We start from the raw sequence: 144,179 nt of genomic DNA, 5'->3' as shown, positions 1-144,179 counted from the left end.
GAGTGAAGAAATGTATTGAAATAGATTTTCTCCAATTTCTCATGTGTTCAAAGATTTTCAAAGAAAGTCAGGTCGATTATCCTAATTAATCATATTATCTTGATTTTTCTGAAGCAGTCCACGTAATACTATAATTTTAAATATTTAAATATTATTTATTTTTATTCAAGTTTATTTTTAATATTTTTTATAGTTAGATAATTTATATTTTTTTTAAATGAAGTATTTGATTAATAATATTTTAAAATAGATTTTATATGTAAATAATCTTTTTAATTGATTATAATATTATATTTTTATTAATTAAAAAACTAATCAATTATATTTATTATATAAAATTATTTCTTAAACAATTTTTATAATTTTTAATATTATATTTTAATTTATAGTGATTTTTTTTATACTCCAACAATGATAAATAATTTATATTTTTTTTAACAAAATTATTCACCGATATTAAAATATAAACTTTAAAAATATGAATATTTATAATATATGATGTGTTAGTGGATGACAAATAGCTAAATAATTATTACAGCTTATCTTATACTTAACTAATTTAATCACTCATATTATTGATATGGTATCCATAAATATCTTTATTTTTGAAAAACAATCAATTCGAAATTACAGGATAATTCATTTGCCAAAAAACTTGAGACAAAATATATAATAAGAAAAGCAAAAACAACAAGCTGCAATAGTTGGTGCATGCAGCTCTATCATGGCCACTTCCAGAAGGGGTGAAACATTGGCATGACAGCAAAGTTCATGGTGCCGTTTTTGCAATGGAAACCATTTCTCTCACCACAGGCAAAGAAATGTGGCTGCCACCTCTTCAACACAAACTTGAACCCCTCTCCTCCACCTTGCATGGGACTTGCCAACATCTTAGCCTTTTTTATGTCACACTTCAAGAAGCTCCCATAGCTCTTGAACATGTACACACTGTGTGGGAAAGTGGTGGCATTTGGAGCATCATATTTGAAAACTGCATCACAAATCCATTTGTTATACCATACTTCAATGATAGTTTGCATTTTGATATATTAGAAATAGTTTAGTAGGAAACTGACCAAGAGTATCATTGAGGTAAAATGGGGCATTCTTGATGGCCCAGTCAGAGTAGTTGTAGCCAAAGTGCCAATGCTGAGAACCACCCACAAGAATCTCTCTGGGTTGTTGCTGTGTTTTGTTTTGAGGATGATTCCCAAACCTGGACCACCAATCAGTGTAGTTGAAACCAAAGGACCAGTCTTTGTTTGCCATGCTCACTGAAAACATTGAAGCACTCATAATAACTATTATCATCACTCCATGTGCAAACTTCAGATCCATGGTATACTCTCACAAGTGTGGCTAAACAAAACAAAGGAATTAATGTGGTGAATGTGTAAAGTATGATTGTTGGGAGAATGGTTGGAGTTTAGGGTTCTTATATAGGGAGAGAGGAGAAAGAAAAAAAAGAGTAAGTGATGAAATATTATGGATTTGACTCAAATTTCATATGGTGGTGCAAAATGGCCAAATCAACTTTTTAGTTTTTTGTTGGTTGGTAACTTAGTATTCTGCAATTGAAACATGAATAGTTGAAACTGTGTGGTTTTATAAGTTTTCTTCCACACATGACTTTGACTTTGACTATATATATAGGTTTCACATTTATTTTGAGCTATGATCATAAGACATGAACTGAAACCACTTAATTATATATATAAAAAAATAAAAATCTTTTCGTTTCTTTGATATAACAATGGAATCGAATATAGTAATATTTTTTTACCATAGTTAATCATTTTTTTAAAACTTTTTTTGTATTAATTAATATACAATATAATAAATTGCAATTTCATTTTTATTTGTATTTTTCAAATTATAAATAATATCCATGTTCTTTAAAGTTTATAATAATTAAAAAGGATTTAAATGCAATGTACCAGGGTACCAGTTCCATGTTCTTGAAAGAATTAAAGACGAATGTAATTTATTGAATATAATATAACTCATTCATCTCTTAAAGTTTTAATTTAAATAATTTTTCTAAATATAGTTTAACTAATAATTTTGGGACTTAAAATAATATACTTAAATAAGTCTAATTTTATGTTTAATTTTTATGCAAACTTACTAGAATTAATGTCTTTTCCTTTAATAAAATAGAATAATTAATAATTCAATGAAAAATATATAATTGGATTTTTTTGTTGAAAGTATACATCCAAAAAAATTGAATTTTTTAACAAACTTAAAAGAATAAATTTTAATCTTTAGTTAATTTTTCATTCATAAGAATTAAATACAAACATTAGAAAATTATGATAACTCACACTACTGTTCAACTTTGCGATTGCAAAAATTGCAAATGAAGTTTCACTACAAGAAAATCATGAAATAGAAATCAATTTTTAGATACCAACATAATTAGTTGCAATAGTAATTAAAATAGAGACTATTTTAGAAACTAAATAAAAAATTGGTTTCTAAATTAGTTTATATTATTGTTAAATAGTTTCTAAATTTGTATCTAATTAGCAATCAAGGTTTTAGAGACCAAATTTAGAAACTAAATAATTGGTAGTTAAAACCTTGGTGGCTAATTAGATACCAATTAATTAAAAACTATTTAACAATAATGGAAACTAATTTAGAAACCAATTTTGTATTTAGTTTCTAAAATGATTTCTAACACTACAAGAAAATCATGAAATAGAAACTAATTTTAGAAACCAAAATAATTAGTTACAATAGAAACTAAAATAGAGATCATTTTAGAAACTAACAAAAAAATTGGTTTCTAAATTAGTTTCTATTATTTTCTATTATTGTTAAATAGTTTCTAAATTGGTATCTAATTAACAACCAAGGTTTTAGAGACTAAATTTAGAAACTAAATAATTGGTATCTAAAACCTTAGTTGCTAATTAGATACAAATTTAGAAACTATTTAACAATAATAGAAAATAATAGAAACTAATTTAGAAACCAATTTTTTTGTTAGTTTCTAAAATGATCTCTATTTTAGTTTCTATTGTAACTAATTATTTTGGTATCTAAAAATTGGTTTCTATTTCATGATTTTCTTGTAGTGTAATTTAGTTACGATTGCAACTAATTATTTTGGTATCTAAAAATTGATTTTTATTTCATGATTTTCTTGTAGTGTTTATATTGGTTGTAAGTGGGTTATCAAATAACATATACAAGAATTATTAAATAAAAACTAACTTTAAATATTAAAAATAATTAGTTATTATATTAATTAAATTAAATATTATTTTAAAGATTAAAAAAATTAATTTATAAATTATTTTTTATTATTCATAAATAATTTTTATATTGATATTTAATTAACTATTAAGATTTTAACAATTAATTATTTATATTTTAAATTAGATAGTAAATATAAATTATTTATATTTTAAATTAGATAGTAAAAATTAGTAGCTAATTAGATATTAATTTAAAAATTATTTATTAAAAATAAAAACTAAGTTAAATTAGATATTAATTTAAAAATTATTTATCAAAAATAAAAACTAATTTAGAGATCAATAATTTTTTTAATCTTTAAAATAATTTCTAAATTTTTTTATTTAATTATTTTTTATAGTGAAATAATTATAATTTAAGTTCTCATATCTTTCTGTATAATTTTCACCAATTTTGTGTCTCTCATATATATATATATATCTATATTATATTATATTATATTATATTATATTATATTATATTATATTATATTATATTATATTATATTATATTATATTATATTATATTATATTATATTATATTATATTATATTATATTATATTATATTATATTATATTATATTATATTATATTATATTATATTATATTATATTATATTATATTATATTATATTATATTATATTATATTATATTATATTATATTATATTATATTATATTATATTATATTATATTATATTATATTATATTATATTATATTATATTATATTATATTATATTATATTATGTAAGTGGGTTGGTAGCAGTGGAAAGTAAGAGTCATGGGTGAGTGTAGCAATAATATCATGACTGATTTATAATTGCAACATTAACACTGAAAGTATATAGGGTTAAGTCCTCAAATTAAACGTTGATTTTGTCATGCCAATATGAATGATGTAACAATGAAGGCTTGATGACGTATTTTAGGTAATAACCACAAATTAACTTCTTTCTATGGTTTTAAAAAAAATTGAAAGTAATAAAAGAAAATTTGGTTCTTGTATAAAATATGTTGTATTAAATAATTAGAAAATATAGTAATACATATTTTTAAGATAATTATTACATAAATCTATAATCTCACATATTTTTAAATAATAATAAAATGGATCCTATATATAATGAATTATTTTATTTATTATAATTTAAATTATTTGATATGTTAGTGTATATATTCTGTAAATATTTTTTTAGTGTACACATTTAATTTTCAATTTTATCTTATACTCTCACATCTTTTTCTCTTGGAAACACATTTTTCATTTTTATTTTTATTTTGTAAATATGTACTCTTATCCTGAATTTTTTTTTCAGATTTTGATCTAATTGTTCTATCTTCTTTAACCATTCTCCTCTTGTTTTTTATCTTTAAGTTTTGAGATAAATGTTTTATTAACCTTATTTAAATGTTTATGTTCTGTTTTGTTCATATTGGGAAAAGAAGATAAGAGGAGGAAACATAAAAATGAAAATAAAAATAAATGTTTATTTATTTTTTTATTGAGTCTTTAAAAAATAGATGGTTACGGAAAGATGATGATACAATTATATATATAAATAATTTTTTAATCTATAAAATAATATCTAATTTAATCATTATAGTACTTAATTAATTTTAGTTTCTAATTTTGATTGTTATTTAATGATTTTCTTATAAAATAATAAAAAAATCATCACAATTTTTAAGATTAATGTTATGTTACAAAGTGAAAATTGTTTTAGAGAAAAATAATGTATTTCATACAGAACACTTTAGTAAGATTAATGATATGTGTTGAATGTATGTAAGTGTTCCAAACATTTGAAGAGGTTGATAATTTATGTTGATATTATATATAATATTCTTTTGTTCCAATATCTATCTGGAAAGAATGAGAAATGATAGAGAGAATTTGAATTATCATGAAGAAGGCCTTGCTATTCCATTTTCCCAAAAGACTTATATTTGCACTTAGAAACAAAGCTCAATTATTTCACATATTATTTGAAGTTTTACTAATTTAAAATTTTGTTTAAATGTTTTATACTTATATCCATTCAGATTTTATTTTATTTTATGAAAATAATTTTTCTACATTTTTAAATGTACAAGCAACTTCAAATAATTTTATTTTATTTTTCAACTGAAATAATGTCTTAACCAAACATGAGTATGATGTATAAATAACTTATTATCATTCATTTAAAAAAAAAAATCTACAAATCTACAAATCTACAAATTTAAAATTTAAAATATTATGTTTTATCTATTCCATCAATCAAATCACTCCCAAATTTTGTCTTTTTCTTAGTTCAAATAAACTCATTTTCCACTCTCTTTTTTTTCTGTTTTTCTTTTCACTCTCTCCAATGCATTTATAAAACTATGTTTGGATTGAGGAGAGGATTTGTGAGGAGGGGAGGGAGTGGATTTGTGAGGATTAGAGAGGATGTGTGAAGATATGTGAGATTGTTTGGATTGAGGGATAATAGAGTGGATTTGTGAGGATGGTTTATTGTAAGTTTACAAATTTGTCCTTGTTATTAAAAAATATTTGAATAATGAATTATGATTTTTTGTTTGTAGGTTTGAATTAATTAATTTTTTTAATATATAATATTCATAATTACTTATATTTTATAATAAAAAATTAAAAAATATAATATAAAATATTTTTGTGTTAAATTGAAATAAAATTATTAAATATATTAAAATTTATGAAAATAATATTTATTATTATATAACTATATATATTTTGTTAATATTATAATTTTATTTATTTATATTATTTATAATTGTATGTTGCTATTAATAGTATAATTAAATATTTTTAAAATTATAAATAAATTTATGTAATATTTAATTTTGATATTGTAATAAAATGTATGTCCAAGGATATTTTGGTAAAATACAACCATCCTACATAAATCCTCACAAATCTCTTCTGTGAAGAATGAAAAAAATCACCCACCCTCTCCCCCATCCACTCCCCACCTTCAAAACCCTTGAAACAAACACAAAAAAACACCGGCAGTTTCTTCTTGCACCCCCACCAAGTTTCGCAGAGACAAAATTGTCCCTATATAAAATTGTACATTTATTTTTTTGCATTCCAGATTATGAAATCCGGTAAATTTTTCGGATTGGCGCTTTTGGTAAAATTTCAGATTGGCGCATCCAGTAATCTCCCAGATTGGTGCTTCCAGTAGTACATGAATGCCAGTGTTAATCCAAAATTAAAAAATGCATAACATCTATAATTAAAAAAAAATCATTCTGAATTCACCAATCCGTAATTCAAAATATGCATTCCGGATCTAGAAATCCTAATTGAAAAATATCATTCCAGATCTACCAATTCGTAATAGAAATTAGGCTTCCGAATTAAGCAATCCAAAAATCAACAATTTATGCAAACTTTGTTTCCGGAACACCCCTCATCCAAAAGCAACATGATTTACTTTCAGATTGATGAATCCGTAGCACATTACCAAATCCCCAATTCAAACAACAGGTGAAGGTCTGTTTCGGAATTTATAAAATTGTGGGGTGCAGAAAGAAAAATGTAGGGGTGCAGAAGAAACTTCCCTCCTCCTCATTGAAACAAACACACCCAAACCAATTACATAAAAAATAACAATAAAAACAGTAGTTAACTTAATATCATATTTAACTTAAAACCTAAAAAAATAATGTTGTATGATATTTTTACTTATATCTGATTCAACTTGCTAAATTTTGTTTAATTTGGAATTTCATATTCACCCTATTTTTTTTTCCGTTAAGTGGTATGAGTATTTTTCTGTAATATGTTTTTTTTTTTCTTTAAGTGGCATGAGTATCTTCCCTAATATGTTTTTTTTTCTATAAAGTAAAATTTATTGATTTATATGTTTTTATTTAAAATTATAAAGTTATAGTTACTTTTAAGGAGATTAACTTTATTTAAATTTATACTGTAAATTGTTTAAATATTATTTGTATTAATATTTTAAGATGTAAATCATACATTAGGATAATATGTATTTAAATTTACATTTTAAATAATCTTAGGATTAGAAGGAAATGTAAACAAAAATATAGAATTAGTTTTATCTTTTGGAAACAATGAAATGAAGTGAACGTTGTAATAATACGTCATGCACCCGTCATCATGCACCCGTCATCATGCAATCACTGCGGAAACAGTCAACTTATCAAATTTGTCAACAATGAGTCTACATTTCCACACACTACTTTCCATTCCTTGAGTGCTATTATTTGTTGGAAGTGATTTTTCATAAATATAATTGCAAAAAATAATAATTTAATACATAATTTATTTATATATAAAATCAACTAATATTGATTAATGATTTAATAATTATTTCTTTATAATTTTGTTGACTACATTTTTTTTTTATCGGCAGACTACATCTTTTCATTCACAATACATCCCAACAAAATTCATTCTCTTATAACAACAATGTTTATTTTGTTATATCAAAATGAAAAAAAGCCAAGGCTTTTATTTTGTATAATAACTATTTGCATTTTTTATTATAGTTTTTTTTTACAGTACATTTTTTTTTCCTTTTTAAAAATTTGAACTCTATTTAAAAAATAAAATTCGGTTTCATAAGTTTAACATTTATACATAAATATAAAAGTTTGTTTTTTTTTCAGAAAATATAAAAGTTTAACACTTTCAATTAATAAAAAACATTTTATTACTATAATTTAGTATAGATGTAGATGGTTACTGATTTCAATTAATCTCTTATACGATATTCATAATTCAAAATACAAACACATAGTTACATGTCCATTTTCCTGTATAATATGTATAATAGAAAACTATAAATTATTTGTTCCAGGTCAAACACATGTTCCATGAAAGAGTCTAGATGTGGAAAAATGTTGACCACTAGGGTTTGGGAAAAGACAGAACTGTTCAGAGTTCAGCTATTACCAAACAAAAAAAAAAACTAAACTTGATTTGGCCATTTTGCACCAGCACATGAAATTTTATTCGAATCCAAAATATAATTTCAAATTACATTATCTAAAAATATTCATTATTCTCCAATCTAGAATATAATTTTATATTGATTAATTCACTAATATTACCGTGTTTTCTTACCTTAAAATAAACAATTTCATGGAACATGTGTTTTTTTTAATTATAAATTCAAAATCATACCAATCAATAAACAACTTTATTGTTGACTCATTTGACAAAATATTGGAGAAAATTAAGTCTTGTTCATTGAAATTAATGATATGCTAATACCAAGATCATATTTAACTAACTCAGAAACAAAAAGAGGTTCGTGAGTACATCTAAGTATGTATCTACAACATTTATTCTCTACTTTGCCATACATGATTCAATCATATTCTTCTGCAATATAACTTCATGTATACTTTTAAATGAAACTCTATAATCTTTTATTCAAGATTATGTTAAAGGTATAACCAACAACATGAAAACTCTTTTCAAGTTTGGATTACAATTTCTTCAGGTTCCACTGGACAACTTCAACCTTACATATTAAAAGTTTGATGACCAACAATGATTGGTCGATAATAAAAGACATAAATGTTTTTATTATGTTTTCTATATGCATCGCCTTATGAGTTCACATAGAATTACCCAAAACATCCTTAAATATAACAGTTCTCATTTGCACTATCTACTAGATTGTGGAGACTGAAAGTTTATTATACATTTTGGATCAAACTATTATGAATAATAGTAGCCAAAAATACATTTTGAAACACATAATCAATAGCCAAAGTCTAACACATGTTTTGTGAAACATGATGGGTGTGGAAAAAGAAGTTGACAACAGACTTTGGGAAAAGATATACAACTGTTCAGATTTCAGCTATTTATAATGTGCAATATACCAATTAAGTTACTAACCAACTATGAAGTTGATTTGGCCATTTTGCACCACCATATGAAATTTGAGTCAAATCCATAATATTTCATCACTTAGCCAGTGTTTGCTTCTGGGGTACTGTAGTTGACGACGGATGTCCCAGTCCCACCCCCGTTTGGTTCCATGGTTGCATGCGGGTGAAGAAGGAGATGGTGAGAAAGTAGAGGGGGTAGTGGTTCTTGTGAGGAATGAAGAGAAATGAGAGAGGAGGGAAGGGAAAGCCGCGTCACAAATGATATGTTACCAGTCTACCCTTTGTTTTTTTTTTCATTTCTTCTTCACATGAGTGCCTTCATGCAACGAAAAAACTGTCACTACCATGAACCTTTGCACTGTTTACGCATGACATGAGATTCCTAACTTTGGTTCAGGAATCCTTTGACCAAACAGTGCATTTGAATGACATGAATGCAACGGGTGAAGTAGCTGGTTGCCTATTAATTGTTGTTTTAGTTGTATATAAAACCAGTGCTTTGAAACTTCATAATTCAATGAAAGAAACTCAAAGTAAAGTGGGCTTGGAGAGGTTCCTGAGGCATCATAGTAGTAGGGGGTGACTTTTGCAGTGGTTGTTTGATCTGAGGTAAGCATTGACTTGGTTTTTATTTTCATATAACCGATTATGAGTGAAAAAGGAGGGAGTGAATAATCAATTATATGTAAAATATAGTGGATAATTGATTATTTTTGTTGCATAATCGATTATCTGATCTTTGTTTTTGGAGCATAATTGATTATGCCATATGTGTTACAATAGTCAATTATGTTGGGTTTTTAGGTGTACCAGTAATCGATTATGTATCTGAAATGCTTGGATAATCGATTATTCTGTTTTTAAAACGCATTGCTTAATCGGTTATGTTAAAGTATTTTCCAGAATTTTAATTTTTGTGTTGCTTAATTTTTTTTTTCAGGCACAACTTTGTAGTTTGTTCTTGTGTTGGTGTTCTTCATCCTAGTTGAATTGATCTTCCTCTACTAGTGTTTAGGTTTTTTTTATTTGTATTTTTTGTTTGTGGTTTAAATTTGTGGTTCAAATTTATATTATTTTTTGATGATTATGGTTTTGTAATTAAATTTGTTTAGGGTTTATAGTAGTGATTTATGTTAATAAGTTAGTAAATTAATTTTTTCGGTTAAGTTGTTTATGTCATTTATTATTGTATTTTTGAAGATTTTAATTTTATGGAGAATTTTTTAATTTTAAATAATATTTGTAGATAGTAATTATTTTTATAAGATTTAATTGTTTATAAGAAAAATATTTATTTATTTAAAATGAATATTTTTACAAAATGGAAATAGAAATTTGTAATGGGTAGGGTTCTTATATATATATATGAGTTAAACTCTTACCAGCATATTGTTTTAAAAAAAAAATAAAGAAATCTAAAAACCTTTTAACAACATTAAGAAAAAGAACAATCCCAAAGTAGAGCCAAAGTAGAGCTGATTATATGCTACTTTATGAACAAAGCAACCACATTGTTATTATTTTTAATATTAAAATAAAATAAAATAATATAATTACTACTAATAATAAAAATTATAATAATAATAATAATTATTATTTTAATAATAATATTAATAAAAATATTCATAATAATAATATTTTTATTTTTATTTTTGGTATTAATAATATTAATATTAATAATATTTATAATATTAGTTGTGTTAGACCCAGATTGGGCCAAATCCAATTAAGATTAGGTTAGATTAGGTCTAGAGCGAGCTAGCTCTAGATTGAGTCAAACTCAGGTAGGATCAAGACGAATCGGTTTAGGTCGAGTCAAGTTAAGTTGGGCCTATGTTCGATCAATACATCGAGTTTAGATATGGTTAAGACCATGCCAAGCTGAGTTTGGTTGATTCCATTAGGTCAATTAGGTTGATCTCAGGTTGAATTTATTCTAATTGACAAAGTGGATTTAATCTAGATTTTATCCAATTTAAATTGAATTGAAAAAATCCAAATCAATTTGATCCAGTTAAAATTGATTTGGATTTTAGATCCAATTTATTTTATTGAATTTTGATTGGATCTAAATTTGATTTTAAAAAATCCAATCCATGATCACCCTAATATAAATTAAAGTAACTCAAATATATTCCTTAAAAATATTTCTTAATATAGAAAATAAGACAAAATCATGAGTGTGAGCATTTAATATCTTAAGGGAACCAAACTTTGGCTTATGAATTCCTTAACCACCAATTTTGACCCACATTTTATCCATAAAGAGTATCTTTTTTTTTGTTATATTTGTTTGCTCAATTTTACCTTCACAACAATCACCCCATCATGAAAAACTTCAATTATACCATTATAATTCGTACTATTCTTCACTGGATGCTCTAAAAATTTCAGCATTGCACGAATAGCCAAGATGGCATTTAATAGACCCATTAATATTACACTTAATAGTAGCAGATAAAGTCCTTTAGTTTGACATATAATGAATGGGACCTTAAGGAAAATCTTTTTACACATTACAACATGTTTCGTAATTTTTCTCAAAGAAAAATTGTAATTAAGATGATGAGAAAGACATATTCAAAAACTCATTTTATGCTTAGTTCTTCTAACTCATAAAGGTCACATTAGACGCATATTTCACAACTCAACTAAATCATTTGACTAACATATATTCATGTTTATTTTAACAAATGATTAGATCATAGTTTAGCGTATGACCAATCAATGCAATTGTAGATCAAACCGTTAGTAAGAAGGCAATTTCAATAAAAATATTTTAATAGATTCTCACACATTAACTCTTCTTCTTGGGAGAACTTAGAGTATTATAACATGTAATAAATTAGAAAATAAAGGAAGAGAGAAATTATGCACAATAAGGTATACTAGTTCATTTGTTGCAACAAACTAGTTCTTGACTAAAATAGTGAAATTTAACTAAGCATAATAATTTTGAGAAGTACATGTCAAATATTCTTTGGACTCATAATCACTCCTGGATAAATCCTTGATTATTCTTAACATAAGTCATTCCTAGCTTAATTGAGTATTCGTGGCTCAGTCGCTCCTGAATAAACTAAGTATTCTTTGCTCAAGTCACTCTTGGTGAACCCTAAGTATTCTTTACACCTAACCACTTTTGGCTAATCAAGTATTCTTTCAAATCACACCCACTCTTGGTTGACCCTTTCACGGAGAATTATTTACTCAAGTCATTCCTAGCTAAACTGAGTATTCTGTTGAAACCCTAATGTCCTATTGAAACACTGGATGGTCTATACCTCACTAGATAGTTTGATGACCAACAAATCATATATGAAGTTTGAGTTTTAATGATAATAAAAAGAGTCTAAATGTGTTATTTTTTATTTAAATGTTCAAATAGTGTAACTTGAAGTGTAACTTGAAGATCTTTGTTAACTCATGTAACCTAGAGAAATTTGTTAACTCGTTGTAATAAAGTGTTTTATGTAGTGGAACTTATTAAGCAATTCCTTAAGGGAGAATTGGACATAGCCCTAGGTTTAAGGTGAACCAATATAAATTTATTTGTGTATGAGACAATTATGCTTGACGATATATTAGATGAGTTCATTGGATATTAGACAATTTATTTTTATATGTTGCAAAAGGAGTCTAAGGCTCCATTAAATCTCCTTCTAGAGCCAATTGTACCTACATATTTTTTTGTCAAACAACCACTCCTGGTTAAGATATGAAGGTTTATTGTTTAATGATCTACTGATCATTGAGTTTGATAACTAGGGAGGATTACGTCTGACGACAAATACAATACTTAGGCTTTCTCTCCTAGTTCAACTCCTCTTGCTCTAGGAAGGGTAACATCTTTTTTACTTATACAATGATTTGACATTCTATATGTAGTTAGATAAACACTGTAAGTGTTTTTCATTTTATTCCTCATGATCTTAATACTCTTATCTTCTTTCGGCTTGAGGATCCTTCTATTAAGTTATGAGGTGTGCACTATCATCTGGTAAACATATTGATATATAACAACCTCTACTTTATTGTATTATAAGAGTGCTCTTTATTTGATCATCCGTTTTGGCATTTCATATCCTCTCTTCTATGTATTGCTTTGTCTCATCCTTATTCTTCTAAATGAATTACTTTTTATAGACTCTTTTGAAGAAGGCAGTTATTAGTATGATCGTTTATAGTCGTCAAACATCTTTAACTTTTATGCATGTCCATTATGCATCTGATGGTAATCTTTTCTTTTCCTTCTCAATAGTAGTTTGATCAAATTCTTATTTGAAGGATTTGCAACAAACATAGTATGTGAGAAAAGAGGAAACACTTAATTAAGTTAACACCAAAAGATAATGAAAGAAAAAAATACATACCATCCAAATCACACAATGACAACAATATAAATGCTAATAATCTTGTAGGTAGGAAGCTCTTGAGGAAGTTTGTTCAGTATCTCAAGTACTCAGTTGTATCCGAGGTCAGTTTTGATTTCGACTAACAATGGTATCTCATAGGGTTCTTGGTCCAATAAAGGGCAATTTAGGTTTGTTTTCATCATAAATTCGAATTCACCACCACCATTAAACCCGCCTTTCACTACAAGAAAACCAAGAAATAGCTTCCAAAATCTTGCGTGGGCCAGTAGCGGACTCTACTTTCGTCGGCCAAAATGGGTAAAAGCCCACGCAAAAATCACATTGGACGCAAAATGGAAAATTAGCTTCCAAATTTTTGCGTGGGCCACTTGCAGACGCTAGTATCGTCGGCCAAAATGGGTAAAACCCACGCAAAAATCACATTGGACGCAAAATGGAAAATTAGCTTCCAAATTTTTGCGTGGGCCACTTGCAGACGCTAGTATCGTCGGCCAAAATGGCTAAAAGCCGACGCTAGAATGAGCTTGAGGCCCACGCATATGCGTCCGCAATGGCCCACGCATTTTTAGGATTTTAAATTTAAATTTATTTAATTTATAAAAAATATTTTAATATTTAATTCTTTATTATATTTATTTTAAAATTATTTCTTTAATATTATAATAAATTATTTAATTTATCATTTTTTATATAAATTAGTTAAATTAAATTTATTAAATTAATTGAGTAAAAGAAAATATATATTTAAATTATTTAAATGTTATATAAAATATTTTATTATTTCAAAAATTATTTATTTTAAATTTATTTTATTTATATATTGTTATAACTATTTTATTTTTGAAATTATGATATAAATTAGTTAAATTACATTTATTAAATTGATGAAGTGTTTAATTTTAAAATTATTTAAAAGAAGTTATCTTAAAAAGTTTATAAAGATTTGAAAACATATAGAAAAATAATAATTAATTAAAAAATAGTAAAAAAAGTTAAAAATAAAATGCGTATTTAAATTTTGTAAATATTATATAAAATATACATAAATTCAAGATGAAGTAATTAATTAATGCAAATGGTAATGGATGTATTTAAAAATAGAGAATAAATTTGATCTAAAAATGTTTCTCATAAATGAATGATAAGATCATCTTAATGAATTAGCGAAAATGTATAAGATACAAACATATTAAGATTAAGTGCGTGAGTAAGTAACTTATTCTTAATTGTTAGATTAATACAATATTCAAAGTGTTCCAAAGTTGACTACATGCTCTATAAATGTCATTGTTATAGTTACTTAGTATGATTTCGAAAAGAAATTAATGTTTTCCAAATGAAGCACATAATAATGTAGTAAGTAACGAGATGATACATATGCAATATTCCTTATAAGTGTGTTAATATAGTTTCCCAATATACTAAATAATAGGTCTTTGACATAGTAAATTTAGTAGACTTAGTTTTTAATAAACGTAACATAAATAAGTAAGTTTCGACTGGGTGTGATATAGAATGAACTTAAAATCATGCAATAGAGTTCATGATTACATTTTGGATTATAAGTTATGTGCCATGGAAGGTTGGCCGAGACGAGTGGAATCATCACGGTCGGCCGATCCATACTACTGTTAACGCTGAAACTAAGGTCAGTGAAGTTAATCTGTCATTAAGGATAAGGTAATACAACCCTAAGCGAGATCCACTCCACTAATCATACCCAATAAGGTTAGGCCATTAAAATAATATACACAGCACACATTCGAAGAAGAAAGGTACGTCATTTATTACTGTTCACCTACCAGAATAATGATCACCCGCTTCACTGACTTAGCGTTAGAGTGCCTTCGCAGGTATCCCCCATCGGTGTTCGCCATGGACCGAGAGCCGAGGAAAGAAGCACGAAGATGAGAAAGACCCTAGTCAAGCACCCAACAATCTACCCGACCGAGGGAAGAAGACGAAGACTTCAATAGTTGTCTAGGTCTCATCTCCCTAGCAGGAAGAAGTTAATAACTGTAGTCCATTGTCAAGGTAAGAGTTGAACTAAGAAGTGCATTGTAAAGGCTGAAAGAGAGTATCATAAGCAATTTGAGAAATATGAGTCATTTCGTGATAGTTATAGAAGTAACTTAAAATCATGGAATATAGTTGATTATTAGATTTTGGATTATAAGTTAGAAGGGATGATGAGGGTCTCAAGAGCAATTGCAATAATAGGATTCATTGATATTTGTGGTAGTAGATGTTAAAGTCATTTTTTATTGTATAAATTAAATTAAATATTTTTATTGTATAAATTAAATTAAATATTTTTTATAAATTAAATATAAATTAAATAATATTTTTTTACAATTTAAATTAATTTTATGTTGTAGAAATGAAATGAAATTATTTTATATAAATTAAAGTAAATATTTATTGTATAAATTAAAATTAATTAATTTTTGTATTGTATAAATTAAATTAAATTAAATTGTTTTTTATAAATTAATAAAAGTTTTTGTTATATAATGAAATTAATTTTTTTTTATTAAATTTAAAATTTTTTATATAAAAAATGTTTTAATTTATTTGGGGGTATATAGAAATTTTTTGGGGTTCCCGGTTTTTCAAAACCCCCAAATCTCTTTGAAGACCTAATTTCCCATTTCAGCGCGCGAGCTTCCTTCAGGTTCATCTTCCTCTTCAAGCTTCCCCTCCGCGTCCAACTTCCTCCGCACAAGCTTCCACCGTGTCAAGCCTCCTCTGCGTCAAGTTAAGCTTCCTGCCCGTCCAGCTTCCTCCGCATCCAGCTTCCTCCGCGTCGAGCTTCCCCTCCGCGCGAGCTTATCCTCCGCGTCGAGCTTCCTCCGCGCGAGCTTCCCCTCCGCGTCCAGCTTCCTCCGCGCGAGCTTCCCCTCCGCGCGTGCAAGTCTCCTTCCGTTTCCTTCTCTACCACCGGTCAAGCTCTGCCTCCTCCTCAGATTCACATTTTAATAATTTTTTATTTGGATATTGAGTTGTGGTTGCTGGTTTGGATTATTGTTGGTTTCTGGTGTGATTATTGGTGGTTTGGATTATTGGTGGTTTGGATTATTGTGATGTCGCGCGTTTATAAGAGCCTCGTGGGTCACAGATTATTGTGATGTCGTGCGTTTATAAGAGCCTTCGCAGTTTCTTAAAGATGTTAAATTTGGTCTTTCCGATTTTGAATTGATAGTGCAGTGTTTAATGAAATAGACAAATACCATCTCGTTTTTGTCTTCACAAATGGATATTTGTGTACAAATACATCATTGCTTGTTTAGGGTCTTTTATTTTGTGTTTCTTTACAACAAAACTTCATCATTCATACACTTTTGCATACGCCTATTTGAAGTCATTTCTTATCAAAATTAGTGAATGTTTCATCTAAGTTGAGAACTTTATTTATAATTTAAATCAAACTGTTTTGTAAAATTGAGTTTCGAAAACTATTTTTCTTCAATAGTTGTTAACCGAAATCATTTTACTTATACATGAATTATTAGAATAGTAGAAATTTGATTTTCAGCCATGTGATTGGGTCCTTCTCAATATTAAATTGGTCTTCCAGTAGATAAAACTATAGTAAGGCTAAGTTCCAGTAGAATTCTTAATAATTATGAAGTTTTTAATTTTTGTAGTGTTAAAAAAAAATATTGATGATTGAAACAATAAAGTTCATTTAGTGACATGGGTTTAAAATGAAATAGGGCTGCAGAGAGTAAAAAAATTGGGACCAGAAAATTAGAAAGTGATGTAGGGTGTTTAAATTAAATAAGGGCTGCAGAGAGTAAAAACTTTGGGCAGCATATTGGGCCAGAAAATTAGAAAAAAGTGATGTGGGTTGTGTAAATTGAATAAGGGCTGCAGAGAGTAAAAACTTTGGGCAGCTTATTGGGCCATAAAATTAGAAAAAGTGATGTGGGGTGTCTAAATTAAATAAAGGCTGCAGAGAGTAAAAACTTTGGGCAGCTTATTGGGCCATAAAATTAGAAAAAAGTGATGTGGGGTGTGTAAATTAAATAAGCCCACCCCTATATCACCTCGTCCTCTTAGTATTCCAGTACCACCACGACCATCATCCTCTGCTCCGACTTACCATCAGAGTGTCCCTGAACCACTCCACCAGACTCAGAGTTTTCCACTCCACCCTACCTCTAGTACATTTGTGCAGCCCACCCCTGGTACATTTGTGCAGACTACTCCTTATCCCATTGTCCACACCACATCTTCTTCAGCTGTCCCGACTACTACTGGCTCTGCGCAAGGCCTCTCTGACCATGTTGACCATGGTGCCACTGCTGCTTCAGAGCATAACCTCCCCCCTGAGGAGGTCCCACATTGATGCCATTAGGGTCATTGATGACTTTTTACGGCAAGTGCACCGCGTTTGTCAGAAGTAATAATTGTCCCTAAGGACGGATATCGATCCCACAAAGAACAGTGAATTATCGAGTACAATAATCGTTAAATATAAAAATAGAACAATTAAAAGAGTTTTGAATTAATTGTGTTGGCACTGATCAATAAGAAAACAAACAAAGAATTAGTTGTTTCAATTGGAAAAATAAGGATTAAGTTTCATCTCTCTCACTCTCATGTATTTTGATTAGCATGTTAATATTAAGTTCTTTAATTGAAATTGATGCCCGTATAAAAATCATTTATATCGATTCCTCGCATATAAAATCCTTAAGAATGTTCCCTAACTATCGATCCCTCGCATACTTATAAGAACAACTTAGAACGAAGCTCAGACGTTTAATAGCAATTAACATTTCAAGTCTATTCCTAGCACTCAAATATGTTAAGTGTTGTTGTTTAGGTCCGAACCCTAAAAATACCTCCCGGTCAGATTTAAGATTCTCAATTTGTCACGGAAAATTAAAAGTAAAACAACAATACCAATAATCAATCAAGAACTGAATATTAATATATAAAATATCACCTCAATACATAAGAGTTTGAGCAGATTACTTCCAATTCCAAAGGGTAGAATTAGCCACGCATACTTCTATCACCTTCCATTCTCCCAATTGGGTTACAATTCACTCTATGGTGTTTTCCTCTCAATCTGGCACCCTAAGGTTGAGCCTCTAGCCCTCTATTTATCCTAGTTTTCTAGGGTTAGGTTGTTTATTGTGTCGCGCTAATGGGCTAAATGATAAAACATAAAAAAAGCCCAATCTTTCTTTGCATTTTTTTTCCATTCTGGGACCTTCTATCTTTATCTTTTTAGCTCAAATCATTCATCTTTAATCCAAATCTCCAATCTTCCTTAGAAATCTGCAATTAACACCAAATTTGGGAATAAAATACTCTTATTCAAATAAAGATCATAAAAAATGTAAAAAGGTATAAATTCATAAATTAGGGATTATTTTATATGTAAATTAGCAATAAATCCTCATAAGTGCCTATATTTTAATATGAAATATTACTGAAATTAGACACTTATCACTCTCCCCAACTTATAATCTTGCTTGTCCTCAAGCAAAGTAAATGAATATATTTGAATTTAAATATCAAACAACTTAATTCACTAAACAACAGATCAAATTAGAAACTTATGATGCTTCCAAATTCAAATATAGAAAATTATAGACACAATCAATTTCCAGGATCAAATCAAAACAAATAAATGATAATTCATCAAGGAATATCTTCTCATATGCTCACGGGTAAGTGTTTCTCTCTATTTTCACTGAATCATAACAAATCACAGTTGCTTTTCATTTCATCTTCAAATCACAAACGTATTAGAAACATGAATCTTGAGGTCTTTTACAAGGTTGTAATGAGGCTGGGCTTCCAAAAAATATTGGTTTTTCTTAGATAACAAAATGCACATCTTAAAGAAGAAGAACATACCTACAATTCAATTATAGAGAACATATATGTTATCTAATTACCACTTTCTTTCGATGTCACCTTTTTCCCCATTTTCTTTCTTTTCATGATTTTCATGAAATTTTTTTCTATCTTTTTTTTTATTTCTTTTTCTTCTTCTGTTTCTCTTTCTTTTTTGTTTTGTTTTCAATAATAGGAAAAGATTCTTCCTATTTTCAACTTTTTGAACTTTCAAAATTAGAACCAACCATTCCCTTTTCTATATGTATTGCATCTATGTTCTCCTTCCTTAGACATGCTAAAGGGTAGAAAATTATATCAATAAAGGTTAAGGTGCAATATTAACAAAAAATTTCTTGGCCCAAAGGGGATATAAAAAAAATGGAATTTTAATATAAACGTTGGCATTTTGGCCCTGGCTCCTAATTAACACAAACAAATGCCTCAATCATCTTCATGCTCTTTTATGATGTAACAAAAATAAAAATTAAGCAACCACAACTGTCAATTCATCAGTAAAACCTCAAAACTGTTTAAGGTTCACACACTCACTTGGTTTAAATGGTCTCATTCCTTTTTGTCTTGTCATTATCTGTCCTAATCAATCATCCTGTTAAATTTTCATGTATCATAATTTTAACTACATTTGAATAGGGATTCAATCATATTTTCTTTTCTAACCTGTGTCTAATTCATCTCACTATTTAATATTTAAACACAAATTCTTTTTTCCACAATTCAAAATTAATATTCTAGTTCTTTTTTATTTGAAAAAAAATAAACTAGAAAACAAACAAATTAAAACTAAAATTTAGTCAAGAAAGATAATTCAAGACTTGAACTACCAAACTAACAAAACAGGAAATTTATTTAAAATAAGCAATAAAAACAAACTAAACAAATAAGCAAATATACAGAAAACAAAATAACCGAAAAATAAAATAAACAAAATAAGACAAAATTCAAATAATTGAAAAGAAAAGAGAATTAGAAAGATAAAACCATATTTTTGCTCAATCCTCTCTTCTTAAGAAGTCATCCAGCTTTTTGTTAAAATCTTTATCTACAGTTTTGCTTCATTTGCTGGATCTGCCCCCCCTGAATAATAGAACATGTCCCCAGGTCAAAAATACATAACCTGCAAAATGATTAGGAGGCATATAGGATTTTTTTTTTATATTATATACTTTTTATTTTTTATTTTAAATAAAATCAGCAAAGGTAATAAAACAACATAAAACTAAAATGTGGACTGGGTTGCCTCCCAGTAAGCGCTCGTTTAACGTCATCTAGCTTGACGCCTGTTTATTTCAAGATGGACAACTCTCTTTGTTGCATCATGTTGTATGCATTCTTCCTTGTTACAAGAACATCTTCAACCACACCATAAGGATCTTTGATGGATCTGTCTGCCAACTGCATCTTGGTGGATTGAACCTTCAAATCGCCTAAATACATTGCAACCTTGTCCACAGATAAAGCAACTATAGACACGGGAAGATTAAAACCTCCTAAGTTCTTGGAATTTTGAAGCAAGTCCCTTTGAGTCATGACACTGCATCTAGCCTCCATCTCTCTATTTCTCTCTTCAATATAGCTCCTATTCTTCAGAAATCTCTCAAATGTTGAATCTTGCTTCAGATTTCCTGCAAAATAATTCCTAGGGAGCAATTTGTCAAAGAATTTTATGTCCTTCTCTGTTTTTGAAGGAGGATGAGGATATGATAAATATTTTTCAAGAACACTTCTCTCCTTATTTTTATTTTTTTCTTCCTCACTTCTTTTCATTTCTCTCTCTAACTCCTCAGTCTCATCTTCTTTTTCAGCTATTACCTTATTGCAATGCCCTTTTGGGTTGGTTTGGTTGTCAACTGAAAACTGACCACTTTGTATTTCTTCAAATTGTTTGGCCACCTTTCCCATTTGGATCTCTATATTCCTGATTGTTGCCATGCTATTTTCTTCCATTATCACAAGCTTTGTTAGGGCTTCTTCAACTTTACTCATTCTTTCAAGCATGAATGGATCCTCAACTTCAGGTGAATTGTTCAGATAAGAACAGTGACCATTAGGATGATTACCTCCACAAAAATCACACATGATTGAGTGACTCTGGCTTTGAGATGAATGCACAACATATAACTGTTGGGGCAATTTAGCCATTTGTGCGGTTAGTTGCTCAATCTGTTGTGTTAGAATTTTATTTTGAGCCAAGAGTGCATCTTCTAACGACCCTTCCTTCTGAGTATTTTGCCTATCATGTTGGGATTGATAATCAGTTGACGCCAATGCAGCAATAATCCTTGTCGCTTGTTCTACATCAAGAGTCATCATTGTGCCGCCAGCTGCAGCATCTAGGAGCATCTTTGTGTCAGATCTGAGACCATTCAGAAATATGCTCAGTTGAGCAATATCTTCAAATCCATGATTTGGGCATTTTCTAAGCATCATTTTAAATCTTTCCCATGTCTCACAGAATGATTCATCAGCTCCTTGTCTGAACACAGAAATTTCAGACTTTGCTTTGATGTAGCAAGAAATTGGAAAAAATCTTTGTAGAAATTTTTCCTTTACATCCTTCCAACTAGTGAGACTCTGATTTGGAAGTGATCTGAGCCAATCCTTAGCCTTTCCTGCCAATGACAAAGAAAACAAGCGCATATAAACATTTTCAAGATCACCTGATTGAAAGCCCATTGTTCCCACCAATTCATAGAATGTAGACAAATGTGAACATGGATCCTCATGATCCATCGCTTTGAATTGATGGGTAATGATGAGAGTGAGAAAATTGGGATTTATTTTCAAGGTCTTAGCGGTAGCAGGTATTATGATACTAGAATAATGCCTTGGTCTTGGTACATGACATAATCTCCAAGTATCCTCTTAGGAGGTGGTGTTTGTTCTTCTGTCATGTTGCTTTCACCCTAAAACATATTAGTGGAGAAAAAAAATAGAGTATATTTTTTCTTTTTTAAAAAAAAAAATATCAAAATAAAAACCAAAATAAATTTGAAGATAAAAATAAAAAAAAATTAAAATAAATATGCAAAAGAAAATAAAAATAACACAAACAAAATAAAATAAAACACTAAAATAACCCTAAGAGAAAAATAACAAAAATATACAGAAAAAAAAAATAAATAAATAAATAAAAACTTACATAAAATAAAAACTAAAAACAAGAGAAAAGAAAATGAATAAATAAAAAATATAAAACAAAAAAAAATAAAAACTTAAAAATACAATATACTAACGTACTTAAAATAACAAATAAATAATATGAATAAAATAAAATCAAAATAAAATAAAACAAAATAAAACAGAAGATTATAATTGTAAAAAACTAACCAACTTATTTAAAAGATACTACCTAACGTAAAAATAAAAACTAAAACTAGAAATGATAAATAATTAAAACAAATAAATAAAAACTACCTAAACCTAAATAAAACTACGTAACTAAACCTAAAAAAGAACTAAAATAAAATAAAATCAAAAGAAAATCAAAAGAAAAATTAAAATAAATTAAAAAAAATAAAAATAAAAACAAACTAAAACAAATAACGTAAAGAAAATAAACAAATAAAAACAACAACTTTCTTTTTAAAAAAAACAAATCTATTAAAATAAAATAAAATCTAAAATAAACAAAATCAAAACAATTAAAATATTTACAATATTTAGGAAATTATACTCAACAATTCAAACCTGTTCCCCGGCAACGGCGCCAAAAACTTGATGACTTTTTACGGCAAGTGCACCGCGTTTGTCAAAAATAATAATTGTCCCTAAGGACGGATATCGATCCCACAAGGAACAGTGAATTATCGAGTACAATAATCGTTAAATATAAAAACAGAACAATTAAAAGAGTTTTGAATTAATTGTGTTGGCAATAAGAAAACAAACAAAGAATTAGTTGTTTCAATTGGAAAAATAAGGATTAGTTTCATCTCTCTCACTCTCAAGTATTTTGATTAGCATGTCAATATTAAGTTCTTTGATTGAAATTGATGCCCGTATAAAAATCATTTATATCGATTCCTCGCATATAAAATCCTTAAAAATGTCCCCTAACTATCGATCCCTCGCATAATTATAAGAACAACTTAGAACGAAGCTCAGACGTTTAATAGCAATTAACATTTCAAGTCTATTCCTAGCACTCAAATATGTTAAGTATTGTTGTTTAGGTCCGAACCCTAAAAATACCTCCCGGTCAGATTTAAGATTCTCAATTTGTCACGGAAAATTAAAAGTAAAACAACAATACCAATAATCAATCAAGAACTGAATATTAATATATAAAATATCACCTCAATACATAAGAGTTTGAGCAGATTACTCCCAATTCCAAAGGGTAGAATTAGCCACGCATACTTCTATCACCTTCCATTCTCCCAATTGGGTTACAATTCACTCTATGGTGTTTTCCTCTCAATCTGGCACCCTAAGGTTGAGCCTCTAGCCCTCTATTTATCCTAGTTTTCTAGGGTTAGGTTGTTTATTGTGTCGCGCTAATGGGCTAAATGATAAAACATAAAAAAAGCCCAATCTTTCTTTGCATTTTTTTTCCATTCTGGGACCTTCTATCTTTATCTTTTTAGCTCAAATCATTCATCTTTAATCCAAATCTCTAATCTTCCTTAGAAATCTGCAATTAACACCAAATTTGGGAATAAAATACTCTTATTCAAATAAAGATCATAAAAAATGTAAAAAGGTATAAATTCATAAATTAGGGATTATTTTATATGTAAATTAGCAATAAATCCTCATAAGTGCCTATATTTTAATATGAAATATTACTGAAATTAGACACTTATCAGTACGCATGTTCAGATTGTTTCTTTACGCTTGCGAGTCTTGAGTACACTGAGAGAGAACTGGTCACGGTTCCTTAGAGTTCTTGAGTCTTACTCTTGAAGTAATTGGTGGTTCAGTCACTGACTTGGGCGTTGGAGTGCGATCGGCCGCAGCGACGCTGTTTCATCTTTTGCAGGTTCTTGAGGTGGATCGCGGTGAAGGACGGAGGCAAACACGGCGCATACGTCGATCCAAGTTTGACGAGGCAAAGCTCCAGCGTTTTGGTCAACAGGCAGGATCATCAGGCGCCCACCGTGGGGCCGTGTAAAACCTATTCCCATCCACAGTGTGAGTTCGTGGAGGTTTCTGCAGTTTCTGTGTGGTTGTGTGCTGGTGCAACCATTGTCCGCTGTTCATCTAGGTTTTGTTCGGTGATTTCGCGTTTTCCACCGTTCGTTTGGGTTTTTGTTCGGTGAGGTGAAGTTTTTCGCTGATTGCGCGAGTTTCGTTCGGTGAGATCTGAGTTTTTAGGCTCGTTTGGATTTTCGTGGAAGAAGCGTTGGTTTTTGGTGAAGAGCGGGTTTCTGTGGAGGTTTTCTGTATTCTTGAGGTTTCTTTCGAAGTTTTGCAAAGTTCTGACCGATTGATCGCTGAATCGATCGTCACTGAAGAAGGTGTTGTTCATTGCTCCCTGTGATTCGTCAAGTTTTCATGAGAAAAATGAGAAGCAACCGTTCAAGTCCAGTTGCGCCCGTTGCTGCTGAAGGCGCCATGACTATGGCGCAGATGGTGGAAATCATGCGTTCGCTGCAGGCGAATGTGGAAGCCTCGCGCATAGAGCAGGCGAGAATGCACGAGGACCTGGTCGCCTCTCGGGCCAGGAATGATGAGCTTAGCAGAGTGACTGAAGAACTGCGTCAAGCTCTTCAGGAGCAGCGAGGGCGTCCAGTCGCTGAAGAGGTCGCGTCATCGACGCTGCCTCGCGTTTTTCCTATGCCTTTCGCTCAGGCGATTACCGACACGCCTATCCCTGCGAGCGTAGTACCTGTGAAGGCTGTTTTTACCGGCGTGGAGGATCCTGAGGCACATCTCACCACGTTCCATACGCAGATGATGCTGTCAGGAGGATCAGACGTCGTGTACTGCAAGATGTTTGTGAGCACACTCCAGGGAACGGCGCTGGAATGGTTTGTGAGCCTGCCTACGGGCCACATAACCAACTTCCAACAGTTTTCAAAGATCTTCGTCGAGTAGTATATAGTGAACAAGGCACCGCCCAGGGTGTCTTATGATTTGTTCGACATAAGGCAGTATCAGGGAGAGTCCCTCAGGGACTACCTGAATCGTTTTGGGGCGCAGATGGTCCGCTCGCCAGCCAAAGACGAAGAGATGCTGGTCTACGCATTCAAGAAGGGCGTGCTGCCGGGACCATTCTGCGAGGCATTGATCAGGGCTCACCTTGCCACATTTGCTGAGGTCAGGCGACTTGCGGTGGCCCACATCGCCGATGAAAGTGAGGTCGTCGAGAAGAGGGGAAGCGTGGCTCCCGCTAGGCCACGTGCCCAGACCAGGATCCAGCCACAGAGGGTGCTGGAGACAGCAGCGGCCAGGAGGGATCAGAGGACTCGCCATCCTTATGATCCAAGGAAGAACAAGGGCAGGGGCCAAGGGCGCCCTCAACCAGCACGCCGGGAGTATAATCGACCGCCAAAGCACAAATTTGTCATGGGGTTGGCGGACCTGATCGCCATTCCCAATATATCAGCTAGGTTGAAGGCGCCCGAGAAGGTGGGCGACAAGGTGCTGGGACCAAAGCCAAACGCCTGGTGCGAGTTCCACTAGGGCTTTGGCCACACCGTGGACTCATGTTTAGCTTTAGGATACCAGCTCGACGATTTGGTCAAGAGCGGGTTCCTGAATGATTATCTGCTGGATAGAAGGACGGGGGGCGCGTCGAGCTCCCAACCGGAAGGTGGTGAGGCTCAGCAGCACGAGATGCCTACCCACGGGGAAATCCACACCATTGCAGGAGGTTTCTCGGGTGGTGGATGCACCGCATCAAAGAGGAAGAGGTATGCGAGGTCTGTGATTACGGTGAATATGTTTGAGGACCACTCGCCGGATGTGGACATTACGTTCACCAAGCAAGATCTTCGGGACGTTGTGCCTCATGACAACGATCCCATAGTCATCTCGTTGATCACAGCAGGAAGGAAGGTCCACAGGGTTCTGGTGGACCAAGGAAGCTCGGCAGACGTGATGTTCTGGTCGACTTTCACGCAGTTGGAGCTACCCCTTGACCAGCTGAGGCCCTATGGAGGTTGTTTGTATTGTTTCGCTGGTGACCAGGTAGAGGTCAGGGGGTACATAGAGTTGAGGACTACGTTTACAGATGAGGCGGGTTCGAGAACAGAGAAAATCAAGTACCTTGTCGTAAATGCTCCCTCAGCATACAACATTCTGTTGGGAAGACCCACGCTCAACAGAATAGGCGCTATACCGTCGACCCGGCACATGAAGGTGAAGCTGCCGTCTATGAAAGGGGTGGTGATCACCATCAAGTCCGACCAGAAAGAAGCGAAGAAGTGCTATGAGAATAGCCTGAAGAACAAGAGGTCGGTGAGTTACGTGACAACCACCCCGCCTCCTGGTGTGAAGCCCAGGCCAACGGTAATAGAAGAGACCGCCGGAAGTGACGTGGTGATGGTGGATGCTGAGCTAGGGGAGGGGAACGCCGGTCTAGAAGAGGAAGAGGCGCGGAATCGCCCTGAGGAAGCGAGGGAGCTGGGAATCGCCAGGGCGGTGATCGCCAGAGAAACCAGACCAAAACCCGTCGAGCAGTGGCTCGAAAGAGAGATCGGGGGAAAGATCTTCAAGCTGGGTAGATCACTGGAAGTTGAGCTCCAGGACCAGATCGCCAAGGTGATAGAGCGGCATCTGGATGCGTTTGCATGGTCCGCTTCGGACATGCCCGAGATTGATCCCGACTTCTTGTGCCATCATTTGGCGATGGACAACCAGGTGAGACCAGTACGATAGAGGAGAAGGAAGTTCAATGAGGAGAGGAGGCAGGCGATCAGAGACGAAACCCAGAAACTCCTCGCTGCAGGCCATATCAGGGAGGTGCAGTACCCTGATTGGCTAGCTAACGTCGTGCTGGTGAAGAAGAGCAACGGGAAATGGCGCATGTGCGTCGACTTCACCGATTTGAACAAGGCTTGCCCAAAGGATTCGTATCCTTTGCCAAGCATAGACGCCCTGGTGGACAGTGCTGCAGGGTGCAAGTTGCTGAGTTTCCTGGACGCCTTCTCGGGGTACAACCAGATCAAGATGCATCCCATGGATGAAGAGAAGACTGCCTTCATGACCGAGAGATCGTGCTACTGCTACAAGGTGATGCCTTTTGGGCTGAAGAACGCGGGGGCCACGTACCAGAGGTTGATGGATCGAGTACTTGCACCAATGCTGGGAAGAAATGTGCAAGCATACGTGGATGACATGGTCGTGACCTCGCCGGAGAAAAGCAAGCACATTGCGGACTTGGAAGAGTTGTTCACTACGATCGCCAAGTTCAGGTTGAAGCTGAATCCCGAGAAGTGCATCTTTGGCGTGGAGGCTGGGAAGTTCCTGTGATTTCTCTTAACTGAAAGAGGAATAGAAGCCAACCCTGATAAGTGCGCTGCCATTTTGGCAATGAGGAGCCCGGCTACCGTGAAGGAAGTGCAGCAGCTTACAGGTCGGATGGCCGCCCTGTCTCGTTTCGTGTCAGCTAGTGGAGAGAAGGGCCATCCGTATTTTCAGTGCTTAAGACGGAACAACAAGTTCACCTGGACAAAGGAGTGCGAAGAGGCCTTCGTTAAGCTTAAGGAGTACCTGGCGAGCCCACCGGTTCTGTGCAAACCGCTGGTGGGAACCCCTCTCAGGTTGTATTTTGCTATGACTGAGAGGGCGGTGAGTGCGGCGCTCGCCCAGGACCAAGATCAGGCTCAAAAGCCTATTTATTTTGTTAGTAAGGTACTGCAGGGCCCCGAAACGAGGTATCAGGCCCTGGAGAAGGCTGCACTGGCGGTAGTCTTTTCGGCGAGGAGGTTATGCCACTATTTCTATAGCTTCACGATACTGGTAATGACCGACTTGCCCATCCAGAAAGTTTTGAAGAAGCCTGACGTTGCGGGGAGGATGGTGAAGTGGGCAGTGGAGCTGTCGGAGTTTGATGGCGAGGATGGTGAAGTGAGCCCCGAGGTCCGATTAAGGGACAGATCTTCGCATATTTCGTGGTCGAGCTCTCATCTGAGGCGACACGAGTTGAGGGGGATGACTTTCGTTGGGTGCTTTCGGTGGATGGATCGTTGAACCAGCAGGGTAGCGGTGCTGGAGTCATCTTGGAGGGACCCAACGGCGTGCTGATCGAACAATCTTTGAGGTTTGCCTTCAAAGCCAGCAAAATCAAGCAGAATATGAGGCACTGATCGCCGGTATCTTGCTGGCTAAAGAGATGGGGGCTAGGGTGCTGATGGCTAAGAGTGACTCGCTGCTAGTCACGGGACAAGTAACAGGCGAGTTCCAGGCGAAAGATCCACAAATGGCGGCTTACCTGGAGTATGTACAGGAATTGAAAAGTTCCTTTGTCTCCTTCGAAGTGGTGCATGTGCCCAGAGAACAGAATGCCCGAGCTGACTTGCTAGCTAAGCTCGCCAGTTCAGGCAAGGGGGGTAGGCAGAGGACGGTGATTCAAGAAACTCTGAAGACGCCGAGAGCATTTGTGGCAGATCACCTGGTTCTTCAGATAAGCAAGTCGACGGAGAAAGCAGCAAGGAGTCACAGATCCTTGACCCAAGAGACCTTGAGGTCGCCAAGAATAAGGGCATGTCGGGGAGAGAAGGTGAACATGACGCAGGTCTGCACGACCCATGAGCCAGACATCTGGGTAACATAGTACAAGCGGTGCCTGGCGGATGGTCTTCTCCCGCTGGATCCGACGGAGGCTAGGAAGATAAAGAAGAATTCTAGCAAGTTCACAATGATTGACGACGAGTTGTACAGGTTTGGATTCACTCACCCACTCCTGGAATGTGTGCACGGGGAAAAATGTACAAGAATTATGGCAGAGCTCCATGAAGGGATATGCGAAAGCCACGTCGGGGGTCGAGCTCTAGCCGCAAGGACTCTCCGTGCAGGTTACTACTGGCCAACAATGAGAGAAGATTGCAAGAGGTATGCGCAGTTGTGCAAGCAATGCCAGCAGCACGCCGATTGGCACAAGGCGCCTCCCGAGGAGTTGAAGTCGATTTACAGCCTTGGCCGTTTCATACATGGGGAATCGACATCCTGGGACCATTCCCGCTGGCGATCAGGCAGATGAAGTACTTGGTGGTGGCGATTGAATATTTCACCAAGTGGATTGAAGCAGAACCAGTGGCCCAGATTACCGCACACAAGATTGAGGGTTTCGTATGGAAGAACATTGTGTGCCGGTTTGGTGTGCCCAAGCGCCTGGTGTCGGACAATGGGACTCAGTTTGCAAGTCACCTGTTGAAGAAGTTGTGCGAAGGGGTGGGAATTCAACAGGTATTTGCATCCGTCGAGCACCCTCAGACGAATGGCCAAGTAGAGTCAGCCAATCGGGTGTTGCTGAGAGGGTTGAAGAGAAGGCTAGAGAAAGCCAAGGGAAGCTGGGCTGAGGAGGTACCCCGTATAGTCTGGGCGTACCACACCACCGAGCAGTCAGGAACCCATGAGACCCCGTTCAGCCTGGTCTATGGATGCGACGCAATGATTCCAGTGGAAATCCAAGAGAGCTCGCCGAGATTCCAGAACTTTGTAGTGGAAGACTCGAATGAGGAAAGAAGGCTGAATCTGGATTTGCTGGATGAGGTCAGGGAGGAGGCGAGGTTGAAGGCTGAGGCAGTGAAGAGAAGGATTGAACGAAGATATAACTCGAAGGTGATGCCAAGACAGTTCAAAGAGGGCGACCTGGTGATGAGAAAGGCCCACCAGTACGAGATGGAGAATAAGCTGTCGTCTAAGTGGACGGGACCGTTCAGAATAACCGAGGCGCTCGGAAACGGCGCCTACCGCTTAGGGACATTGGAAGGAGGGGCGATTCCTCGCACTTGGAACGCCACGCACCTCAAGTTATATTATAGTTAAGAACTTTGTAAGTAAAGACAAACACGAAGTTATATTACAATGTTTCTGTTAAAATAGTTTGGAGGGGGCACTCTTTTTTCCCTAAGGAGGGTTTTTAATGAGGCCACCCAATAAAAAAGAGTTTTCAAAGTTTAAAGTGTTTTAGATTGCATGCGTGTTGTTTTTCGAAAAGTTTTGAAGAAAGACCTTGTCACTTATATGTGATTCAAGGCAAGTTGAAGTTATGTTGCATGCTTTCTAAAAAGTCTCAAAGTCCTCATCGTCTTTCGGCGATCGGAGGCGCCAGTTAAAGTTAAAGTCATCATCGTCTTTCGACGATCGGAGGTACCAGTTAAAAGACCTCAACGCCCTCACGCGTCCTGAGGCGAGATAAAGACCTCCTCGCCGTCGAGCGAGTGCAGGCGAGGAAGAGTAAAAAGTCCTTAGTGCTTCCAGAGGAGAGAAGATGTAGCCTCTGGGGCAATGTAGAGGCACCAGTGAAAAGTCCTCAGTGTTTCTGGGGGAGAGGAGATGGAACCTCTGGGACAATGTAGAGGCACCAGCAAAAAGTCCTCAGTGCTTCCAGAGGAGAGAAGATGTAGCCTCTGGGGCAATGTAGAGGCACCAGCAAAAAGTCCTCAGTGTTTCTGGGGGAGAGAAGATGTAACCTCTGGGGCAATGTAGAGGCACGAGATAAAGACCTTCTCGCCGATGAGCGAGTTCAGGCAAGATAAAATCCTTTTCGTCTCGAACGAGTTCAGGTATGGTGTAAAGGGTGGAAGAAGTTCGGAGGGTGGCTAAGATAGGTTCGAAGAGAACGCCTAGCCACCCGGTCTTTTGTTCTGAAGCCCAAGGAGGTAGAGAAGGATCCGAAAGGCGCCTCTACCCCCAGATAAGGGAACAATGGCCTAGTTGTGAAGGCAAGGGGAAGCTGGTATCGCCAAGAGTCTTTGGCGACCAGGAGAAATTCAAGCGATGGCGAGAAAGCCAAGGCCCGATTTGATAAGGCAGATCAGATGAGCTGTCTCTTAAGCCATCAGTTGGGTTGAAGTTCGTTATTTGAAGAACGATTTCACGCTAAGGTTCATTACCTTGAGGTTACAAGTTGTTAGAGTGATTATTGTTCGAAAGTCAGTGGTTCGAAGCAGTTAAGTATACAATCGCGATTACAAAGTTACTAAGTTAATTTGTCTAAGAGATTTGCGCAAGGAAGATAAAGTTAACAAGAAGAGAGTATAAAAAGAAGCAGGAAATGTCATAACATAAAGTGGCATTAGTTCAAGATACATGTACAGAAAAAGGGAAAGTTTATTACAAGTGTGTGTAAGGGAGAAAGCAAAGGAATAATGGATGGAGGGAAGCAACTAGTCTTCAGAAGGAACAATCTTCCCGTCCACCACTTCGTTGTTGAGAGACACCATGGAGAGGTCCAGATCGGGGTACAGGCAGGCGAACTGCTCCAAGGCAGCGTCGAATCCAGTAGCGAGAATCTGGGCGGAGCTCAGCTCAAGTTCTTCGATCTGCTTCTTGAGCCCCTCGTTCTGCTGCTTCAGCTCTTCAGCTTGCTTCTTGAGTTCTTCAATGGTTTCCCGAGCTTGAAGAAGGTATTCAGTAACCTTCTTGGATTCCGCTTGCGCCTGGACCAGCTGTGTGGTGATCTTCCCGTTTTCCTCTTTGGCCTCGGCGAGTTTGGCCATGGTTTCGTCTCTCTCCTTTTCGACTTTGCCCAAAAAGACCTCCCGATCGGCTGACCTTTTCTCGAGGTTTTTTACCCTGGCGGCATCTGCTTTGATCAACGCCTCCAGGTCAGCCACTTTGACGCGATAGGGTACCAGCTTGCTCTCCAACTCGATCTTCTCTTGAGCTAAGAGTTGCACCTTATGGCGTAGATCGGTGGCCTCCTTGCGTGCCACCCGGAGTTCAGTGCTCATAGCATCTTCCACTCGAGAGTGATCAATCTCGGCGAGCGTTAGATTGCAGGATAACCTCTCCGCCTCGATCCTGATGGTGCGGTTCTCCTCTCGGAGCGTGAAGATGTCATCTTGGAGCTTCTTGCTGGAACTCTCCACAGCTTTGGATATGATGGAAGGGAAATCCTCCGCCATTATCTTCAGTTTTGCTGAGAAGGGTTCCCACACCCTTTTGACCTCAAGAGAGAGGCTTGCTTGTGGAGGCACCGGGGGAGCTTGCTGTTGGTTCTCGCCACCACCTTCTTGAGTTGGTTGTTGGATAGGTGCTTCTTGGCGTGGTGGCGACGTCGGGGATTCGGTGATAATGATAGGTGAGTTGTGAGCACCTTCATCCCCGACTGGTGCAGCATTTGCGGTTGAGGCGTTTGAAGGAGGACCCCCTCCAGCTGATACATAGGGCGTGGAGGCGCTCGGGGGGTTCTCCATAAAGTTGGGCTCGGCAGCCTCAACCACGGGAAGAGCAGATGCCAGAGGAACTGCTTGGACTGGCGAGGTGGGAGCTGGAGCAGGAAGCAGTGTGGGAGGTGGAGCTGGTGTAGAAGGTGGTGTTGATGTTGGAAGAGGAGGTGGAGCAGATGGTGAAGAAGGTGCCACCCTCTTCCTCTTGGTGATAAGGCCATCTTCAGTCGCCTCATCGTCTTCTTCGTCATCCTCTTGGACAACCTGAGGGGTTTTCCTCTTTGGTTTCCTGAGGACGAGCTTTTTGCGCTGTTGTTGGGCGGGCTGGGCAACCGAAGGAGCTGGGCCTTTAGGGGGCGATCTCCCCTGGGCGGCGGTGATCTCCACCACTGAGTTTGGCACGGTTTGAGAATCCGACGCCAACCCATGGGCTCGGGCGAGGGCCCTCAACTCAGCCAGCTTTCCCTTGCCCAACATGAGGTCTGCATGATGCAAAGGAACATGGGTCAGCTCAGAGAGAAAGATAAACACATAAGTCAGTATGCAACAAAAGCAGATAAGTGGTGCAGAAAATAAAACCAAAGTCTTGTGCACAGCAGACAAGACGCCCAGAAACAGTTAGCAGAAGTAACGTCAAGTATAATGACTTAGACACTAAGGGAAGTGCTAACCTATGCGAGCCTCGAGTTGATCTTCGAAGAACTCGAAGGAGATGAGCGCAGTGGTAAGGAAAGTGATGTTAAGGTCTGCCACGCTCTTCCAAAAGAGGCACAGATCCTTGTCCAAGGCTCCCATATTCTCGGGGCTCCTTGGCCTCCTAAAGCTTCCCTTGGACTCTTTACTCCCCTTGTTTACCCAATACAAGGGGAAGCCGTCGAGCAGCGAGGTGTCCTTGTCGTTTGGGCGCACTTGGACAAACTTGCATTTCCAATCCTTGTAGGATTGTTGGAAGATGGAGAAGATCGACCTCCCAACAATCCTGTTCAGACTCAACCAGAGGCGATCTCCTGGGTGTTTGGCTTCAAACAGGAAAAGAAAAACGTCCACTGACGCTGGTAGCCCCAGATGTGCGCACATGATTTGGAACGCCCGCACGAATGCCCAGCTGTTGGGATGGAGCTGGGCGGCGGCGATGTCAAGCTCGGTAAGTAGCTCTCTTTCAAAACGAGTGAAGGGAAACCTAAGTTTCACCTTCTTGAACAGGGTGGTGTATACGAAGCAGAACAACCCGTCGTTGTTCCCTTTGTCGTCGGCGCACACTGGCACGTCGGGGGGGCAAGGTAGCACCATCATCTTGTCGTCATGCTCCTTGTGGAACGACAGATGGGGGTCCTCCCCTTTCTTCAATCGGAGAACTGTTCCAGCAGAATTTATTGAGGAAGTTTCCTTCAGTAGAGTCGGGGTGGCCCATGGGTATAGCTTTTTGAAGTCGGGGGAAGGAACGGAGGCACCTCCGGCAACCGGTAGCGTAGCCTGAGCCAGGTCAGGACGAGGGGCTACAGGCCTCTCAGCCAGGGAAGAAGAAGCATCAGGTGCTCGTAGGGGGTTGTGAGCTTGAGATGAAGGGTTTCGCGACGAGGGAGGAGGATTTGGGGTGATCTTTGAGCGAGCCATCGCGGAAACTGCAAAGGAAAAAGAAAAGGAAAGGTGAGCAGGGTTCGCAGAGGCTGACTCGATCGTGAAAGAAGGGTGAGAAACGAACGAACGAAGGTTCGTTGTAACGAAGACGAAGCCCTCAGTTACGAGAAAGGAGAAATAGAAGAAACAGCCCACAGCGTATGCACCAGACAGATAATGGATGATGCGAATCGGTTAAAATGCAGGAAAAATCAACAGAAGAAGTAAAGGGAGTACCTTTTTATGATCGGAAGAACGATGAAGGAAGTTGAGGATTTAGGAGGTTGAAGAGCGTCGTGAGTTTTCGCAGAAGAAGCTTGAAGCGTTTGAGAAAGCAAAGAAGTGATGGAACAGTAGAAGTGAAATGGGTTTAAGGGTTTTTCGAAAGGGTTTTGGAAGCGCAAACGACAATTAAAGGTAACCGTTGATGAAGCCACGTGTCGAGCGATTGGAAAAGTGGTTGGTGGAGCGTCAGGAAAGCAGAAAGTACAACCGTTTGGAATTCTGCGCCAGCGCCACGTAGATCGGTATTGACGTGACTCCTTTAGTCTTTTCGCTGGACAAGTCTTCGCTTAAGACTGGGGGGCTTGTGTACCGCCCTGGTAGTCGGGAGTAATGACGTGATAGTAATGACGTGATAGTAATGACGTGGCGTCGAGCTATGATATAGGCGTGTTGGACGGGACACCTGGTTAGCCGAAGGGAAGGAGGTCGGGGGGTTTGCGTAGTCGCCAGTTATTAAGTTGGCGTGCTCCGATCTCCACCATACCTGAAACCGGCGGTCACCGAGTTGAAGATGAAGTCGCCAGATGTGGATCCAGGCAACCAAGTGATTAGAGATCGCCGAAGCAAGGACATCGCCGAAGATAAAGGCAGATGGTCATTTCCCAGTTGGCCAGAGGATGAGCTTGGGAGATAGCCCACTTACACGGTAAAGCAGGTAGGGCAGATCATGAAGGCGGCCGGCGAGACCACAGGGAAGGTGTGTACGAAGGCACCCGAACTCGCCATCCAGAAGAGATCGCGCTCCAAGGCATCTATGCACTGAGTATACCATGCATAAGTAACTTAGCCAAAAGAAGAGTCAGAAGTAGCGCCCAAGTCAAGGATGCTCCAGATGATGGCACGTGTACAGCTGGATGCGAGCCACGTGTCCAGATATGTAACTGCCAGGAGAGAAAAAGTGCCCAGGTATATAAGAGTTCTCAACAAACTTCTGAGGTACGCACATTCAGATTGTTTCTTTACGCTTGCGAGTCTTGAGTACACTGAGAGAGAACTGGTCACGGTTCCTTAGAGTTCTTGAGTCTTACTCTTGAAGTAATTGGTGTTTCAGTCACTGACTTGGGCGTTGGAGTGCAATCGGCCGCAGCGGCGCCGTTTCGTCTTTTGCGAGTTCTTGAGATGGATCGCGGTGAAGGACGGAGGCAAACACGGCGCATACGTCGATCCAAGTTTGACGAGGCAAAGCTCCAGCGTTTTGGTCAACAGGCAGGATCAACTTGTTTAAAAATAATTAAAGGTTTTTTTGCATCTATTTTTCCTATATATGTATGTAAATGTACAAGAGTATCTTATCAAAGTTTTGATACAAAATATTTTAATGAATATAACTAATTTTTTAACTAATTGAAATCTCTTCTTTATATTATTTTTTATTAACAACTTTTAAATATAAGAATTTACTTAAAACTAAATCCATTGTCACTATTAATATTAACTCATTTAGATGATTAAAATAAAACATTCCTTTTTTTTAGTACATTAAACTCATTTTTTTAAAATAAATAAAATAAAGATCACACTACAATAATGAGTGAGTGATGTATGATTTATTTTTACAAAATAAAATTTTATTTTTTTATTTATTATGCGGGCCAGCAGGCCAACCTGTCCCGCCCCGCTGTTAGCCCGTGCAGACTGTGAATTATGCATGACGGATCTAAGTGGATAAACAGACTAGATTAGTGTATCCGTCCTGCACTTTTTGGCAGCGGGTGTCCTCCCTAATTCGATTATAAAACAAGGGGTATATATAGGGACAAATTAATCGGTTTCAGTTACAACACTGTAAACATGTGATTTGTTGCATAATGAAGAGGAAAGGAATTCCATATGGATTCAAATATTGAGATATGGTAACAAGATAGCATACGTGCTCTTGTCTTACGATTAGTATATCATGATGATTCCCCATAATGTGTTTTTTTTAATGTATACATTGTGTTGGAAATCTGAATTATTGAAGTATTGGGTTAATGTAATATAACCTAATACATCTTTTGTATACAATGATTGTAACATCCTTCCTTTAGATGTTCATTTTATTTTATTATATTTTTCTGTAATAAAAAAATATTAGTTAACTAAATTTAAACTTACCTTCCAACTCAGCTTGAAAAATTAGCTATACCACAAGAGAAAGTAATTGCAGATTCGAGATTCCAGTTTTCAACATCTCAATTGAACTAAATGTATTGTTAATAAGATTAGTTATGAGTAGAATATTTAGATCGTTGAATGACCTATAGCTCAATCTTGTGCTTTATACATATATGAGTTAAACTTTTACTAGCACATTATTCTTCTAAAAAACAAATAAGGAAATTAAAAAACGTTTAACAACATTAAGAAAAAGAACAATCCAAACAAAAGTAGAGTTGATTAGATGCTACTTTATGAACAAAACAAACACTACACCAAATATTTGTTAATAATTTTTTACTACAAAAAAATTATTAAATAAAAAATAATTTTAAAAACAAAAAGTAATTAATTACCATATTTACTAAATTAGATATTATTTAAAGATTAAAAAATTTATTAATATCTAAAATAATTTTTGTTATTGATAAATAGTTTTTAAACTGATATCTAATTAGTTATCAAAATTTTAGTTACTAACTTTAAAATATAAATAATTAATAGTTAAAACATTAGTAGTTAATTAGATATCAATTATTAAAAATTATTTATTAATAGTGGAAACTAATTTAAATACAACTAATTTTGTAGTATCTGAAATAGTATATAATTTAATTAATATAACAATTAATTATTTTGTTTTTAAAATTAATTTTTATTTAATAATTTCTAAGTAATGCTTTTTTTCATGCCAACATCACGCCCACTTAAAGTGCAACCTACATATATGTTATTAATAAGATAAAAAAAATGAATTGGTTGATATGTTATTAATAAGATAAAAAAAATGAATTGATTGATATTTTATGTAATCAAATTTAAGAGTATAATAGTCCAAAATATTTTGAAAAAGCAAGATATTTTTGTATGATTCTGGATTACACTCCTTGTATGAACCATCAATAACAAATTAGTCTCATACTCCAACGTGTGAGTATTTCTACAAGTCCAATAAAAGTATGAGTTTTCTGTAAAATTTTGAAAGTTTACGATATAATAGGTTATGAAGATTTTCCAGACGGGACAAATCAATTATATATTTTTATATTATGTATTAATTGGAATATTCAATTTAAATTACATTTTAAAATGTTTTAAAATCAATTAAATATTAGATACTATATTTCATTATGTTGATTAATATAATATAAAAAATATCATCTGTCCATATAAGTCCAATTTCAAAATAATATAATAAATGCTATGAATAATATAATAATTAAAATAAATAACCGTAACATAAAATTATAAAAAAAAACGAAATTTGATTTATCATTGTACATATTGTTAATTGATAATTAAATTTTAATACCTTGTGATAATTAATTGACCCTTAAAGGAAAACAGCTTTGGTCCACCACAATCAAAGTGTGGAAAAACTATTAAAAGACTATAAATATAATAAGCATATTGTTCATTAGTTATATATGTATCATTTTTTCGAGACTTCAATTATTGGATTAGAGTAGGAGAAATTGAAAAAAAAAATTAGAATTTAGAATCTCACAAGATTTTTTTGGCATGATATGATCCGCCGCAGAAACTGTGGTAAGCAAGCAAAACGAAGTCGTAGTACGTATTTTGATTCAAAGATTTTGAGTTGGTTTGATTTGAAGCATATTAAAATAATGATGAATCACCCAAAATTGACTTGAGAATTTGCAGATATGAAGTGCATGCACTCTTGGCCAGCCCTCGTAAGAAGAGATTATTAGGCTTTTGACTTGAGAATGAAAGTGAAAATGAAAACAACCTCTTGGATTTATTTTAATTTTATTTTGCCTGACTATTTTTAATTTTAATTTTATTGAATATATAATTTTTAAAGACGAGTAGAGCAATAAATAAACGGTAGTGTTAAAAAGTGAGGAGTATTATAAGCAGTAATTGATTAAAATTGTAAATTTTGAGGATTTGTTGAGGGAATTGGAGCCCATAAGATAAGCATAAGCATAAGCAGTATTTAAGACTCGCAGCCGAAAAGAGTTCGTGAGCACATCGTCTTCGACTAGGAATGGAGTAGGTGAAGCTTTTTGGTGTGCATTATTAACCAAGAAAAGTATGGGGAATGTAATAAAAAGTTAGGAAGAATTAAAATATAGTAATGATATATTTATAATTTATATTTTTTATAACTCTAAATATTATTATTTTAATGATATAATTTATTTTGAAACTTATTTTTTATTATATATATTTATTTATAAATTCATTAAATTATATTAAATTGTATCGAGTTGCATAAGTGTCATTTTCCTATAATATAATATTGAGAAGAAGTTTGTGTCTGCTTGTGTGAAAAGAAAGAAGAATAACATTTGAAAGAGACATGGAGGCGAATATGAGGTTCCTATAAAAGGGGAGCGATGGAAGCCTGTATGTATCCTCAGACTCTCTTCTCTATCTAGGCAGTGAGTTGCAGAGAGGAAGAAGATCTGATAAGCAGAAACAAAAACAATCATGTTGCTGGAAATTGCAATCGGTTTGTTGTTGATAGGACTGTTTCTGCACCTGCGTCCTACACCCACTGCTAAATCCAAGGCCCTTCGACACCTTCCCAACCCTCCTAGCCCAAAGCCTCGGCTTCCCTTCATTGGACACCTTCACCTTTTGAATGGCCAACTTCTGCACCACTCTCTCATTACTCTTTCCCAACGTTATGGCCCTTTGTTCTCTCTCTACTTTGGCTCCATGCCCACCGTTGTTGCCTCCACCCCCGAGTTGTTCAAACTCTTCCTTCAAACCCACGAGGCTGCTTCCTTCAACACCAGGTTCCAAACCTCTGCTATTAAGCGCCTCACTTACGACAACTCCGTTGCCATGGTTCCTTTTGGACCTTACTGGAAGTTCATCAGGAAGCTCATCATGAACGACCTCCTCAACGCCACCACCGTCAACAAGTTGAGGCCCTTGAGGAGCCATGAGATCCGCAAGGTTCTCAGAGTATTCGCCCAAAGTGCAGAGTCCCAACAGCCCCTTAACATCACCGAGGAGCTTCTCAAGTGGACAAACAATACCATCTCCATGCTGATGCTGGGTGAGGCCGAAGAGGTTAGAGATTTGGCTCGCGAGACAGTTAAGATCTTCGGTGAGTACAGTCTTACCAACTTCATCTGGCCCTTGAATAAGCTCAAGTTTGGAAAGTATGAGAAGAGGATCGATGAAATATTCAACAAGTTCGACCCCGTCATTGAGAAGGTCATCAAGAAGCGCCAAGAGATCGTGAGAAGGAGAAAGAACGGAGAAGTTGTTGAGGGAGAGCAGAGCGGTATTTTCCTCGATACTTTGCTTGAATTCGCTGAGGACGAGACCATGGAGATCAAAATTACCAAAGAGCAGATCAAGGGTCTTGTTGTCGTAAGTTTCTCTACTTGTCTTTTCTTATTCATACTAACCAACCAGTGTAGCAACTAACTGATACACACATTTTTTATTGTGACAGGATTTCTTCTCAGCAGGAACAGATTCCACAGCCGTGGCAACTGAGTGGGCTTTGGCAGAACTCATCAACAACCCTAGGGTGTTGCAAAAGGCTCGGGAGGAGGTGTACAGTGTTGTGGGGAAAGATAGAGTGGTTGATGAAGTTGATACTCAAAACCTTCCTTACATCAGGGCCATAGTGAAGGAGACATTCCGCTTGCACCCACCACTCCCTGTGGTGAAAAGAAAGTGTGTGGAAGAGTGTGAGATTGAAGGGTGTGTGATCCCAGAGGGAGCATTGATACTTTTCAATGTGTGGGCTGTAGGAAGAGACCCTAAGTACTGGAACAAACCATTGGAATTTCGTCCTGAGAGATTCTTAGAAAGTGGAGCTGAAGGGGGAGTTGGGCCTCTTGATCTAAGGGGGCAGCATTTTCAACTTCTCCCATTTGGGTCAGGTAGGAGAATGTGCCCTGGAGTGAATTTGTCTACTTCAGGAATGGCAACATTTCTTGCATCTGTTGTCCAGTGCTTTGACCTGCAAGTGGTGGACTCACAAGGACACATACTGCATGGTGATGATGCCAAAGTTAGCATGGAAGAGAGAGCTGGCCTCACAGTTCCCAGGAAACACAACCTCGTATGTGTTCCACTTGCAAAAACAACCCTCGCCGCCAAACTCCTCTCCTCATAAATTACCACTTTCAACACTATCTTACCGTTTTGCAGTTACTTTTATGTTCTCATAATTATTTCAATAAGGCGTAATTGACATACCTATGAGATGCCTTTATTTGATACTGTGATGTAACTTCAGATATCATTCATTACAAAAGTTTATAATCATTCAATACTATATATATTGGTTTTTTCCTATTATCATCCATACATTTTGTTTATAAGAAAACTCAACAACAAGCATAAAACAAAGAAACGATATTATATCAGAAGGTTTTGCGCATAGAAAAGGATACTTATTCTTATAAAAAAGAAAGGTCACATGATAAAGTGAGGGATAGGTTACAAGTTAAATACAAAGATCAAAATAATTATATTTCATCTTCTAAAGAAGTTATGACTAAACAAGTACAATGCTTTAAATGTATGGAAAAATGATATTGTTTCTTGTGAATGTCCAAAAAAAGAAAACATTGATTTTTAAAAATCAAGACATTCAAGTGAATGAAACTTCATCTTTACTCTGAGGGTGAATAAGTCATATCTTCTGAATAAGAAATTCAACCAACCATGTACAGGAGATTTATTGATAGTTCAACGCCTTTTTCAAAGTCGTCCCCTACATTTAGGTTAGTCAGAACGAGAAAACTTATTTCACACTAGATGTAAGGTTGTAGATAACATTTGTTCATTAATTGTCAATAGTAATTCTTGTTGTAACCAATGTAGTTTTAGGTTAGTCAATAAACTATCTCTTAAAACACAACTACACCCTTCACCATGCAGATTAGACTAGATTAATTAAGATAATGATGTAGTTGTCAAACACCAAGTAAGTGTGCCAGTTCACATAGGATTACCAAGAAAACATTTTATGTGATATTATCCCTATGGAAATTGAACACATTATACTTGGACGACCTTGGCAATTTGACCGTTATACTCTTCATGAAGGTCATTCAATTATAATAACTTTCCATTTCCAAGGTCATAAATACACTTTATATCCTCAAAACTCAAACAAAAATAGAAAGTGAAAAATAAACTATAGAAACACCTCAAACAACAATAGAGGATTACCCTTCTAAATCTTCCAAAATTCTATGTATACTTACTCCATCTTGGAAGAAAGGTATGTCTCACTTAAATTATTCTTCAATTGTTACTGACTTTTCTTCTAAAATAAAGACACAACACAATTTTTAGAAATTTTCCAAATATGTTTCCTTATTATGTATTCTTACTTTGTTTCTTTCTTTCTTTTTCAAGTGGACCCATGAACCGGGTGGATGTTGAGTCAAGTGTTTACAAATAAGGTGGAACTATAACTGAATCTGAAGGCAGGTCCTTTTGAAGGGAGGGAGCCTGAAGAAAGACCATCCAAGACACCATATACAAGAATAAAGACAAAAGATCGGTTTGTATAGAAATTATAAATAGTAGAATAGTGATGTTCATGACTTGTATTATAAATAGTAAAATAGTGATATTAATACTATTCATATTATTAATACTATTCATATTATTCATATTATTTATTTATTCATATTATTAATATTATTAGTATTATTATTATTATTCATATTATTAATATTATTCATACTATTAATATTATTCATATTATTCATATTATTAATATTATTCATGTTATTAATATTATTCATATTATTAATATTATTTATATTTTTCATATTTTTCATAATAATAAGTATAATAAAAATCATAATAATACTAAAGAATTTGTCTGGTGTAGTGGTTAAAGTTTCTTTAGTCACTGAAGGAACTTGAGTTTGAATCCCATCCACTCTTAAACACTAGAAACTGTGGTTGTCAGATTGCTGACAGATGGGACAAAATCTTTTGTCCTGGCAAATAGTCTCAAGAAGCCAAGAGATAACTATCATGAACCAACCTCTAGAACCCACGTCATGTCCTATAAAGAAGAAAAGTCAAACTCATAGAAGCTCTTGTCAAAAGGTATAGCTTTCAATGACCTGAGGGCTTTCCACACATATTGTAGTTTTTTGGTTAAATCAAGGTGTGTGAGGGGTTAATCACCCTTAGATAAAATAATCCTCCCATGTAGGTGATTCTTGCAATATTCAAGACCCGCCAAGTATAATCTTCCTTCTCAACCCGGACATCAACCATGTCTCCCGGTGTAGGAAAATGGGACAAAGGGATGTCACAGGTATTGCCTAAGGCCTGGGCAAAGGTTTTTCGTTGTTCTTGTGGAGCATATGACTTCTTAATTGGAACCACTTCTTGATCTTTCAAACAACCCCAAGGTATCAAGAAACTTGTAGATGCCTTTTCCATTCTTGAACTTCCAAGACTACCACACGCGTCTAGCCCCAAGGACACATCCATCAAGAGAACGAACCTCCACTCCCGTGCTCGCTAATAGCGCACAACCTAACCCCCCGCGCTTTTGACCTGCATCGAGAATGAAATTTTGCACCTTTTGATGCACCACGTTCAATGTCGTGTAAATTTTAAACATGAATGAACGTAAATTGAACACATACAATAATGTTCACATATAGATCTTATCATATCATGACTCTCACACAATCGTACAATCAAGAAGGAATAGGCACTTACCTTGATCCATGAGTGATCATAATTGAGCAATTACTTTATCTTCTTTGTCCCAATCTATCTCTTAGCAATTCCGTTCTTGTCACACACTTTCGTGATGGTTAACAATGAGACAACTATTATTTGTAGAGATAGAACCCTATAGCCTTTAGTTCCCAATCTCCATCAGACGTAGGTTTTCATTAGGTATATCATCAGATATATATTTCTCACGTTAACCAATGGACCCTTTATTCTATTATTATTATTATTATTATTATTATTATTAAATTATATTTGGGCCCAAAGCCCAAACTCTAAGTCATGTGAGTTACTTTATAGAAATTAGTTTACATAATTTCTTACATTCTCCCACTTGACTCATATGAGTTATAATACTTGCATGATTTAATAATTACATAAATGCGCATTTAAAAGGCCTTACATAAATTGGTTCTATCATTAATCAAAATCAAGGATACAGAAATAATAAGAGTCATGGCGGTTACATGTCATTTTAATCAACATATTTCCTTCCATGTACTACTATATCATCCTTTCTCCTTAATATGACTTTATAATGAGAAATCCATAATAGGTTCAAACATAATATCATTTTCATCAACAAAAACATAATTTGTTTTCCACAACATAATTTACATGCATATACATAAAGTAGAAAACATAAATTGCAGAAACTTTATTTATTCAATGAGCTCAAAGTGTCAAATAAGCATTAATAACAACATTCATCATTCACTAGTAGACATAATGCCCATGTTTACAACATGACCAGTAAATGTTTTGGGCGGTAACCCTTTTCTTAAAGGGTCAGCAATCATAAGATCAGTGCTAATATGTTCTATTGACACTCTATGTTTCTGAACTTCCTCTTTAACGGCAAAGTATTTCAATTCCATATGTTTAGCACCTTTGGAATACTTGTCATTTTTAGAAAAGAAGACAACTGCGAAGTTATCACAATAAATTCTCAGCGGCTTGGCAATAGTGTCAACAATTCCATGTCCTGAAACAAAATTCCGCAACCAATTAGCCTGAACTGTGGCCTCAAAGCATGCCACAAATTCAGCCTCCATGGTGGATGCAACAATGACTGTCTGCTTCGCACTTTTCCATGAAATCGCACCTCCGGCTAAAAGATACACATAACCAAAAGTAGACTTTCGTGTATCCACACAACCAGCAAAATCTGAATCTGTATATCCAATCACCTCAAGATTATCAGATCTTATAAGTAAGCATGTGATCCTTCGTTCCTTACAAGTATCTTAAAACTTTCTTTGCAGCTTTCCAATGATCCAATCCTGGATTACTCTGGTATCTTCCAAGCATACCAACTGCAAAACTAATATATGGTCGTGTACAAGTTTGAGCATACATTTAACTCCCAACAATAGATGCATAAGGTATATTCTTCATCTGTTTCCGTTCCAAATCATTCTTTGGACATTGCATGAGACTAAATTTGTCTCCTTTTTGTATTGGAACAGGAGATGTCGAACATTTATCCATTCTGAATCTCTCTAAAACTTTATTAATATATGTTTTCTGAGACAAACCTAACAGTCTTTGTGATCTGTCACAGAATATTTCAATTCCTATCACATAGTATGCCTCACCCATATCTTTCATCTCAAAGTTATTAGAGAGAAATTTCTTAGTCTCACTTAATAGACCAAGATCATTAGTTGCAAGCAAGATATCATCAACATACAGAATCAAGAATATAAACTTGCTCCCACTGACCTTCAGGTATATACACCGATCAATGATGTTTTCCTTAAACCCAAAGGACACAATAGTATCATTGAACTTAAGATACCATTGCCTAGAAGCCTGTTTAAGCCCGTATATTGATTTCTTAAGTTTACACACCATGTGTTCCTTTCCTTCTTCAATGAACCCCACTGGTTGGTCCATATAAACATCCTCTTCTAAATCCCCATTCAAAAAGGCAGTTTTGACATCCATCTGATGCAACTCAAGATCATAATGAGCTACTAATGTCATGATAATTCTAAAGGAATCTTTCTTAGAAACAGGTGAAAATGTTTCCTTATAATCAATACCATCCTTTTGAGTAAAACCTTTGCAACAAGTTGGGCCTTGTAACGTTCAATATTGCCATGAGAGTCACGTTTAGTCTTAAAGACCCATTTACACCCGACTCTCTTGCATCCTTCTGGAAATTCTATAAGGTCCCATACATCATTATGTGCCATTGATTTAAGCTCATCTTTCATGGCATCTAACCACTTATCAGAATTATCATCATTGATGGCGTCTGAAAATGAAACTGGATCATTATCAATACCTAAGTCATTTTCTGACTCTTGTAAATAAACCACATAATCATTCGAAATAGCAGACTTTCTTTCTCTTTGAGATCTTCTTAATACTATTTCTTGTGGTTGTTCTACTACAGGTTCATTGTTAACTTTATGATCATTAATTTTTTTTTCTTCTTCATTGTTGAGTGACTCAACTACATTAGGAACAACAATACTTGAAGTAAAGGTACTAGTTAAAGGAACTTGTACTCTAACTTCCTTAATCTCCACATTTTGTGAAGTATCACTCCCACTGGTTTCACCATTTTCAATGAACCGTGCATTTCCAGATTCAACAATTCTTGTGCTATGGGTAGGACAGTAAAACATATACCCTTTTGACTTTGTTGGATAACCAATGAAATATCCACTAATTGTTCTTACATCCAATTTCTTTTCTTGTGGATTGTATATTCTGACTTCTGCCTGACATCCCCAAACATGCAGGTGTCTCAAACTGGGTTTCCTTCCTGTCCACAATTCAAAAGGTGTCTTTTGAATTGCCTTACTAGGAACCATGTTCAACAGATACATGGCAGTTTTTAAAGCATACATCCCACATCTTTCATTGTGGATATGCAGATGGAGGCTGATTAGAGTTTGGGCTTTGGGCCCAAATATGATTTAATAATAATAATAATAGAATAAAGGGCCCATTGAAATATATATTTGATGATATACCTAAAACCTACGTCTGATGGAGATTGGGAACTAAAGGCTATAGGGTTCTGTCTATGCAAATAATAGTTGTCTCACTGTTAACCATCACGAAAGTGTGTGACAAGAACGGAATTGCTAAGAGATAGATTTGGACAAAGGAGATAAAGTAATTGCTCAATTAGGATCACTCATGGATCAAGGTAAGTTCCTATTCCTTCTTGATTGTATGATTGTGTGAGAGTCATGATATGATAAGATCTATATGTGAACATTATTGTATGTGTTCAATTTACGTTCATTCATGTTTAAAATTTACATGTGGTATCAGAGCCTCGTTGCTCATTTTTTGTGATTCTCCATTAATGTTTTTTCCAAAATTGAAGAACCCTAATTTTAAAATATTTCCAATTTAAGAATCCTAATTTAAAATTAGGGTTTATAAATTAAGGTTTTCATTCCTCTATAATGATCCATAATTGTCCTAAACCATCCAAAAACAAAGAACCCTAATTTTAAAATAATCTCAATTGAAGAACCCTAATTTTAAAATTAGGGTTTACGGATTAAGGTTTCCATTAACATAACCATAATCTTCCTGCATCCAATGCCATTAACGGCGTTAATACTCTGTGCGCAAATCCATTATCGGAGTCGCTGTTGGCGTGGAACCGCAAGCCACCGTCGCTCGCGCAACCTCTGTCGTTGTCGGCGCGCACCCCTCCGTCACCACCCATATTTGCAGTCGACGACGCAGGTGGCCGTGACCTGATCGTCGTCAAGGAACAGAGTGGTTCGTGCGGTGATCGTGGATCTGTAAGGATCGGGTTGAGCCTAGGGAGCGGTGAACGTGGCTTAGGGCGTGACAACGTCAGGGTTGAAGAAGGAAAGCGCGGTGGCATCAGGGTTGGAGAGGGAGAATGACGGCATCGCGCAATGTCCTTTTTGTTGGCGCCACTAGCGCAGAAATGCTAATCAAATGCGGCTATTTTACATTTACAAATGCGGCTATAGAGCCGCATTTGATCAGCACGCAGTTGTAAATCAGAGAAATACAAATGCGGCTTTATAGCCGCATTTGTAAATGCGATTTACGAATGCGGTTATTTGAAATAGCCGCATTTGTATATTCTTCTGAATGAGCTGGGGTTTTAGGGGCATGTTATTGGTGAAGAGTGGAAGGAGAGAAGAGGAAACATGGCAATGGCGGCGAAAGCAGTGGCGGAGCGGCGAGAGCGAAATGCAACAGCGGCGGAAGCAATGGAACAATACACCTTCAAAATGCATAGCGAAACCCATTAAAAACGAAAGCAATATGGAAAGCGAAAGCCATTGGAGTTCAATGTAGTTGTTAGGGGCAATGGAAACAAGAGAATGAGGGGCAATGCAATTACGTACCTTCGAAAATGCAGAACTTCGCAACCAGAGAAAACGAAGAACAGATATGAGCGCAAACAGAGAATGAACGAAACTATTGAGCGCGTAAAATTTTTAGGGTAAAAACCATTTACAAATGTGGCTAAACGTAAAAACCACATTTGTAAATGGAAGCTCTTGATTTACAAATGCGGTTATTTAAATAACTGCATTTGTAAATCAAAATAATTTCAAAAATGTCACCACATTTTTTACGAATGCGTTTAAGCGCTGAACCGCATTAAATAAGGAGCGTTTTTCTTATTTTTGTACTAGTGCGCGGTTATCTTTTTCCTGAACATGGTTCAACATCCATTAATGGCGCGGTGTCACGGGGGCGCGGTTGAGCAGGTGACCGCGCCACGTACAGGGAGACAGCGGTGGGGAGCTGTCGGAAAGAAAGAGAGAGTAAGATGAGTAGGGTTTTTGGTGTGTGGTAGTATCATCCTCGGCGTGGATGATGCAATGGAAGGGAGGTTCACGGAATTGGAATGCAACATAATGTTGGATTCAAAATATTATAATATAATGAAATCCGTGTATGAATTATCCACTTTACGTTATGATTTTTATTAAGGTTTTTATTAAACTTTAATTAAAGTTTTTTTAATTAAAGTTTTATTATATTATAATGTAATTTAATTTACATTAAGTTAAAAGTTTAATTAAAGTTTTTAATTCAAATTTTATTATGTTATTATAATTATTTTAATTTGAATTATATTAAAGTTTAATTAATTGATTGAAAGTGAGGAATGAAAAATTATTTTTTCCGCTTTATGTATTATTTTTAATGATATAATTTTTGGAATTATTTGTATGATAGATTTGTAAACACTAAAGTGATCAAATCTTTATGTTTTATTTAATTTCAAATTATGGATGAATTTTATTTCAATTAATGATATAATTTCTAGAGTTATTTGTATGATAGTTTTGTAATCACCAAAGTGATCAAATCTTTAAGTTTTATTTAATTTCATATTACTGATAAATTTTATTTCAATTACCTATAGAATGGATGTTAAATTATTTAAATATGGGTAAATGGAAATTCATTATTATAAGACATTTTTGGATCGCCCAAAGGTTGATTAGTTGTCCTTATAATTAATGAATATGATTGTTGGTAGTGAGTATGTGTTATTAGTTTTGCTTGTATATCCAAAGATAACAAGTGTTTCTAGTTGATGCATATATCTTGGCAAATAAAGTTAATATTATTAGCATCATTATGTTTTGTGTATTAATGAAACTCACAAAGGAGAACATTAGTATACATAGAATGTTTTCTGAATCTGTATTGTATGTTTAGTTTATGACTCGAAGTATTAATGTTAAGCGTGTGTGATTGCAGAGACAGAACCCTATAGCCTTTAGTTCTCAATCTCCATCAGACGTAGGTTTTCATTAGGTATATCATCACATATATATTTCTCACGTTAACCAATGGACCCTTTATTCTATTATTATTATTCATATTTGGGCCGAAAGCCCAAACTCTAAGTCATGTGAGTCACTTTATAGAAATTAATTTACATAATTTCTTACATGTCGTGCTTCACACTACTCCCACTGCTAAATTGTCCAGCGACCACAAACACGTAACAACACTCCCGTATTGGCCTCCACGTAGACTTGGAGCACACACCAAACCTGTACTCCTACGCTCTCGAGAACCACACACACCCCCACGCCCTCCACCAACATAGGATCAAGAAACGAACAAGATGACTCTGACGCACTTGCTCAACACTCCACAACACCGCAGGCTTGCACTCCACCAATCTGCACCCACAACATAAGAACCAATCAATCCACACATGCAAGAGTCTCATGAAAATCAAGAAACCCTAACCCTATTCGTATTTGTTGTATATTTATTTAATATTTTAAATTATGTACGTCCATATTCTTTTTTAGGTTCTTACACTCCCTAAAACAGAAAGTAAAAAATAAAGCTAGGGTGGAAGGCTCTATTTCTGAACCTTACTTGGTAGAGGAAACATCTACATTTGCCTCATTTTATTATCCTGATCATGTTGAAACAAGAAGGACTAGAATCCCTCGTAATCTTGAAGTAGGTGAGGGTTGTTCATGTGCTCCTCCTATTTCAATTTTCAATTATCAAGGAAGAGCAATTGGAAAATGCATGACATATTATCTAAACCAAAGAGACTTTGATGTTGCCCAATTGTATGTTCTTCAAAATTGTGAAGAGGTTCAACCATACTTTGAGTAAGATGATATTCATTCATTTTAAAAGAAGGTTAATTATGTTAATTTATGTGGTTTGAGTAATGAATTTCTTTATTGTGGTATTTATGTTGAATATTTAAGAGAGATTAGTCCTACTGCTTTAGAAGCTCAAATTGACCAAGACATTTGTGTAATTTGCCTTATAAAAAAATTATTTTTATATAGACATTGTGTAATTTATAATCTTTTGTTTAGGTTCTAAATCTAGAAAATAATATTGAAGGTCCATTATTGGTTAATTTAGCATGGGGTCCTAAGAGAAAAGTTCAATCATGGCCTATCTATGTTATCAATGGAGTGAAGGCATGAATTCCACTAACTATGGTGTTTATATACGAGGAACCAATGATCAATTAGAGTCAGATTTCTATGTAATATTGTCTAATATTATTCAATTGGAGTACATTGGATTTCCAATAATGAATGTATTTCTCTTTCAGTGTGAATGGTTTGATAATACTCCTAATATAGGAACCAAAGTAGATAACAACTATGGAATTGTTTAAGTAAAGGAATCATGGAGATATAATAAAGCGTATGATCCATTCATATTTGCAAAACAAGCACATCAAGTTTATTACACCAAATATTCTGAGGGACACCAAGGTTGGTTTGAAGTAATTAAAACAAAAGCTACTAGTTAGAATCATTGATAACACAATAAGTGAGGTTGAGCATGACACTCCATACCAAGATGATGAGCTTCTACAACTTGAAGTAGTGCTACATGTTGATCCAAACTTCATTCATGATTCTCTTGCCGATGTCGATGGGGGAAAAGAAGTAGATATACAATTACTAAATGAAACAAACATAGATGAACAATACGAGGATGAATACATTTCAAGTGAGGATAACATTAATAGTGATCTCAGTGACACGGATACCTCATCGGTAATTAATGCATTAAAATTGATTGTATACCTTGTCTAAATTATGTTTTATATTAATTTTATTGTGATTTAAAATAGTTGGAGTGAATGATAGACAATATAACTTACATATTTGATTGTAGAAAACACAATTAGGTTTGAATCTTTTGATCATGATTACTTTATTTGTTTATTTAAAATTAATTGATCCACTTTGATTATTGTATTACATTAATATGTTTTACTTGGAGATGACACCAAGAGTTAAGGTGGTGGTCATAGACAATATTCCATAACAATCTATTCAAGTAAACCACCTCATAAAAGTGTTCCAACTTATAGAAATACATAAAAGTGTTTATGATAAGCCTAATATAAAAATAACAACAGAGTATTTGAAAAGCTTTTAGAAAAACCTAACTATTTAGGTGTAATTGGCTAGTCACATTCATGGTGATGAGCATTCAACACCAAAATAATGACAATGGAAAAAAACATGTTGAGTTCTTTAAAAAAAAAAAAACTTATATAAAGTCTTCACTGTTTGGAAGTAGTTTAATGAAAATGCGATCGGAATTACTATAGGGTTTAATCACCATAAACTTGGTCATGATGTCCGAGCAAATGCTATACCGCAACAATAGTGGAAAGAGAAGAAGCGATTTCCTCCGAGACGTCTCCTTCAACGATGACTAGTCATTGTTTAAATATGTTTTTCACATAAAATAATACTTTTTTTTTCCTGATAAAAAGAATATAAAATAGAACTCTATGCGCAAAACCTTCTGATATAATATCGTTTCTTTGTTTTATGCTTGTTGTTGAGTTTTCTTATAAACAAAATGTATGGATGATAATAGGAAAAAACCAATATATATAGTATTGAATGATTATAAACTTTTGTAATGAATGATATCTGAAGTTACATCACAGTATCAAATAAAGGCATCTCATAGGTATGTCAATTACGCCTTATTGAAATAATTATGAGAACATAAAAGTAACTGCAAAACGGTAAGATAGTGTTGAAAGTGGTAATTTATGAGGAGAGGAGTTTGGCGGCGAGGGTTGTTTTTGCAAGTGGAACACATACGAGGTTGTGTTTCCTGGGAACTGTGAGGCCAGCTCTCTCTTCCATGCTAACTTTGGCATCATCACCATGCAGTATGTGTCCTTGTGAGTCCACCACTTGCAGGTCAAAGCACTGGACAACAGATGCAAGAAATGTTGCCATTCCTGAAGTAGACAAATTCACTCCAGGGCACATTCTCCTACCTGACCCAAATGGGAGAAGTTGAAAATGCTGCCCCCTTAGATCAAGAGGCCCAACTCCCCCTTCAGCTCCACTTTCTAAGAATCTCTCAGGACGAAATTCCAATGGTTTGTTCCAGTACTTAGGGTCTCTTCCTACAGCCCACACATTGAAAAGTATCAATGCTCCCTCTGGGATCACACACCCTTCAATCTCACACTCTTCCACACACTTTCTTTTCACCACAGGGAGTGGTGGGTGCAAGCGGAATGTCTCCTTCACTATGGCCCTGATGTAAGGAAGGTTTTGAGTATCAACTTCATCAACCACTCTATCTTTCCCCACAACACTGTACACCTCCTCCCGAGCCTTTTGCAACACCCTAGGGTTGTTGATGAGTTCTGCCAAAGCCCACTCAGTTGCCACGGCTGTGGAATCTGTTCCTGCTGAGAAGAAATCCTGTCACAATAAAAAATGTGTGTATCAGTTAGTTGCTACACTGGTTGGTTAGTATGAATAAGAAAAGACAAGTAGAGAAACTTACGACAACAAGACCCTTGATCTGCTCTTTGGTAATTTTGATCTCCATGGTCTCGTCCTCAGCGAATTCAAGCAAAGTATCGAGGAAAATACCGCTCTGCTCTCCCTCAACAACTTCTCCGTTCTTTCTCCTTCTCACGATCTCTTGGCGCTTCTTGATGACCTTCTCAATGACGGGGTCGAACTTGTTGAATATTTCATCGATCCTCTTCTCATACTTTCCAAACTTGAGCTTATTCAAGGGCCAGATGAAGTTGGTAAGACTGTACTCACCGAAGATCTTAACTGTCTCGCGAGCCAAATCTCTAACCTCTTCGGCCTCACCCAGCATCAGCATGGAGATGGTATTGTTTGTCCACTTGAGAAGCTCCTCGGTGATGTTAAGGGGCTGTTGGGACTCTGCACTTTGGGCGAATACTCTGAGAACCTTGCGGATCTCATGGCTCCTCAAGGGCCTCAACTTGTTGACGGTGGTGGCGTTGAGGAGGTCGTTCATGATGAGCTTCCTGATGAACTTCCAGTAAGGTCCAAAAGGAACCATGGCAACGGAGTTGTCGTAAGTGAGGCGCTTAATAGCAGAGGTTTGGAACCTGGTGTTGAAGGAAGCAGCCTCGTGGGTTTGAAGGAAGAGTTTGAACAACTCGGGGGTGGAGGCAACAACGGTGGGCATGGAGCCAAAGTAGAGAGAGAACAAAGGGCCATAACGTTGGGAAAGAGTAATGAGAGAGTGGTGCAGAAGTTGGCCATTCAAAAGGTGAAGGTGTCCAATGAAGGGAAGCCGAGGCTTTGGGCTAGGAGGGTTGGGAAGGTGTCGAAGGGCCTTGGATTTAGCAGTGGGTGTAGGACGCAGGTGCAGAAACAGTCCTATCAACAACAAACCGATTGCAATTTCCAGCAACATGATTGTTTTTGTTTCTGCTTATCAGATCTTCTTCCTCTCTGCAACTCACTGCCTAGATAGAGAAGAGAGTCTGAGGATACATACAGGCTTCCATCGCTCCCCTTTTATAGGAACCTCATATTCGCCTCCATGTCTCTTTCAAATGTTATTCTTCTTTCTTTTCACACAAGCAGACACAAACTTCTTCTCAATATTATATTATAGGAAAATGACACTTATGCAACTCGATACAATTTAATATAATTTAATGAATTTATAAATAAATATATATAATAAAAAATAAGTTTCAAAATAAATTATATCATTAAAATAATAATATTTAGAGTTATAAAAAATATAAATTATAAATATATCATTACTATATTTTAATTCTTCCTAACTTTTTATTACATTCCCCATACTTTTCTTGGTTAATAATGCACACCAAAAAGCTTCACCTACTCCATTCCTAGTCGAAGACGATGTGCTCACGAACTCTTTTCGGCTGCGAGTCTTAAATACTGCTTATGCTTATGCTTATCTTATGGGCTCCAATTCCCTCAACAAATCCTCAAAATTTACAATTTTAATCAATTACTGCTTATAATACTCCTCACTTTTTAACACTACCGTTTATTTATTGCTCTACTCGTCTTTAAAAATTATATATTCAATAAAATTAAAATTAAAAATAGTCAGGCAAAATAAAATTAAAATAAATCCAAGAGGTTGTTTTCATTTTCACTTTCATTCTCAAGTCAAAAGCCTAATAATCTCTTCTTACGAGGGCTGGCCAAGAGTGCATGCACTTCATATCTGCAAATTCTCAAGTCAATTTTGGGTGATTCATCATTATTTTAATATGCTTCAAATCAAACCAACTCAAAATCTTTGAATCAAAATACGTACTACGACTTCGTTTTGCTTGCTTACCACAGTTTCTGCGGCGGATCATATCATGCCAAAAAAATCTTGTGAGATTCTAAATTCTAATTTTTTTTTTCAATTTCTCCTACTCTAATCCAATAATTGAAGTCTCGAAAAAATGATACATATATAACTAATGAACAATATGCTTATTATATTTATAGTCTTTTAATAGTTTTTCCACACTTTGATTGTGGTGGACCAAAGCTGTTTTCCTTTAAGGGTCAATTAATTATCACAAGGTATTAAAATTTAATTATCAATTAACAATATGTACAATGATAAATCAAATTTCGTTTTTTTTTATAATTTTATGTTACGGTTATTTATTTTAATTATTATATTATTCATAGCATTTATTATATTATTTTGAAATTGGACTTATATGGACAGATGATATTTTTTATATTATATTAATCAACATAATGAAATATAGTATCTAATATTTAATTGATTTTAAAACATTTTAAAATGTAATTTAAATTGAATATTCCAATTAATACATAATATAAAAATATATAATTGATTTGTCCCGTCTGGAAAATCTTCATAACCTATTATATCGTAAACTTTCAAAATTTTACAGAAAACTCATACTTTTATTGGACTTGTAGAAATACTCACACGTTGGAGTATGAGACTAATTTGTTATTGATGGTTCATACAAGGAGTGTAATCAAGAATCATACAAAAATATCTTGCTTTTTCAAAATATTTTGGACTATTATGCTCTTAAATTTGATTACATAAAATATCAATCAATTCATTTTTTTTATCTTATTAATAACATATCAACCAATTCATTCTTTTTTATCTTATTAATAACATATATGTAGGTTGCACTTTAAGTGGGCGTGATGTTGGCATGAAAAAAGCATTACTTATCTTATTTTTTTTCATAGTTTCTGAAATCATTAGGATATTTGAGAATTTAGGAATTCAAAGTTTACTGATTGTTTAACCGTATTTCAAAGTCTTTGTCTTAAAAAAATTCTTTTTTTTCTGCCTCATATCTTTGAAAATACTGAGTAAACATTGATCTTTTAATTATCATTTTCCCACACAAACAAGCTCATATGCGCCTACCACTGTCTTTAAAATATTATTCTTCTTTGTTTTCACACAAGCAAACATAAACTTCCCAATATTATATAATTCTTCTTCACTTTTTATTACATTCCTCATACTTTTCTTGGTTAATAATACACACAAAAAAGCTTCACTTACTCTATTTCTAGTCCAAGACGATGTGCTCACGAACTCCTGCTTATGCTTATGTTATGGCCTCTTCCCTCAACAAATGCCTAAAATTTCAAATTATAACCAATTACTGCTTATACTCTTCACTTTTTAACACTACCGTTTATTGCTCTATTCCTGTTTAAAAATTAAATATTTTCAAAACTACTTTTTAAGTTAGTATAATTAAGAGTAAAACTTAAAACTCTGATTAAATAAAAATAAATTTTTAAATAGTCAGGCAAAATAAAATTAAAATAAATCCAACAAGTTGTTTTCATTTTCACTTTCATATTTTCACTTTCACTTTCATTTTCACTTAATATCTGCAAATTCTCAAGTCAAATTTGGGTGATTCATCATTATTTTAATATGCTTCAACTCACCAACTCAAAATCTTTGAAAATACGTAGTTGGCAATAGCACTTCGTTTTGCTTAGCACAGTTTCTGCGGCCATGCAAAATAAGATTTTAAATTATTTTTCTTTTTTCAATTTCTCCTACTACAATTCAATCCACTTTAAAATATTCTGGGTTTCAAATTTGACACTCATAAAATACAGATATGTACATTTTTTATTTTTTCTACACCTTTCTAACATTTAATAAAAAATTAATTCGTTTCTTTTTCTGATTTATTTATTCTAAATTATTTTATATTTAAAATAAAAATATTATCTTATTTGTATTGGATAGAAGCAAAGTAGAAAATGAAATAATTATGTAGCATCACTCTAAAATAATTTCATCTTCATTTTCTAGTAGGTTTCATCTCCTAATTTCATTAATGTCTTTTTTTTTTTTGTGTGTTTATCCTATCACGCCTTCAATGCACATCATTTCTTCTTCCTCAAATTTTACTCATATTTTTTTCCTAAAATCTCATAAATATTTCGTTTGGTTTTAGAAAGCAGTGGAGGGTGTCTTTCTACATTATACATGTATAGTTAAATTTTAAAAATATTATATACTCATGCTATTTAATAAGAAAATATTTTTATATTTCTTTTTTAGAAGATATCTTCTTATTAATATATTATGTTTTATATTGTTATGAAAAAAAAAATGTGTTTATATAAAAATACTCACGTTAAAGTTAATTGAAGTCTCCAAAAAATCATAAATATGTAACTAATGAACAATTTATTATTTTTTTTTTATCAGCAAAGAATTAAGATGAATTAAAGGAATGCTTCAGGGGTATCTCAGCCAGTATACAAAATCAAATTGGTTTAGGACATAAGAGTTATCCTAAAACCCTTCAAAAAAAAAAACAACCTTTACATTACAACTCCCTTATACCACTAGGTCAAACTCATATGGCTGATTCTTCCTGCACCCGATGATTTTGAACTGACACCCAATCACATGTACGAAAAGACCAAATTATCCTTAATGAATTTAAAAAATACCTTAAATGTGATCTGCACTCAACCCTATTCTTCTTCTTCTTCGTTTGTGCGTGAAGCAGCAGCCGCAGGCACCGTGAGACACCATGAGACACCGTCAGCCACTGTGAGACACCGTCAGCCACCTTCGCCTTTGTTCGTTTGCTTCACCGTGAGTGACCTTCATCATTGCAGGCAGAGCAACAGCCGCCACGGTCAACTTCTGAAGTCAGAGAGGGAACCATCGTCGAAGAAGTCAAGGTACAATGATTAAAGAAAAAAAAATTGTGCATATATAAAATATTCACGTTAAAGTTAATTGAAGTCTCGAAAAAAATGATAAATATGTAACTAATGAACAATATGCTTATTATATTTATAGTATTTTAATAATTTTTACACCTATTTGAATATTTATTATAAGCGTCTTGCTTTCTTAATCTCCATATATCAAATATCCCCCATTCATTGTATGTCAAAGTAAAGAAACTTTGTCTACTACTATTAAGTGTAATATTGATGGGTCTATTAAATGCCATCTTGGCTATTAATGCAATGCTGAAATTTTTGGAGCATCTAGTGAAGAATAATACGAATTATAATGGTATAACTGAAGTTTTTCCTGATGGGCTGATTGTTCTGAAGATAAAAGTTGAGCAAACAAAAAAAAATAAATATATATATATATATATATAAAAGGATATTCTTTATAGATAAAATGTGAGTCAAAGTTGGTGGTTAAGGAATTCATAAGCCAAAGTTTGGTTTCCTAAAATATTAAATACTCACATTCATGAGTTTTTCCTAGTTGATTATTTTTTATATTAAGAAAGATTTTTTTAGGAATATATTTGAGTTACTTGAATTTATATTAGTTGGTCATGGATTGGATTTTTCATATATAATCAAATTTAGATCCAATCCAAATTCAATAAAATAAATTGATCTAAAATTCAAATCAATTATAACTAGATCAAATTGATTCAAATCTATATTAAATTCACTTTGTCAATTAGAATAAATTCAACGTGAGATCAACCTAATTGACCTAACATAAGATCAACCAAATTCAGCTTGGCATGATTTTAACCATATCATTGCTCGATGTATCGATCGAACATAGAACCAACTTAACTTGACTCGACCTGATCCAATCCGTCTCGATCCTACCTAAGCTTGACTCAATCTAGACCTAGCTCGATCTAGGCCTAACCTAACGCAATCTTGATTGGATTTGGCCTGATTTGAGCCTAACACAACTCAGTTGAATGTGGACTAGGTCGACTCAGCTCAACCTAAAAACAAGTCGACTAAGTTCAACCTGACATCGGATCGATCCAACTCAACTTAACATGGTCCCAAACCAATTTGGGTTCGATGTCTCCACCAAAAACAAACCCAACTTAACTTGGTCAAGTTGAATTTAACTCAACTCGATCTGGTCTTAGGCCTACTTAGCTCGACTTGGATCTAGGCTGAATTAGGTTGACCTATGCCTAAGTTTGACTTAAGCCCGAATTGACTTTGACTCGAGTTCTCCCATGCTTAGGATGAATCATCTTGACCTAGTTTCAAGTTAAATTGACTTAAACTGTGCTTGGTTCGACTCTACTCGACTTGGGTTTATAGGCTGAATTGACTTGATTTGTTCCCAAGCCAACTCGACTTGACATGCTCCTAGGCCAACTTGACTTGGACTCGAGCCGACTCGGCTCGATGTGGGCCTGATCAACTCAACTTGACTTATGCCCATGCCGACTCGCATTAATTTGGGCCCGACTAACTTTGCTACATTTGGGCAGCTTGGGCTGACTCAACTTGATTTGGGACAGCTTGACCTAGGTCTGAGCTTACATCGGTCGACTTCGATCAGGTTAACAAAGCTTGACCTAAACGCAAGTCAACAGATATTGGCATGTGCCCTAGCCCACTCAACAAAATATGGGCCCAAGATTACTCAATTCAACTCGACCTGGGTTGGGCTGACTTTACTCGACCTGGGTCAAGGTCGACTCTACTCAACCGACGCTTAGGATGATTGGACTCAACTTAGGCATATGCTCACTAATCTTCATTTGAGCCCGAGCGCACTCCGCTTGACCTGAGCCTTACTAACTTGACTCGACTTGGGCCTAGGTTGACTCAACATAACGGGACCAAGGTTGATTAAGCTCAACCTGTGTCCGATATGGCTTGAGCCCAAGTTGACTCTAACTCACTCGACTTGACCTAGTCTTAGGCCAACTCGATTGGACTTTTTGATAGACCCACTAGGCTTGATGTGGGTTTGGGCCCACTCAACTTGACCTGGGTTAGTCAACTCTACTCGACTTAGGCCAGGTTGACTTTGCTCGACTCGAGTTTATGTCACCTTGATTTGGGTTTGGGCCATTCATCTTGACATTGGCCCGATCGACTTAACTGGACCTGGCTCAAAGCAACTCCACTTGATCGGGTCCAAGGCCAACTTGGCCTAACTTGGGTTAGAGCTAAACTCGAACCCAAGCTAACTCTAATTGGACTCTACTTGGGCCCAATCGACTTGGCTCGACTTGGACCCTGCTCACTCAACTCAACTTGGGTCCAAACTAATAAAGTTACACCCTGGTCTAGATCGGGGTTGGACTTGTTCATAGGCCCATTCTGCTCGATATGGACCGTATCGACTCGAATCGACCTGGGTCAGATCGTCTCGACTCGACAAGCACCAAGCCGACTCTTTGACTTGGTCCATAGTCTAATCGACTTGAATTGGACTTGGGCCCAATTGAGTTAATTTGGGCCTAATCAACTTAACTTGACCTGGGCCCATACACACTCACTAGCCTTATTCATAGATTATTGGACTATAATAATAAATAAATCCATTGTTTTAATTAATATTCTTATAATTGGGTTTATTTGGGCCTTAACTATTATTATTGTTAATTTTGTGTTTTTAGAGTAAATTATCCAGAGGAAACATCTACCTTTGTGAATGGGCCAAATATTCAAAAGTCCGAGTTGCTTCTTGAATCAAAACAGAAAAAATATTCTGAGGAGAAGAAAGAGAAAATAAAAGCTACAAGATTCCAGAAACAGAATTGGAAGCAAATCTTCTGCAAAATAAAAAGAATTATGGAAAGTGGAAACTGTTTACAAAATCTAAACTGCAATATTTTCCCAAGATCCTTGAAGTAGAAAAGCCTATAAAAGGACACAAGCGTCAAGGAGAAAAGAGAGAGCTTCATAAGGTTTTCTTAGTTTATTTTCTTCTTAGTAATTCTTTTATTTTGCCTCCGCATGGAAGGCTAAACCTTTTTGGTTGATTCTTTTGTAATTCTCCATTGAGTTCTGGGGTTTTGTTCAATAAAAGTTTCGATTTTTAATTCTCTATAGCAGTTGTTTTAATAGTCTAATCTTCTGGAAAACTAGTTTTTTTTAGAGGTTGTACTTGAACGCATGATTGAGGGTATTCCTTATCTTAAACTTTGGTTTCTTAGTTAGTTCACATTGTTCTAAGTAATTTCTTGGGCGCATGATTCAAGAGAGAGAAGGTAAGCATTCTCATGGAGTATACGCATGGAACAAAACGGGTATTGATTAAACCAGTAGACGCATGTTTTACTGGTGAGTTTCAGTTGAATCAGATCGGCGCATGTTCAATCTGGTTTAACTCTATTGGAGGATTGAGAAAAGATTATTCTTTAGAGAACCTGTGAATAATTCAATGGTGGAAGAACTTGGGATCAACCGCTTTTTATTTGCTATTTTAATCTCTTTTATATTTTCTGCACAACTATCTCAAACCCCCTTTTTATTTTTATTGTTATTGCTAACTTTTATTGCTTGCAGATAGATTTTAAACCCTGATCAACTGATTTTACTATTGGATTCGTTGGGAGACGACTTGGGAACATTTGTCCACAATTATACTATCATCTCTCTAGTGTTAGACAAGTCTACGCTAGAATCATATTAATTTGACAGCAAAACGACAGCTAACACCTGGGCCCATACAAACTTAACTTTGTTAGGGCTCAAACATAATTGGATCAATCTGAGCTCATGTTGGACTTGAGAATGCTAACTCTAGCTAAACTCGACCTGGACTGATTCGACTGAATCGAATCAAGGTCGACTGGACTCAATGTTGATTTGGAATGAATTGACTCAACTCTATCTTCTCCTAGACTAAAAATCGACTTGATTTGTGCCTGAGTCAACTTGACTCAACCTGAGTCCTACCCAATACTATCTTACTTGGATCTAGCTTAATCCACCATTTCATAACTTAAAATGACCCGAATGTACATTAGTTTTATATTTTTAAAATCTAAAAGTTATCCAATTTAATCCAATTGAATTTATTGATCTAAAATCCAAAAATACGATTTGTAATAGATAAATTTAAACAGACTTAAAATAATATAAAATTATATAATTATTAAATGAATTTAACATTTTTAGTTTTCTCCGAACCTTAATTTATATAACTAGCATGAGTTTTCCTAATCCCTTTATGTTTTGTATTTTTTTTATGTTACATGTGATATATGGATATTGATGACTTAATTGAGATATCAATCTTCTTATTACTTTTTTAGCAGTGTACTTGCTTCATCTTTTCCTAGGCTATCACCGCTATAAAGAGTAGGTGCATTAAAGGAGCAGTGCAATAATTGGTCTTTTTTTTATAGAGTACACCTTTTAATGTGTTTTTTCTTAAGTATTTTAAATTCCCAAGACTTGTGTGAATGTTATTTAGAAACATTATCTATAAAATAGACAAAAATACATTTACTTGTTCATTTAAGACAGAATAAACCAGTAATTATAGCTTTGAAAAGTTCTAACACTTTGCACATGTTACATACAAAATGCAAAATTTGTTCACATAGGTAAATGATCCAACTGCTTGCTATATTCAAAATGATTAACTTCTTTAAGTAATGATTTGTCATCTTTAAGATAATTTTTAAAACCTTGTTTGCATGATTTGTTAACTTAGATTTAGTAGTAGTAAATACTTGTTCAACCTACACAAGGAGCAAAACAAGTAATCCATTGATTTGAGAGCTATTGATGTTTGTCTGCAGTTTGGGGGAGTTTGGGGGACTAGAGATGGAGTCACTGGATATGTAGATTCATATTATGCTAGAGATCTTGATAAAAAGAAGTTTTCAAAATTTACACAATCCCCTAATTCAAATCTTCCTTTTTTTGCTATGAATTATTTGACTTAAAATGATGTTTTGACTACTTGTAGGATATTATTTACAATATTTGTAGCAATTGTAATAACATGGAGAAAGTGTTAAAGTTGAAATTATATAAATCTTATTTAAAGTAAACATTGTTATAAAAGAAATTAGATATCTTAGATCTTATCTATTGAAAAGAAAACACTGCAATTCAAACTGTTAAAATATTATAATAAGGCACTGGTAATATATATTATAGGTTTCTCAAAACAAAGTTTAGGATCCAAAATTTCTACACAACAATTGGTAACAAACAGACAAACTGGAGTTCATGTGATACATGTGAATGTGCCCTTACTTGGTTAAGTATCAAAGGCACCTTATTGAAATGATTATTATCAACATACAAAAACAAGTGCATGCGGAAAGACACTAATTTTGTATATATCTTATGAACTAGGAAAGGAGTTTAGCTGCAATGCTTGTCCTTGCAACTGGAACACACTCCAGATTATGTGCCCTTGGAACTGTGAGCCCACCTCTCTCTTCCATGCTCACTTTGGCGTCATTGCCTTTCAATATTTGTCCTTGTGAGCCCACCACTTGCAGGTCAAAGCACTGGATAACAGATGCAAGAAGTGTTGCCATACCTGAAGTAGCCAAATTCACTCCAGGGCACATTCTTCTACCTGACCCAAATGGGAGAAGTGTGAAATGTTGGCCCCTAAGATCAAGAGGGCCAGCTTCCCCTTCAGCTTCACTTTCTAAGAATCTCTCAGGACGAAATTCCAATGGTCTGTTCCAGTACTTAGGGTCTCTTCCTACAGCCCACACATTGAAAAGTATCAATGCTCCCTCTGGGATCACATAACCGTCAATCTCACACTCTTCCACACACTTTCTTTTCACCACAGGGAGTGGTGGGTGCATGCGGAATGTCTCCTTCACAATGGCCCTGATGTAAGGAAGGTTTTGAGTATCAACTTCATCAACCAGTCTATCTTTCCCCACAACACTGTACACCTCCTCCCGAGCCTTCTGCAACACCCTAGGGTTGTTGATCAGCTCTGCCAAAGCCCACTCAGTTGCCACGGCTGTGGAATCTGTCCCTGCTGAGAAGAAGTCCTGCACATACAAACGATTGTGTATTAGTCTAAGATGCCACATCAAATAAAAATATATATACTTTTTGTCTTGAGCTACACAATGTATGTGCCTCCTTATAAACATATATATAATAACAATTATTGAGTATAGCATTAACATTTCCTTCATTAAATACTCCAAAAGCTTGTTAAGACTTAGCCCTATATTTATATATTCTTTTTTTTGAACAAAAAGAAGTTTGATATTGATATATATCATTAAATATGATGAAGCCGACCAAGAAAAAAGAAGCAGGAAACTCACGACAACAAGACCCTTGATTTGCTCATCGGTAATTTTGATCTCCATGGTCTCGTCCTCAGCGAATTCAAGCAAAGTGTCGAGGAAAACCCCGCTCTGCTCTTCCGCAACAACTTCTCCGTTCTTTCTCCTTCTCACGATCTCTCGGCGCTTCTTGATAACCTTCTCAATGATGGGGTCGAACTTGTTGAATATTTCCTCAGTCCTATTCTCGTACTTTCCAAGCTTGAGCTTATTCAAGGGCCAGATGAAGTTGGTAAGACTGTACTCACCGAAAATCGTAAGAACATCACGAGCAATATCTCTAATCTCTTCAGCCTCACCCAACATCATCATGGAGATAGTGCTGTTGGTCCACTTGAGAAGCTCCTCGGTGACGTTAAGGGGCTGTTGGGCCTTTGCGCTTTGTGCCATCACCTTGAGGAACTTGCGGATCTCTTGGGTCCTCAAGGGCCTCAGCTTGTTGACGGTGGTGGCGTTGAGGAGGTCGTTCATGATGAGCTTCCTGATGAACTTCCAGTAAGGTCCAAAGGGAACCATGGCCACTGAGTTGTCATAAGTGAGGCGCCTTATGGCAGAGGTTTGGAACCTGGTGTTGAAGGAAGCAGCCTCGTGGGTTTGAAGGAAGAGTTTGAACAACTCAGGGGAGGAGGCAACGACGGTTGGCATAGAGCCAAAGTAGAGAGAGAACAAAGGGCCATGGCGTTTGGATAAATCTATGAGGGCATAGTGGAGAAGTTTGTCCTTGAGAAGGTGAAGGTGACCGATGAATGGAAGACGAGGCTTTGGACTAGGAGGGTTTGGAAGGTGGCGAAGGGCCTTTGATTTAGCAGTGGGTGTGGGACGCAGGTGCAAAAACAAAGCTAGCACCAACAAACCAATTGCAAGTTCGAGCAACATGGTTGTGTATGTGTTTTGTTTGACCTTGGTACGAGGATACTACCTTCCTACGCTTCCCTTATATAGCATCTGATCCACGACTCATGGGAATTTCTTACATTAAATGAATGTAGTGTTTCTTGTTTGTGGACTAATCGATTATTCTATTCCAAATCATTTGTTTTACTGCTGAAGTAGACCAGGAAGGAAATACATGTTTTTAATTATTATTTAACAAAATATAATATTCTGTTGATTGAACTGTTTTTACTATAAAGAAGATATAAAGCAGCCCCGAAATATATACCAACTACTACATCTCAGGTCTAACATCTCGTGCTGTGACTTTTCTTACTCAACTATGACACGTTTCACTATATATAGTCATTCCACGTAACAACAAGCAACAAAAGGAAAAATATGCTTTGGCACCATATAAAAACAAAACACTTCCATTTTAAATTTAGTTTAATAATATGATAATATATATATTTATAATTTATATTGAAATATAAAAGAAGTATGATTAAAATAGTAATATTTTGAGTTATCAAATGTGTGTATCTTTGCAACTGTGTCAAGGTATTGGCATCCAACAACAAATTAGAGGAGGACAAACATATATAATTAAAGGATTGAAAATATATAATTCAGATCTATATTATTAGAGGATAATAAAATGTTACAAGTGTATTAAGTGAAGATGAAGTTAGGGAAAGCAGAAAACACTTTCTTCTTTCAATACCTGCACCAAAAGCAAAACCTTCCATTTCCTAGACTAAGAAGCATATCAATTGTTTCCACATAACATTAATTATAATTGCCCTACATAAATATCACAAAAGCTATATATGTTATAAACGGTATGCAATCCACACAACCCAAAAAAACATCTTATTTTTCAACATTAGAATTATGTAGTTTTCGATTGCACCAAAGGTTTCCTACACCCGATGAGCATCCTAGTACCTGCACTAAAATAACCTCTCTTAGCCATCTCACAAAGTTTCAATTTCATAGAAAATTAATATTCCGATCTCAAGTATGTTGAAATAATATTACTATCATCAATCACTACATTTAAGATATATTATCTATTTTAGTATTCAGAATTTCATCACGTTTCTGTCTTAAAAATACATCTTAAAAAATTAAGAAGAATGATATATATAAATTTTCTCTTGCCCAATTTACAATTTGAAACTATATTAAGCATATATATTATATTTAGCAAAATATCAGCAAAATATCCTCATATAAATATCATATATGAGAGTTAGACTACACGAACTATTTTATTATAGAAATATATTTCTTTTTATTAATAGAAAAATATAAAGAAAAAAAGTATAGTGGGTCAAAAAAGTTGGGCGAAACTCTAGTGCTTCTGGGCAACTTCGCCATGAAACACTTTCCACAGAGGAGTTGATTTTGTATTTTAACCAGTACCAACCTCAACAAATTCGCACTTATCAAAAGGAATTTAAATATCTATAATTGATGGGGCGAAATTCATTATTAACTCCCACTTGAAATTAAACTATTAATATCCACAGACTCAACTCAAACATCCCTGACCATACATTCGATTCTGACAACTTTCAGTCTCTTCAATTATTTTATTTTATGGGATTCATACAAAAAATCACTCGTCATAATTGGTATGCACTATAGGATAATAATGCCATTGCATACTTTAAATCTTATTTAACCTTCATTGTGAAAAATATTTTTATATAAATCCAGCAGTATCCTAAACATGATTATTTCTTTTAAAATATTCTACCTTTTTCTTGAAGAAAATATTTTTATCTTATTATTTACTAAGATAAACAGGGCTAAGTAAAATATAATAATTATAATTAAATATAATAGCTTTTCAGAGATGACAAGGATCATAACACTTATAAGAAAATTATTAAACATATTTGATTTGTATTACATATAATTTATAATTATATAACTAGTCAAAAGTTCAAGATATTGACGTTTCTTTTTAATAATTTTAAGACGATGAATTTTCAAAAATTCTTTCCTAATGATTTTTTTTTATCATGATATTACAGATTATAAATCATTGAAAGTAATAATTAATATTCTCAAACATTTTAAACACTACTTACTTAAAAGACACGTATCAATATCATTTATATGAAATTAATTTTTTTTATATAGCTAATACAAAAAATGTTAGTTACAATTTAAAATATACAGTATATTGAAGAATTTGTAACATCAATTTTATAGTTATCAAAGACTACCCATGCCTTTATTTTTCAGTTATATTTTTTTTAAGAAGATTATTTGGTCTAATATCCTTCTATCAGCAAAACTTTTGGTTATTTCGAAATTGTTGTATAATTGTTTACTATAGGATAAATAATTTCATATAAGAGACATTAATTTATGCAACCTCCACGACGAAAAAGCTTGAGCCATCTTTTCTTTAAGTGTGTTTTTGTTAAGAATATTTGGGTTTAGTTAAATTATGTTTGTTTTTTAATTTCTCTTATTCTTCTATTAATGATATTCTTATTTTCACTCCAAAAGAACTAAGTTGGTGAGTGTTTGACTTGAATATGATAGAATTGTTTGATGGAGGCCGAAAGTTAATTCATAACAAACTCTTTAATATATAATAAATATATGGACTTTAAAGTATATTTATTGAGGGTGATAAATATGTTGATTTTCTTAAATTTTCTTTTTATTTAATTCTTTACCTTCCTGTCCTTTTGATTTTTTAGAAATCCTTTAAGCCTCCCAAAATTTAAGTTTTGTTATTTTTTTTTTTGGAGGTTGTTCTTCTTATCTTTATAGACCATAGAGTTTGGAATGTTAAAATTTCATATTAATGCGTGCTAATAAAAATAAATAAAATCTTATTATACGTTTCATTTTTATTTCATTGAATAAGTTCTTAAATATACTTACAATAACTAAAAAGTTCTAACACGTGTTAAGACCTCAAATTCAAAAGATAATATATAATATTATTAAATCAATAAATACATTTGACATTTGAAGTATTGTTTAGTTTCGAAGTTGATGTTACGTCACAATTTTATCTTTAAAAAGCATTTCAATTGATTACACTACAAGAAAATCATGAAATAGAAACAAATTTTAGATACCAAAAATAATTAGTTGTTAAAGTCACTAAATTAGAGACCATTTTAGAAACTAAAAATATTTTTTATTTCTAAATTAATTTCTATTATTGTTAAATGGTTTCTAAATTGGTATCTAATTAGCTACCAAAGTTTTTGCTACCAAATTTAGAATCTAAATAATTAGTAGTTAAAACATTGGTAGCTAATTAGATACCAATTTAAAAATTATTTAACAATAATAGAAACTAATTTAGAAACCAAAAAAATTTCAATTTCTAAAATGATCTCTAATTTAATCATTGTAGCAACTAATTTTTTTTCTCTCTATTAGTTTCTATTTCATGATTTTCTTGTAGTATTAAGGGAGAAAGAAGTATATAAATTGTCTTTAACCTCAATTCATACAATATAGTAGTATATTGACGATACCAAATCTAAAAAACTTTAAAAATATCCTAAATGATAAACAAGTCTAGAAGTTGGACCAAGTGAAGAACACCATAACAAAAAAAGATATAAAAAAAAGTAAGTAGGCGACAAGAAACAAATGATGATGCTAATTTGCTATTGCTATAACTATTATATGCAAAACAAAACAGAAAGTAGATGAAAGAAATGAAGTAGATGGGTAGAGAGCCCGAGCTACCCTCATTCATCATGCAGCATTACTTTATTCCTTACATCACTTTCACTCATTTATATAACAGTCAAAATAGACAGCCATATAAGGGTCCTTTTTCTCTATCAAATAATAATTTAATCGTGATAAAATCTTTTTCCATATTGACCAAATTGTTGTGTTCAACCTTGCAACTTCACATGCACTTATTTTTCAGAAAACAAATAATGGAACAATAGTCGTGTAAAGAATCTCCATCTCAAGATAAGATTTATTCTTTTAAAAGATGGTATGGTTGAACATATTTTTTTATTAATTAAAAAATTAATTAAATAATAAGAGTACCTGCAAATCCAACATAATATAAATTTCTACATGAACATATATGTTTTTATTTTGACATTATCTAAATTAATAACATTATATTATGCGTGAATGTCAAATAAAGTTTTAAAATATATGGCACAACAAATGAATAAAAACACACGCCGTTTTATTAAAACTTTATTTTCTTTTATAGTGACACTATACAAATATTCAAACATTTCATCACTAAGTTTACGTTAGTGAGTTGAATAAAATATTCAAAACATTGAATTTTTAAGAATTAAAATATAACTTTGTAATATTCATATATAGGCGGTTAGGTATGTGTTTGAATCAATGCTTGAAATAAAAAATTCTAGTTAAATTTTAATTTTTTAATATTTGATTTAAGTTTAGATATTGTTATAAAAAGTTATTAATAAAATTTAGTGAGTTTTTTATTTAATACAAAAATCATCTAAAATTACTTCATTCGAAATCAATTTTAAATTTGTCATTAATTTGTGAACTTGAGATTAATGAATATTTACTTTGAATCGCATCAGTTAATATTTGAACACCGTTTGGATTATCTAAACTTAAAAGGGTTAGGTGCATGGCTGGCTACTGAACTATTCACTAACGTTGACCAAATATTCAATGGCGTCAGCACTAAAGCTAATTGACTTGTATCGGAAAATATATAATTTTAACGTTTTCGTAAATGATAAAGTTTATTAATTTATTTAATCAGTAAATTAAATGAATTTATAAAAGATCTGAGTTATTACTATCCAGTTAATATCATGAAAAAAATTTAGTTCGTAAAAGTTGGATGGTTAATATTTATTGACCATCCTTGACCTAAATCCAAAGGTGGCAATGCACTCCATCAAAGTCGGATTCTGAACCGGTTCATTTTCAGATATGCGGATCCGTCGTTTAATATGAACGAGCTTCGCGCTTGTGTTTCACAGTACATGAGCATTGAATGGGAAAATATGAAACATATACTTTCCTTGATATCCCAACAAGGTCATCCTCAAAAAGGCCTTCGCGATGGAACTAGTATGACTACCACATCTTATACCCACAACTTCATATGTCAACCCCGCAAAAAGACGTAGTTATCACCAAAATCAATCAAAGGGCATAATATTATCAGGCTATTTTAAATACAAAAGAGTGAGAAAGATGAAACTCAATTCTTATTTTCTCCAATTGAAGTAACAACATTTTGCCTTATTTTCTTGTTAATCATTGGCAAAAATAACACATAAGAAAAAGGAAACAAAATAACATAGAGAATTAAGAAAAGTAGCGCAAAGAAAAGGAAGGGAAAAGGTGAAGAGATGAAGAAAGTTTATGAATATCAGAGGTTGTCACGCCACTTGGAGGATGAGATACTCTTAGATGAGTGGTATAGAGTTGTCACTTGAACTAAAGAGCACTTGAGATAAGATCCAAGAATAATAGGATACTCCGCTCACTAAACACTCTAACAGAGTTTCTTTACTTTCAAAATTCAATGTGTCCAAATACATGAAGCAAGACACCCTTTATATAGGAGAGAGTGACTTGGGGAGCAAGAGTGAGACGGATAGGGACATCATTTGTGCGAAACCTTCTAGAAGATAGGTCAAAGAAATCCTAAACCTAGGTGCACATGTCATGAAAGGTGGGCTTGGCACAAACCCAAATTACTAAGCACACCCTACTCTAGCTTATTCTTCTATTTGAACCCGAAAAAGAGCCAAAATTATTTACATAAACTTGTCTTGTAAAAAGACCAAAAGAAAGAACATCTGATGCTCTGGCCTATGTCCAGTTCTTCTTCTGTTGAGGTCCTTCTGATGTTTGGTGGGGTCTTTTCTTGGATGTTGAGATGACTAACGTAATTGTGAAGTGTTTGTGTTGTCCTTAGTCATCTACTTGTCGATTTGGGTTGTATCATCACCCGAGTAGGAAAAGCGACTCCCTGATTAATAAGGAACAACATTGAAGGACTCCTCCTTCGTAATGTCGACCCATGGAGTCCAGCTGACATGCCTGACATTGACCATGACTTTATATGTTATCAGCTAACCATCTTGCCGCAAGCAAAACTAGTGGCCCAATGCAAACACAAAGTTGAAGAGGAAAGACGATTAACCATGGATCAAGAGATTGAAAAACTTTTGCATGTCAATTTCATCAGAGAAGTCACCTACACCACATGGTTATCTAACATAGTCATAGTAAAAAAGGCCAATGGAAAGTGAAGAATGTGCATTGATTACACATACTTGAACAAAGCCTACCCAAAAGACACATCCCCTACCAAACATAGATCGCTTGGTTGACAACACCTAAAGATATGAACTCCTTAGTTTTCTTTATGCTTACTCAGGATACAATCAAATCATAATGTATCCCACAAATGAAGACAAACCAATATTCATGACTAATGGTGCTAAATTTTTCTACAAGGTCATGTCCTTTGGTCTTAAAAATGTGAGTGTTACTCATCGACGTTTGATGGAAAAAAATCTTCATTCACTTAATTAGTACTATTATAGAGGTCTATGTTGATAACATGGAGGTTAAGTCACCCACCATAGACGACCAAACCATTCTTTCGCCTACTAAAAGGGGCAACAGAATTTAATTGGGATCAACAATGTGAAGACATGTTCTCCCAATTGAAGAAAGACATAACATCGTTACCTACATTGGTAAGTCCTCCCTCACACTCAACTATAGTCCTTTATATAGCGGTATCCTACTATGCTATATGCTCAGTCTTGGTCTATGATGAGGGCAAGAAGCAACAACCTTTATATTTCACCAGCCAAACTCTACAGTCAACTGAAGAAAGATATCAAGTGATAGAAAAAATTGTCCTTACATTAGTCTTTTCAGCCCGAAGACTAAGACATTATTTTAGGAGCTTTAATATTACAGTTCGCACAAACTATCATATCAAGCAAGTCTTACAAAAGTCCGAGCTCAGTGAGAGAATGACTGCATGCTTACTTTTAGCACTCCACATCATAAAGATTTAAAGAACACAGAAAAGACACCAAGAATTTTATACCAGATCACTCATAATAGACCTACATCCAATCTTACCTCACACCAAGATGGATTTCACTAAAACAACACAATTTCTTTACAAGAAATTCCAAAACTATTCTTGACACTACAAGAACATAAACCCCTTACTGCAACACCCTATCACAGTTTAAAAACATACAAATAAACCCTATATTGGCCACAATCTAATACATAAATACAATATAAAAAGGAACGAATTAACCTAAAAAGTGAATCAAAAAACACAAATGGATTCCTCAAATTCACAATAACAGTGAAATATATTTGACCTCAACCTAGATTATGAATGTTTTGCTCCAAGAAACCTAAAAGATCTTTCAAAATTATTTCTCACAAAAACTTGAATCACAAAGACCCTCTCATATGTAAAAGTTATAAAATGTATGAGGGACCTTTTTCTAAAACAATCCAGACCATTTTATAGAAATTTAATAAAAAAAAGATTTTATTAAAAGGGTGCAGTTAAGTAAAATCAACCTATTAACAATTTGAAGCAATATATTGATTTCACTTAAAGAAATGTAATATGCATGAAAACTAATTTTTATCAATTGAAAAGAACTCCAACTAAAAATATTTCTTATGTTACATAGCAAAGCATAGTTTTTAGTCTATAAACATATTTTAAAAAAACTAAAAATTTTAAGTATTTTCAATAAGTTGATTTAAAAGATAACAGATTAAAAACTATAACTTTCCATAAAACAATTTAAAAACCAATTGAAAAACTTTTTAACCAATTAAAAATATTTGTTCTTGGATTCATAATCATTTCTTAAGGCAAAAGATAAATCAATAGACACAAAAACAAAAATCAAACAACCTAGACACGTAAGAAAGCAAGTCTTCATATGGCTTCATCAAACATAAAAGTTGGATCCTTAAGATGTCCTACAATCTCCCTCTATTTGATGAAGACAGATAGTTCAGCCGCAAGTCTTGAGTCTTGAAAAAGATTTATCTTTTGTAGGCAGTAGACAGTGGCGAAAAGAAGACAATAATAGTTCTTCAGCTTTCTCCCCCTAACTTGTACAGTTATACAAAACACATATTTCTCCCCCTTTGTGTTCATCAAACATAAAATATACAAAGAAACCATTTGAATGGATATATTACTCCATCAAATAGTAATAATCATAGCAAAATAAGATAATTAAACTAGTAATAACAGTGCTTAGGGGAAAATATAAAATGTTCAAGATGCATAACACAAGCATCGTAAACCCAAAAGAAAACCAAAAATTTGAAATAGTTCAACAGATATGAAAATTAAACTGATTATAAGAAAAACATAAAAAATTAAAAATCACGGCGGTAGAGCTCAACCAACTTCTCTTGTACAACTTCAATCTTGATCATCAAGATGTTGAAACCTTGATGTGGTCATCTCAAAATATTCCCTTTGTTATGCATAAATGGTGTCCAACCTGTGAAGCATGACCTTCTCAAAACTGGATAATGGTTCACCTCTCTCCATTGGTGGTATATGGGCTACCAAAGCATTCATATAATTTCCTTGAGCATCTTCACCAGCATTGCTTGATTCAAGAATATCAGTAGCATCACCATTTTTGTTAATCCATAAATTGTTAACGTTTTAAAAAACCCATTTTCATTAATGTTGAACAATCTATTCCAGTTCCACTCTTGATGTTTTCAATCAACTCATCCTTCACATCAACTTCAAAATATTCTAGGAATTTTGAAACCACAACCGCAAAAGGAAACTTGTAATCAACAAGTCTCTTAGACTTGATCTTGTGTTCCTTCATCATATAAATCCAATTTAACTTTATTTTGTTCATTAGGCAGTATATCAGTATTAGATCCTCCTCAATCAACATAGCATGGTTGCTCTTCCTAGGTGTTAGCTGCCATGCAATAATATAGGCTAAAAATCTTGGAGTTAGCTTGAGATTACCTACATGAAACCGATTGAAGGGAGTATTATGATCCTTCAAACAAGAATAGTAGAACTGCACCTTGTTGAACTCACTGATTTCAATTGTGTTTCCTTTACCAATCTTGAATCCATTATGCTCCAGTCCAATTACATTATTCCACATAGCAGGTGTAATCAACATTTTTACTCCTTTAACAATGGATACTAAATTTTTCCTGCGATTCTTCTTCTCTCTACTCTTTACATTTTTCACTTTATCTTTTGAAGTGAATTTAGTTTTGGAATTGGGTAACCGTGAATTAAAAATCTTGAATGACGATGCTCTATTTTAGTGTTTTCTTCTTCAAATTTTTTCGAAACTATACTTTCGATCGATAGTTGTTTTCTAAGTGTCACAATCGGGATCACGAAGGGACAATGAAAACAAACTTTCAAAAAGAGAAGAGGGAGTTGGTTACGCGTAGGGAAGGTGTTAGCACCCTAAAATTTTGATCCTAAAACGGTACCTTTAATTAAATATGCAAAACAAATGTGATTGATTTTTTAGAATGTTTATTTTCTAAAAAAAAAAAAACAACATGTGAAAATGAAGAAATTAATTTTGAAGTTTTTATTTAGGTCTGACAAGGATTAATCTTATCCTACAATTAAAAATCAGGGTTTCCGCATTTCTAAACAGTAAAAAAAGGTGTCGGTGTTGATAATTTTAGCGTTTAAAATTTTTTTATTTTTAAAATTTTTTTATTTTTAAAATTTTTTTATTTTTAAAATTTTAAATTTTTAAATTTTTATAATTCACGTTTGACTATTTGCATGAATTTTATTTAAGAGAAAATATTTTTTTTTAGAAAAAAACGTACAAATACTGAAACAATCGTATTAAATAATAGAAGACATGTGAAGTCATACATATATCTAAAATTTATTTGGGTGCAGCGCCAAAAATTATATATATATATATATATATATATTATTTTTTTTTGTATTTTAATTTAAAAAAATTGTGGGTGTTTGTATATGTAAAAATTAGGTTGTAAATAGTAGAAACATTGGGCCCAACGTGTTCATCCAAGATGTTTCTAAAAAAACCTACGGTGGAACATAGAGAAGGGAGTGGCGAGTAGAAAAAGTACTAGGCCGAACGAATAAACCCATATTTTAAGAAACTAACAGGTGTCTACATAAAGGATGCGAGTTGCTAATAGCAAATATTTTGGGCCAGCAAGATGGGCCCAGACTTTTCCATAAAATTGAAAAATAAGCATGGTTGTCATCCTACATACACAAGAAAGCAAGTAATGTGCCAAAAAAAAAAGTTGCAGAATTTTCCTTTAACCAAATTATCACCATAGCTAAAAACAGTGGGACCCACTCACATTAAATAGGCAATAGATGGGCAGAGAAAACATAATGGGATTTTCTTTAAAAGGTGAACAAGAGTGATGTTTGAAATAGGGAGAAAATAAAATAAAATAAAAACTGCAATAGTGTAGGTATAACATTTCAGATTTTTTTTTTTTAAACGAGGAATTGCACCTTCTTATACCAAAACCACTTTAGCCACCAACCACATATAAAGCTTGTCACATTGGCATAAAAAATATAAGAAGATGGGGCATTAATGAAGATATTCTAGAGTTTTCTTTTTTAGTCTTGTAAAAATTATATAGAATAGTTATGAAATTTTGGACATTATAGTTTGGACCAAAATAGAGTATGATGTAAATAAAAAAGATAATAGAGTGTAAAATAGAAAAAAGAAACGTGAAAATAAAAATAAGGGTAAAGATGCCATGAAAGTTCACATGTTCTCCTTAATAGAAGGTATTTTTCTCCAAAGAAGACATATCACTTGTCACTCTCCTCCAATAGAGAGGATTTGCATCAATAAGAAGGTGACACTTGTCACATTCTCATTTGAGAGGTTTTGAGATACTTTCTCTTATAAATATGAATATCTTGTAAATGTAACTTTGATTTGAATAATAAAATATTGTTCTATTTGTGAGACACTTTTACTTGTTAAAAGTTTTCTCCAGAGTTGTCTCTTGCTAGACAAATTTTTATACTACTAACTCTTAATAGTGTTAGCACAACGTCATTTTAAAAATTAAGTGTTGACTAACCTCACTTAGGTTCATCAGATGAACCAAAGCAAAGAACTCCAATAACGCAAACCAATAATACGTAATACTAAAAAATCAACCAAAGAACTTACTATTCTTTTGTAAACACATCATAAAAATAAAAAAATAAGCCTAAGTTTGAGAGAGTTTCCCAAGCTCACCAAATCGTCACACGGTAATTCTCACACAACAACATGCCTAAATCCATGGTGAATGGTAGAGATCCTAAAAGAAACAATTCTACTTTTAACAGATGTAATATAGAGCAATTCATTGTTTGGATTTTCAAGATATCTAGATTCTTTTTAACAAGAATGAGTCTTTCTGTTTTTATGTGAATGCACTAACTACAAGTGTGGAATGGAGAATGGAAAAAAATGATTCTCTTACACCATATAAAACAAAACACTTTTACTTTATAATCTATTTTAATAATATAATAATATATATTAATAATTTATATTGAAATATAATTAAAATCATAATATATTGAGTTGAGAAAATTTAAAATTGTATAGGGTACAGGTAATGATTGGGTGTAGGAAAATTTGCCTTTCATCTTTCTCCTCTCTTTTTAAAAAACCAAAAAGGGACTGGTGCAAACTTTTCATACTTTCTCTCTCTTTCTTTTCTTATTTTATTCATTTTATTTTAGTTTTTGTTATTTCACCATTAAAATTCTATTGGGTGTTTATTTTATCAAGTCTCTGTTACATCTTGTACTGAAAGGTCCAAAAGAGATGTATGACAAGAAACATGTTAAATTCTCTATACTCAATGGACCCAGAAATTGAGAGAACTTATAAAAGGCTGAATAGAGGAATCGAAGAGAATCACTTAATCATTGATACTGCTTATTTGAGTTAAAAAAAAGCATAAACAATGGCTTTGAACAGATAAATAAAGTTGAAAGAACTTGTCAACTTAAATATTAGATACCAGCCATTGAGCATCCAAATGTCATTAAGTTTCATGGTGTGACCAGAATCATCTTATGAAGTTTCATATAATATAATTGTTTTTCAAACTTTATTTACATCAATTGAATACTATATTTATGGTGTAATATCAAATCACAAAGATATCAGACATGAAATCCTATTTTGATTTCAATTTTAATTTGGAAAATATATTTTGATAATTTTTTTATACAACTCTAATATAAATAGATTTAGAAATAAATATATATAATAAAAAGTAAATTTATAATTAAATGATATAAAAAATATTAAAATAATAATAGAAAGTTGCAATGTAATTAATTTGAAATTGTCAATATATCATTTTGGTAGATATTCAAAACTTAACGGTTTAACGGTTTATAGTTTAGGATTTAATATTTATTGGTTTGTTTTAATACTTGAATGGAAACATGTAATTGTAAAAAAAACCACTAACATAATATAATAATAAAGATAATAAAGGATACTTACATTCCTTTTTCATACATATATATATATATATATATATATGAGATGTATAATAATATTTATTCTAATAAATTTACATTTAATTTTTTATATTATTTTAAAAAAATATTTTAACTAAAATTTATATAAAAGTTATAAAAAATTAAATTATAAAATTAAATAAATTTTAGATAAATAATAATAATATAATTGTTATATATTTAAAATATCATTAAAAACTATATTGTCTATATATTGTAAATTATCTTATAAAATATAAAAAAAAAATTATACTTATGAGAAAACATATTTTTCATTTTGATATTATCCAATATTTTTGTAAAAAATATATATTTTAAAAATTTAGTTTTAATATTTATAATTTTTATTCAAGCTTTCTTAAACATGTCATTTTAAATAAAATAAGAAGAATTATCATTTTGTTAAAAATATAGATTTTTACTGTCATTTATTAAAACTATAAAGAAAGTTAAAACCTATAAGAATTTCAATATCATTTTGTTTAAAAAAATAAAAAAAACCATATCTATTTCAAAATTAGAGAAGTGGATGCCCCTTATGATAATTTTGGGAAGGGTAAAAAATAATTTCACCTCATTAAAAAAACATAACAATACACGCATAAAAATAGACAATAACTAAATAATTTGATATAAAAAATATAGTATTGGATACACTGTAAGAAAATAATGAAATAGAAACCAATTTTTAGACACCAAAATAATTAGTCACAATTGTAACTAAATTCGAGACAATTTTAGAAACTTACAAAAATTGGTTTCTATATTCGTTTCTATTATTGTTAAATTGTTTATAATTGGTAGTTAAAACGTTGGTTGCTAATTAGATACCAATTTAAAAACCAGAAACTAATTATAAACAATTTTTTTTAGTTTCTAGAATGGTCTCTAATTTAGTTACTATTGTAACTAATTATTTTAGTCTCTAAAAATTAGTTTCTATTTATTTTTTCTTGTAGTTATAATATTACTTAAAAGATGTATTACCATTCATCTAGCATTTAGAGAAAAAAAAAACTAATGATGAAAACTGATTATACAAAGTAGAATTTGATAAAATACAATATGCAGATAAGATTTCATTATTAATATTGATTTTATAATTTTAAAAAGGAGATAATTTGATCAACTATAATATTCAAGTAGGAGATAAGTATCTTTTTATGATTTTATTATAGATAGAAAACAAATGAAGAATGACACAGAGAGAAGACAACATCAATTGCTTTCAATCAAATTTAATCATGGCTTCCTTTTTTTGTCGATGGTGAAGCAAGTTTACGATAGAACGTAATACATAAAAATAATAACAAGAAGCAATAGCAAATTAACAAAATTGCTATTAAAAAAAAATAGTTAAAGTAACACACCAATATGTGGAGCATAACCTTTTTTTATAAATTAATAAAAGAGAGAAAGAAAATAATATATTTCATACAATATACTCTCAAAATATATATTTAATGACATCGTTTTTGTCTTCTTCTCTTCCTCTTATTCAATAACACATTCTTTCTACGTGGAAGTTCTAAATGAAGGTAAATCATTTATTATCATTTTCTATTTTATAATAGGGTTGAGATATCTTTTAAGTAATTTTTTTTAATTTATATTTTTTCAAATAAAAAAAATCATTGTGATCAATAAACATCCAAAACTCATCTTTGATGATACTGGAGCATATTTTAATGTGGGATCATGTATGTTGTGTTTTGCTACATTTTTTTTTATATGAAGTGAAGTACTTTTAATATTTTTATTTATTTTTATTAATAAAAAGAACTAAATAACAACAAAATTAAAGATATAAAATAACTTTTGGTCTAAATTTGAGGAGTAATTACTTCTTCATGAAAGAAATGAAAAGAGATTGAAAAATTCATCAAATAAAAAAGGGAAGGTTTAAGATGAAAACAAAGGAAAAGTAAGTAAAAAAATTAAAACAAAATTACAAATCTTTTAAAATTAAACAATTTTACTTAGGATTTTCACAAAATCCATTATGTAGTCAGGAGTTATAAAAATATTGGTAAATACATTTGTTATAGGTTTTATCATAACCCAACTTAAAAACCTTAAAAACACAAGTTTTAGTAGTGAAATATAAAGGAAGACTAACATTATAGCTATTTATTTAATACACGTTTACCATAAGTTATGTTAGAACTCATTCATTTATTTTTTATCTTTTAAAAAAATACCTAAAAAATAACTACCGCGTAAAGAAGCATCCATGACACCAACTTTTACTTGTATTTGATAGGAAATAAGTATTTCTTTTAAATAACTGAAAGTAATTATGTGTAGGAAAATTGACGAGAAATAGATGTATTTTTTTTGGTGTTTCTTTGAAAAAAATAAATAAGAAGCACATGAATAAATAAATAATATAATAATAATTTATATATTTTAAGATTTAGGGTTTAGTGTTTAGATATACCTATAATAATAAATATTTACATATTTTACTTTTTAGTATAATAAAAAAAATTACTATCTTAATATAAAAAATTTTAATTTTGTTAATTTAATTTTATTTAAGCTTTGTTAATGATTAACATAGTTAGTTTATTTGTTTTATTTTTAGTAATTATGATGTGTTTATAGATAGAAAATTAACCATTAACATTTTTAGTTTAATTGGTAGCTAAAATCTTTGATAGTTAATTAAATATTAATTAAAAATTATTTATTAATAATAAAAGTTATTTTACATATTTTAGAAATTAAAAATCATTGAATAGAAATCAATTTTAGAAAAAAATAATAATTAGTTACTATAGTGACTAAATTATGGATATTTTAGAGATTAAAATAATTTTTTTTTCTAAATTAGTTTATATTATATATTTAAATTGATATTTAATTAGCTACCAAAGTTTTAACTACCAATTATTTAGTTTATAAATTTAGTAGCAAAAAATTTGGTAGCTAATTAAATACCAAATTAGAAACTATTTAACAATAATATAAACTAATTTAGAAACCAGTTTTTTTTAGTCTCTAAAATGATATTTAATTTAGTCACTATAACAACTAATTAAAATTTGTTTTTATTCAATAATTTTCTTGTAGGGTTAGATATTAATAATTTTTATAATTTCTAAAATAATATATATTTTAGTCTAGATTAATTATTTTTAAATTTTAAAAATATTTTTTATTTAATATTTTTATTGTAGTTTTTTCTTTATTTTATTTTTATCTTTATTTTATTGCTATTAAACATATTATGGAAGTGGGGTTTCAAAATAAAGAAAACTTTGACAGTTTCTATGACGTGAATGAGGAAGTATAAATGGTGACAAAAATATAGATAGTCACATAAGCTACAAACTTACGATAAAAAATATAATTCAAATATTTTATACTTGATTGTGTAGGTTCATTTTATAGAATGGGTGTTGTGTAGGTTCAGATAATCTCTGAATAACTCATCGATTTTTTTTTTTCAAATCAGTATAATTTGTATTTTTTTTACCATGTGTTTCGGCACATTATGTCATACACAAATAACATGCCTAATAATATGATTGTTAGTCACTCAACTGATTTATCTTTTTTTCTTTCAGCAAAGAATGAAATTAAATTAAAGGGATACAAAAGGGGTATCCCAATCCTTTACACACTCCGAACCATGTTATAGGACCTCTACAATAACACCCCAAAACATTAAGACAATACAAATTAAACTACTACATAAGTAAATAGCCTACACCAGTCCCCATTCTGTTTCTATTGCTCTACTGGTCTGCTGCAGAAGCACCTGATTTATCTTGAATACTGTAAAACTATTTTAATATGTCTAAACCTGTTTTTTTTTATTACAGATTTTAAATTTTAAATTCATCACAAAGTTGGTTATCCAACTCATGAACGTCATTTATGATGGAAAAAACGCAGCGGAAGCAACACACATAATCACGAATCAACTGTAGAAAAATAAATGACACAAGATTTAATGTAGTTTGGTCGCCAACTGCAACCTACATTCATAAGGACAACTATTAGGTTTTCATTTTGTCGTATTGCACACCAATTACAAGTACAATGATCTCTTTAAATAGAGATTATAAAAGGGACACAATGATTAAACCTAATCACTAAACATGATGTCTAGTCAGCCCAACCCAATTGGTCATGGCTTCATACCCAACAATCTCTCACTTGAAGCCACGGAACAATGTTCACCTGCACTTCAACTGTGTACATGTACTTCTATAATCTGTCGACGGAACTCAATGTTCCACCTCTAGTTGCCACCAGCCTTTTTAATCATTTTGAAGACTTCCTTAAAACTCCCCTGAGTTTCAACACGTCAGTCACTGACCCGTTCTCTATTCCTACCGGCTCCCACTTGCAAGAACTGTCGGATCCTATAACAACCCGAGAACAAACACTCTCCATATTCAACAAGAAATTTTCTGGAGAAGTTTCAACCGCTGCAATACTGGTTCTCCTAACCCACTGTCGTCTAGGAACCTCAGCTGAAGCACGACCCGTGCTCCCACTGCCATAAGTACCTCTAACTGGTCTACCTGAACCTTTCCATGCTCGCTCATCCTGAATCTGACCTGTGGCTCTAGGTTTCTCTCTTGTAAAGACAACCCTCTTCTGCCCACGAGATTCTGTGAACCGGACTTTGTTTATCTTCTGAACTGGGATGGTCACTCTCTAAGATGGTAATCCGACCATATACAACGAACCTCTCTTTCTTCCACAGGCTATGACAAGATTTCTCTTGACGACCTTCCACTGCTAATTTTCGAACTTCACTTAATGTCCCTGTTCGTCCAGCTGCTTAACAGAAATCAAACTTTTCGTCAAGCTTGGAACAACTCTGACATCCTTCAAAGTCCAAAAACCAACTGGTGTCTTCAACACTATGTCACCCATGCCCGTAATATCAAGAGCTTTGTTGTCTGCTAGTCTTACCTTTCCAAAGTCTCCAATAACTAGATTCTGTAATGCTTCAGAATCCATGACCCAGGAATCCACATTGTTATCTGCGCAACAGACTAAAAGGTCCTCGTCCACGAAGTCTTCTGCAATGTTGACTTATTTATCATTTGGGCATTGATTCCTGAAATGCCCCACCTCCTTTCAGTTCCAACATGTTACACTTGAGCAATCATGAGTCTTTGACTGACTCCTTCTTTTGTTCTTGCTCCCACTATCTCTAATATTTATCTTACCTCTGATGACATATAGTGATTCACTAGATAATTCCCCAGAACTCCTTCTTCGGACATCCTCCCCAAGAATGAGATCACAAATCTTCTTAAAAGTGAATCCATCGGATCTTGCTGAACTGGTAATTGTGGTAACCGTTCCGGACCAACTGTCGAAAAAAGACAATAGCAATAGTAAAGATTGAACTTCATCATTGAACTTAATGCCCACTGACGTAAGTCTGGCTAAGATCGAATATTCATGTTCTCAGTAACTGAACTGTCATAACTCTGTATCGCAGTGAAAAACGGCCACACCTCGCGCTTAGCACCGCACCGTCACTGTTGCACCAACAGAAAAATGCACGTGCCACCCTGCGTCTTCTGTCACTGCCATTGCACTACATCTTCGTGCCGTCTCGCTCACCGCAAGCGCCTGCACCTGTTCGCCACGAAACGTGATTTGTCGCCGCACCGACGCACTTTGCCACACTGCCTGGATATGACCCTACTGCGAGCAAGCCACCTGCACAACGCGCGAGCCACCACCACTCTTGTCGCGACCTACACCACTGCACGTCATACCGCCTACTACGCACACGCGAATCTTGGGCCATCGTGAAACCCTAACTTTGGGACGCCGCTGCAGCCCCTGCGAAACCCTAGCTTTGGGATTTTGTTGTCGCCTCTGCGAAACCTTAACTTTGGGATGCTACTACAACCCCTGCGAAACCCTAGCTTTGGGACGCTACTGCCACCTTTGCGAAACCCTAGTTTTGGGACGCTGCTATCGCCATTTTCACGTCTCGTTGATTAATTTCTACTGATCGGATCTCTAGTGTGTAAACGAACCAAGCTCTGATGCCACTTGATGGGAAAAACGCACGCGGAAACAACACACATAATCACGAATCAACTGCAGAAAATAAACGACACAAGATTTAACGTGGTTCGGTTGCCAACTGCAACCTACATCCACACGGGCAACTATTAGGTTTTCATTATGTCCTGTTGCACACCAATTACAAGTACAATATTCTCTTTAAATAGAGATTATAAAAGGGACACAATGATTAAACTCACTCACTAAACATGGTGTCTAGTCAGCCCAATCCAATTGGTCATGACTTCATACCCAACAATTTACACTTTTTAGAAAATAAAATATGATTTTAGAGAGTTGAAGTGGAATTGAAGAGAAAACACAAAGTTGAACAAGTGAGACCAAACTATTTCCAGAAAGAAATATATGCAAAGAAACCTAATAGAATCCGGAGGTAAGAAAAATAATAATTAAAAGATTTTACATGATATAATTAAAATATTAAAAAATATATTTAATTTACATTTTCATTGATATCTCTCTCCATATTCCAATATTTTAAAATTATTATATCCTGCAACATCTTTTAACTATTTAATCATCATGCTTTTCTTCCTTCTTTCACTGTAGTTATATGTTGACACTAGAGAGTTGCAGTGTTGATTGGAAGTTTTTTTAAAGAAACCGTCAAAAGAAAAGTTTTTCTTAGTATATATATTTAGTTAAATATATATTTTTTCTATAAATATGAAATTTTTTTTTTCAAATTTTACACCATATCCAAATGTTTATAATATAAAAATAATTGAAATAAATCTTTCTTCGAATTATTCAACTTTTGATTCTACTTCATCAATCAAGTAATAACATCACAAAATACTAAATTTTAAAAAAACTAATAATCTTTAAAAAAACTAATAATCATTTTACATAAAAATTCATTTCAATATTTTATATTATAATCTAAAATTTAATAACAACAACAACCAATTTCATGTTTTAAAATTTGACAAAAACAAAAACCAATGTTTTAAGACCAAAAAAACATATTTAAGCCACATATACTTAAACATTATAAGTGTATAAAATAAGTGTTGACTCATGCAAAAAGAGACACCGAGGCAACCAATCATTATCATAGATTCACACCTACCCGAAATCCACCAACCACAACCCTAGTAAAACCCTAGTAAACTAGTGAAACTTAGTAACTTACGAACGCTTCATATGGCCGACCATAACCCACAAGATTCCCACCACTGCCAAGTATTAATTCCACATCACAAAGGACACGCCCATTATCTTAGTATTTGTTTTGTACCTCAATTGAAACACATAAAACCTGAACTACTACTACTTCTACGTATCCATCGAAAACCATAAACTTAACAAAGTACGTTCAAAACAAAAATGGGTTTCTGTAGCAACGGCAGAGAAGAGAGTGAAATGTATCACGCTCAAATCCACCTCTACAAACACGTCTACAACTTCGTGAGCTCCATGGCCCTCAAGTCCGCCATGGAATTAGGTGTTGCGGACGCAATCCACAGCCACGGAGAAGCCATGACCGTTTCTGAGTTAGCCTCTGCACTGAAACTGCACCCCTCAAAAGTCTCTGTCCTCCACCGATTCATGCGCCTTCTAACACATAATGGGTTCTTCGCCAAAACAACAGTGGCGTCACGTAAAGAAGGAGGAGGAGGAGGAGAAGAAACAGTGTATGATCTGACCCCTCCTTCCAAGCTTCTAATCCGAAGCAAGTCAACGTGTTTGGCTCCTATTGTTAAGGGCGCGCTTCATTCGAGTTCCATCGACATGTGGCACTCCTCCAAGAAGTGGTTCACTGAGGATGAGAAGGAACTCTCACTGTATGAGAGTGCCAAGGGGGAGAGTTTCTGGGACTTTCTGAACAAAACCACTGAGTCTGATACGCTTAACATGTTTCAAGAAGCCATGGCAGCAGATTCTGGAATGTTGAAGATAGCTCTGGAAGAGTGCAAGCATGTGTTTGAGGGATTGGGTTCCCTTGTCGATGTGGGAGGTGGGACTGGTACTCTCACCAGGCTCATCAATGAACTCTTCCCTCACATGAAATGCACGGTGTTTGATCAACCACAGGTTGTGGCTAACATGACTGGAACAGAAAATTTGAACTTTATTGGTGGAGATATTTTCAAATCCATCCCTTCTGCTGATGCAGTTTTACTCAAGGTATAACTTTATCTACTCTAAATTATATTCGTTTTCCTTTAAACTTGGCTTTAAACCGCAGTAACTATAAGATCGATTGTTTTGCAGTGGGTTCTGCATGATTGGAACGACGAGCTCTCAGTGAAGATATTGAAGAACTGCAAAGAAGCGATTTCAGGGAAAGGGAAAGAAGGAAAAGTGATAATCATAGACATAGCTATTGATGAAACAAGTGATGATCGCGAATTGACAGAGTTGAAGATGGACTATGACTTGGTGATGCTCACTATGTTCAATGGAAAAGAAAGAGACAGAAAAGAGTGGGAGAAAATTATTTACGATGCAGGCTTCAGCAGCTACGACATCACCCCTATATGTGGCTTCAAATCTCTCATCCAACTTTATCCTTAAGAACTTATATTACAAGCTGTTAGAATCATTGAGTCATACCATTCCAATTTGTTGCAGCATATTCTCTATTTTATTTCTAGGTTTAAAGTTATAAAAATCAACCAATGCAATCAACAATAACCTCTATTTTATATGTTATAGAAATTATGTGATTTCTTAATGTTTTTGTTTTCTTTAATATTAGCTAAATTCTCTCATATTTATATTTGCTTTTATTTTTTTCATTGCTATTAATGATTAAAATTATAGTATATCTTTTTCAATGTTATGTTGATATTATAAAACGTCAAGACAAAATAAAAATGTGGCAAAAGTTCAAAACAAAATAAGATTAAGAGAATGTATTAGATTAAATTTCACAAGCTTGTACTCTTTATAGAGATCATTGTTTCTAAAGTGGGAAAATATTCGACTTCCCACCCCAATCAGAAAGGATGAAAAATATTGTTATGTTAATTAGAGTTATATATTTGAATACTAGCTTTATGATTTCTTTCAGTTAATGGAGAGTGAAAAGAAAAAAAAAATAGTGAAAAATGAAGATATTTGAATTGAGTAAAAGTAAAAAGTGAATGAAATTGAGTAGAAAGTTATTATGTAAAAGTAAAAAAATTAAAACAAGTGTATAATATAATAAATTAAAAAAAGACTTGTACCTACCCTTAACGTGATCGGAAACATTCGGAGTTTGATGAAATGTCCAACATTGGGTAACCGAGCTCTTAATGTTATATTTAACCAATGAATGAGAGCAAACAACCGATTCAATAATCATAATGGTAATTCAAACCAATTTTTCGAGATAAAAAATAATTAGTTGTTATAGTGACTAAATTAGAGATCATTTTAGAGATTAAAAAACAACTGATTTCTAAATTAGTTTCTATTATATTTAAATGGTTTTTAAATTAGTGTCTAATTAACAACCAAGATTTTTGCTACCAATTATTTAGATTCTAAATTTGGTAGCAAAAACCTTGGTTGCTAATTACACACTAATTTAGAAACTATTTAACAATAATATAAACTATTTTAGAAACCAAAATTTTTTTAATCTCTAAAACAATCTCTAATTTAGTCACTATAGCAACTAATTATTTTTTGTCTCTAAAAATTTATTTCTATTTCATGATTTTCTTGTAGTGTAACGATCACTATCCAAAGAGCCTATAAATAGAAACTCTTCAGGAAGTATACAATTTATCTTTTTACATATATTTTATCATAAGAATTCTTACTGACTTAAGCATCAAAGAGTCTTTTATAGGTGGACATCTTCCTCTTTCTGATGATAAGTCAAAGCAAGGTCTCTAAAGAGAACCTCCTTACCACCTTGGTTAGTAATTTAAATTTCACTTTGAACCCTTTGTCTGTTACGCTTCACAACCTACAGTGCAAAATGTTTGTTCTTTCTTATATTTAAATGTTCTCTTTAATATCTAATAACTTCAAGATTTGATGGTTTGGTCAACGATTGTAACTTTTCTATTTTCATATCAATAATTCAATATGCAAATGAGTTTTTGTTGTCCTTTTGAAAGCAGTTATTGAGAATGATTGAATGCTCACTTATCTTCATCTGGGATCAAGGACATTGTACGAGTACAATGTTTAATTTACAGTTATACTGAGACTATTAGATAGTTAGTTGTTATTCAATTCTAATTGCAACTATGTTTGCTCTTTATATAGCTTTCTTATGTACCCTTTCAAATAACCATTAATGAATAATATTTTCTTCTTCTTCCTTTTCTAACATGGTATCCTGAGCCAAAATGATTTTTTTCCTCTCTCTTCTCATGACCTCTCACTCGTCTTCCTCATCATCATCATCATCATCATCATCTTCTTCTTCTTCTTCTACCTGTGATTATAATTTGAATAAGAGCGATTTATTACCAAATTTGTGTTAATTTTAGGATTATAGAGAAGAATGGAGATGAAAGGACAAAAGAAGAATAAACAAAGATAAAAAGGAAAAGTTGGAACACTCCAACACTCTCCCAAGCTCGCCTAAGCTAGAAACTCTAGAGGATCTCGCCCAAGCGAGCCCAATCTCATCTAAGCAAGATCACTTCAGAGACGTTGGGCTTGTTTTCATCGAACTCGCCTAAGCAAGCCCATTCACACTCAGGCGAGAAGTCACTTAGCCCAAGCCCAACTAGGTTAAATAGGCGTGAGGCACAACTCTAACAATCAATTGGAAGAATAAAAGGTGTTAGAAAACCCTAGAGGAGGCAACTGTCAAGGAGAAATCTGAATCTTTTTTTCTTACTTTCCATGCTTGTAATAGCCAACATGATGGCTAATTCTACATTTGGAATTAAGAGTAATATGTTCAAACTCTTATATTTTGAGCTGATAGTTAAATATAATATTCTATTCTTGATTGATGATTGATATTGTTATTTTATTTGTAATGCTTGTTTATCATGATCTAAATCCTTAGATTTGACTGAAAAGTATCTCTAAGTTTCTGACCCAAATGATAATACTAAACATATTTGAATGTTATGAATAAATTTGAAATGTTAATTGCTATCAACATCTAATCGTAATGCTAAAGAGTTTTTTTATAAATATGCGAGGAATCGAGATTTTGGAGACTCTTTTAATAATTTTATATGTGAGGAATTAATATAAATGAATTTTATATGGGTCTCAACATCAATAAAAGAATATAATATTACTATGCTTTTCAAAATACAAAAGAGTAAGGAGGATGAACCCCAATTCCAATTTTCCCAATTGAACTAACAAACTCTTTAACTTGCTTTCTTTATAATTCTTGCAAAAACAAAATTTATTATTTTGTTTTCTATTTAGTAAATCTTATACTTGATAATTCAACTGTTGCTTGTGGGTTCGATATCCGTCCTTAGGGACAAATTATTATTTCTGATGCGGTACACTTGTCGTATAATAGTCATCACTATTTCAAATTTCAATGAATAATAATTTCTTCTTCTTCCTTTTCTAACAGAGACGTTGATTACTTCACTACAACATTTTTTACCTTAGGCAACGCTAGAATAGACCACACATATAAAAGTGTTGCCTAAACATAGTAAGGACCACACTTTTATAAATGTGGCTTAAAAGTTATAAAATGCCACGCGTATAAAACCGTGGATATTTTAGGCCATGGTTTTAAAACTGCTAACCCTTTAGGCCACGTTGATTTACGTGTGGTTATTTGGTTTAAAAAAACATTAAAATAAAATATAGACTAAATTTCAGTTTGTGGGAAACTCTTTTTGTATTATTCCCTCTCTCGTAAGTGAAAACGCACGTCTCCACCTTACTTCATTATTTCATTCCCCATGCTCTAGTTTCACACTCTGACCCTGAGCGCCTTCTTCTTCCCAAATTCCAGCGCCTTCTTCTGCCCAAATTTCATCACCTTCTTCTTCTTCTTTATGCGCGCTTTCTTCTTCACAAATTCTGGACTTGGCTGGTGTGCGTTGGAAACCCTAGGGCAAACGAAGTTCTTCGCGGTGAGGAGGTAAAGGGTTTCGATGAAATCGGTGACCACTGGAGCCAAACGAAGTTGTTCGTTGTGAGGAGGTAAAGTGTTTGCCGTTTGCGGTGAAACTTAAAGGTTTGTGATTTCTTTGACTTGCTTTTTGTTTTTTTACCCAAATTTTTTTTTCTGCCTCTTTACCTATTTGCATACTTAGTTTTAGTCTTAAATTTATGAATCAATGTGCGTATTCTGGATGGGTGCCAATCCTGTTTTTTAGGGTTTGTACTAGGCATATTAGGATCGTTAAAATAGTGTTGATTGTCTGTGCCTGGGATGGAATTGCTAGTGCCAATCATGCTCTTAAGGAAAGAGCATTCTTAGTCAATGATTGTCTTGAGCTTCTACCTTTGCACTCATCCCTTGTGATGCCTTGTATCAATGAGCAACAATTTGAAGGTACTTAAGGAACAAAATGATGCTAAACTTGGCTTGGCAACGCTATTAGTTAGAAATTCATAAAAGAGATTAAGGTGTGAACGAGTGCAAAGGGACAAGTTATAGCTTCCAAGACTTATTGACTTTTTCCTGATTGATTTTGGCATGTGAAATCTTCAAACCTTGGTAGGTGTCGCTGCTATTGTTGCACAATAAAAGTTGCATATTTGTGCCTAGCTACTACATATTAGATAGAATCTGTTTTTGGGTAATTTGTTGGTGAGAGATTTTTATTTGTATCTTAGGTGGAAAATCTGCACTTTGGTCTTTGTTATTGGCTAATGTAGATTGACTTGATTTTCTTCTTAAAAGGGTTAAAACACCCCTAAGTGTCTTAGAAACAGAATACCATCACCTGTTAATAATTATTCACAATCTATTACATTCAAAGTTCACTTCAATCAAGCATAAGAAATAGCATGATACGAATTTGAATAATTTAGTGACAGGAACACAAACTTTAATTTATAAAACTATGTATAAAATTAAGGACTTGTGTATGGTTTTAAATCGTGGTTGTAATTTAGTCACAAATCATTAATACGACAGCAAATTGTGGAAAACATTGTGGATGAGGTCACAATTACCGTCAGAAAAATAGTTGTAGTAAATTGAAAATCTTTTACCTTATTGTCAAAGTAAAGATTTGGTTTGTGTCTGATAAAGGTCGATTTTGTGATTCACACTGCAGATAAATAACCTCCATTCTATACATTTTGAATATTTCTTTAAATAATGATAATAAAAATAAAACTCCAATTTGATGGAAGAACAACATCAACCACACATAGGTTTTCTCCTACAATGTAGTAATGTACTGTTTCACTCATAATTATAGTTACATGTTGATAAGTAAGGTATGGATGTTGAGAAAGATAGATGATATAAGGAGCAAGCAGAGATTTGAGAGCCTAGATATTTGCCTGTAAAAACAAATATATTGTCATCTTAACTTGATAATAACCTTTTGTGAATGTTATTGTTTTATCAATTGAATGGAACAACATATTCATAATAACTTAAGAAACTACAAAGTTCAGCAAATAAATTGCTACAATCTGTCCAAGTACAACTTGCATTTTGGTTAAATTTTGTCTTTAACTGCCACTTATGTGTATGTTTTTCTTAATTCACAGTTTTAAACTAGTGGAAAGGGCTAATTCAAACAATTGTTGAAATATTGGAACACTAGCACTATGAAGGTTATATAATTTAATGTCTTATTATTTTAAAATTGAATTATTATCTAAATTCATTGTTATTTTTATCTTATTACAATGTAGAGAATTAGTGAGCAAAATGTTGCAAATAGGACACAACAAAAGTACATTCATTGTATGGGACCAACCAATTTTGCTAGAATTCATGCTGAATTAGTAAGATACTTCTAATTATGTTTGAATATTTTAAATCCAATACAAAAACATCCTATTAATTTTTTGTTATTGTTTTTTAATATGTAATTGTTGTAGCGTGCTAAGAAAAAGGTAGGAGAAAAAGTTACTCAAGCGGAAATGTTTATTACAACTCGTCAACGTCGAGAAGGCCGAAGAGGAAAAGAAATGGATGAAGAAACATACAATATCATTGTAAGTTTACAAATATTTATGAAGTGCATATAAATATATTATTTTTAATAATTAAAATTCATTATCTTTTATTAGACTAAGCTTCAAGGTTCTATTGAAAATTCAAGTGAATATGCGGAACAAGCATTTCATCAATATTTGGTAAAGAGAAACCCGGGAGAGTACGATGTTATGGAAAGACTATGACACCATCAACATTAAAAAAAAGGAAGAAATTGTTGCTATAAGAAATGAACATGCAAATGAAGTGAGTGGCATGACGAAGAAAATTGAAATTCTAGAGGAAATGGTAAAATTTGTGGTAAAGCAGCAAAATCCATATTTAGAAGAGGATGACATAAATAATATGATGACACGTGTTTTAACTAAAGAAAGTAGTGGAGTGAGGCTACATTCATCTGCATCCACCCATGATCCCCATTATGAGCAGGTATATATAATTGAAATTGTTTACTAGACTTTGAGAAATATTTTCAAGTTACACATGAAATTGCTTTGATTTGTAATGTTGGAGGAGTACATTTAGAAGTTACTATTTTGTCCTTAAGTTTTTTTTTTTTTTTTTTCACTTGGATCATGGAGATATAAACACATACATAATCATATTGGAATTTCAATCATGTTAATAAGTTTAGTGATATGGATTAGAATATGTGGTACTCTTGATTTTGTGTTGTAAACACATACATGCAATTGTCTAGTGTTACATCAAAGTGTAATGGATTTGATTAAGACATGTTATTAATTATTTATACAATTATATTTTGGTAGAGGATGACATAAATAATATGATGACACATGTTTTAACTAAAGAAAGTAGTGGAGTGGGGCTACATTCATCTTTATCCACCCATGGTCCCCATTATGAGCAGGTATATATAATTGAAAATTGTTTACTGGACTTTGAGAAATATTTTCAAGTTACACATGAAATTGCTTTGATTTGTAATGTTGGAGGAGTACATTTAGAAGTTACTATTTTGTCCTTAAGTTTTGTTTTTTTTTCCACTTGGATATGGAGATATAAACACATACATAATCATATTGGAATTTCAATCATGTTAATAAGTTTAGTGATATGGATTGGAATATGTGGTACTCTTGATTTTGTGTTGTAAACACATACATGCAATTGTCTAGTGTTACATCAAAGTGTAATGGATTTGATTAAGACATGTTATTAATTATTTATACAATTATATTTTGGTAGTTGCTTTATTTATTTTGTTTGAATTAGATTTAATTAAAATATATTTATGCATTTTTTTGCAGCTTGAAGGAAATGAAGACTACGAAGACAATCTTGAAGAAGAATGAACTTATTGATATGTAGTAAAGAAACAATAGACTATGTTTTTTTAACTATGTTAGTAGTTTTAACTTTGAAGACATGATTGTTATCAATATACTTTAAGAAAGTTTTTGATTATGTAGTTGGAACACATCTATTTAAATATGTGAGATTTTTTTGTTGAGTCACTTCTATCAATACACATTATCCTTTAATATTTATTTTTGCTATCTTGAACTTTTGTATGAGTACTTCTTATAAAATTAAAGAAATGTATTGTTGTTTTTGTCAATACTTTAAACAACGCTTTTAAAATTGTGGTTGTTATCAAGATTTTAGGCAACGGTTTTAAAATTGTTGTCTTTAAAAAAACCGTTGTCTATTACCAACGACCACGCTCACCTAGACCACGGCTAAAAAACCGTTGCCTAAACTTTAGGCCACGATTTTAATGCTTTAGACCACGCTTTTATGCTGTTGCCTAAAGTGATAATTGTTGTAGTGCTTCCCCTACTTTTTCCTCTTTGATCAAACTTTGTAAAATTGAAAGTATCATCACTCCTAATTAGGCTAAAACTTTGAAGTATTTTGACTTTTAAACTAAACTCCTGTTCATGCCACTTCCATAAACAAATTATTGATTATTTTCTTAGTTCGTACTACAAATTACATAAGTGACAAACATTGTTGGGGCACAATTCGTTCGAGAAGATATCTTGATCATTTGATCAATTCACCATTTACAACTATATTTCAATTAACCTTTGGTCTAGAAATTTGTGAGGAAATTTTATAAAACCATCACAAGAAAAAGGAATAGACATGTGAGATTTGTGATACTCGGTTGCATATATGTAAAATAAGAAACCTTATGGTTTCAACCTTCCAGAATCAAGTGAAAGTTTTTGAAAAAGTATTATAAGGACGATCATGCGATACATGAAGAGAAAATTGGTTAATTCGGAAGAAAGTTACTCTTGGAGAGGCTTCAACATCACATATCTCTTTCTTCCACACTTCTTTGTTTACTATAGATATCCATTTTCCCTACTTATGTACCAACAAAATATGTTTTTTTTTTAAATTTATTTTTTGAATTAAAAATAATAATTTAACGGTTAAAAAGTAAGTTTAAACATTTACTATTTCAAATATATAAAGATAACATTAGAAAATAAATAAGTATACTTTTGACAATTCAGGTGTATACAATCACTGATGTGATAATTTAAAAAAAAAAAAATTAATTAAATGATGAGAAAAATAATTAAAATAATAATATTAAGAGTTATAGAATAATATAAGAAAAATGAGTTGTATATTTTAAACATTTTTAATTAGTTATAATTTCAACAAATTTGTCAACCCTTCCATTTGTATTGAATTTAGTATATATTTATTTAATTTCTTATTTTTTTTCTTAATTTTATCATTATTATATATATATATATATATATATATAACACTAATAAATAAAATTATTATTTTTGTTATGTAGACAAATTCTTATCGTTTTATTTTTTAAAACTAAAATAACTATTTGTATTTTTTTAAAATAATTTTATTTAAAACTAATAAAATTATTTGAAAAAATATAAAAATATTTATATTTTTTTTAATTAGACAATTTTATTTTTTAGTAAATAAAAAAGAATTTATTTATTTATTTAATAAAATAAACAATCCAGTAACTTTTCTTTTCAAAAGACTTATAATTCTCTTAATACTATTTTTATAAAATTATATATATATATATATATATATATTTTAAATTATATTATATTTTAATTAATTATTCATTTGTAATAAATTATATAGTTTTTAATTTAATAAAAAAGTGAATACAGTGCCGCGCACTAGTATATATTATATGCGTATTAACAAGTAATTATGTCTTTTTAAAATTTAAAAACAAAAAGTATTAAAAAATTCGCGAACAATAATAATAATATTTACAGAGTTTTCAAATCAAATTCACAGGAAGGAGTTTCACAGAACAAGGTGGTGCTGGTCGACGCGCTGCCTCAAACGAGAGAGGGTTTCGGCCTCTGTAACAGTAAGTCCTTCAAACTTCTATCGCTCTTGTCTTCTTTATCTTCTTCTGTTATCTATCATGTCAATTGTTCGTATTTTGAATCGAACTCTTTGGGTTAAGCTTTCAATTTTTTCGCAAATCAAAATTTATCATTCACCATATCCTTTCTTTTTGTGTTCCTTCATTCGTTTATTCACTTTCTTGCAATTTTACTTTATCTGAAAATTTCTGTTGCTGTATACATGTTTTACCCATTTAAGGTGACAAATAGGGTTTGGTGGAGAAGGGAATCGAAACTACTTTGTTGTTATTCGTAGTCGCGTTCGATTGAGGAAGAAAGATGTCGGTGACAGCGGGTGTTAGTGATACTGTAATAGCGATTAGGGATAAGCTCAGAGGTAAAATTGGGCAAACAAAAGTTCAGCGTTATTGGCCTGGTAAAGTTCCTGAATGGGCTGATGAGGAGAATGAAGACGTTGCCGCTGCTGATATTAGACCCTCAAGGGAAGCTGCCTTGGAGAAAGTATTTCCTCGTCACGAAGAAGATACTGCTATAGTCAGAAAAGATGATCGCAGGCTCCGGCGTTTGGCTGAGAGTCGGATTGATAACCGGGAGGAGGTTCGGGCTGATCATCGCCGCATTCGGCAGGCTGAGATTGTTTCCACCATTGAAGAGGAGGCCAGGAGGCAGGAATGGTTGGAAATGGAAGAAGATGATGAAAATGCTTTGGCAGAAAGAAGGAGGCTGATTAAAGAGAAGTTGCTTCAAAGAGAGCAGGAAGAGGCGCTTCCTCAGGAAGAGGAGGAGGAGGAAGAAGAAGAGGAGGAGGAGGAGGAATCTGAATATGAGACTGATTCTGATGAGGAATATACTGGAGTGGCTATGGTGAAGCCGGTTTTTGTTCCCAAGTCTGAGAGAGATACCGTTGCTGAGCGCGAACGGCTTGAGGCTGAGGAACAGGCACTTGAAGATGCAAGGAAAAGGAGGTTGGAGGAAAGAAGGATTGAAACGAAGCAGATTGTTGTTGAGGAGATACGAAAGGATGAAGAAATCCAGAAAAACTTGGAAATGGAGGCCAATATTGCTGATGTGGATACTGATGATGAAGTCAATGAGGCTGAGGAATATGAGGCTTGGAAAGTTAGGGAGATTGGTAGGATCAAGAGGGACAGGGAGGATCGGGAGGCAATGTTGAAGGAAAAAGAAGAGATTGAGAAGGTGAGAAACATGACAGAGGAAGAGAGGAGGGAGTGGGAAAGAAAGAATCCGAAACCTGCTCCACCACCAAAGCAGAAATGGAGATTTATGCAGAAATACTATCACAAAGGAGCTTTCTTCCAGTCTCAATCTGACGACCTGGCATCCACCGTTGGATCTGATGGTATTTTCACACGTGATTTCTCAGCTCCAACTGGGGAGGATAAAATGGACAAGACAATATTACCCAAGGTTATGCAAGTCAAGCACTTTGGTCGTAGTGGAAGAACTAAATGGACCCATCTTGTCAACGAGGATACAACTGATTGGAACAACCCGTAAGTTCAATTTTCAACTTTCTATTATTTCAAGAAGAGTGGTAAATTACTTGTTCTATTCTTTGATATTATTTTGTTGTTGTCTTATCCCAAGAGAACTATATATTACATATCTGTTCGTATTTACCATACTTCTGAACTTCATCTGCTGTGGAACTGGTCTGAAATGTTCTCACATAACTTTTGCATTCTTGGAATGATGTTGAGAAGGTTAGGTCAAAAGTGAAATGTTCATCTATAATTATTTTTCTCTTTCATGATTTAGTAAATTTTACTGCTTATTACTTCACAAGTCATCACATCTGAAGAGTTAAGTATTTTTATGAATAATGGTTTTGTGATGCTGCCTCAAAGCCCAAGATTACTTAGTAATGGGTGTGTAGAGATAGGAAAAAGGTATGGTGTACCTGTGCAGTTTTAGGAGAAGAGATAACTAACTTTCAACCTGGCAGCAGAGCATGGGAGGAGGGCTTGCTGGTTTGTTGTTGGAGAGAGATTATAGTAGGTTGTGTAGAAGATATACTGGAATTAGGCTTGGGCTGGGAGTGATTACCCTCTTGAAACTGCATGGCAATCTTCATTTTTTCCTGTTGTACACAGAGTATACCAGGATCTGAACTCCCTTGACTAAGACCCGTTACTGGAATACAAATACTTTTATACTTAATTATGTAATTTTGGTCATTCTTGCTTGCTGCTACCTATCATTTTGCTTATCAAGGAATTTGATTGTGCTTGAGAATGAGATTGATGAAGGAGAGTTGATTGGAAGGAATATAGTTAAAGGAATATTTCAGTTAGAGTAAGCAATGTTGTGAAACTCGAAGAAGATCGTAAGAGGATTGGAAAAGGAATTAAAACTCATAACTCGACTCATAAGAGTTATTACTATATAAAAAATTATATTTAATACATACACAATTAAAAATAGGTTCATAATTCATAAAAAGTTCATGGTTAAAACAACCAATAAATTCATGAACGTTTAAAATGAAAAATTGAAATATAAAAGAGGAGCTCTCCCTCCCGCGACAGCACAAGAAAAATGAAAATAACAGAGAGGGGAGCTGCAGAACCGCGGCAGCAGAAGAATAGAGAAGGCAGTGGCAACGGCGGGGGTGTGACGACGACAAGCGTGATGACAGCTGCAGGTGGTGAGGGCGATGATGACTGCTACGGCAAGCAGTGTGTGAGATCTTGAACAATGACACAACAATGCCAAACCCGAGCAAGAAAAACAGAATTGGTGCCGCTGATGGCGAGGAGAACAATAGGCGTGGGCAACGGAGGTGTGAGTGGCACAATTTCAGTGAATGAGGTTTGATTTGGGGCTTTTTTAGGGTTTTGTGAACGTGATTTCAGAGCTGCATGATTTACCAGCAGATGAAACATGTTTTGGCCTCATCCTTGGGCCTTCAAAACATCAGATAAGTTTTTCTTTTTAAATTGGCCCGAGTAACGGATCGGAGACCGTCAACGATCCTCCGATCCAGCTATCTACTTGCAAACTTGTTCTGATCCCCTCAGCCAGCAATCCTCCATGCGAGTCAACTCGATTTCTTCTAAAAAATGGTTGAGTCGTGTGAGTATACGAGTATACCTGCGATTTTCACAACATTGAGAGTAAGCACAATTATGACATCTCACAAATCCTATTTTGTCATTTTGGAATTCATTTTGTAGAAAAACATGTTCCTTTTGAAATTTTACAATAACAGCCATGTCTTCTCTTCTGTTTGGGTCTTCATGATTAATACTTTTGTGAAATTTTCTGGATATTAGGATCATATTGCATGCCACAATTTAAATGAGTTGTTCATTAGCAGCCCATGTTTTATTTTATCTAAAAGGTAACTCCATATATAACCAATTTTTCTGTTACATTGCTTGCTTTACACTTCGATATTTTTACATCTATACTTAGTTATACAAGGCCTAATTTATACTCTATTATTTTTCCTTAAGATTGTTAAGATGTCCTGCATTACGGTTGTCAGAACTGGAATTGACCGGTTTAACTAGGAACCAAAGAATATCCAGTCCAAAATTTCCTAAAAGTTGGATTTGATTAAAATTGGGATAAAACTGGTGGGTAGAAAGGTTCAACTAGCTGGCTCAAAAATATGTGTTTCTTTTTGTTGCGGTTGGTTTTTCAATAGACTTGTAGTTGCAAATGGATTTTTGTTATTATCAAGGTTAAATATGATGAATTAGATTTGTTTGCTTTCATATATGACATACTTTTGTTATATGTTATAACTTTATGATACTTTTAAGTGAAGTTTAAATTTTAATTTTAGAAATTTATGCATTATTTTTATTAATACTGGTTAATATGTTGTATTATTATATAAAAAAATTAAAATAATAGTATTTTATTGAATTGGTTAGACTTCGATTGAATCTTTGAACCTCTAATCCATGTCTTTCCTGGTTTAGCGACTGGACAGGTTCTAATAACCTTGTCTCACATCAACTAGGAATATGGCCATGATACTCTTTCTAAAGCTTGAATATTCCTCCTCCTTGAGCTAGCTTTTAGGAGTGAGTTAGGCTTGTTTGTTTCTAATAATGTGTCTGAGTCTGTCTAGTCTTATGCTGGGTCAAATCTAGATGTCCAATTTTGCAGACATCATGCTCCTGATGTCCAGTATGAGGTACAAATGAGTTGTGGTAAAATACGTTGATCAAGAATATGGGTTGAAATACTCTTTAAGTCTTGCACAGGAATCCTCCCTTGGTCTTGCTTTGGAATCAGTAATTTGGGAGCATACATAGCTGCTACTTGTAAAATGCAGTTACCTATTGTTTCTATCCCAGTGAGATCTATGGTTTGTACCATGAACTGAACATCCTAATTTCTGATAATAGTCTTGGAATTGATGATGATGGTGATTATTTCTGTATTGTTTTAGTAACATCATTCTCATAATTTCTCTTGTATGATAATTCTGAACATTTCATTAATAGGGATTTGAATTGAAGTTATAATAACTATTATATGTCTTTAGCCCTTCATAATGCATTTTGTTTGAAAGATATGTGCCTCTCTTAGTATGGGTAGACACATACTTTCTTTTTCCTTTTTCCTGTACACTCCTATGCTGTAATTGGGTAGGGTAATTTAGAATAGGAAAAGGAATTTTTGGAGCATTTAAATACTATAGTTTTAAGTATTTAATATTTTTATTAGAAGTTCCCGGTATTTTGATTTTTCATATGGAAACTACGGATTTGGAGTTAAAAATACATTGGTGAAATTTAAAAATTCTTCTATACTCTTCTACATGTAGTCTTCTACCTTGTATCTTCTGTTGGCCAAACACCTCTCGGCTGAAGAAAATTGTGGTCTGAATTTAGTAATACTCAAGTCCACTAAAAACAACAGATATGGCAAAACAGAACAATACATGCATTTGGATTTAAATATTATGTAATAAAATTCAGATCATGTATCGATTATATTTCTTTTAGAGTATGTTGGTACTTTCCTTCCAGTCCTTGCACCCACACTTTCAAGTGATTTCCTACACACTTTTGACCATATACCTTGCTGGAGTGATAGGGAGTAGCTGAAAGGGTCAATCATTGCAGATTGTGTCTGCTAAAGTGGGGCAACTGTGTTACTGCACTCTTAACTTTGACTGTTCAAGTGGATCTCTCTTTAGATTTCTGAATGAAAAATGGCTTGGAAGATTTCTGTGCCTACTCCTTGTTCTAAATGTTCAAGTGGGTTCACTTGGAAAGGGAGCTAACTATTTCATTAGCTTTATCTGCAGACTTGAGTAATTTTAGTTTGAATAAAATTTCTCAACACTGACATGCAAAGTATCACAGTAATGCTGTTGATTCAATGGACTTCTAGGATAATGTTAATAGAAACTGACAGAGTTAAGTTCTATATGTTTAGTAAGATCTTGACGCAAAGTGGTTTTCATAGTACTTGAGTTTTACTTTTATTGTTTTGTTGCTTGTAATTTTTTGATGCTGAGAGAGTATACATGTAAAAGTTATGCTTTGAAATTAATGTCTAGACAAAGATATATTCCCTGTCCTTCGGTGACCATCTTAAATGCTACTTATATTATCTACCGAATGCTGAAGCTGTTTCTGTTTAGATGTTGATGTAACTTATTAAATTAATTCTGCCACACTTCTGATTCATAACTACAAAAGGAGTCTATACACTAATTTCACACCAGAATTTGTTCCTGCACTCATTTTAGGTGAATAATAGGTTTGCAATCATTTTATTGCAATAATCTTTGGAATGATGGGCTTTAGTATGGGATTTGTTAACACAGTTTATAGGAATTCATTTTTCTTAGTTCAGCTAACCTCCAGGCCTTCCGTTCCACTGAAAAAAGGGTTTCTTTGTTAATTATTACTAGTACAAGAAGCATTTAATACTTAGATATTCACTGCTGAAATATTGTTTTCTAACATTCTTGTTGAATTGTTATGCAGATGGACTTACAATGACCCACTTCGTGCGAAGTATAATGACAAAATGGCAGCAATGAACGCGTCTATGTCAAAACCTAAAGGAAGCAGAAAATTGAAGGATTGGGAAACTAGATGAATTTGAACTAGAAAATTATGCTTGGAAATCTCGTCACTTCTGTTATTATCCTTGAGATATGTCCTTATCCTGTGTATGCTTGTGCTCTGTCTTAAACAGAACGTAAACTATTTCATCATGGCTCAAGCATATATGCCATGGATCATGGAAGGCAATTCATGCAGAATGTGATAGGAATTCATCACTAGTTTATCAGGATTTTTTCTCCAGTTAATGAATCATAACTGATTTAGATCCTACCAGCCTAGATTAAAAGACTATGACATCCTTTCTTTGTTTATTCATCATTCTAACTTTATTACGGCTGGCTATTAGGATTTTATTGAGTTTGCTGATGCTTCAGAAGCCACTGTTTTTCAACTTAAGATGCTATATGTGCACAATTACGATGCTGACTTGAACTCCGACAAATGGCACTGTGGTGATGGTGTCGATAGGTGTACCCGAACACTAGCAAATGTTGCATAATCTTCCATGTTTTGATAATATTCTATATCTAGCTGACCAAAGGGGTATATAGAAAGTTATTTTGTATCCAACCTGGTACTTGTTTCTTTACAAGAGTTATTTCTCTAATCAATTAATATAATATTTAATCCAAAGCTTTTTCGGCACTTCTAACGAGTTAATTATCGAAATAATTTTTTTTCAAAAAACTAGTTTCTAGAGAAAAGGGCGTATTTTAAAATAAAAATAAAAAATGGAAGGTACAACAGATTTAGAAGTTAGTATTTAAAAATATCCTTTTAATAAATGTTATCAAATTAAACACTTATACTTTCATATTAAAAGGAAATAAATGTCAGGTATTTTAGAATCGGATAAAAAGGAGAATGTATCTATCTATTTCTTGTATCTCCTACTCAATTGGACACTTTTAATTTACGCAGTGGAATGTGGGAAAATTTAGGCTAGCATGCAGATTTTATTATTTTTGTTTAGTTTTGAATTAAAAAAATGCCATGGTTTAATATTTGTTTTCAAATATTTGCCCTGAAAACAAAAAATAAAAATGTGTTTTTAGTAGTTTTTTTAATATAAATGAAAAATAAAATAAAAGCGTAAGAAACGTCTCGTAATTATCAAGGTAAAATTACAAAAACATGTGGATCTATGTATTTCATATTTGACTTTCTTCACATAGCATATTTGTTTTAGGCCTCTTATAAGTAAATCGTATTTCAATTCTATCTTCATTGAAGGGCTTCCAAAGTCTCACGAAAAAGATTTCATCGCAGTAGTGGTTGACAGATTCACTAAATATGCTCATTTCCTTGCACTTAGCCATCCCTTTAGGTGGTCAACCGATGCTTGGGAACTTATCTAAGGTGCCTCAATGGAACTAAGAACTAAGCCTAAGTGGTTGAGTTGGGCTAAGTTCCGGTTTAACACTAACTACAACAATTCTCTGAAATTGACTCCTTTCAAATCATTGTATGGTGGTGACCCACCCTATCTTCTGAAAGCAGCCACAGTTCTGTCAGCTGTGGAAGAGGTGAACGTGTTGACCAATGACAGGGATCAAATGTTACATGATCTCAAAGGAAATTTGGCCAAAGCACAGAATCAGATGAAGAAGATTGGGTGTATCTCAAGTTACAACCATGTATCATTGGCTGGGAAGAGAAATGAGAAGTTGAGTCCACGTTTTCATGGTCCATATCAGATAAAAAAACAGATTGGAGCAGTTACTTTTCAGTTAGACCTTCCACCATAGAGTAAAATTCACCCTGTGTTCCATGTTTCTTTACTAAACAAGGCTCTCTCTCAGTAAGAAACTTCTCAACCTTTACCACCCATGTTATCGGAAGACCAAGCACTCAGTATCTTGGAAGGGAATCCTTGTACTCAAATTGTATTCAGTCCTTATTCTCATACCAGTTGCTGTCTATCAATTTGCAACTCACCTCACATTGCCAAGCCAATTTTATTATCTAATGGATACATCATACACTAGTGGTTTTTAATTCAACATTTATTTATCATGTATGTTGATATTGGGTCTTTGTATGTGGAACTTAAACTAGAATTATGGCTGATGCCTACTCTCTAAGATTGCAAACTGTGTTTCATATTGCATTTTATACCTTATGTTTGCATTTATAAATATGCATTACAAAAACATTCCACCAAAACACACAGAAAAATTAAATTCCAACTAGCATAATGGAACAAAGAGAAAGAGTTGGACATGAAAAGATACTGATAATTGATATAATCATAGCGATTGATCTTTGCTTTAGTGCACTCAATCTGCTAGCAGTAGTGTGATATTAGTTATTAGAGAACCATTTGGAAATTTTCTATAATTTCAAATTCAAAAGTTCCTAGGAAATTTAATGGGCAACATAAAGATTATGTAAAAAGGCTTCATCCATGAACAACCTTCAAAGATTCTTTACATGGAGATGCAGTCAAGAGTCAGACCTACAACGGTAGTACTTAGAGCAGCCTCTATTATGAGGATTTGAGGGGGGAGGAAGACATCCTCCACTGTTACTATAAGCTTCACCAGAGCCACCACCATTACAAACTGGTTTGTCTCTCTGTAAAGCTCCATTGGAAATGTATGACTTCTGCTCCAGAAACCTTCGGCTTATTTCTGACTCCATCAACAGCTCATCTTCTTGATTACAGTCAGCTATGGTGCCATTGCATCTGCCTACATGACTGGTGAATGAGAGCACAGTGCAGCAGCTGAAATGCATAAAGCTGAAGAGCATGAAGTAGAAGAAACAAAGTCTAATGGTCCATGGTTTTGCGGCCATTCTTCTGTTCTGAGTCTTGGATGTACACTTCCTTCCACCTTCCACTAAGAAGCACTATATAGAGAATATTATATTATATGACACCACCCTTTTGAAAAAGATGCAAGTTGCATTAGTGACAAGCTGATGGAACGCACTTCACCAAACTCTTTGGACAACATGGAAATTATGTTATTTTCCATGTGCTACAGATGGTTTTTCTTTCTTTTCTGTGAAGACTATGATTTACTTCGCTAATAATAATGTATATGTAAGGGATAATTCAAATTAAGTGGCTCTCTTGAAGATAAAATTCAAATAATATCTTTCTATTTGTGGCCCCTAAAACAAGTCTTCATAGGAAACACATGATTGGTTTTGTGGCATTTAAATATGATGATGCTTGGTTGATTTTTATTTTTGTCCATTCTTTGTAAAATTTAAGTTTATAAGATAATTGTGCAAAAAGATGCAGAAAATCATGGGAGTAAATAGTTACTTATCTGTTTTAGCCAAGTTTCTTATTGAAGACCTTACACATACTTAAAAAAGAATACATGAACAAATGTGGGATAAGGTAAATAGGATTATAGGAAGGGAGTTATGATGACAAAAGAAAAAGGAAAGAACAGAGATAAAGGTGAGTGAGTGTTGACTTAAATTATGCATCTAAAATATTTGGTACATATTTCTCTAAGTTGCCCAACCTAAACTCAGTCTTTGTGACCTCAACCAAAAGGTGATTGGTGGGATCCTTATGAATTTCCTTAGACTCCAACAAAATCAACAAAATAAACATAACTTAAAAGAGTTATTTTCACACCATCCTCAAATTATTACACATGGAATTTGCAAAGGCAAGGATAAAACTGTGATTTGAGTGTGTTAATTGGAATTGGTTCCTATTATTTTAGATTAATCACAGAAAGTGGCACACATTGCACAGGTTTGAAACTTAACATTTGAATAGTATTTCCATCAATTATATGAAACAGCTTCTTTCAACCTCTGTGTCGGTGTGACTCGGTTGAGGCCAACATATAAAAATAGACATAAATTATCTGAATATTACTATTGGACAAGTGCTTCTGTTTAACATCAAGACAAGTAAAGGCTTCAGTAGTAGCAAGCGTTTGGGACTTGACAATGGTTTGTTTTTATATATTTAACATGGTAAATACAAAATGGTATGGTGAAGAGGCTTATGTTTGCACGTAGGACACTGGTTTTTTAAGGATCTAGTTTATATTCTTTTGTGGGTGAAAATGTTAAGATTTGTTTTGTACTGTGGGACAAAGGGGTTTGCCCAAAATAGATACTTGGAATATATGTAAAAATTACTTCATGGCATACACATTTGTGGGACAACAAGAGTGCTATTTGGTGTGAGAATTTCGTAGCTTCAAAGCAAGATACTAGACTCTATGTCATTATAGAGTTTGTTATTTGTGCCTGCAAAAACAACACATGGCCAGCAAAACACTAATCAATTCATTATATTATAGCAGCATAGATATTTTTATTTTCATCATAGTATAAACTAGGAAGGTATGTGGGAGGATCATTGTATGCAGACTAGTTGTTTCCCGATTTGCACTCTTATTTTCAGGAATTTTTTTAATCAGCCTCTTATTTTCAGGATAATATCAACTGCATAAATATAAAAGATGAAAATGGCATATATGATTTCCTTTACCTTCCCTTTGAATGCCCATCTCTTTTGATGATTCATTTTTACTTTTGTGTTTAAGGACCATGTGGACATAACTAGAAAAATCTTTTGACTTGGATGCAAACCATAGCTTTAATAACAGCAACAACAAAGTTTTATTAAACAAGTATTTTTTAAGATATAGAGGATGTAATACATGGATAGACACTAGTTTAATCTTTATCAATCAGTATAGTGTTTTTGAAACTTTTTGAGGCAACCAATGATATTAGTGATAATAAATAATACTAAATTTTGATTTATTTAATCATGTTTTTTTAAAGTGTGAATAAAGAAAAATAGATCTTTATGATAAAAGCAAACAAGCATACAAAAATAATATAAGTATTTTCAAAAGTTCAAAATGACTAGACATTAGATAAAAAAACTAAACATTAGATGGTTTGCAAAGAAGATATTTAAAGTTGGACAACCAAGAATATATGACAACATAAGAAGCACAAAGAGACTAGATAACGTTACCAATAAAAAGTAGACAACATGTGGATATCATAATAAACAATTCGAATTACTAATCCATTTTCTCATCATCAATTGAATCAAAGATTCCCATGTAAATTTTAATAAAGTGAACCAACCATTTAAATGATAGTATGTTCAATTTGGTGCTATTAGCACTATGAAGTATTTCTAGAGAAAAAAAATGTCTTATGCATAGTAAGCTCATTGCTAAAAAAAAAATATGTCAACCAAAAGACAACCATACTTTGATGAAGCATTGACTCAAGGACAAAGGATTTGCATGATAGTTCCAATGACATTTTACAAGATTTTTATAAATAAAAGTTTTCTTATGTAGAAAGGACGATTGAATCTATAAGCCATTCTACATGAATATATTATTTTGCATGAAAAAGTGCTCGTAAAGGTTCTTAGTGAAAAATCAATAGATCATCTACTAGGTAACATAAAGAGAATGCATTTTCTTTGTAAAACCTTTATTTTGTGAAATATTCTCTATTTAGCAAGGAGTTTTTATAGATCATATACAAAATAAATGGTTAGCTCTAGTAAGGGAGGAGTTAATAGAGCTTAAAATTTCTTGGAAAAATGCCTATTAGATGCTTAGGGGGTCGTCTATTGGGTTTGCAAACAAGTTCAACAAATGCTTTTGTAAACTTTTTAAAGATGGTCATGAGTAGAAAAAGTTCTTTGGCAATGGGTATTTATTCTTGATCGTCACTTCATTGAATTGACGGTACTCAATGCACTTTCACATGTCACCATCTTTCTTTTTCACCGATAACACTTGTGCTCCCCAAGGGAATACACCTTGGTCTCACAAACTATTTTTGTAAAAGTTCCTCCACTTGCTTCTTCACCTTAACTAGTTCTACTAAAGACATGCAATATGGACAATAGATATCCTACTAAAACTTGGGATTAGGTCTATTGTGAATTCAAGCTCTCTTTATGGCAGGAACTTAGTTATGACTTCAAGAATGACTTTAGGGAACTCGTTAACAATGGGAACATTATTCACATAAAGAGATTCTTCTACAACGAAAGAAAATAAGATCATAAAAGTTTTAATATCTTTTATTTGTCTAGAGTCACCTTTACTTAAAAATCTAGAGTTTTTTCATGAAGGTGTACTAAAGATCAAAGTTTTATGTTTGTAGTCAGAGAAGGACGTGATGATTGGATGAAAACCAATCCATTCCTAATACTACATCCAAACAAGAGAACGGGAAACAAATCATGTCTATTGAAAAAGTTCTACCATGTATGATCACAAAACATCCTAAGCATGCAAAAGAAGTAGTAATGGATTCATCAGTAAGACTAGATACCACAATATCATAGGGCATGGATATGATAGGAAAATGAAGATTCTTCACACAATCGCTAGCTCCTGAATCATAAAAAACATCAATAGCTCTATCACATATGAAGCATTTACCTCGAATGAGATTATTAGATGTTGTTGCTTTAACTCCAATCATTGTGAATTTTTTCCCAAAATCTTCGGTTTAGCACCATTAATATTTTGTTGTGCAAGTTGCATTATTCCTTAAGTTTTATCAGCTTTCTATTGTGCAAACCATCAATTGCTAGCAAGATGTCTCGTCTTTCCATAATAGTTTTAATTAGTTAACTATGCATACAATTTTCAAATTTATAAATGGCCTCAACAGATGGATTAGAAATTTTGTTTGGACTAGGGATGTTAATAAGGTTGGTTTGGTTATTATTAAATGGAATTTTGGTGGAAGTTCTAAGCACGATGGGGGTTTGCAAGTGCTTAATTTGCAGGTGAAAAACAAAGCATATCTTCTTCGGTTAGCTTGGGATTTTGCCTACACAAATATGCCTTGGTCTGATATTATTGTGTCTTCTTCTCATTCTTCGTTTATTTGACCTGATATTAATGAATATTATGATATTGTTTTACATAATAATTTTTGGACTGTTGAGAGTGGTGATCAGATTAATTTATGGAATGATTTATGTTATTTTTCTAAATGTATTTATTTTATTACTGGGGTACCTTATCTTGAAAGAATTAGTCTTACCTCTACTATTGTTGATTGTTGGAATGACTCTGGTTGGTATCTTTCTCCAAATAATTGTAGACATCCTTATATTCATTATAAATCATTTGGTGCTCTTGGATTGGTATGATATTCCTAATTAGGCATCAAATGTTGGCAATAGACGTTATACTTCAGCAACAACCATTTTTCTTGATCCTAATTTAATATCTGGGTTCTCTCGTAAACAACAACTTATTGCTCGCTCCAATACCAAAACAAAATATAGAAGTTTAGCTTAAACATTTATTGAACTTTCATGAATTTCTACTTTACTCACATAAATACAAATTTTCCTACACTACTCCAATACTTTTTATGTGACAATCAAAGTGTTGTAGTCATCACTCACAATCCAGTTTTTCATAATCGTACTAACACATAGAGATTGATGTTGGTTTTATATTTATCATACTCCTGCTCTTGATTAGTGGGCATATGATATAACAAAGTCGTTATTTTAAGCTCAATTTACGTTCTTCGAAGCAAACTCAATGTGAAAACATTTTCTTCCGAAAAATCATTTCCTTGACTTTGAGGGAGATGTTAGTAAGAATTGTTAGTGTACACCTGTCCAATTGTTTGCTTTTTTTTGTTAGTGTACAACTATCCAACTGTTTGTTTGTTTGTTAGTGTACAATTATTCATCTGCTTGCTTGCATGTTAATGTACATGTGTCAAGATGAGAATTGTTACTCTAGAGTTGTCCAACTATTTGCATGTTTGTTAATGTACAATTATTCATTGTAAATTCATAACACACCACTTTTGAACGTTGTAAATATTATAAATACTTGTAATAGTCATTTTATTTGTTGTTGAACAATTAATAAAATTCTCTCATTAAGACTCTCTAATACTATTAAACAAAATTCTCTCATCAAGATTCTCTAAGACTAGTAAACGCAAAATCATGTATTTCAATTAAAAAAAATATTTCAAATGATTTTTAATTTATTCTAGTATGTATTTCTATGAAGTATATATGGTTTACCTTCATTCTCATATTTTATAAAGTTTTAGAATAAAAATTTCTATAAATCTTATTAGTGCTGGATTTTACAAAGAAAATATTGACAAAATTCAGAATTAATAGAAAATTTAGTTAAAATATTTATATTAATTAAATTTATAATGCAAATAAATTATGTGATAAGTTAAATGTAAATTTAATAGTTATAATCCAAATGAACAATAATGTTAAAAAGTTGTCAAACTCCCTCTCCATTAGCCATTCTACCCAAAGTAAAACTCAAAAGGGTTAGGATACAATACTTACATTAGGATTTTTTTAAATTTATAACATTTAACTAACTTACATTAAAATTAGTGTAACTCATACCATTTGATTTTTCAAAAAAGAATGTCTTTTATCACATTCAATATCTAAGGCAAATTGAACTTCAATTTAATACAGATCATCTTAGTTTGAGCCAAAAACATTTTAACAGATCAACTTCAATGTATGGTTGAGAATCATCTTCCATTTTGCTAGATACCAAAAAACATATATAAAGATTGTCACCCAGGATTATGACTTTACACCTTGTCTTACATCTCTGTTTAAGCTTTCTTGTCTTTGCATATATGGTGCCATTGACACTCAGTAGGTCACTTGTATAGGTTGTCTATTTGATCCTTGTATTGAGTCACAACTCTATCTCTTCTAATTTTCATGGTGGGTGTCATTAGACCATTATCAATCTACCATTAGAGAAAAGGATGAACCAAATTTATCAGTTTTGTTATGTAAATAACAAACAACATACAAAATATACTATGACTTTGAATTCGATTAAAAAATCTAACCGTGAAGGGTTCATTTACAAGAAGGATTGGTCCAATTTGAAATGGAGATTTAGACATCCTGCATGATGAACAGGACACAAAGAATGGGAAAAATGCAAATCAACCAAGATTATTATAGAGTATAGATAGGAAATAAAATCATTGAACACCAATTAGCTAACATGTAAACTCTTTCTTTTATTTCCATTTTATTTTGGTCATCAAGAATATTAACATGTGATATCCTGATTAATGAACCTTATAAGAAAATCATTAAATAAAAGTTTAATTTTATAATAAAAAACAATTAGTTGTTATATTTATTAAATTAGATACTACACTACAAGAAAATCATGAAATAAAAATCATTTTTTAGAGACAAAAAATAATTAGTTGCTATATTGACTAAATCAGATATCATTTTAGAGACTAAAAATTTTTTGTTGCTAAATTAGTTTCTATTATTGTTAAATGGTTTCTAAATTAGTATCTAATTAGCAACCAAGGTTTTTGCTACTAAATTTAGAAACTAAATAATTGGTAGTTAAAACATTGGTAGCTAATTAGATACCAATTTAGAAACCATTTAACAATAATAGAAACTAATTTAGAAACCAATTTTTTTAATGGTCTCTAATGTAGTTACCATAACAACTAATTATTTTTTTGTCTATAAAATTGGTTTATATTTCATGTTTTTCTTGTATTGCTATTTTAGAGATTAAAAAAATTCTTAATATCTAAGGTAGTTTTTATTATTAATAAAATTTCTAAACTAGTTTTTAAATTAGTATCAAATTAGCTATCGATTAATTTAGATTCTTACTAGCTAAAATTTTGGTAGTTAATTAGATACCAATTTAAAAATTAGTATATAAATTTTATTAATAATAGAAAATACTCTAGATAATAATAAAATAATATTTAATTAGTTAATATAATAATTATTTATTATTTATTTTTAAAATTAATTATATTTAATAATTTTCTTGTAATGAAACTAGTTATAGGAAAGAACTCTATTTTATTTAGTCAGCATCAAAGGTATGAAACAAATTTGTTTCAAAACAAAGAGTTCAGTCCCCTTAAATATTGCTCAAAACTTTTTTTTAAAGATATAGTTAATAGTGTCTTTCCCTAACATAATAAGCATAAACTTTTTGATGCATTGAAAAGAAAGAGAAGTGAAAGCATGTCTTACCAGGTTTTTAACTCTTTATAAATTAGGGTCTTAACTTTTTCCTCACTGACATCTGAATTGTCAGAATTTATAATTGACAATTTCCTTGCTACCATCAACACTTCTTCTTTGTTAGGAACTATTACAGCTCCTAGACGACGCTTATCCTTACAGTTATTAACAAGTTAAATCACTAAGAGTTCATAATAGGTAGTGCTTCATCTATAAGAAAATGAAAGAATCTAAGAGTTCACCTGCCCAACAATAACAATTTGTTGAATTAAGCAACTCCTCATTGCAGCTTCTTCAAGTTCCCCCGGTTCAACGTTTTCACCTTCTCTTATTAGAACAAGTGGTTAATACTTGAAAAGGGAAAAATAAAAGCCTCGTAATCATAAGGATTTTGTGCACAGGAAGAAATTGAAATTGAGGTTTCAAAAATATATTGAATAATTTGATTATTATTATTTTCTTAATAGTGTTGAAACTTCAACTTACCTGTTAAAAGCACGATAGTGTCTTTAGCACGACCTTCCACAACAATCATACCACTAGAGTGACGACTCCGCCCAGTTGAATGATGGGGAGAAATCCACCCTATATCACCAGTATTCAGCCATCCATCCCCATCTAAGGCCTCACTTGTAGCTAAATCATTCTAATACAAACACAGATAACTATCACAATTTCATCCACAAAACAGCACTAATAGAAGCACTCTAACAGAGCAAATTACCTTGAAGTATCCTTTCATCACTTGTGGACCCCTGACTTTCAAAATTCCCTTTGAACCAGGTGGAAGAACTTCACCAGTTTCAGAATCTACAATTTTGAATTCTGTTTCATGAATTGGATGCCCAATAGATCCAAGAACCTTCACAAGATTGTATCTGTAACATTCTTAGATAAAGGCACCACATGATGCACATTCTTCTTCAAATAATACATAGAAAGTTGTAAAACATTATTCTTCAATTTTCATTGCATTAAATAAGTTGCTTACATTACATCCAGGTCGTCTAGCAGCAACAACTGGTGAAGTTTCCGTTAAACCATATCCATTTTGTACTTTAACACCAATTGCCTGCATGATATAAAAGAAACAGTAATGTGAAGTGGCCAAGTAGATTCCAAAATATTTGTAACAAGTTACACATGTTTGAAATATCATACCTCGAAAAACTTATCCACTTCCCATGGCAAACTACCACCTCCACTTATTCCAGCCTTTACAGAATCAAGAAGTTTCTCTCGTCAAATCACAATTTCCAAAATCATGAACAATGACACAAGTATATGAATGAACAATCTCTCTCCCTCCAAACTCAAGATAGGATCAAAGTTTTGAAAAAATCAGAACTAATTCTTTTTTTTGTTATACAGAATGAATACTTACGAGACAAATAACTAGCAAAACAAAAAAAAAACAAAATAGAATAATGACACACTTGAGAAAAATCTCCTTGAGAAGTAAAAACTCACAAACCTAGTTCAGAAAGTGTTTCCGTATGAAAGTAGGATTGCAAGATTTTTTTTATCTCACTTTATGAGGTGTGACACTTAATCTCATCCAACAAGAATGAAATACAATATCTCGTTAGTTTTTTTCTATGATTTTTAATCTTAGTTAAAATGTTGATTCAACCTAGAAGGACTTCTCCATACTGGATCACTGATGAGGCAAGAGAAAGAGAAAAAAGGGAGATCACTAGAAGTCCATGGCCATAAGTTCTTATAAAAATGCCTCCTTAATGGAGTAATCCAAAGTAAGAATATTAAAATTATATGAATTATTAAAACTAATTTGGTTAGTTAGTACCATAACTATCATGAATCACTATTTTAATAACATCATGTGATCCTCCAGATTTTAACTGGAATTCCTTTTTCATAATTTTCATAAAACTTATTTTTAAGAGAAAGACAATATTGCATTTAACAAAACAAGACAACAAATAAGATATAGAAAAAACATACAAAATAATTAAGTTAAATATACTTGTACCGTTATGACTAGGATTAACTGATAAACTTAAATATATTTCTTGAATAATTTTCTGAACTGTGTTCTGGAAAGATCTTTTCAGAATGAAGACAAATTAAATGAAACATTTGATCATTTCACCTATTTGATGGAGTAATTTTTTTTTTTTTATTGGATTCAAGAAAAAACATCCCTTTGTTCGTTAGGCTTCAACCTGACCAAGGCCCAATCGTCCCTAGGTGGAATAAAAAGTAACACACAAAATAACAAAAGAAAGGCTATTTCTTCCTGCCGCTCCATATATTCTTCTCTCTGTAATATTCATATTTCTAAAAATGTCCCTCTGTAATATTCCAGTACGTAATCTAGAAGTCTTTTTTCAAATTCGTAATTAGCTTTCAGATTATATAATTTAGAAGCCATTTTTCAGATGCATAATTAGTTTTCGAATTACATAATTCGGAAGTCTTTTTTAGCTTCCGGATTATGTAATATGGAAGTCTTTTTTCAAATGCGTGTCCGGATTACATAATCCGAAAGTTACTCTATGGAAGTGGCAAAAAAGGATAAAAAAATATTTTCATATTTTATATAGAGATGAGAGAAAAACATATGGAGGTGGAGGTGCAGGATGAAACAATCCAAAAGAAATGGACATCCTTGACCCAAGTTGTTTTTGCAGTCCCTATAAGCCTTTCAAAAGAACCCTCGTTATAATCTCCCTACAAATACAAAGAACCTTAACCCAAAGGGGACACTTGAATATTATGGTTTAATTCCACCTAAACTCTTAACTAGAACATGGTCTTCTAATATACTCATTTTGATGCTTAATTTTATGTAGAAATTTTGGTGTCCATGATATAAAATGTTATTATTTTCGTTCTTGTGAGTAAAGTGTAGCCATTTGCCAAGCATAACCCTACCTAATCAAGATATATAACGTCATAATACATCTCGTATATAACATCTTCCGTAAAAGATAAAACCTTGACATGAAGAATAAAAAAAGAGAAAAGTTTATATTATAGATACTACTAAAATTAAATTTTATATTACAAAGATCGAAATGATAAAATAATTAATTATAGAAATTATTTTACATATAATAATTGTGTAAATTAATATTTATTATTTTATATTTTTTTTTGAAATATTATTTCAATTTTACACAATTTAAAAAAAAGTAATTTATAACTTTTTAATTTATACATATTTGATTATGACGAAAAAGGTTAATGTTAGTTCAATTAACATTCTTGATTTTATAAAATAAAAAATTATTATTTCTAGAATACTCATGTATTATGGAGTTTTTCTCTTGTTAATTTGATTAAAGTTAATATTGATGATACTACTAGAGGTTCTCTTGATCTTATTGCTTGTGTTAAGATCTTTAGAAAGAGTATGAGGGAGTCTCTTGCTAGTTTTTCTTCTTTTCGTGGGATCCATTCTTCCTTTATGGGAGTTATCATTGTTATTGATCATGCTAAAGAGGCTAGTTATAGATGTTTGTGGCTGGAGAGTGATTCTACCTTGATCTATCTTGCTTATTCTTCCAGGCACCTCGTTCCGGTCTATCCATAGTAGATGGAATAAATGTTTGTCTTTTTCTAAAGATATTAAGTTTAAACTTTCTCATATTTTTAGGGATGGCAACCATTGTGCTGATAAACTTGCTTCTTTAGGGTTCAATAATATGCTTGAATATGTTTGGTATATAAGTATGTCATCTAGCATTTCTTTATATTTTTTGCATAATAGGTATAAACTTCCTATGTAACGTTTTGCTTAGGTTGTTATATAGGGAATTTTCTTTGTATTTCTTTGCATGTGTTTGGTCTAGTCCCCTCATGTTTGTTTGTTTGTTCTTTTTTTTTTTTTCCTAGTATGCTATGTTTCATATGATGCCATATGATTTATGGTGTTTGGGGTGTCAGGTTTCATAGTGATGCCTAACATGAATTTTTTTTTAAAAAAAACTATTTTTGAAATAATAACATTAATTATACTAATAGTTTACTCTCTTTTTTTGTATAAACATTATCTTTCTTTCATATTTGAGTCAATGTCAAGGTGATGTGTCACACAAAATGCTACAAACAAGAGGCCACTTTCAAATCACGATGCGTTCTATTATATAGAGTAAAGGAAAATGGTATTTTGACAACCTTCAGAGTTGTATACAACTCTTGATGTGATGAGCTTAAAAATAAATAAATATATATATATAATATAGGATAAGTTTTGAATTAAATAATATAAAAAGATATTAAAATAATAGCATTGGGAGTTGTAATATGGTTATATAAAAATTGTGGGTTATCAATGTATCATTACCCCCTTCTTTTATCTCTTTCCTTCTTTCTCAACTCTCATTCACATGGTATCTAGAGCCACTTATGACTTCAACGCTCTCAGCTACAACCACCACGGAAAACTTTTCCGCTTCCGCTTCTTTCATTCCTCACATATTCACTAGTTCAATTCATTTCAAACTAGATTACGACAATTATCTCATCTGGAAACAACAATTTCTTGCCACTCTACGTAGTCTTAACGTAATCCGTTTCTTGGACACTGCCCCTGTTCCTCGATGATTTTCATCAGACGATGATGCCTCCACTACTACTCTCTCCATCGCTTATATTTCTTATGATAAAAAAGATCAAGCCTTTGTCGCATGGCTTCTTGCATCTACGTCATTGTCTCTCCTCACGAAGATGGTAGGCCTTTCTTCCTCTCATCAAACCTGGTCCAATATGCAAACCTATTATGCTTCCCAAACTCACGCACGTGTTAAAAAGCTAAAGATTCAATTACGTACTCTTAAACGTGATCATTCAATTTCTACCTTTCTTCTTGATATCAAGAAGATTGTTGACACCTTGGTCGTTGTTGGATGTCCAATTATAGTAGACGATCAGATTGAGTCCATTCTTGATGACTTATCCAATGAGTACAATGCTTTCATTACTTCTGTCACCTTCACGCTTGATCCATACATTGTTGAGGAGGTGAAGGTGCTTCTTTTTGTCCAAGAAGAAAGACTTGAGAAGTTTTGCTCGTCCACTGATCTTCTTTTGCAAGCTAACATTGTATCTTTCTCTTAATTTCCTTCTCGCTCAAGTTCTTCTAACAATTATAATAGAAATGGTCGTGGTCAACTACATCCTTCTTTTTCCAAACAACCATATCGATTTGTTTGTGCAAGATCAACAAATAAAAATTCTTGATCTTCTTCCTCCACTTTGTCCAATTCTACACCTTCCTCCAAGATTCAATGTCAAATTTGCTAGTCTAGCCATTATGCTTCTGATTGTTGGCACATATATGATCATCCATCTTATCTTAAATCAGTGTTAACATGTCTCAGTTTGTTCCCACAACCAGTGAAGATGATGAACCATCAATTCTTGGTACACCATCCATGGTTCATGATCCCTTGTGGTATCCAGATAGCAGTGCATCCCATCATTTCACTCATGATGACACCAACGTCTCTTAAAAGGCTTCATACACTGGTTTTGACACTGTGAAAATAGGTAATGATTTTGGTTTGTATATCAACAATGTTGGTTCAACCACTTATTGTATTATTGGAAAAGCTCATCAACTACCTTTCAGTGATTCCGACATTGTTTATACTGCATAATTACAATTGTTTTTTTTTTATATCCGGGTCCATCTCCCATTCCTTCTTCTAATGGTTCATACTATTACATTGTTTTTTTGGATGCATATTCAAAGTATATTTGGTTTTATCTTTTACAACATAAATCTCAAGCTCCTACAGTTTTTAAATCTTTCAAGATTTTTGCTAAAAAACAAATTGATTTTCAACTCAAAAGCATTCAAACGGATAATGCAAAAGAGTTTCTCAGTTTAAAATCTTATCTTACTAAAAATGGCATCAAACACCATTTAACATGTCTCTATACGCATGAGCGTATTGGCTTCATCAAACGCAAACATCGTCATATTACAGATGTTGGCTTATCTCTTCTTGCCAATGCTTCACTTGATCTAGAATTCTGGGGAACCCTCACTACTGCTACTACAATTATTAATGTTTTACCTTCTCCTATTATTCACTTTGATAATCCTTATCGTCTTCTTTTTCATAAGTAGCCAGATTTATCTCTTCTACAAAACTTTACGCTATGCATGTTGTCCCCTAATGCCACCCTTCAACAAAAGAGAAATTAAATTTTTGCTCATCCATTTGTTTGTTTCTTGCTTATAGTTCAAATTATAAGGGTTATATTTGTTTGTCTCCTTCAAGTAAGCGGTACATTACAAGACATCACATTCGCAGATCCCCCATCCTCTATTCTTATACAAAATAATCATCATATGATCACACAATATAAATCTGGTATATTTAAACCACATGTTTTTTTTACTTCAACTGATATTTCTCCAATTCCAACTACAATCAAATAAACTTTACAATACCCTCACTCGTTCAGTATCATGCAAGATGAGTATGAAGCTCTTCATACCAAAAATACTTGGACTCTTACTCCTTCACCAATTGGTCTTCAACCCATTGGTTGTAAATGGCTCTTCAAAAACAAATACAAACTGATGGAACATTCCAACGTCATAAAGTCAGGCTTGTAGCCAAAGACTGCATCAACAAGAAGACATTGACTACTCTGAAACATTTAGTCTATTTGTCAAACCAACCACTATCTGGATCATCTTAACCATTGCTTTAACTCATAATTGGCCAATAAACCAAATTGATATAAATAATTTCTTCCTCTATATGGTGATCTTCAAGAAAAAATTTATATGTTTCAGCTTCCAAGATTTCAAATTGACTCTTCCAATCTTGTTTGCAAGCTTTATAAGGCGATCTACGGGCTCAAACAAGCTCCACGCTCATGGTTTTAAAAGCTAGGTAACACTCTCTCCATGTTTGGTTACTCATAAACTAAAATTTACAACAATGTTAAGTATTTGTTATGATATGTGTTGATGATATAATTATTATATGTAGTTCCGACTTCATTATTTTCTTGGAGTAGAGGCTTCATGAACTGCTAATGGCTCTCTTCATCTTCCATAAACCAAAATACATAAATGATTAACTGCATAAATCAGGCATGACTACGTCCAAGCCCCATCCTACACCAATGATATCCTTTATGTGTCTAACACATGATGGAATCATTGTCGTTGAAGATCTTTCCTTGTATCAGTCCATTGTTGGTTCTCTTCAGTATATTCTAATCACACGTCTAGAATTATCGTATGCTACCTTGTTGGAACTCAGTCACATGGTCTTCTCCTTCACAAGTCTCAACAACTCACTATCACTGGTTTTGACGACTTGATTGGATTCTAACCTTGATGACAGAAAATCCACTACGATCTACACAGTGTTTCTTAGAAAAAATCCAATGGCGTGGGCTTCCAACAAAAAAAATGTGATCTCCAGGAGTACTTCTGAAGCAAAATATCATAGCATTGCAACAACTTTAACTGAGATCAAATGGACTCATAATCTCCTACATGAATTACGCATACCATTTTCAATACCGAAGATTTACAGTGACAATCTGGGTGCAATTCTTCTTGCTGCAAATCCAATAATGCACTCCAAAACTAAACAATTTGATCTAGACTTGCATTTTGTTCGTGACACCATACAACACAAGGAAGTCCATCTCATTCACATTCCAGAAGTCCATCTCATTCACATTCCAAGTACTCTAAAAATAGTTGATCTTCTAACTAAACCATTGTCTAGATAATCATTTTCATCTTTCACAGATAAACTAAGAGTTATTTCCAACCAAACCATTTCATCAGTTTAAGGAGAGATGTTACATAGAATAAATATACTATCTTTGTACGTCTACATGAACGTCTACATGCAATATGCGTTATAAATATATCTAGTGTAGTGGCTCTCAGCTTGTATCATTCAATCCTAAGATCATAAACTTTCATTACTTCTTTTTATCTCTTTCATTTTTTCTAAACTCTCATTCGCACATTCCATGGGCAGAGACCAAAAATTTTATATGCAAGGACCAAGATGATAAAAAAAAATTAGAGAAAAAAAAAATATTAGAAGTACCACTAACAAATTTAAGTGAAATAAGTATTAAAAGATAATGTAGTAGAAGAGAACAAAACCTTTGATATTCCAATAGCTGAATGGATTTTATTGTAGACAAGTTTCTTTGCCAAAATATGAATTGGAAGTAATAATGTGGCAATAATTCTGGCCCACAGCCACTCCAACATTGAATAGACGTAGGAGGCCTGCTTCTTGTTCATTGGTAAACATTTACCCTAAAACATATTTGAAATTAGCAAAAGAAATATCTTTGGTGAGAAATAGTTCTGCAATGATCCTCCTCATTCAAGCAAATTTTGCTTCACACATCAATTAGTATTTCCAAATCATCATGTGGTTTACCCTTTTCACTTTCATTTTGGATAAAATAAGAAATCATTAAGAGAGAATTCCGAAAGCAAGAAAAGACAAAAATGGAAAGAAAACACAAATTTTATAGAAAGTGTAAGGAAATTAAGAATCAAAGTAGGCCTGAAGAAGCACGTTGACACTTTGGAGATCAGATAAAGTGAAGAGATTCACAAACCTCATAAATACGCTTATATTCCATGTATGCTAAGCTCACACTAATGAATGTTAGTGCGACAAGCCTTCTAACAGCAGAACTCGTAGATATCTGCTTCATGATCCCACTACAAAGGAAACAATCAACAAAACCAATGAAAGTTAACTTCCTAATAGATTACATTTTACTACGATCTAATTATTAAATAAAAACAAATTTTAAAAAACAAAATAATTAATTATTAAATCTTCAAACATTTGCCTCAAAATATTATTCAGAAACCAAATTCACGCACCAATGATTATTCATTTAAAGAGGATATTTACCTGTACAATATTTCAAAAACTAAAGGAACAGAAATCAAGTAATGTGGTTGATAGCGTTCCAAGTCATCCTACAAAATTAGAAAGGAGAGTGCATGTTACTAAACGTGCTTATAATGTCAATCTAACCGAGATATCAACTATTCTAGTAATAGTTAATATGAAAGTTTTTTATAAAAAAAATGTGCATATAATAATAAGAAAATAACCAATTATCATTACAAGAAAAACATGAAATAGAAATTAATTTTTAGAGATTAAAATAATTAGTTGCAATAGTAAATTAGAGACCATTTTAAAAACTAAAAAAAAAATTGGTCTATAAATTAGTTTCTATTATTGTTAAATAGTTTTTAAATTGGTATCTAATTAACAACCAAAGTTTTAACTACCAATTATTTAATTTCTAAATTTGGTAGAAAAACCTTAGTTGCTAATTAGATACCAATTTAGAAACTATTTAACAATAATAGAAACTAATTTAGAAACCAATTTTTTTTTAATTTCTAAAATTGTCTCTAATTTAGTTACTATTATAATTAATTTTTTTATCTCTAAAAATTGGTTTTTATTTCATGATTTTCTTATAGTGTATGTATTTCTTTTTATCATGCTACTACTAATAATAACTAATAATAACTGTTGAACTGAAACAATGATCCAGTATTTGAAGAAAAATAAATCTGGTATTGGTTTTTTTCTTTTATCAACCCTAATTTTGATGTTACAGTGTTTATATAAAATGAGAAAAAACGATACCTTTAGATTCCTGACGGTTGTGTACTGTTGCTGAATACCACATGTGAAAATGAAGTACTCACAAGCTCTTTCGTATGCATGCCAAGGTGGCAGCATGCTTAGAAATCTATCCCCAACTTTTGCAGGTACGATGTCCCATAAGTTTTTTATCTACAAATTCATCAATAAATCACGCATATCAAGTGTAGAATAATGGATAAATTATGTTTTTAATATCTAAAATGGACAAAGCAATAAAATCATTTCAAAAGATATTGATTTAATTAATACAAAATGTAAATATATTTTAGCTGAAAATGTATATAGTGAATAATATACTTGTAAAAATTTATTAAATATAAACTAATTTTATATTAAAAAAATTATTAAATAGAAATTATTTTTAAAGATAAAAAATAATTAATTATTATATTTATTAAATTAAATATTATTCTATAAAATAAATAATTATTGATATCTGAAATAGTTTTTAATAGTAGTAAAAAATTATAAATTAATTTTTAAATTGATATTTAATTATCTATCAAAGTTTTAGATACTAATTATTTTAGATTCTAAAATTTAAAAGATAATTATATACAAAATGTAGAAATTTTTAATTTTTTATTAATAATAAAAACTAATTTTATAATGAATATTAATAATAATATTATTATTATTAGTATTGAAAATAATAATAATCAATATTAGTAATGATAATATTTTATTTTTATGAAAATAGTTATATTGTTAAAATTATTTTTCTCATTATAATTATTATTAAGATTATTATAATTCATATATTATTATAAAACTTTTTATAATAAAATTGAAACAGTATGAAAAGTACGACTTTATTTAAATTGAAGTTATATTTCTAGATACAGCTATACTTTAGTTTAAAAAAAATAAATTAAAAATTGTATTTAAAAGTTGAGATCATCTTCAACACCAACCAAATAAAATGAGTTGGCAAAACTCTAAAGATATGTAGTCACAATAATATTTATGGAAGGTATGTGATGAAACCTGATGCAGAAGATTCTGGTGAGTGAGCATAACACCTTTCGGATTTCCAGTAGTTCCACTTGTATATATGAGAGTAGCAATACTATCTGACTTTATTGCTTCATACATATAACGTTGTTCTGCATTTAATATTGAAAGTACCAAAAAATAGCACATTACTTTCTTTTGCAGAATCAAGAGTAGAACTAGTATTGATTTGATAATGTATAACGTAATTAACGATGACAAGTTCTTGTATATAAGTTTTCTGAAGTGCATATATTAAATTTAAAAGATTGGAACACATAAAACTTCACTAAACATCATTTTTTCAGTTATATGGAAATATAGTTTAAAAAAATTAAAATAGATATATTATATTTTATTCAATTTTGTGGTGTCATTTATATCATAGAGTCTCATGTTATGTATTTTTTCTCTTTCTTAATATACTAACTTTTAATTTTAAAAAGTATTTTAACTTGTGCATTCCACATAACATAAATATTTATTTTACATTATTATATTTTATAATGAATAAATATTTTAAATTTTTAAATTATATTCTTATTAAAATTCATAATAAATAAATATTTTCAATATATAAATTATATTTTAGATTTATAATAAATAATTTAAAATGTGATATAATGTTATTTTAAATTGAAATGAATAAACAGTTTAAAAAATTAAGTATCTATATATATATATAAACATATATATATATATAATTGTTTTATTTCTTTCCAAATTAAATATTTTATATTTCACTTTTGAGCAGTGGTAGAGGACAAAAATGAAAATACTTTGTACTATATAAAGTTCAGTTGATCTCGGATCTACAATAGTGAAAGAACCCTGTAACAATAATCGAAATGTTCAGAATAATAAGATGACGGATTGTACCCTTAATTAACAAATTTTTAATTAATAATCATTCATTAGGAAAATGGATAGTACTAATTCAATCCATGCATCAAAATACTAGTTATAACTCTATAAATAAATTGACATTCTACATATATCTAATTACATTTAATAGTATTTATTTATAATTTATTAATAGACAAGATTTACTTGTCCGTCAGACCAATTAAATGAGAAGATTCTGGAATCACTATTAGAGAGTAAGCATAGTGGAAGAGGAGTTACTCTCGACTCCCGTTAGTACAATTGATATCTTTCGTGGAACCAATGTGAATTCTTTAAGAGGTTATACGCTATCAACAAAGAATATGCCAAATAATGATCGACAAAGAGGCTCATACTCACTCGTGTGATATGAGCGATGCAAAAAATATCCAATGAAAAATGACTCTCAATTGACAATGGGTCACGTGACCAGAGAATTACAGTTTAAAGATCTCTTGTTACTCAAATACTACCACAAGTATCCAAGATGTTAACTAGATTCAACGAGTCAATGATAAAGCATATTCGATGAGAACATAACACAAGGGTTGATTTACTGTCAAATTGCAACTACAAAGAAGAAAGACCAATATCAGTCTGCCATATAGTAAACGATACAAGCTTCCAGTATTGATCAAAAATGGGGAATGCATTGATTAAGACGAAAAGATCATGCTAAAAATGTTTTCTTGCTTCATTGTTGTCGACAAAGAGTTATTCAAAAGAAGTTACTCTATGTCCCTTTTGAAATGTCTCACCAATGACCAAGGAGTATGCAACTTCCACTTTGGAGGAAGGACAATGTCAATTCGGGTCCTATGGATTGGGTACTAGTGACCAACACTACATGATAATTGTGCTATGTGAAGAAAATGTATTGGTTACCAAGAGCATGGGAATATGTTACACTCGAAACCCACAAGAGTTAAATCACGTCAATTTATTGTCATTGTTTGTAGCATCGAGTATGAATATGATAGGCCTATTCTCGCTCGGTAAAGGCAAACGCATGTTTTTCTTGGTAGCTATTGATGGCTTCACAAAGTGGAATGAGGTCAATCTCTAGAAACGTTCATGGTTTTATTTGGAAGAATATTGTCTGTCGATATGGCATCCCCTACACAATTATAACAGATAATGAATGTTATTTCACTAATTAGGATCTTATCACCTTTTACGAGGGTCTCAATATAAGACATATTACTAGTTCATTTGGGCATCTTCAAATGAATGATCAAGTCGAGACCACCAACAAAGCTATCCTAAATGAGCTGAAGAAAATACTAGGAGTGGGTAAGGGAAGGCGGACAGAGGAATTGCTAAAGATTATATGGGCATACATGTGTACACTTTAGTGATCGACATAACAAACTCCATATAGCTTAAGGTGAAGTTGGTGAGTCCTCACTAAGAAGGCAATTTTTTTACTTAAACATCAATGACAAAAACCTAGCAGCCACCTTAGACTTGTTTAGCAAATTAAGGGATAAAGTTCGAATAAAAGAGGAGACTTACAAAGTTAGGGCATCAATAAGGTATGATTCAAACATTAAGATAAGAAACTTCCAAAAGGGAATATTTGTATGATGGATGAGGAACGACGCTAAAAAAATGAAGGCAAGTTGTCATAAAACTTGGAAAGACCTTTTTGGAACAATAATGAAGTAAAAAATGGAGCATATCAACTCGAACGGCTTGTGGGAGACCTAATACCAAAAATATGAAACATTATGCGTCTAAAGTTTCATTTTAGTTAACTTATATTCAATGGTAAATGTACTCCTTCCTCACTTGATTTTTTTTCCCTAAAAAAAATTTTAGGCGAGAAGGTTTCAGCAAGATACATGAATAAAATTTCATTTTTACACAAATTTGGGTCCGATTAAAATACATATATATCTTAATCAATGGAGTTTTAGTGTGATCCCTCACAAATATTTAGTGAGTCTAGGACGTTTCACATTGATCCCTCTAAAATATAAAAATGGATTCGACTAGGGAATTTTCGCCATACACAACCCCTCTTGATTACCATTACTCAATAAAAAGTTTTAACGACACAAACTTGCAAAAATTCCACAAACTATTTTATTAATCAAAAGTCAAAGAGAAACTCACAAAAAAAATTACATTGTAAGAATAGTCATTCCCTAACAAAACCCAAAAAAAAAGGCTATTTGAAAAAACAAACTAACAAGAAACAACAGAAACTAACAAGAATTAGGACCATTGGTCATAATCAACTCCATGCTCGACATCAAGAGAGTGCTTGACACCATCAACAACACATTCCCAGCAACATTGGCACATGAGATGTCATCAACCAACACCAACTCACTCGAGTAGACATTATAGAAAAAGAAGGTATGGTGAACAACATGATTAAAACCTTCTTCGTGGGGCTGAGAACATATTGTTAGAGCTTTAGAAGCTCGGCTTTAGCCTTCCCCTTGCTAACATTTTCTTCTTCATAAGCCAAAGTCATATTTGTCAAACTTTACTCCAAATCCTTCATCTCGGTGGCCATACTTTTTTCCTTCTACTCTGACATCAACGATTGAGTCCTCCAAGATGCCCTATTGGTGGCAAGTTATCACGTTTGGACTCTTTGCCAATTCTTCAAGTGCAAAGTTAGCTTCCTAGGCATCCTTCAAAGAGCTTTCCAATTTGGCCAACTCAATCATTAATTTTTTCACCTCGTCAAATGAAAAAAAACCTTTTTTCCACCTCGACGCTGACAACTCAAGTCAGTCTGCCCTGTTTTTGGCTCACAAAATGCGGAATGGATTGGACTTCTCGCATAAGAATAGGCCCATGAGATTCCGGGCCAGCTTGCATAAAAAATGTTTTTTTTAAATTAATGAAAAATGAATTTTCAAATGCAAATTTTGAATAAATTTATTTTTTGTTTATTAAATTAAATTTTTTTCTCATTTAGATGAATTAGATAAACGGTCTCACAATATTATTCTCACGACACATGTGTAATAAGATATGTGTAAAATAATTATTATGATGTTCTCATTTTCAATGAAATTTTTATTTTAATTGTACTTATAAAATATTTTATTAAATATATACACTTTTTTAAAGTAATACATGTAGACACATGATTACTATTCTAATTTAAAAATAGTATAAAATAATATTTATAATATTATGCATATAAATAATATTATATTTAAATTTTATTATAAAAATGACTTAGGTCCGACTATTACATTGGATGAGTATTGAAACCTAAATGATTTATGCATTTTAGAAAGAAAAAAAAAACATTAGTAAATATAAAAAAAAAATCATCAAGTCTTGCTGAAATTTTTCGAAGGTGTTATGAATTAAGGATTGAGGGAAATTTCTTCTTGCACCCCAAACTTCAAAAAAAAAATACTCAAATTATACTTTGACCTTTTTCATTTAACGTTTTTTCTTTAAATTTGAAACATGGAATCAAAGACTTTTCGGGTTATAGAATTTGAAAGTTAATTTTTTTGTTTCGGATTGCACAATGCAGAATATAAATTTGTGTTTCAGATCGTAGAATTTGAGATGGATAATTTTGACATTTTTTAGAGTATGAGGGTGCCAGAAGAAATTGTAGGGTACAAAAAAAAATCCAAAATTTTAATATATGCAGGACGAGTCACCAGATTAAAATAAGCAGTCAACCCCGAATTTTTTCTTATCGGCCTAGGTCAGCCCATAAAACTCATCCTTCATTTTCTTCCCTAGTTTAGAACATAACTTAGCCATGAAAAAAGATTTTGGAACTCCACATTTTTATGGGTTTCAAATTTGATGGAAAATACCTATTTTAACTAGATATTGATTAACGAGACTTTTGAATCCTTTATCCTAGTAATTAGTAACTTTATTTCTATAATTTTAAAATCAACATTTTATCTTTTATAAACTATTTCTAAGAATATTTTTGAATTACTCATTCTAAAAAAATTTCAGAATAAACTTTTTAATATAAGCTTTTCATGAGATATATTTTTTAGATTATCCCATTCAATAAATATTTTGAAATTTGTGAATCAAAAATATGTTCTAAATTAAGTAATTGAGAAAGATATTGTAACTATCTATCATAAAAGTGGGATACCTATAGCTCAGAGCAATTGTGTATATCTCATAATATATCTCATAACTAAGCTCTCACTGTCATCAATGACAATTATGAATAAAACGGTCTACTCAAAGAACTTTTACTGTTAAACGACTATTTATGAAGCAATAAAGGGCCATCATACAGCCAACTCAAGGGTTGCCACTGAAAAGATCTATAAATACCAACTCTTCAAGAATTACAATCTACCTATTCTATACTCTTAACTCTCATTCTCTTGTGCACTTATCACCATCATTGTACTCTTTACTTAAGTATCAAAGAGTTTTTTTCATATTGACCTTCCCCTTTTTGTGGGAGACCAACTAAAAATACATTTAGTGAGGAACATTCAAATTCTCACCAAATAATAGTGTTGATGATATGGTATTCGTCCGCCCACACATATATAGTCCGCATAACTTCTAATTCTTATGGGTTGTTTCTTCATGCATCTCCATAGCTTCTTCTATACCTCTATATATATCAGGCAATAAAAAGACCATTTTGTCCTTAAAAAATATTTTTAGATTCTACAATCTGGATATGTATTTTTTTTCTATTTACACCTCCTCTTGGATTATACAATTTAAAAGATATTTTTGGATCTGAAAATATCTTCTAGATTTTACAATCTGGAATATTTTTTTCTTTAAAAAAAATACATTCTAGATTACAAAATCCATTAGGTATTATCAGATCTGGAAATATATTTTGAATTGTAAAATTCGTAACAACCCCTTACTATAATATTGGATTGTACAATTTGAAAGGTAAACCTGACTCCATAATTGCCTTCCAAATTTAAGTTCAAAATGTGTTACGGATTTGACAATTCAGAAGGTACTTCCATATTCATGTTTACCTTCCAAATTATACAATCTCTATACAATTATACAATTTGTATACATGAAAACAATGAGAAAAAAATAAGCGAATGAAAAACGAACTCTAAAAACACTCCAAAATTTACTCCAACCACCAACATTTATCACCACCATTGACCCTCACAACCAACCACCAACCATCATTGGTCAATACAGCCAACCACAACCAACCACCACAAATATTCAAGAACACTTGAAAATGAAAAATAAATCACCACCCTCTTCACCAATACAAAAACTCTACATGTACTAAGAATGGTACGGATAGAATTTTAAAAAAATATGGAAGTGTAGGAAGAAAGAACGGAGATTAACACAAAATTTGCCTTCATGAGTCAAAGTGTGGGTCGTCATCCCATGACTTGCATTATTTATTTTTAATTTATTTATTTTGTAAAGTTATTTATCAGTTAATTATAACTAAATATTTTTATGCACTATATTTCATTAATATTACATATTTCTAGATTTTATTACTAATCATTAATCTTTTAAGTTTTTTTAATTGTTATAATTGCATCAAATTTTTTATTTTATACGATACTGAATGAGATTAAAAATTATTAAGAACTTTTTTAATTTTTGAATTATTTGTTAAATTTACGCAAACTAGCTTATGGAGACGTAAGTGCGCAATTATGTAAGTGAAACCAAACATATTAGCTATAACTGTTATCGAGCTAATCTCTCCCTAATCTATTATTCACCGATCAAATATAAGACGAACAGATGTAATGTTACAACAAAAATCAAATTAAAGAGATCAAAGAAATGCATGAGATTATAATAATAATAATAATAATAATAATAATAATAATAATGTACTGTAACAATTGTTTATCAAATTAAAGCCTTGAGTTATCTAAAAAAACATTTTGAAATAAAAATCTTAAATAATTTATGATATTTAAAAATATTATGTCATGTATTATTACTAATTTACTATATATCTGATTCAAACTGATTCCCCTTAGGAAGAGTATTATAATGAGAGAGTGAGATATCATACCAGGCTTAGATAATTTCGTGCGACTCTCTGCTCCCAAATCTATGAGTTGAGTGAAAGTAAACACTGGAATGTGCTTGTTTTGTTGAGCAACCAGCTCCGATTTTTCTCCCCAAAGCAAAATAATAAACCTCATGGTAGTGGTTGAATAAAATGTGTTTGCAACCCGGTTAAACATTTCAGAGTTATCCACCACTAGTGCAACGCTGAATAACAATACCATATGTCACCAAAGTCTCAACAATTCAGACCGAAAAATCACCATGTCAAAAACTGTGAAAATGAGTATTGTTGGTTATGGGTCTTGGGCCAACCTTTGGTATTTAGGTAGGAGACCGATGTAAATGAATAATGTAAAGAAAATAGTATAGGACGAGAATTTGGATTAATTAACATTAATCAAATGGTAAAGAGAGAATCATAACGGCAGACACAAGGTTAAGACTGACTCCATATATATTATTAGGTAAAACCTCACAGATAGAAAGATCACAAATTAGGTTAAGAGCACACTTGTTCTTGACTACCTTAAATGTTCTAAATTTTAATTGTCTATTGGCCTGTTTAGAACAAGTATCGTACGCGTGTTTTAACACAGATATATTATTTAAGAGGTGTTTTACTAGTTGCATATATTAAAACCCAACATGAAGTAACATCATCATATATTCATTATGAGACAAACCTTTCCGAGTGGTTGTATATTTGCAAAAGTTCTGCAACTGATGACCTTGAACCTCTTACCACATTTATTGCTCCACTTGCCATCATGCCTAGATTCAAAATATAACTTTGATATGATAAAAACAGCGAAACAGTTTACATCATAATATCATTTTTAGTATTAGAACGCTCAAATTTCAAACTAATTTAGAACTTTTACAACTACTCATATGAGCATATAAACACTGTACATCTGTCACCAAGTTCAGTACCTCAGATACTGTGCAATGTCAAAAAATTAAAAAAAAAATCACTAAATGGAGGTAACATCAGAAAAACAAGCAAGTTTGAAGCATGGAGATAACTTTCATGAAACATAACATTATAGTAACAGTTCCTTCACACATTTAATTCATAAACTCTACACACAGTTCTCAAAATTTACAATTGAGTTTGAAGGAGCCTTTGTTTTTGAAATGGTAAAATCAATTTTTATGATTGTTATTTGTTTTTAATCGTAAAAGTTTACACACATAAGATTTGTGCAACTGGTGCTCCTAGACTCAATACACTGAAAGTGGAGGAAGTGAAATTTCAACGAACCTTGATCTGCTACAAGCCAACGACATGAATTGTCAGCAAAAAGCGCAAGCTTCTCATCAGGTTTTACTCCAATAACTCTCAATCCTTCTGCAAAATCCAAAATTGCCTGCTCCAACTGAAAATTTGATGCAGAACATAAGATATCAAAGTGAACACAACATAAAGTTGTTTTATTTAATGATCCTCAGATAGTTTTCCTTTGTTTATAAATTATATTAAAACATACTTTATAGAGATGTTTAAGAAAAAATCTATTCATACTTTTTATGGCTTGTTATAGACCAATTCTTTCTTATATACGACTCAAGAAGAAATATGGACATCTTAGTACTCATGTTATATATGGTCACTATACTAGAGAAAGGGAGCAAAAGAAGCTTCTAAAATATTATCAGAATGCATGATAATTTAAAACAATTTGGCAAAAGGCACAGAACAACAGGGAACAAATTTACCTGTTTATAAGTCATGGTTGTAGGAGGGTGATGATATGGATCTACTAAGGCTACATTGTCACCATACTTCTCCGCAGAAGATCGCCAAATATCAGGAACCACTTTCCACTCATCCGAAGCCACATCGCCATTATCAAGAAGTAATGAACTTTCTAGAAAAGGGGCACACCTTCTTATCTCCAATGTCTCTGTCTACATGCAGAAGAATATCATAAAAAAATAATATTATGATCTGCACTCTCTAAACACATACACACTAGCTAAATTGATTGTCCTAGTTGTTTGATACACGAGAGATATCTTAGCTAATGATTCGTCAATTTCATACCTCTCAAATCAACTGATGCCATGATATTCAAAGGGGAAAACATGGATTTAACTGGTCTAAGATGAATGAAGATAGAGTAAGTAATATCAATACTCTTAACTAATGACATTCTTAGACATTCATATGTATGTATAATAATGAAAGTTGAATTTTTAATGCTCGGTTTAAAAAACTGGGATCCAAATGAACATGTTGGAGCAAAAGGGTAGCCAAGAATTACCTCAGATCGGCAAAATACGCGAAAGTGAGAGAGTGGAGAAGAGGGGGCAAGGGCAGCACCATAATTTGTGGGAGAAAATGTGATCCTAGTGAAATTGGTGCATGAGTGGAAGAGGGGAAGTGCATAATGAGGATTAGAGAAGGTTCGAGTATGGCTGTAGGTGAAGGGAATTATGGCCATTTGGTGATTATTGGAGAAGGAAAACACAGAGAAGCATAAAATTGCAGAAGAGTGGCCTAAGACATTGTACCATGAAAATGATTAAGGAGGAGTAGTGGTGGCTCCTTGTAGATGTCGAAGAGAACAAAATTGTCTTACTTGAAGTTACTAGGCGCCGCTTTGTTCGGTGGTAGGTGGGTGGGTAGTAACGACCATGAATTGGAAATTCACTGGTGCCGAGGCATATTACATCACACAACACAACAATTTAAAACATATTATGAACGATGCAAGACCTTCCTTTATTGATTCATATTATGATATTTGATTTATTTTGATTGTGCAATTATCTGTTACTTTAGATATCTAAATATAAACTTCAAGCTAAATAGAGAAAACGAGGGAGAATATATGAATGTAGAAAAAGTGAAAAAAAAGAAGCATAGTTTGGTTCAAGAGAAATAAAAAATAATTTCTTCAATATTTAACATAAATATTAATTTATTATTGATATAATTTTATTTATATTAATACTATTTTTTATTATTTGTTATAAAAAAAGGTAGAAGTCTTCTAGGATCGGATCGAGTTACCAGAGGACTTAATTAGACTCAATCTCATCGAATTAAATTGGGTTAGATTTTATTTACAATTAGATCAAATCCTAATTAATCAATTTTTAGTGAATTGGGTGATGGGTTTAATATGAGTGACCCGTGACGGTTTAGTCAACAATCGCTTACTAATGGTTATACTTAGTAAGAGCGAGAAAGAAAAAGAACATCCAAAAGTAAATTATATGAAAGTAAATGGTTGAAATATAAAGTGCAAGAAAAGTAAATGAATGTAAACTAAAATAAATGGTTGAAATGCAAATTGTAGGAAAAAATGTAAATAATAAAAAATGGAAAGTGCATAAACCTAAAAATTGATAATGTAAAATAGAGCATGAATGGAAATATAAATAGCAATTGAATTAATCATGAAACATAAATGAATTGAGCATGTAAATAAAATTGCAACCAAATTTGTATTTCTTGTTGTTAAAAAGATAGGTCAAGTTCAAGAAGGGTTCAATTGAACTTTCAAAAATTTCTTTAAAAGTATGTTTATAATGAAGTTCTTTGAGATTTCAATCGATTAAGATATTTCCATAATAGAAACAACTAATTGAAATTCAATTATAATTCTGAATTCAGAAAAAACAACCAATGAAAAAACAAAGGTAGTAAACAAATCTCTCCCCACTATGTTAAAGGCAATCCTATAAGACAATCACAAATCTTGAGATGAGTATCTTTCCCTATATTGAGTTTGCATACAATAGAGTATTCCATAAGACTACTAGGATCTCTCCTTTTGAGGTTGTGTATGATTTTAACCCTCTTACTCCTTTAGACTTGACACCTCTCCCTAACCTTAATGATTTTATTCACAAGAAATGAGTATGTAACGTTGAATTGCAAAGAAACTACATGAGAAGGTTAAAACTCATATACAACATCAAAGAGAGAGATACATGAAATAAACACAATAAAGGAAGAGAGAAGTCATATTTGAGGAAGGAGATTGGGTTTGACTTCACTTACGCAAAGATATGTTTTCCAAACAAAGGAAGTCCAAACTCAACCCTTCGGGTAATGTTTTCTTCCAAGTCCTCAAGAGGATCAATGATAACATATATATTATATATTCCTAATGAATATGCATTGAATGCTACTTTTAATATGAGAGATCTTATGCCTTTTATAGATGGTACAAATTGTTGGAAATCCCACATCGTCTAGAGATTAGAGCCTTTGATTGTATATAAGTGGGTGCAAACCTCAACCCTATGAGCCGGTTTTATGGGGTTGAGTTAGGCTTAAAGTCCACTTTGTAATATGGTATCAGAGCCATTTCGAGCCTATCCTAACGAGTGTTTGTTGGGCTTATCAGGCCACCCGCTATCGGGCCGCTATCGAACCACCCATAATATATAGTCCCACGCACGAGTTGGCAGTCTCGGCGTGAGGGGGGTGTGTTGGATGTGTTGGAGATCCCACATCGTCTAGAGATTAGAGCCTTTGATTGTATATAAGTGGGTGCAAACCTCAACCCTATGAGCCGGTTTTATGGGGTTGAGATAGGCTTAAAGTCCACTTTGTAATACAAATGATGAGGCAAACCTAGAAATTTGATGACAAATCATTTTCCAGAGGAATGGAATAATGGAAGACTCGTGACCAAGAACCAACAACTAGCACTATGACTGAAAGATGCAAGGTTGGGCCTTAGTTGACCTCAATAGGTCAAAGCCACTCTGAACATGGTATAAACCCCAGTATTTGTGAGAAAACATGGATTGCACCTTCTTAGAGACCATGAAGTAGACTTGGAGCTAGAATAGAAGTTTTGTATTTTTGTATACTTTTTTGTTGGTCCTTATAATTTTTTTTTATTGGACGTTGTACATATTTCTATTTTTCTTGTAATTGAAGATTTGCTAAACTCTAGTTTTTAATAGGCTTGTTGGATGGGTCTTAGTAGTGTTTGGGCCATGCATACAAGATCCCTAGTATATAAGTCTTTTTGTAGATTCTTGTAGTTAGAATTTTTTTTATTTTGAAATTTTGAATCAAGTGAGAATCCTCTCTAAGTTCTTCATTAGAACTTTTGATTTTGACCCTTAAGTCTCCAATTTAAAATGGAGAATCTTACTTTATTCATCAATTTCTCTCTACTCGAGGTAGATTGGAGTTTTTTCACCTCTTATCCCTTTCGTATTTTTGGTTTTGTCAATTGGTCTATGAATTTTTTTGAAAATGATCCTATATGTAGTTAGTTTTCCATCATTTGATAACCAGTGCTTAGGTCCAATATTTCCAAGGTTAGTTTTGGGATTTTGTAACTTTTCCAAAATTTTGTGGTGGTGCAACTAGCAAATTCGTGTTTTTCTGTTTTGCACAACTTAAATGTTGTTTTTGTTGTTCGTGTTCTTTGTTTATGCTCAAGAATCAAATTTTGTTGGTGCCTTCTTTGATTGTGATGTCAATTGTTCTTGATCCTGATTTCGAAACCTACACTAGGAATTTCAATAATTCGAGATACGATTCGTGTTCATGTAAAAAGAAATGAGTGAAACGGAGATTGACGATTGGAGTGAACATGGTTGAATCCTAATCGATAAATTATTCGGATAGGAATTGCTCTCTTAAAAAACCCTGTGAAAAAATAACCATAAAAGCTAGAAAACGTGTTTTTTATGTTCAAGAACGAGTTTGACAAATAAGGAGAAAACAAAGCTTGAGATAAACGAAAATAAATATATAAAAAAAAAAGAGATTGTTATTGAACTCATGCTTGAAAACACTGCAGCAAGTTTTTCTTTCATTTCGGTGCCATTAATTGCAAGCACTATCTGGCACGTGGAAAATGAAAATGAAATGGGAGAAGAAAAAAATGAAATTTGTTGAATTTGCAGTGGACCCATGTCTTTGGATTAAATTCGTGAAGGAAAGTATGTAATTTGTTTTGGAAATTGGATTCACACATGGTGAGAGAATTTTTTCAATTGAGAAATTAGGTCAGTGGGGCACAACCAGTTCCTGTGATGCTTTGATCCATAGAAAAGTAAATAAATAAATGAAGCATGATTTTGGGCCAATTCAATCACCAACTTCAGAATTCTAGTGGGTTCCACCCGGTTATGTGTTCATTGGTGAATTTACATTTTCAGTAGTTTTATTTGGTGATAATCGTATTAAAAGCATTTGGTGGATCATTTTGGCTTTTGTTAAAAAGAAATCTTTGCTGCCCGATTTGTCTACTCTTTGTGAGACATAGTTATTTCAACTAAACAATTTATTTTAGCGTATTTACTTTGTTTTACAATTTTTAATAATAATTTTAGATACATTTTAGATTACTTGTCTTTTAAATTATTTTCCTTTGTCATAGGTAGGTGTAGTTGGTTTTAAAAGGAGATTGAATAGAACATTAGAAGAAAAAATAAATTAACCATACTAAAAGATAAAATTTTTATTAAATCATTTATTGAGAACATGTTTTTCAAAAAAAATTAAACTTCAAAAAAGTTAACATTTAACTTCACATTAACTACCATGAGTTTCAGAGTCTTCATAAAATATTATGAGTTTCAAAGTCTTTGTAAAATATTATAAGTTTCAAAACCTCCTTACAAAATCACGAGTGTTGGAGATTTCACATCAACTAGAGATAAGGACAATTTATTATATATAAATAGATACAAACCTCACTTCATGAACTGATTTTATAGGGTTGAGTTAGGTTTAAAATTCACTTCGTAATAACAAGAGTCAAGACATTTATAAACTATTATAGATTTCAGAACATCCGTAAAAATATTATGAGTCTCAAAATCTTCATAAAATACCATTTATTTTTTTTTTACTCATTCATCATAACATGTGTTTTTGGTTTATGTCAAATGTCTTTATTTATTTATGTTTAATAAAATATTTTTTTAATAAATAAAACAAATAAATGAATATAACATTTCACAACTTATACGTATATAACTAAATTTAAATTTATATCAAAATATATATTGTCCAAACTCAAACACAAAATAAAGTTTAAAAAACTAAGACAAAATAGTAAAAAAAAATACTTCTATATGTACTTGAAAATCTAACATTTTGTTACAAAACACCAAAAGTTTTTGGTTCGTCTTTACTCTCACAAACACCTCTTTTATCTTTTTTCAGCTACTGCCTCAACTTCTCTATTTTCTGATAAAGTGATCCATCCCCATCCCTTTCATAGAAAATGCTCCTTCCTGTCATCACACGCTCTTACCGCTTTCATTTTGTTTGTTCCAATTCACATGCTCCAACCACCATACATTGTAAGCGTTACTATACTTTGTACATTTACCAACCTTTAGAAGCAGAGAGATCCATATGGGGAAAAGGAGCGAAAATGTTATAAACTGCTATCTGTATTTACATCTAGCTGGCTACTTTTTCATGTACATTTAATCTCACGGGAACAATGCTTATCACAAGGATTGGAAAATGTTTATATATAATTAATATCACATAGATTGAATATCATGTATCTAGGTAAGAGAAAATTGGTTATACGTACGTAACAGATTATTTCACAGTGAGTGATACAAGAAGATTCAAGAAGAAGATTCAATAACAAGAAAAACAAAGAAGAAATAATCAAAGACCAAGAATTGAAGGAGAAGAAATTAAAAAAGAAAAAGATTCAAGAAGTAATGGTGTTCTGATCATTTTCTTCTGCAGATTTTTTCTTTTGGTTTTGTCTCTAATCTGAACAAAAAAGAAGAGTTTTTCCATTTTTAATCTAAAAAAATTCAGGTTGTTTAGACGAATTTTATTCAATTTAAAAACATACTAACAAAATGTTATATTCTCAAACTTTAGGAGCTTATTATTCCATACTTCTCTACATTATTTCCAACCATTATTTTGACGCAAATTCCGCTAAAATTAGCATTTATGTTCTAGTATAAATGCCTAAGACAAGGACAAATTAAAGTAGTTAATATTTCACTAAAGATAGTCATACAACAACCATATTGCATAATAACACGCATATTTTTTCCTAGGTAAATTATGACTCATACATGATAAATTATCTCTCTAGCTTCATACCTTTCTTCTAGCACCTTCATATATTTTTTTTTTTTAATTTCAATAATACTCTTCATACCCTTTTTTAACTTCAATAATACCCTATTTGTGGTGTGTTAGTTTTTACTTTTATATTTTGGAAATCACCCAATATAAAAACCAGTAATGTACAGAAATTAAGTACAGAACTCAAAAAAAAAATTCTTTAAAAAATTAAAATCCATGGTCCTCTGATTTCTTTCATATGGTAACAAGATTAAAAAAAATTGATTTGAAGGGAATGGAATACTGTTTACTTCAAATGTTATGGATCCTATACCAATATAATGAACATAAAAATAAATGGTAATAATGGCAAAATCGAAGATCTAATTTGCACTTTTAATATCAAAGAAAATATATTATTTTAATATGCATTTTTGCATCAACGACTCCCTAGTTAAAATGCTTAGATTCTTAAGCTATTCATTCGTGTTATTATAGTAAAAAAAAACAATCTTCCTACAATTAAAACCCTTCACTTTTAACAATATAACAAACTGCGAATAATATAATTGATAGTGGATTCCTGTAGGAACTTTTTTTAATTTGTTATTTTCTTTGATGCAATATTAAGCTATTCATTCGTGTTATTATAGTAAAAAAAATACTCTTCCTACAATTAACACCCTTGACTTTAACAATGTAACAAACTGTGAATAATATAATAGATAGTGGATTCATGTAGGAACTTTTTTTTAATTTGATATTATCTTTGATGTAATATTAAACTGGTGGAAAGAGACAGAAATTTAGTTAAACCAAAATGCACACAACCCCCAAACCAAACAAGCCTTATTTCAGACCAAATTGGATTCATACCACAGAATCCAACAGGCCGCATTACCCGTACCCGTCCCACCCACTCCAACATAAGTTCTACAAAATTCAGAAAACAATTGTTCTTCTACCATGGATGTGAAGTTCTAGCACAAAAAATTCAAAGAAAATGAAACAATCAAGCCACTCCATGAACCAGTTTTGCTTTCGCTCTCCATTCATCATCATCACAACAACCTTAGTACCTGTAGTGAGTAGGCTTGTATGGACCCTCAACAGCCACACTGATGTAATCAGCCTGATCCTTGCTAAGCTTCGTGAGCCTAGCTCCAAGCTTCCCAAGGTGAAGTGCAGCCACCTTCTCATCAAGGTGCTTCGGCAAAACATATACCTTCTTCTCATACTTCCCACTGCTCTTCTCATTCCACAGCTCAAGCTGGGCAATCACCTGGTTGGTGAAGGAGCAGGACATCACAAAACTGGGGTGTCCTGTGGCACATCCCAAGTTCATCAAACGACCCTCAGCCAACACAATGATGCCGGTGTTGGTCTCAGGGAACACCCACCTGTCAGTCTGGGGCTTGATGGTGATGCGCTTCACACCGGGGTAGTTCTCCAGTCCCAGCATGTCGATCTCATTGTCAAAGTGACCAATGTTGCAAACAATGGCATTGTTCTTCATTTTCCTCATGTGGTCAACCATAATGATGTCCTTGTTACCGGTGGTGGTAACAAAGATATCAGCATCAGATACAACATCCTCCAAGGTCAGAACCTGAAGGCCTTCCATGAGAGCCTGGAGGGCACAGATGGGATCAATCTCAGTCACAATCACACGAGCCCCAGCCTGCTTCAATGCAGCAGCACAACCCTTCCCAACATCACCATATCCAGCCACAACAGCCACCTTCCCCGCAATCATAACATCAGTAGCCCTCATCAGACCATCAGGGAGAGAATGACGGCACCCATACAAGTTGTCAAACTGTCACAAACCACAGATCAAAAGGTTAAACTAACAAAAACACAAACCATAAAAGCAAAATCTAATATGACCCACCTCTTGCTTTCAAAAACCATATCAACTTACAACTTATAGAAAAAGTACAGTTAGTTTTGGGAGAAAACTTCAAAAGATGATTCGGATTTTGAAATGATATAGTATATAATTGGATTTAGCAGTTAACAGTAAAATTCAGTGTAAAAAGTTAACTAAAGCTGTTTCAGATCAATTCCTTAACATTAAGCTAATTTCAGATGAACACCAATCCAAACTTCTTTCACAACATTAGTCAAACAGTTACCAGATTCAAGAACCCATTTAACCAATGCCACAAAACCCATTAAAAACGACAGATCTGAATCGAGCACAGCATTTAAACACGCAAAAAGAAACAGATCTGGGGAAAAAAGAGCGGGAAGCAACATAAAAATACCTTGCTCTTGGTGACAGAGTCATTGACATTAATAGCAGGGAACAAAAGAGTCCCATTGGCCTGCATCTGATAGAGCCTCTTCACACCAGTGGTGGTCTCCTCAGAAACCCCAACAAGACGCTGCTTCATCTTGCGGTACCTGGTGGGGTCGCTCTTCAATCCATCCTTGATGATGGTAAGCACGATCTGGAACTCCGCGTTGTCGGTGGAGGTGGGGTCAGGGAGCTCGCCGGTTTTCTCGAACAGCTCCTCGGCCTTGACACCCTCGTGGATGAGGAGGGTAGCGTCGCCACCGTCGTCGACGATGAGGTCGGGCCCGCCGCCGGGGCCCCAGTCAAGAGCGCGCTCGGTGCACCACCAGTACTCCTGGAGGGTTTCTCCCTTCCAAGCGAAGACCGCGGCGCTGTCGCGGGCGATAGCGGCGGCGGCGTGGTCCTGCGTGGAGAAAATGTTGCAGGAGCACCAGCGGACCTCAGCGCCGAGGGCGGTGAGGGTCTCGATAAGAACGGCGGTCTGGATGGTCATGTGGAGGGAGCCGGTGATGCGGGCCCCCTTGAAGGGCTGCGATGGGCCGAACTCAGTCCGGCAGGCCATGAGGCCCGGCATCTCGACCTCGGCAAGCTCGATCTCAAGGCGGCCAAAGTCCGCCTGGGAGAGATCCTTGACCTTGTACTCGCGGCCAGTCGTGGTTTTCTCCACCGACAGAGACATGGCTGCGCAGCGAGAGGAAGAAGAGAGAAATGTGGGTTAGAGAGAAAGAGAAGGAGAGTGAGTGACGAAGGAGAATGAAGGAGAGAGTCCGTATAAATAAGGGTTCAGTGTGGGAGTTGGTGAGTGGACTACCCGATCTGCTTTTTTTTCTTCCTCCTATTCTAACTTAGGTTACTCTTTCTACCTTTCATTTTCTTTTCTTTTCTTTTCTTTTCTTTTCCTATTTATATTTTATTTTACACTATTTATATTATTAATATTTTCTTCAAAGCTGAAAGAAAAAGGTCTTTTAATTAAACTAAATGACGATTAAGGAGACGCGTCAAACATATTTATAGTAAATTAATTCAGTTTCATAATATATATGCAGAGATGTCAAACTACCTAACTATAAGTTTTATCAAATCCTTAATTATTCAATCGGACAATGTTTTCAAAACTTTTCGATAAATTTTTTATCAATTCATTAAAATACATACTTTTCAAAATATATTAAAATATAAAGAATTTGATTATTTTTTTATTTTAATAAATCTTATTATGATAATATAAAATTATAATTTTAGAGGTGGGATAGAAAAAATAATAATTTTTTTATATGAAGTTTTGAATTACATCTATGTGTATGCCTCGTTCTTTTTATTGTTATACCAAATTAAGTCAATGTTTGGATAGAAGAAACACATGCTTAATTTTGGTGTGTTAAAGGATGGTTTTGAGGTTTGCTAGGTTAAGGATCCACAAATTTAGTCTCACTAAGTTGATGACCCAAATTTTTCAGGTAAATGATCCAAAGTGCACTGTGCATAACCTACTAGATTTTGATTGTGATCTTTTTAGCCTTCCTATGACTCTTCTTGGTGTAACATTACCTTTTTAACACAAAATAAAAAATACTTTGGGTTTGTTTTGATTGGGGGTGGGGTGGAAAGAGTATTAAAAAAGAGGGGGGAAAAGAGTTGAAAATGTTATTGTTTTTTAAAGGAAATGGGTAGATTTAAGTGAAAAGTTTATAATAAATATGATTAAAAATTATATTTTATTTTTAATAATATTATATTATTTATTTTATTATAATAAATAAAAATATTAATATTAATAAAAATTAAAGATATAATTGATTGAAGACATAATTAATTGTATCTTTATAAATATGTTATATATAACAATATAATCAGTATTTGATATAATTGATTGTGTTGATTTCTCTAAGATTTCGAATTTAAAAATATAATTGATTATGTATATATTTTCACTCTAATATATACATATATTTTTGTGAAGAAAGTTATGTTATAATTTTTATTTTAAATTTTGTGAATGTACTAAAAAGTCTTATTTTTTAGTTTTAATTTCTATTTTGAAAATTATTTTTGGATGTATGTTGATGATTTAATTACATTTGTAATTGAAACTCTTGTTTAGTTTGCGTTATTCTAAATAATCTCTCAGATGCATGATTCAAGAGGTAAAAGAATTAAAAACCTTATAAGTAGATGCATGGAGATGAGTAAAAAAATTAGTGGATACATTTGTTTCATTAATTAGATTTCATTGTTTTGATTGGTGCATGTTTGGTCAATTTAATTTTGTTTAGATGGTTAAATGAATGATATATCTCTATCAGCCAATGAAGCATTCCTGAAAAAGTTTCATGGTCAACCTACTTTCATTTACTATTTTTTAATCATTTACTTTAATTTTCTGCATAACCATATCAACCCCCCTTTTTTTTATCTTTTTTGTTACTCCTACCTTACTGTCGCTAGGGAATTCAATTTGAATTTGATTCTCAATTTTCTTCTTTATCTGCATAATTTTTATGTTTGCACCCCACTTATATACAATGAATTGTCCTCATCTCTAGTCGATGTGGGATCTCCAAATTGAACATAATAATCATAGGCTAGTTAGACAATCTAAGTCGCATCATATTTCTACTGCGTCTATTTGTTTTTCACCTTTTACTTTTAATTTTTTTATTTTGAAATTGATATGAATTTTGGCTTTTGTGCTAAAGCAACTTTCATATTGAAATCATTTTTCACTTCAACATGATCAACAAAATTATATCCGGTGTGAGACCTACTTTCAGCAGCCCTAACATAATTCTTTAAATGGGGGTGGGGGTGGGGCGTTGGACCTCTAACCTTAATGAAGAACAAAAGCTCAGTCCAATCAAATAAAAATGGTCAATACATAAAGCCAGTTCCCTCATAGGAAATGAAGGATGATTATTGTACAAGAGGAAGCTTTTGTCAACCAACCTCTAAGTTTTGAAAATGATTCAAAACCAAATTATGTTTTTGAACTTAAAAAAGATTTTATATGGTCTTAAGCAATCTCCTAGAGCTTGGTATAAACAACTAAGAAATTTTCTTTCTGACTGGTTTTGAAAAAGGAAAAGTTTATGCAACTTTATTTCGAAAAGAACAAATCAAGAATTTTGTTATTGTACAAGTTTATGTTGATGATATATTTTTTTATGCAAATAATGAATCTTTGTGCAAATAATTTTCTAAGTTAATGCAGGGAGAGTTCGAAATGAGCATAATGAGTGAGCTCAATTATTTCTCAGACCTTCAAATCAAGCAAGGAGAAAAGGACATCATTATTCATCGAAATACGCATACAAAGGAGATGTTGAAGAAGTTCAGCATGTTAGACATAAAGGTTATAAAGACTTTGATACATACGTGAAGGATGAGAATGGTAGGAAGGTAGATCAGATGGTCACTAGAGGTATGATAGGTTTATTACTTTATCTTATTCTTATCAGACCTAATATTATGCATATGGTATGTTTGTGTGTAAGATTTTAGTTAGATCCTAAAGAGTCTCATTTAAAGATTGTCAAACAGATATTTTGATATTAATGGGGTCTATTAATATGTGTTTGTGTACAAGAAAAATGTTAGCTTCAAATTAGAAGAATTTTACGACATAAACTATGTTTGAGATAGAGTTGATAGAAAAAACACAAGTAGAGATGTTCATTTCTTGGACCGTGCTTATCTCTTGGTCAAACAAAAAGCAAAACTTCATCTTTTTTCTTAAAAAAAACAAAGTACATGTTGTTCTGAACTTTTTTAGGTAAAGTAACATTTAGAGAATTACTCTAGTGTTCAAACCAATATATATATAGTAGTGCAATCAATCTTTTGAAATATCATATTCAGCATTTAAGGTTAAGCATGTAGAAATGAGATATCATTTCATTCACCATTATGTCTAAAAAAAATATTTTTCAACTAAAATTTGATAAAACCGATCACCAATAGACTGATATATTTACTAAGTAGTAAGACTATGACAATAGAACATCTTATTTGTATTAAATCATATGATTAATTAAAAAATGAGATTGTAAAAAGAAAAATTGATACATAGCAGTGAATTAATAAAGTTTAGTAATTTTTTTAAATATGCGGATGAAAGTTTAATTCCTAATCATGTAGCATCTACTTTATTACAAAAGGTTCTAAAAATTCAATGCATAAGTATTTACATAGAAAAATATGAACATAAATATAAGAAAAGTCACAATATTATAACAACATTCAGAAATTAATCTTAATCACCAAATACTATTTGTGTAATAAGTTATATTAATCTCTTTTCAAGTAAAAAAGTATAGTTATATAACTTTTTTTAATATCTTAAAAACATCTTGGATAATTGAAGACTGGTGAGGTAGGTCAACATACATGAAAAGAGTTTTGTAAAAGTAGAACTTGTGATTACGTGATTTATTAGATGATTATATTTTCTATGAATCAGGTAATTTCTGTGTGGATTGGGTCAAGTTCATGGATGATTGACAGATTTTTTTTAATGATATTTGTCTGTATCCATTTATTAATCTTTACAATGATTGTGGCCACAAAGTGTCATACATAGTGCATGGTTACAGGGATTTCAGTCAATTTGTAAACCTGTGCCAAACAAACTAATATTGCCCTATCTCCATGTCTTTTGGAAGTGGTAAGGTATTGATTTTTTTTAAAAGAAAAACAAGGAAAATATGTGTAAAATTATGAATGAGATTTAAGAAGAATTTGTTGGTTCAAAGTGGTATGAAACTAATCCCTCTTAATAAACTTGAATTAAAATTTTGTAGACGAATAGAAAAGTTATATCACTAAATTTTTTTACTTTTCACAGATATTTCAGAATTTATATGTAATTGTTGATTTATATACCGATAAAAATTAGTAGATACTATTTTATTTACTTAATAGTAAATAAATTTATTTTAATTTAATAGATATAATTTATTTATGTATTATTTTTATTAATATATGAGTTATGATTTAGTATTTTTTAATTTTATTGTATTTTTTTAATAACATTTGTTTGTGTAATGATAAATAATTATTATTATTTGAGTATGAAAGTTTTATGAAAAAAAATGTATTTTAATTACATACATAAATAATCAATAGAAAATATAATTTGATCCGTATGTAAGTGAAATTCTTTTCTACCTACAATGGGATAGTGTGATATTACTTATAATTGGGGATCCTTATGACAATTAGAGGTTTTAGCTTCTTCACGAAGTTAATGGATTTGAATTTTATGTAATGTGTAGCTTCCATGGTTGTAGATCATCTTCCTAAACTGAATACTCCAATATGGATAGATTTAAGATTTGTGTTTTTCATTGTCATTGTATATGGAAGTTTTTTGGCAAATTGTCCCATTAATTTTGACTTGTTTGTGTTTTGCAAAATTGAAAAATTAATTCAAAATAGACTCTTATA

At 32.8% G+C, this 144,179-nt stretch overlaps 9 protein-coding genes and 1 pseudogene across 11 annotated transcripts; 4 read left to right on the top strand and 6 right to left on the bottom strand.

Annotated features, from left to right (window-relative positions):
* Nucleotides 1-575: 575 nt before the first annotated feature.
* Nucleotides 576-1,412, bottom strand: LOC137805792 (uncharacterized). Its single transcript, XM_068605715.1, has 2 exons — nt 1,077-1,412; nt 576-991 (listed from the first exon to the last, which is right to left on the bottom strand). Exons 1-2 carry the CDS (start codon nt 1,336-1,338, stop codon nt 723-725), a joined length of 531 nt encoding a protein of 176 aa, XP_068461816.1. The 5' UTR covers nt 1,339-1,412; the 3' UTR covers nt 576-722.
* Nucleotides 1,413-21,781: 20,369 nt separating this feature from the next.
* On the top strand, nt 21,782-21,887 carry LOC137808868 (small nucleolar RNA R71; annotated as a pseudogene).
* Nucleotides 21,888-39,094: 17,207 nt separating this feature from the next.
* LOC137806465 (2-hydroxyisoflavanone synthase) lies at nt 39,095-41,006 on the top strand. The gene is made up of 2 exons (XM_068606604.2): nt 39,095-40,067; nt 40,153-41,006. The coding sequence occupies exons 1-2, from the start codon at nt 39,171-39,173 to the stop codon at nt 40,822-40,824; spliced, it is 1,569 nt and encodes a 522-aa protein (XP_068462705.1). The 5' UTR covers nt 39,095-39,170; the 3' UTR covers nt 40,825-41,006.
* Nucleotides 41,007-51,806: 10,800 nt separating this feature from the next.
* LOC137806462 (2-hydroxyisoflavanone synthase) lies at nt 51,807-53,717 on the bottom strand. The gene is made up of 2 exons (XM_068606602.2): nt 52,740-53,717; nt 51,807-52,654 (listed from the first exon to the last, which is right to left on the bottom strand). Exons 1-2 carry the CDS (start codon nt 53,634-53,636, stop codon nt 51,983-51,985), a joined length of 1,569 nt encoding a protein of 522 aa, XP_068462703.1. The 5' UTR covers nt 53,637-53,717; the 3' UTR covers nt 51,807-51,982.
* Nucleotides 53,718-62,557: 8,840 nt separating this feature from the next.
* Nucleotides 62,558-64,691, bottom strand: LOC137806464 (2-hydroxyisoflavanone synthase). The gene is made up of 2 exons (XM_068606603.2): nt 63,763-64,691; nt 62,558-63,477 (listed from the first exon to the last, which is right to left on the bottom strand). Exons 1-2 carry the CDS (start codon nt 64,657-64,659, stop codon nt 62,809-62,811), a joined length of 1,566 nt encoding a protein of 521 aa, XP_068462704.1. The 5' UTR covers nt 64,660-64,691; the 3' UTR covers nt 62,558-62,808.
* A 19,938-nt stretch (nt 64,692-84,629) lies between these two features.
* On the top strand, nt 84,630-85,968 carry LOC137805790 (isoflavone 4'-O-methyltransferase). Its single transcript, XM_068605714.2, has 2 exons — nt 84,630-85,456; nt 85,544-85,968. The coding sequence occupies exons 1-2, from the start codon at nt 84,656-84,658 to the stop codon at nt 85,844-85,846; spliced, it is 1,104 nt and encodes a 367-aa protein (XP_068461815.1). The 5' UTR covers nt 84,630-84,655; the 3' UTR covers nt 85,847-85,968.
* Nucleotides 85,969-94,621: 8,653 nt separating this feature from the next.
* On the top strand, nt 94,622-101,379 carry LOC137806459 (uncharacterized). Of its 2 annotated transcripts, none has more exons than XM_068606598.2 (3): nt 94,622-94,743; nt 94,983-96,258; nt 100,726-101,379. In XM_068606598.2, the coding sequence occupies exons 2-3, from the start codon at nt 95,063-95,065 to the stop codon at nt 100,838-100,840; spliced, it is 1,311 nt and encodes a 436-aa protein (XP_068462699.1). In that variant the 5' UTR covers nt 94,622-94,743; nt 94,983-95,062; the 3' UTR covers nt 100,841-101,379. The 2 variants fall into 2 exon arrangements, with proteins under 2 accessions (XP_068462699.1, XP_068462700.1); XM_068606599.2 differs by having other exon boundaries at nt 94,639-94,743; nt 94,994-96,258.
* Nucleotides 101,380-103,025: 1,646 nt separating this feature from the next.
* LOC137839014 (protein RALF-like 32) lies at nt 103,026-103,670 on the bottom strand. The gene has a single exon (XM_068648143.2). The coding sequence runs from the start codon at nt 103,606-103,608 to the stop codon at nt 103,255-103,257; it is 354 nt and encodes a 117-aa protein (XP_068504244.1). The 5' UTR covers nt 103,609-103,670; the 3' UTR covers nt 103,026-103,254.
* Nucleotides 103,671-109,202: 5,532 nt separating this feature from the next.
* LOC137806460 (putative acyl-activating enzyme 16, chloroplastic) lies at nt 109,203-131,097 on the bottom strand. 2 transcript variants are annotated; one of them, XR_016519387.1, is made up of 18 exons: nt 130,662-131,097; nt 130,114-130,305; nt 129,659-129,773; nt 129,078-129,165; nt 128,396-128,598; nt 121,498-121,616; nt 120,490-120,639; nt 119,734-119,801; nt 119,429-119,534; nt 118,959-119,117; nt 111,995-112,048; nt 111,825-111,905; nt 111,558-111,711; nt 111,320-111,479; nt 111,076-111,155; nt 110,843-110,988; nt 109,663-109,720; nt 109,203-109,557 (listed from the first exon to the last, which is right to left on the bottom strand). XR_016519387.1 is itself a non-coding variant. In XM_068606600.1 (18 exons), exons 1-18 carry the CDS (start codon nt 130,839-130,841, stop codon nt 109,465-109,467), a joined length of 2,190 nt encoding a protein of 729 aa, XP_068462701.1. In that variant the 5' UTR covers nt 130,842-131,097; the 3' UTR covers nt 109,203-109,464. The 2 variants fall into 2 exon arrangements, 1 of the variants encoding a protein (XP_068462701.1); XM_068606600.1 differs by having other exon boundaries at nt 111,558-111,695.
* A 6,276-nt stretch (nt 131,098-137,373) lies between these two features.
* On the bottom strand, nt 137,374-139,611 carry LOC137806461 (adenosylhomocysteinase). The gene is made up of 2 exons (XM_068606601.2): nt 138,703-139,611; nt 137,374-138,251 (listed from the first exon to the last, which is right to left on the bottom strand). Exons 1-2 carry the CDS (start codon nt 139,411-139,413, stop codon nt 137,505-137,507), a joined length of 1,458 nt encoding a protein of 485 aa, XP_068462702.1. The 5' UTR covers nt 139,414-139,611; the 3' UTR covers nt 137,374-137,504.
* Between the last annotated feature and the right edge of the window lie 4,568 nt (nt 139,612-144,179).

Source organism: Phaseolus vulgaris, chromosome 3 (assembly GCF_051622355.1).
Source record: "Phaseolus vulgaris cultivar YP4 chromosome 3, ASM5162235v1, whole genome shotgun sequence".
NCBI lineage: Eukaryota > Viridiplantae > Streptophyta > Magnoliopsida > Fabales > Fabaceae > Phaseolus > Phaseolus vulgaris.
The sequence above is the reverse complement of the archived record's forward strand: the minus strand, read 5'-3'. Positions and strand labels throughout refer to the sequence as shown.

Bases quoted from the DNA above. Each gene is read 5' to 3' on its own strand.
- LOC137806460 (XM_068606600.1), bottom strand. From the start codon at position 130,841: ATGGCCATAATTCCCTTCACCTACAGCCATACTCGAACCTTCTCTAAT. The intron at 129,166-129,658 runs GTTCGTTGAAAT...TTTTGAATCTAG, and splicing joins TTGGCTTGTAGCAGATCAAG to GCATGATGGCAAGTGGAGCA. The intron at 111,696-111,824 runs GTAAGCAACTTA...AATCTTGTGAAG, and splicing joins CTAGACGACCTGGATGTAAT to GTTCTTGGATCTATTGGGCA.
- LOC137806464 (XM_068606603.2), bottom strand. From the start codon at position 64,659: ATGTTGCTCGAACTTGCAATTGGTTTGTTGGTGCTAGCTTTGTTTTTG. The intron at 63,478-63,762 runs GTGAGTTTCCTG...TTGTATGTGCAG, and splicing joins AAATCAAGGGTCTTGTTGTC to GACTTCTTCTCAGCAGGGAC.
- LOC137806459 (XM_068606598.2), top strand. From the start codon at position 95,063: ATGTCGGTGACAGCGGGTGTTAGTGATACTGTAATAGCGATTAGGGAT. The intron at 96,259-100,725 runs GTAAGTTCAATT...ATTGTTATGCAG, and splicing joins ACAACTGATTGGAACAACCC to ATGGACTTACAATGACCCAC.
- LOC137805792 (XM_068605715.1), bottom strand. From the start codon at position 1,338: ATGGATCTGAAGTTTGCACATGGAGTGATGATAATAGTTATTATGAGT. The intron at 992-1,076 runs GTCAGTTTCCTA...TTTGTGATGCAG, and splicing joins TTACCTCAATGATACTCTTG to TTTTCAAATATGATGCTCCA.
- LOC137806465 (XM_068606604.2), top strand. From the start codon at position 39,171: ATGTTGCTGGAAATTGCAATCGGTTTGTTGTTGATAGGACTGTTTCTG. The intron at 40,068-40,152 runs GTAAGTTTCTCT...TTATTGTGACAG, and splicing joins AGATCAAGGGTCTTGTTGTC to GATTTCTTCTCAGCAGGAAC.
- LOC137806462 (XM_068606602.2), bottom strand. From the start codon at position 53,636: ATGTTGCTGGAAATTGCAATCGGTTTGTTGTTGATAGGACTGTTTCTG. The intron at 52,655-52,739 runs GTAAGTTTCTCT...TTATTGTGACAG, and splicing joins AGATCAAGGGTCTTGTTGTC to GATTTCTTCTCAGCAGGAAC.
- LOC137805790 (XM_068605714.2), top strand. From the start codon at position 84,656: ATGGGTTTCTGTAGCAACGGCAGAGAAGAGAGTGAAATGTATCACGCT. The intron at 85,457-85,543 runs GTATAACTTTAT...ATTGTTTTGCAG, and splicing joins CTGATGCAGTTTTACTCAAG to TGGGTTCTGCATGATTGGAA.
- LOC137806461 (XM_068606601.2), bottom strand. From the start codon at position 139,413: ATGTCTCTGTCGGTGGAGAAAACCACGACTGGCCGCGAGTACAAGGTC. The intron at 138,252-138,702 runs GTATTTTTATGT...GGTTTGTGACAG, and splicing joins ACTCTGTCACCAAGAGCAAG to TTTGACAACTTGTATGGGTG.
- LOC137839014 (XM_068648143.2), bottom strand. From the start codon at position 103,608: ATGGCCGCAAAACCATGGACCATTAGACTTTGTTTCTTCTACTTCATG.